The following is a 102,606-nucleotide window of genomic DNA, read 5'->3' on the forward strand; positions in this document are numbered from 1 at the left end:
CCTTAGCTGACATTTTTGCTAAACTAAATTTCCTAGTAAGTTCTTTCAGTCTCTCCTTACTTCCTCATAAATTCCTGTTTCCTTCTAACCTTCGCTTCTGTTATATTACAGTGGGTCTTTACCATTACTTACCACTTTAAAAAAATACCATACCTGTTTTAAAACTCCTCAACAATTTCATTTAACCCATCCCATAGTCTGTTTATATTTTCATTCACCACTTTTAACTAATCATAATTCATTTTTAAAAACTCCCCTATTTCTCTCTTATCGACCTTATGATATTGCCTAATATTTACAGCATTCTATTCTCTCACACTTATTTTCAACTACAACAGAAAAGATCTTCATGATCACTTCAATTTTTCTCTAGTGCTCGTCTGGTTCTATTAGCACCATGTCTAGAATATTTTTCCCTCTATATTGTTTGTTCCATCACTTTCTGATTCAGCTGTCCTTCCCAGATTAACTTATTCACCATTTGTCGGTCATGTTTTTTGTCATTCGCATCAGTCACCACTGATCTGCATTTAGGGCAGTTGCCCAGGTGGCAGATACCCAGTCCTTTGTTTACTCATCTTCTCTTCAAGAATTGCAAAGAATTTTTAAATTTATTAAACATCTGCCATGGTAAATTATTCCAATCATTAATTCCTCTTCTTATAAAATATTTGTCCCCACTTGTCCTCTTGAATTTCAACTTTATCTTCATATTGTGATCTCAAACTTATTTGATTACCAATGTCATTCCACACTATCTCTCCACTGACAGCTCAGAATATACCACATAGTCTCCTTACACCCATGTTTTCCCAACCCGAATTCTGTAACACTTTTGTAATGCTTCTCTTCTATCAGAAATCACTCAGAAGAAATCAAGCTGCTTTTCTTTGGATTTCTTCCAGTTCTCGAGTTGAGTAATCCCGGTGAAGGTCCCATACACTGGAAACTTACTCTTAATTGAGATATTACGAGAGACTTACATGCCCTCCCTTTTACATCCTTACTGCAACCCCTAAATACCCTCAAAAGCATGTGCAGAAATCAGTACCCTTTATTTACAATCACATCTGTGTGATTACCCAATGAAGATCTTTACTTATATCAACATGTACGTACTTACAATGATCCCCATCAGGAACTTTCATCCCATCAATGCAGTAATGAAAACTGAGTGGACTTTTCCTATTAGTGAAACTCACAACCTGACTTAACACCGTTTATCATCATATCATTGCCTGCTGTCCATCTTGCAACATTGTCTAAGTTCTTTGCTCATATTATTTAAGATCCAATAATACTGCCTTGAGGAATTCGTCTCTTAATGATTGCAGGATGCCTATCAGCATTGAATCACCAACTGCATTTTACAGTAACATGTAGAAATTCTTTTCAATAAATGTCAACTCATTATTCTTAGGTAAATTCATTTATTAAAATATTAATACAATAGTACATGAGAAAACATATCAAAACGATACACTCCTCATCTTGTAGCCATTACGAACTCATTGGTACTGTTTTACATTAAAGCTAAGGGTATTTTGGAAGGCAAAGAAAGGTACAATGCTATTCAATAATTATGTAGAAGACACATTGAAAAATGAAAAATAATTGCCAATGAAAAATTCATTAGTTACAAAAATAAATGCATGGCATCTTGTGCTGAAATAATAAAACTGGTAGGAAGGTAACAGAGGAGCCCGTAGCCATTGTGCCAAATATACTGAATGATTCGTTTGAAAACACTGTAAAAAAGATGTCTAAACTGGAAAATAATCTTGACTCACTCAAGGAGAATGCCTTTGCTGGCAGGACCTTGGGTTTACAGTGCACTATGTCTTCTGGTATCGGCTAGAGCAATTTTGTTACTTTCATAGATCTGTCTCTGTCTTATTCTTGGCTTGACACTATGAAAGTGACTGAGGTATGAGCGATGCTAGTAATGCCAATCATTATGCAGCCAGTCCCTGCTATGAATAGTGTGAAAATGTTGCTCATAGGGTCGGTTGGTGTATGAATTTCAGTGGGCTTGGCAGACTGATATGTAATAGCAACTCTGGCCCAGTGAGGAAAGCAACAGGAAACTACCTCACTCCTCATTTCCCTAGTATGCTTCTTCAGTGATATCTAGGCCATCTATGAGAGCTGATGGCAGAGCTGTTGAGGATCCCACCAGCGGAATTGCTGACGGACTGAATATACATACTCAAGGAGAATGAAGATACATTTACAAATATGCTGAGTAAACTATAAACTACCATGAACAAGTGAAATAAAATATACATGGCATGAAGTTGCACCAAGGGAAAATTTTCAAAATAGTTAAAGAACTCCGGAACTCCAGGACAGATGAGTACAATGGGCTCTCCTCAAAACCAAATGAATATGTTTGCATATTGTAGAATGCAAAGAATACAGTAGTCACAGCATGTATATGGATACTCATGAATAGATATTTTATATTCCAAGCAAACCAATGGGCAGCAGAATGACCTGTTACACATTCTTTCCTGACACTGTAAAAATGATCTGTCCTCCTGCTTTCAACCTTACATGAAGTGGAACTTTCCACTGTCACATCATCAATACACATTTCTGGACTGATTTTGTGTCTATGCCTTATATGTTGCACAGCTTTGCTAAGTTTTCTTTTATTTAATTTTAGCAACCTATCCAACACTTTGTGTTTTACCACTGACATAACAGCGTTTATGCTCTTATCCATCCTACTGACAGTCGGTAACAATAGGCCCACTGATCACACCTACTAGCATATTCCTTTTTGAAGTACGCACCAAACTCTCTACATGTGTCATCATTTTCCCAAGCATCTAGGAAGTTGTTGAGCTCACTGTGGAATTCAACTACATCTTCACACTGCAACAATATCCTTAGGTGTTTGTTACACAGTTGCTTTGAATTCCTGGCTACCATGAATTTTAAAGGAAATGTTCTTTTTCCAAGCCCTATCCACATGCCACATGCATAGAAGTTTCTTTAATGGGGAGCCCTTGACTTCCACCCATGCATTAGAGAATGGAGCCTAATTATCAGTTTTCAGTTATCAGTATCTGCACAGGAAAATCAAGTGCAGATATTGATTATTTGCCAGCATTAAAAAAACCCATTTCAGCAGATTGCAGTCTGGTTGATTAGAGTAACCGACTGCAACAGAGAATTTCTCGTTGTATTCACCTAACATCAATAATGTTGTAAGAGAGAATTCACAAGCATTTGTCCCATGAGTACTGTCCACACATATGATTGTTTTCCCAAACTCCACAAGCAATTCTTTCCGCACATCACTTATAAGTATTAATACAAAATCATTCTCTGTCAATCCGTATTCTAGGTTGGAAATCCCTTGGAATTTACCAAACTGGACATACTCATTACCTTGTTCTTTTAACCTATCTATCCAAATGCACATACTTTCTACATCTTTCTGACTCTGTTTATCACTATCTAATCTAAAGTCATGAACAATATTACTCAGGTCGTGTCTTTGCAGAAGGTGTAGCCTGGTAATCTGTTTAGTATATAAATTGTCTCTGATATTTTTCAGAACAGTGTCAAGGGAACATTCTGAGCCAACTGGCCAGTAGTCTGCTCTCTCTCTCTTCTTTTGACAGCACGATATGCCCAACTTCTCTGCGATGTCCAAAATGTACATTACCGGTATTGTAGATAACATGCACACTCGATTTATTTATTTTACACGAACCCTGAATTTTCATATGCCATATTCCCTTTCCTCTTCTTTTGACCAATCCACTGCGATGACAGAAATAAGTAGATACAGTTGACGATGTCCTCGTATGTCTTGATGGACGAGTTAGAATATATCTGGATTGAGTAGTGTCTTTTTCTTCCTTTGATTTCTGTACCTTACATTCTTGAAAAGAATAGAAAAATTTGAATTACTAGTTATTAACATTAAGATAATAATAAACTCATTGCACAGCTCAACTTGTGTTATGGTAAGGGTCATTCCATAAAAACTCATAAACTACAACGAATTAGACATTTACTTTTTTTTACTAAACTTGTTTGTAGAGACCTGGTGGCAATAATTTTTAACGCGTTGAAGTCTACACGGTCTAACACCATGGTTAGCCACTTCGAGTCCAGTTGGCCGAAAACATTTTGGCCATCAGAATCTTTGGCCACCAGGGTAGGGGAGGTGGTGGTTTACAATTTATAATCACTAGATTGTGTGCGAAAAGCCTGGATTAAATTCCAAACGTCTCTGCAGTGCTCATATGGAGTGAGGGCATATGACGCTGTTGATGGTGATTCGCACGTCAGATGGGGACGTTAAGCCTTGAGCAGACCCCTTGGTGCTATTTGACAGGAGTAGGCTATGTGCCGGCACCGGGTTTCAACCTCTCCCTTCCTACTATCATATATCACGTCATTGATTTCATCTCATTTACTCCTCTGTTGACGTTGACATCAGGAAGGGCATCCGGTCATAAAAACCTGCCATGACTGATTCATCTCACCGCATTCCCGAGCCCGTAGATAAAATGGGACAAGGTTTGGACAAACAAAACAAAACAAAACATTGTTTGTAGAGTACTGTTTTGGTGATCTAATTTTTATTGTTGTCATTCAACCAGGTCAGAAATGGAACACATGAAGCCCCATCTACTGGTGAGGATAGGAACCATGCCGGCTGCCGAAGCCTGTTGCACTCCTCTGGGGCAATGATTAATAACTGTCAAATGAAATGATACTGGAGCGTGTTGCTGGAATGAAAGATGACAGGGAAAACTGGAGTACCTGGAGAAAAACCTCTCCTGCCTCCTTTTTGTCCAGCACAAATCTCCCATGGAGTGACTGGGATTTGAAAGAAAGAACCCAGCGGTGAGAGGCTCGCGCACTGCCGCCTGAGCCACAGAGGCTGGAAATCACTCTTCAGGTGCTACTGTTGACTCAATTAATCACTCACCAAGACTTGTGTAACTTGATCCAACAACAGGTTTATTTCTTTGGAAACAAGCTATTTGGAAGAAAGTAGTGGTTATAAATTATTTTCTGGAAAACTATACTTCTATTCTTCAAAATGCAATTCTTTATATCTGGAATAAACTATTTACTATTTAATTTCCTTTTCCAGAGTTTCAAGTAGGCTTACTGAATGATAACTTAGTATTTCCTTACCAGTTACCTCAAAAGATATTAAAGTGTATATTTTTTCAGAGAAAGTTGATGAATTACATGAGGATGTAACAAATATTACTTCATAGATCTATGTAAATAACTGGAAGATTTAGGCAAAGAAATGAACATTTTCTTGCCACTTCAGAAAGACAAAGATAATTTAACGGTGTTGGTGGTGCTGTCAATGATTTCTTTGAACCTACAAGTTGATAAAACAGATCTTTAACTCCCACAGGAACTATATTTGTGGACAAAATAGATTATAGAAGAGGTTGCCTAAACATCCAGTTTGTCATAAACTGTGGAACGGAGCAAATAAGGACAGATTATAGACAAGATTAAAGAAAGTAGGTATTCAATCTTTCTATGCAAACATTCCCATCTCTAAGTTATTCCTGAAAATGAAAATAATTATTTTATCTGAGAAAGAAAATAATGATGAAATATTGCATAAAATGCAGGTTTATGCTAGATCAGTCGGTGTGACATCAACACACTGACTTCCTATGCTAATTCTAAAATGGAAATCAGAATTCACTCTGGCCACTTCAGCCTTGCAACAATTATATTTTACAGGGGGAAGTAATCATCCTATATTCAAAACAGATATATAATTTAAAATGTAGGGTTGCATTATGGACTAATATGTTGGGAATTTTGTGCACACTCTTTCCATGGATATAATGCTGTAACTGCTAGAACTGCATAAGTCTCAACAGAATTCCTTAAAATAATACTTTAATGAACTTAGCCAGAACCATGGGCACCCTTCTTGAGATTTCAAAGAATGATATAATGTAGTTAGGCCTAGTACCAGAATAACAATTTTAGATGACACATTAATTAAATCTGAAATAAATACTGAAAATATTAAGGAAAATCTTTCTGTTAGCATGACTTTTGGTGGCGAGTACATTTCGAGCATCATTAGGCCTAAAGGAGCTATTAATAGGAACAGAAATTTATACTGTTTTAAAGAATATTGGTACCCATACCGGCATTTAATGAACATATGAGGAAAATGTCATAACATTTTGTGAAGAGCTTGTAGCAGATTGTGATATTTCAAGGAATACCCTTAAACTTTAATGAACATTTAAAGAACAATTGTTATGATACTATGTTTGAACATTCTTCCTATCTTTTATGTTACCGAAACACATTTCTGTGATAGTACATCCTTCAAGAATTAATTCACTGTGATCACGCAACACATGCTGACTCAACTTTTGGTGATTCACAGTAATATATGGACAATTCACCACTGAAATGAAAAAAGACAGGCTTTTGAGTAAGAACATAAAAATCCATTACCTCTAACATATTCAACTCCTAATATGGAAATCATCAGCACTTACCAGGACAGTCTATATGATTTTGAATCTTCTGACTGAATGTACGACGCTTATATGCCTCCGCAACTCTCGTTCGCTGGATGTGTCCCAGCTACAAAATTTACAAGTAAATCCAGTTCCATTGGGCCGCCCACGCTTAAGTGATTCAGATGAAACTTGTGTACTTGTGATTTACGTCTCTTTACCAGATATCTCGTGGCAAAACGCATATCGCAGATTTCACAGGTTTTCATGATTCCTAAATATAATTTTGCATCGTGTAGATAGCAGAAATTATCCAAATGAACGTATTGACCACATGTTAAACACAATTCAAACAACAATTTTTTCCTCCACTAACGCAAAAACAATTGCTAATCAATTGTCATATTTACAACGAATCATACCAGATAGCAGCACTTTCGTAAAAGGCTGAGGCGTTGCCTACGTCCACCAGGCTCGCGCCTTTAAACGTGCTCGTTAACTGAGTTGGTTGTGAATGTATTATGTATTTGTCTGATGTTAAGCATCCGCAGTTCCAGTCATGGTTTATTCACGAGAAATTAAAGGTAGTGGAATTTCGTTTCACAAGTTTCCAGTGAACGTTCAATATTCGAATCATTATACAGAGGAAGTACGCATGAGATACGAATTCAAGCTGATGCAATTAGGCCTCTGTTTCTAAGTTTTGATCCGAGTTACGTCATAAGAATCGGGCGATCCCAAAATTTGTCACTGGACATTTTTTAAACGATGCTACCGTGACCGGCAATCATTTGAGAGGCATCTTCAAACTCAGAAATCTTAAATTAGGAAACCAACGAGGAAAAGAATTTGCCCAACAAATTTCACGAAAATGAATGTAGCAAGAGCTAAAAATATTGTATTTTCCCCTGAAACAATATCTGGTTTCAAAAGTATGGAGGTGGTTTTGTCCCGAGAGCATAAAATACAGTTTAAAATACGCCATTTGTTTTATGGAGCATTTTATTAAATTGTTAATGCGCATAACGTCTGCAACACCTCACATGGGACATATTCAGGAACGAGAACAAACGAGCATCTTTTAACCGGGTGAGTTGGTCGTACGGGATCTGGGAGATCTGGGAGATAGTGGGTTCGAATCCCACTGTCGGCAGCCCTGAATATGGCTTTCCGTGGTTTCCCATTTTGACACCAGGAAAATGCTGGGCTGTACCTTAATTAAGGCCACGGCCGCTTCCTTCCAACTCCTAGGTCTTTCCTATCCCATCGTCGCCATAATACCTATCTGCGTCGGTGCGATGTAAAGCCACTAGAAAGAAAAAGCATCTTTTAGTACTGAAGATGAACTCCTCAGTTGGTTAATTAATGATTTCCTGTCATATATTAAGAAACTTAAAATCCATTCAGAGAAAGTATAAAAGGCCATAAGACCTATCTGTGTCGGTGCGACGTAAAGCAATTAGCAAGAAAAAAGTAAAAAATTCATGAGAGAAATGTATCAGGCATAGAACTTGACTACCCAGTCCACTGTGGCCTGCGTAAAATACCTCATAAGTATACAATTGCATTATGCATTGACGAGGAACCTAACGAGCTATGACAGCGAGCTCTTCTTCAGCTATCTAAGACGCCAAGCGGAATACAATGACATTATGGTTCGTGTGGCAAAAGAAAAAACAGACTGTAAAGGCTGTTTAGAACATATCTGTTCTCCAGCTACTTAAAGTCCAACATTGTGTCTTATTCGTTTCAAGATCGAGGAGCCCTCAGATACCGAAAATCATCGTCTGTCGCACTTCTGCAGTGAACGACGGAATTTGTCACTTCCGCTACGCAGTACTTGTCCCGAAGAGAGTTACGGTACTAAAAGATGTACGTTTATTTTTTCGAAAGACATGTTCAACAGTGAAATTAAGTGTGGAAAGTGTAAAGGCGTAAAACCACCTTTTTTCTACTGTGAAATTTTCTGAGACCTCTGTTAGACAACATTGCTTTTTGAGCCACTCAAGTAGAAGAGAGTTTTGAAGTTTTGAAACTTGGTACGAAGCCCCTCAAAAGGAAAGTTTTGAAACTTCAATGACATATCCAAGCCAGTGCAGCACCGCTTTATAAATAAAGTACTGTCAATACTCGCAGAAACATTCAGTTCTTTTTATTTAGGATATAGGATATACTTTACTTATTGACATATACGGCCACACGAATACAAGCGGGCAAGACGGCGATCCTAGCGGCTGAATGGTCAACTAGGAAGCAACCCGTTACCACGATTGCATTTCAAGGCCTTGTATTATACCGTAGGCAACGGCTGAGGCCATCAGCGGCCATACTTTCAAGAATGCATGCTGATTGGCCAGGTCGTATTATCACAGTGTTATACCGAAACGCTTGTATTTTCTGTCTTGTGGTATATTAATCTTCACCACCCCATCATCGTTTCACCCCCTTTATCTTCTAGGAAACCTGCGCATGTTAAGTGGTGGGATGAGGAATGTCATTTACTGATTCAAGCCCGCAAAGTACTTTTTCGACAATATAGGCAGCACGCAACACCTGAAAATTACTTCCAGCTCAAACGACACATAGCACAAACTCGCAGAATTTTCCATCACAAACGTAGTGTCGCTTGGAGGGAGTTTATATCGTCCTTCACGCGTCAGGTTCCAATTGCAGACTTGTGGAATGCCACCAGGGCAATCACAAGAGTTACGCAGCACTCCTCTGCCAAGACCATCCCAGGTCAGGTATTATCTGATTTTCTTGTTAGAGAGACGCCAGATTTTGTTGTTCCACAGTACGTTCATTCACAAGACCCACAAGACGCACGTTTTTCCGTATTGCTACAACCCTGCGATTATCAGGAATAAGAGGCAGTACTACAATCGTGTTCAAATTCATCCCCAGGTCCAGATAATGTATCATATCAAATGCTCAAATTATTACCTATTAGAGCAAAGAAGGCATTATTAAACAGGTATAATGATATTTTTCGCAATTATAGTACACCGGTTAGTTGGAATGAATTTTTTCTGATTCCCATTCTTAAAAATAAGCAGTTACCCACTGAGGTTAGTAATTATCGCGGTATAGTACTCGGTTCGTGCCTCCGTAAAGTCTTTCTAAAGATCTTACTTCGAAGAATCATATGGGTATTAGAATACTATAACTTGACGCCTCGATATCAATATGCCTTTTTTAAGGGACGCAGTACATCTGATGCATTTAATAGTTTTGTTATCGATTTGCTATTAGCTCGTCATAGAAAGTATAGTACCATAGCAGTTTTCCTTGATATTCAACGGGCTTATGATTCCGTACCTTTGAACATATTATGGGAAAAACTTGCAACTCTTAAGATTCCTGAGGGATTTATTATCATTCTCAGACAACTTCTGACTTATCGAACACTCAGATTTAAATTGACACATTATACAATCCAGCCCCGGCAGGTAAGTAATGGGTTACCACAGGGCGATATTCTGAGTGGTATTCTTTTCGCTCTTTTTATGAAAGATTTCGAAACGGTCATTCTCCGTCATGCTCGACTACAGGCGTATGCTGACGATTTTTTGCTTTATTATACACATGAGAATTTACAGCTTTGTAGACAACATATTAGTTACACGCTTCATGAAGCTAGAACATGGTTAGAAGCCCATGGGTTAAATCTTTCCATAGCGAAATGTCGAGCGATGATATTTACACATCACCGAACCTATGACCGATCACCACTTTCCTTTGATCAGTATGGAATCCCCGTGGTTGAACACCATAAAAATCTTGGGTTATTTATCGATCAGAAACTTACATGGAAACATCATTTTTTATATTTGCGTTCGAAAAGTGAACGGTATATTCAGGTAATACAAACTGTAACCCGTAGGCAATGGGGGGCAGATCCATTTGTGGCGCTATCCTTGTACAAAACCACTATTAGATCGATATTGGACTACGGATCACATATTTTTGACTTGGCATCGTATACTAACTTGAATACTCTTAACATTTGTCAATATAAAGCAATACGCTCCTGTATTGGAGCTTTAAAGTCCACACCTACCATGGCACTTTTAGTCGAATCCTGCGAAGCTCCCTTACATGTGTGTAGAAAAGTACTTGCTACGCAATATTTACTTAAAAAATTTTCTTTAACAAGTCATCCTTTAATTCCGAAGTTACAGTTACTCTCGGAGTATTATTCCTTACTGCGTCAGGGTTTACGAAGATTGCCAGTTCTGTTTCATGCTTTTACTACATTGAAGTCGAAACAGTATACATTAATACACAGTATTAACTTAATGCCCTATACCTTACCCTATCCGGTTTCTTATTATAAGCCTCAAATAATATGGCCTATACGTAATGGCTCTACTAACGTTACTTGTTTGCAGGTGACCGAGCTTTGTCCTGTTAAAAGAGTGAAACTTTCCAATATTCCACGAAGCATAAACATTTTTACAGATGGAGCAAAGAATATTAATGGAGTTCGGTCCGCTTATTATATACCTTCTCTAATTGTTAAAGAACAATATGGTTTGCCTAGTGATTGTTCGATTTTTACGGCGGAGCTATTCGCTATACAGCAAGCTTTACTTTTTTTTCAGCGTCAGGGATATACGCGAGTTACAATCTATACGGATTCGCTGAGTGCATTACAATCTTTGGTCTCGTATGATTTATCCTATAATTGGTATGTATACAATGCCAAGAGTCTCCTTTATATGCTTGACAACTTCGGTATTTACATAACTTTAGTATGGATACCAGGACATGTGGGTATCGTAGGCAATGAAAAAGTAGATTGTCTTGCAAAACAAGCTTCTCTTCTTCCTGTTCCGAATACTAACAATATTGTTCCTGCTTCTGATTATGTAGTTGTTATCCGACAAGATGGACGTAAAGAATGGCAGAATTACTGGAGACAGACTGCATAAGTCAAAGGTAACTTCTATTATCATTTACAACCAACACTTTTGGTTAAACCATGGTTTATACGAGGATCATATTCTAGACGCCATATGATTAATATCATTCGTTTACGGTTTAATCATGCCCTTACTCCACAATATACATCTCGTTTTCATTTAACGCAGGATACAAATTGTTCGTATGGTACAAATATTATTAATGGCGACTCCAACCACATTTTATTTGAATGTTCTTTATATGCCAACCCCCGTAAAAAACTTATGACTAATCTCAAGCGACTCAAGCAGGTCTTTCCAACCAGTGTTTCTTGTTTGCTCTGTAATCCTACAGTCGAGATTATTAGAGTGCTAAATTTGTTTCTAGATGAAGCCAATATCGTGTTATAATTCTGTCCGCAATATATGGTGAGATTTTCTCATGCTTTTGATGGTTCCATTTGAGTGATTCCTCATATCATTAATGTATTACTTGAGGGTGCTATTTCGGATTATCAGAGTGTGTGAAACTTTAGAAGAAGTGTGATTGCAAGATTGGAAGTTTCCCGTATGAGAACAGTGTGCTCTAGCAAACTAGGGTTATTATGTGATATAGTGAAGAATAGTGTTTTGTGTTTTCTACTTGCAAGATCAAGCATCAATTATTGATCTGAAGTTTTCATTTATACTAGTGTTTTTACATGAGTCAGAGAGTATTGACTGGGTGAAATGTCGTAGACACAGCCCATAAGCATAAAAAATTTTTTTAAAAAATCTGTCTTGTGGTCTGAGTGTAATGGTTGATCTTGGTTGTCCCAGATGACTTTTGACTTCTATCCATGTTACCTGGAGATAAGGGAATTATACCGGGTGTGAATGTATACGATCGAGGAACGACGCACTGGTTATAAAATTGTGAGGAGCCCTATTCGCTATTTCCTGTTTAATTTTGAAGTGGTTGGCTTGTCGTTATTTAATGCAGGAATTATTTTGTTTTGTACTGTGCATCTCGGACATATTGCGGTAGCTTGTGCAGGTTTATTCTGTGGATTGTGCTGTTTCGCTTAAGATTATCTACATCAGGTAATTGCAGTTCCTTACGTTTTATACCTTGTCGAAAGGAGTCTCAGTCTTGTACATCTCCATAAGGAAGTTAATACCGTACTTTACGTGATAGGAAATAAGGTAAGCTTTATTGCTCAGTTCGTATTTAAACATAAAAGATCCAGCCTACTGTAAGCTGTCTACATCAAATATATGCTGGTTGTGACAGAAACTTGGGTAAAAAGTGAGGAGGCAAAATACTATAATATACCAAATTATAGAAGCATCTTTTCACACAGAGACGGCAAAGCTGGAGGTGGCTTAGGTATTTACATTTCGCACTGTTGGAAAGCAAATATGAAAATGAACTGTGAACTTCATCATAGCTTGATATGGGTTGAAATTTATAGGGATAAATTTAGTAGTAGTAAATATAAAAGTATTGATTTAATTGCAGGATATAACCCAAATAGGAATAATGCCATACCATTTCTAGCATCCCTCGAAAATTTTCTAAGTAAAACGACTAACAATTTATGCCTATTTTTGGGTGACACGAATATTGATATCTTAACTAGTGACCAACTAAAAAGAAAATACATGAACCTGCTTTCTTGCTATGATTTCAAGCAATGCAATAATGTATATCAAACACGAATATGTGATACCACAAGCACTTTAATAGATCATGTGTCTATAAATAATTCTGGAATATATTATTATTTATCAAATGTTGGTAACTATCTAAGTGACCATAATATATTAATATTTGATATTCTTTTGCCAAATTCTAAATCTCCATCACAATCGCTTGAACTGAAAAGGCTGAAAGCAACTAATGTAGACCAAAATAATGATAGACCTGAAAGTAGTAATATCACTGAACATAACACAAAAGTCATAAACAACACTACTAGTAGAATTGACATAATGTATAATTCCTTTATTGACCAGCTACCGCTTGGTACACAAAAACAGAAAGCACAAAGTCATCGAACACAAAGAACTGGTAGCTTGCCATGGATATCTTCTGAACTTCTCAGCCTTATTAAGCGACGTGACATTTCACATGCAAAACTTAAAAATCCCACCCTAAAGAATAACATCAATCTCAATCAGGAATATCGCAGGTGTAGAAACAATGTGACAAATCTAAAAAGGAGCTTAAAAAACAAATATTACTCTGAAAAATTAGAATTCATAACAAGAACCCAAAGGAAACGTGGAAAATAATCAATGAAATCATACATAACAGAAAAACAACAAAAGGCGATAATTGTACATCTCTAGAAATAGATAACAAGATAATTACAGACAGTCAGGAAATATGTGAATCATTAAATTTATATTTTACAAATATTGCTAAAACCCTGGCTTCAGCAATCCCTCCCCAGAGCACTGAAACCCTTGCAGTTCCTAGTTACTTGAACTCATTTTACCTATATCCAACTGATGAAACAGAAGTAAGATCTATAATATCAAATCTAAAAAACAAGAGTAGCTGTGGGCAGGATGGTAGGTATAACTGCCAACTTTCTAAAAGAATTCCAGGATTCTTTTAGTGGGATGCTAACAGATATCATTAACGAATCCTTGGTATCTGGTACATTACCTAGTGAGCTAAAAGTAGCTAAAGTACTTCCTGTCTTCAAGGGTGGGGACGGGAGGAATCCTAGTAACTATAGGCCTATCTGTATTCTTTCCATAATCTCCAAAATATTAGAAACTATTGTTAAAAAGAGACTTCTCACTTTTTTAAACAAAAATAATTTCTTTTACAATGCACAATATGGCTTTCATGAGAACTCTAACACTGAAATAGCAACCGTAGATCTCATAAATATGCTGCAAGAGTCAATAGATTTTAATAGTTTTGCTGGTGGGTTGTTTATAGATCTAAAGAAGGTCTTTGATACAGTGGACCATGAAAGACTGTTAGCTAAATTAGAGAGAGCAGGAGTTCGTGGTGTTGCATTGAAGTGGTTTGATAATTATCTGTCCGATAGAAAACAGTATGTAGTGCTGAATAACTGTAGGAGCTCAGCAATTAGGGTAACCCATGGCGTTCCACAGGGGTCAGTATTAGGGCCAATTCTCTTCCTAGTCTACATCAATGATATTGCAACTTGCTGCTTGAAAGGACGTATCACACTGTATGCCGACGACACAAACTTGTTCTATACTGGTAGTAATATAGACTCCATTGTTAAGGATATGCAGGAAGACCTCAATACTCTGTGCTTTTGGTTTCAAGCAAATAAATTAACTATTAATGTGCAAAAGACTAATTATATGATAATGACAAAACAAGGTCAGAATGAAATCCCACACAGTAAAATATATATGCAGAAACTGAAATAAAACTAGTTAGAACTGTCAAATATCTTGGGTTGGTGATTGATAGGAACTTGAACTGGACAGACCATGTTGAATACATTACTAAAAAGATCACACCTGTTGCAGGAATTTTAAAGAAACTTAGTTATCTTATCCCACAACATCTTCTAAAACACATCTACTACTCTTTAATTCATAGTCACCTACAATATTTGAATGTAATCTGGATGCGCTGTAAGAAGTCCGACTTGAATGAGCTAATGGTAGTACAAAATAGAACTGTTAGAAATATACTTAATCTTCCCTACTTAACACCAATAAAATATCTAGGCCTATACCTAAGTGCTAAAATACCACCCCTAAGCATGAGTGCAGAATTCAATACAGCTGTACTCATGTATAAAATAAAACATAAATTTATACAACACAACACTACATATACTCTGAATTCTGACAACCATCCATATAGTACTAGGCATGCAAATGACTTTGCCTTATACAATGTTTGCTCTTATAAATATGGTATAAACAGCTCAAAGTTCTCTGCGATCCATTTATTTAATAACATCCCTGTGGAGATAAAAAACAGCACCATCTTTGGCAAAATTCAAACAAAGGGTCAAGCATTATTTTTGGGAAAGGTACAGTGCTGTTTAAATCAAAATATCAGATGTCATTTAAGTCATTCTCCCAAACAATCTTGCAAACTGTCCGGAACTATTCTTGTACCTCTACAACTTTTATGTTATGTAAATGTAAATACTCTGTAATCTGTTCTTGTACCTCTGCAGCTGTGTGTTATGTATATATACTGTAAATACTCTGTAATCAATTCCTGTACGTCTGCAACTTTTGTGTTATGTAATTGTTAATAATCTGAAATCTATTCTTGTACTTCAGCAACTCTTATGCAAATGAAAATACTCCATAATCCATTCTTGTACCTTTGCAACTTTCATGTTACGTAAATGTAAATATAGTCAGAAATAATTCTCTGTAATCCTCATATTGATGATGTACATATTTTATATATTGTATGTGTTTATATGTTCAACCATTTACTAATTATCTTATATACACAAACCATATTTTGATGTGTAAGTGCCCGCCAGTATGTAATGTCCTGTACAATTCCTATGTATGAGCCTGCAGGCTCGTTGGAATTAATTGAAATAAATGAATGAATGAATGAATGAATGAATGAATGAATGAATGAATGAATGAATATATCTCAGCTACCATTCTTACTGATAATACATGCACATTTTTTCCAACAGGGTACCGAATTGATTCTAAATAGCCTGCTCATGCGCAGTAGTATACACTTGCACCAAAAAGTATTGGCATACTTACCATTATATACAAATTCCACACAAATAAAGGTGATGCCAAGACACTGATATATTTATTGAAATGTACAGTAGTAAATATAATGTTCTTCGAGAGTAATTGGCTTCTCACAACAAAAATAAATGTTTGCAAAACAAAATCAGTTGATCTACACATCAAAAAAGTATTAGCACACCTATACACGAATGAAGTTAATGTCTCTGTAATTCACATAACCCATGTCTAGTTGCCTGTGTTCATACCATTGGCACTGATGACAGTTTGTAGATGTCTTGGCATGGAGGGAACCATATTGCGAGTTATCTCTCCTGAGATCTTTGACCATTCCTCCTACAATACCGTCTGAAATTTGCGCTTCCCTGCAGAACGACATTTTCAAACTTTTGTCTCCAAGTGATTCCAAAGATACTCTATTGGGTTAAGATCAGTGCTTTGTGTGGAGTGAAAACTCTTCTTGGTGCATTATATATTAACCACTCCCGCGTTTGCAGAGCCGTATGTTTCAGGTCGTTGTCTTGTTGAAAGTAAAAGATGCCATCAAGACTCAGTTTCTTTGCACTGCTACATAAGTGACCTCGCAACACATCGGTGTATTTATGATGATCCATGACACCTTCAATAATTGCCAAGTCACCAACACTGGAAGTTCCCATGCATCCCCAAACCATTATGCTCTCTCCCCCATGTTTCACTGTAGGTACAGTATGTAGTGATTGGAGCTCTGTATTTGGTTTGCACCACACATGTACATTTCCATCAGATCCAAACAAGTCAAACTTCAAAATTCAATCGATTTATTGACATAATTTTTGGTGAACTGGAAGTGTTTTCTTCGGTTAACTTCCAAAATAAATGGTTTCTTTCTAGGAGATCACCCATGAATATCAGCTGCATCAGAACATTCGTAATAGTTTGAGGACGCTCTGTTCGTTGTATGTTGACTGGCTGTCCGATACAATCAACCCTACATTTTAAAGAACTCTTTTAGTGCAAGACGAACTATGCTTCGATGCTCCCTATATGTAAGAACTCTTGGATGTACATATCTGCGTTTATTGTCTGTTGTACCAGTCTCTTGGAACTTCTTGATGATTGCCCGCACTGTTGAATAAGTAACAGAAAATTCTTTACCAATTTCACGGTAACTTTTACCCTGCAAATGCAAGAATACCACCTTGGCACTAAGTGACACGGACTGCTCTTTCGCCTTCGGATTCATCGTGACAAGTGAATGACACATACACTGGCGTCAGGCAAGCGACAGAACTGTTTGTCAACTCTAATTGAACAAATCTGGTACACACGGCTCTGTCTGTAAAGCTCAGTAACAAACGACCAACAGTGTGCCAATCCTTTTTTGAGCAGGAGAAAACACTAATTTAATAGATTACATGTGTTTATGTTGTGTTTTGAAAATAGTTTAGTATACAAATTATTTTTTATTGAGTAAGTGTTAATGGTATACACATAATGTTCCTAGTATTTATGTGAAAAGGGGTCTGTGTTAATACTTTTTGGTGCCTGTGTACGTGCTGTTAGAACAGAAATTCAGAACTGCTTCTGAACTGTCAGTTCTGAATTCATGCTGTTCTAACTACATTCAGAACCATTTCAGAGCCAATGCCAGCAGTGCGCGTTCAATACCAGGGATTGCATGTTGTATGCATGCACATTTGATTTGACCAGTAAATGGTGTGACTACATGCAGTACTTCCCACTGGAATTGTGAGGTCTTCCATCATCCATTGTTTAACGTTTTGTAACAATTTGTAGGTGGTGTTGATATGGTTCACAAATGCAGTTTACCAATTCCAACAAACCATTATTAACAATGAGTTGTGGAAGCATTCTGATTAATGTATGCTCATTAAAATAATTCATAAAATAGTTCATAGCCAGTTCGGAACTGTTTGTAGTAACGAAGTAGTTTATAGCCAGTTCAGAACTGTTCGTTGTAACAACGGAGTTCATAGCCGGTTCGAAAATATTTGTTGTAATGGAAATACAGTATATATTGTAGCATAATCAGTAATGGTTGCAACTTTTTGGAAGTTGCGAATGAGTTCCTGGCTATACATTATCAAATAATTTGTTTGATCAATAAGGAACCTGGCTAAACTGCTACTGAATTCAACATATTATATGCTAGCTCTTAAAGGGGCTGCTGGCCCAGGTGAGTACTGTGTGTCGAGAGAGGAACTATGGCTATATCTGTGTAAGAAACTGGCTTATTAAAATACATAAGGCACAGGCCTTACCCACAATTGTCATTAATATCCAGGATGATTTATGTAATTTGTAAGTGTTATGAATAAGACTGCGCTCACCACTTACCATCCGAAAGTTTCTGGATTAAAAACGAAACTGAATGCACTATATCAGAACATTCCTAATAGTGACTTTCAAATTTTATATTGTATCTGAATCACTGCTGGACTCTAGTGTAAAGAGAGTGAGGTTTATATTGAGCAGTACAAAATGTACACGATCAGTGGAGCTAGCAGAGGGACAGGGCGCGGGGATTGTGTCTTCACAGTGCCTAAAAGCGGATCATTTGCCCTGCTAGTTGAGCAAGAAATAAATAGTTTCGAAGGTTTGGTTGTAGAATTTCTTTTTTTTTGGTTACAAATGGCTTTACATTACACTGACACAGACAGGACTTACGGTAATGATGGGATACAAAAGGGCTAGGATTGGGAAGGAAGTCGCAGCCCTAGAGACAGTTTTCTGTGTTTTCCCATTTTCACACAAAAGAAATGCTGGTACTCTACCTCATTCAAGGCGACAGTCATTTGCTTCCCACTCCTAGCCATAATGCCGTAAGTACTATCTGAGTCAGTGTGAGTCATTAGACTCCCAGTGTAGTGGGCGACATGTAAGTCACAGGCTTTTCACAAGTGGTGTGCAAATTAATCCCATTCTGTGGGTGTGGGATATTCTTTCAGTGAAAATGTTTATCCGTGAGGTTCAGTTTCCAGGTAAAACTGGAGGTCCTGTGACTATGAGCACAATATCAACAATCAGCTAAAACTACAGACTGGACTACAAAACAGCAATAATAGCGCTTGTTGCTCATGTTTCAGTGCAAGGTCTGTGGAAGTAATCTACATCCCAAAACCGTCTCTACCTTTATGGTATTTAAAATGGACTTGGAAGTAAAGATCAAAGAGGAACCACTCAGCTTTGAGGAAACATCAAATACTTCATTCGTAAGTATCATTCCAGGTGACTTTATAGTGATTACAATTAAACCCTTACCAGTCGTCTGAGTTTGACTGGTTATATAACTCTACTTTTATCTGTTGTTCAGGAGATATATGAGTATCTTCCTGTCTATTTTTTTATTTTGTTAGTTGCTTTATGTCACACCAACAAAGGTAGGTCTTATGGCAACGATGGGACAGGAAAGGACTAAGAGTGGAAAGGAAGCGGCCGTGGCCTTAATTAAGGTACAGCCCCAGCATTTGCCTGGTGTGAAAATGGGAAACCACAAAAAACCAAATTCAGGGCTGCCAACAGTGGGGAACGAACCTACTATCTTCCGAATACTGGATACTGGCGGCACTTAAGCGACTGCAGCTATCGAGCTCGGTGGCTATTCTTAAGGCAGTATGTATTTCTATACTCATCTCAAATTGACTAAGTATATTTGTTATGATTACACAAATGCAGAATTTACAGGTATGCACCTTTTATTTTGTAACTGGTTTCCAGTGGTTATTCGATACACAGTTAAGAAAATGGGAAACAAAACAAGTTACACAGCACCTTTAAAACATTAGCACACCATAAACCATTAGATGAACTGTGCCAATAGAAACAACATCAGGTTGGGCAATGTGACGACTATCATAAAGGAGTTTGGAGCGGGTCTGTGAAACCTACCAGGGCCATTGGAATATGATGGTTGCGGGTTTCCAGAAAAATCAACCATGATCCCTGGGTTCAAGGTATTATTTTACAAAATAAAAATTACAAATAAAATTCCGAACAAACTTCATCTATCCAAACAATCCAGTTACACCATTTCCAAAATACAAATTAGATGTACATTGCAAGAGCTTTGCTATTAGGTCAGGAGGTTAACTAGAGATATCTTAATATAATGCAACTTCTACCATACAATTTTGAGGCTAAGAGGAAACACACAATACAAATACCATATTAAATGAACAGAAACGTCCTTTGTAAGGCATCTGAGAAATAGGGTGGTGAGTCTGGGTGAGTAGGGCAAACTCCTATGTGAAAGTACAAGTGAACATTAAATGTAAAAGTTAAGGTGTAACTGAAACCAACAGTGCTTACCCCAAGGTAGCCCATTTCAGGAGCAAGGATTCGCCGACGTGCATCTGATCGCTGGACTGACGAGAGAACGAAAAGCCACGAAATCTCACCTCACTCTCTTAAAAAGGCTAAGCTGGCCCCGGTGTGATTACCGAGTGACCTATCAGAGCACAGGAGCTTCCCTATTGCCACCCAGATCCACCAATCAAAACTCTTTATCAAGTCACGATGTTTTCACAGTATTCCAGAACTTTGGCAGACACTAATTGCGAACATTCTGTCCTCCAGAATTAGCGAATACATGCTTGTAGAATCGACAGGGGCCTTCACACCCTGTTCCAAATGTCCGCATGACAAAATTTCCGGGACGTTACAAGATATCACAGAACAATAATAATTTACCCTCTAGTAGTTACTTAGGTAGATAAAGGGAATACTAATAAAATATTCTACTACAGTATTTCACACCATTAAGTAAACATTCATTAAAAGAGATTCTCCACAGGTCTCATCCTTCCTCCCCTCGAAAGTTGAGCTATGCTCGACAATTACCATAAGATTACTGGGGGCGAGTGGAGGGGTTGATCACACCCGGAAACTGGCGCACCATAGCACAGATTTTTAGAACATAACGTAATGGCATTCACAAACTATTTTCACGTATGTAGTGTACTGATATTTCTCGGAAAGTTCGACGGTCACCTTACTGACAAACATGAATTTCTTCAAGATGAACTTCCAATAAAAAACAAACTGTCACAACACAAAGAGTCCATTCAGTAACTTGCAGTATTTTAAGGGTTACATATAAACACAACATAAATGTCAAAATATGATAAGCCTACTACAATGCAGAAATGCATTTCCAACATTCCAAAATTGCTTCGACCATTTTTACTCTGTCCACAGGAAAGGTTGTACACTCATTCCTTTTCACCAAATGTCAGTAATCCAGAGCTCATTCACTTTCTTGTAAGAAGGCGTCCTTCTTAGCAAAATTTTGGAATAAGTAGATCTTGGGTCAGTTTTCGCACAAATCATAGGATTGGAGTTGCGCGACTAGACCACAGGTTATTGCTGATGATGTGGCTGCCGATACGGCCATTTGCAAACAGCCTCCATTCAAGTTCAGTCCAAACCAGGTCGGTAGGTGAGTTGCAGTGCAGCCCGGCCGTATCTTAAACCAACTTGTAATGGGCAGAGGGGTGAGGCGCAGTATAACCAGACTGCCTCAATCGGGACACTTGGCCACTGGATAGTGGTGCCGGATGGTAGCACCCAAGTCATGCACTGTGCCTCTCAACTTGGCACGTTATGTTTCCGTCAGGCGAAATCGGTCCCTGCAGCCACTGCAACATAAACCAACACGCAGCAGACAGAGGAATACTCCAGGCAGAGCTACCCTGCTGGACTAGATGATCTTGGAGACAAAACTGTTTTCAAAGGAGGGTTAGTGTTCTTTCTTTAATTTACTGACTAGTATAGTCACCCAGCTGGTGGCTCAACGAATTTCATGGAGAGACCCCTTCCACACCGAGGACATTAGGGCACCTAGCCCCGGGGCAAGCACTATCAATACATTTTAGAGAAGATTAAGGTGGGTGATAGAAAATAGAACTACAGGAGTTTACCAGCAGCCGAAAATGTTAGGGGAATAAATTCCAATCTGTGACCTTAAACTAAAACCTATCTAACTTATCATACAAACCCATTACACTAAGGGAGATAAATGCTTGAGGATACCTAATGTATTTAGACACAACAATTACAATTTGTATGACTCAGTTACTTAAATCATTTATGATTAGGGTATAGATATAACTAATAGTTGCTGGCCAGCATCTAAAAGCTTACAAATACCTTACCAAAAATCTTACAAATACCTTACAACAAAAAATCTTACAAATACCTTACAACTAAAAAATCTTACAAATACTTTACAACTAAATCTTCATGGTCACGAACAAAGGAATAGACCCCTCACTATGCAACTTAAGGTACCTTTACCTGAGAGAGGTGAACTCTGCTGATCCTTTTCCTTTCGGGATCACTCACGAATAATGACACCAGGGTAAGGAACTTTAAAATGGTGCGTGGACCTCGAAATCTGGAGGCCAACTTACTGATAACATAGTCTGCACCACAACTGACGGGGTGAATTTTAATAAATGGCTGGTCAGCCACAGACAGATTGTGCGGCCTTTGCCCGTGGTTCTAATTATGCTGAACTTTGGCGTAATAAACTATTAAGATTTTTCGCGCATGGTGCCAGTTAGCTCGGATCTTTTCTGGGCTGGCGTCGTCAGGCAGAAGATCATTGATTGACCACAGATTTGACAGTGGAGAATTTGGTGTAAAGGCCAACATTAAAGAAGCAGGAATTAGCTTGTGACTTTCATGGACGCAGTGTTAAAGGCAAACGACAACCAATTTAGTGATGAATCCCACTTAGAGTGGCCAGCGGAGTGATACGTGATGAGAGCAGATCGAAGATTATGATTCACTCTTTCAGCATAATTTGGCCTCGGGTAATACGGGGTAGTGTTTACATGAGCAATGGATAGATCAGAACAGAAATTCTGGAACTGGGCAGAGGTAAAAGCTCTTGCATTATCACTCGCCAAAAATTAACAACGTCCAGATGATGCAAAGATCTTTTTCAAGCATGAGATAGTGGTGTTGGCATTAGCCATACAAGATGGGAACAGCACGAGCCATCCTGACAGGTAGAAACTAATTTCAAGGCGATTTACGAATTTTAGACTTTAAAGTGTTTATGTTAGGTACGATCACCATTCACTTTTCTTTCGTCCGCAACCAATCACTTGCTCGGCTACCAATATGTAACTGGTTTCCAGTGGTTACACGATACACAGTTAAGAAAAGGGGAAACCAAACAATTTACACTGCACCTTTAAAACATTAGCACACCATAAAACATGAGATGAACTGCGCCAATAGAAACAACATCAGGTTGGGCAACGTGGCAACTATAATAAGGGAATGTGGAGCGGTCTGGGAAATCCAGCAGGGCCATTGGAATACAAAGGTTGCGGGTTTCTAGAGAAATCAACGGTGATCCCTTGGTTCAAGATATTATTTTCCAAAATAAACATTACAAAGAATATTCCGAACAAACTTCATCTATCCAAACAATCCAGTTACACCTTTTCCAAAATACAAATTAGATGTACTTTGCCAAGAGCTTTGCTATTAGGTCAAGAGGTTAACTAGGGATATCTTAACATAATGTGACTTCTACCGTACAATTTTGAGGCTAAGAGGAAACACAAGATACAAATACCATACAAAATGAAAGTAAATGTGCTTTGTAAGGCATCTGAGAAATTGGGAGGTGAGTCTGGGCGAGTAGGGCAAACTCCTATGTGAAAGTACAAGCAAACATTAAATGTAAAAGTTAAGGTGGAACTAAAACCAACAGTTCTTACCCAAACGTAGCCCATTTCGGGAGCAAGGATTCGCCGACATGCGTCTGATCGCTGGACTGGCGAGAGAACAAAAAGCCAAAAAATCTCACCTCACTCTCTTAAAAAGGCAAAGCTGGCACCGGTGTGATTATCGAGTGACCCATCAGAGCACAGGAGCTTCCCTATCGCCACCCAGATCCACCAATCAAAACTCTTTATCAAGTCACGATGTTTTCACAATATTCCAGAACATTGGCAGACACTAATCGCGAACATTCCGTCTTCCAAAATTAGCAAAGACATGCTTCTAGATTCGACAGGGTCAACACACCTGTTCCAAAAGTCTGCGTCACAAAATTTTTGGGATGGTACAAGATATCACAGAACAATAATAATTTACCCTCTAGTAGTTACTTAGGTAGATAAAGGGAATACAAATAAAATATTCTACTACAATATTCTACACCATACAGTAAACATTCATTAAAAGAGCTTGTCCACAGGTGTCATATTTGGCACAGCATGTCTGAAAATTGAAGAAGAAGTGGGTCTCTCTTCATCTCTCCTTGCTTTGTAGCTGTTGTCAGGAAAAATGGCAGTCTAAGTAGCTCAGGTTGTGGAGGGCTTGTCTTCTGGTTTCAAGTTGACATATTAAATCCTTTATCACCCTGATGGTATTAAAGGTGCTCAAATATCTTAGCCTCTTGTGGAAACAATTTCTGTCATCTTAGTGTTTCAAAAAGTTTTAAAGCTATTTCGCACGACATAGAATCAATAAGTGTTAGGATGGTGAGCAGGTAGTCTTCCTCCCCTTTGATAATTTACAATATGAAGAGCAAATAATAGCCACAAATTCAAGGACATAACGGGAGGTTTGACCTGCTGTGTCGAAATTGCAGTCCAACACGAACATAGAAAGATTCCATCTGACATGATATAATGAATTACACATTTACATCTTAAGGAATCAAATAATTCAATGGTAAACCAGTTCATTCTAGAAAGTGTTCTAAGAATAACGAGGCAAAAAATATTAACTTTGGTAGTATAATAGTTCACTTTTTAATAGGCCTACGCTTAAGTGGGCTACAACAGAACAAACAGTAGCAAGGAATATTTTACCACTGATCGATTTTTCTAAGGAAGCAATGTGACATTTTAATACATGTTTTAATGTGTTACATAAGATAACCAGTTGAACTTTTCATAAATGTTTTAAAGTGTTCCATTACAACAAAAATTATCAAGAAATGGTCATTATGTGTGTATGTGTTAAAAATAATGGTATATATTGATGATGTCTTATGCATAGATGAATAATGTTAGATCCAAAGATATGGGGAATATTGTTTTATGATGTAGAAATTGCTAGTGAAGTGAGTTGGGGCTCCTGAAACATGTACGTGTGAAATAATTCTATAAAATTAGAAACTGATAATATTGATTATTTTCACCATGTTGGTCCGTATTGACTTATATTCTAATTTCTATAGAATAATTTCCCGCGTTTTCAATACGGGAAATTGACAAGTCGGGAAATTATTCTATAGAAATTTGACTGATAATATATTGACAGGGCAGGCCCGTACTATATTATGTGCTGGATGTCATTCATTGTTATTGGAAATAGTGGATAGTTGTTGGCATTGGAACGTGGTATTAATTATTTTTCCCCATGGATAGTTCACAATTGGTTACATAACACTAATTATTTTCAGCGTAAATTAACTAAGCAGGCCCTATTTTTTGAAGAATGAGCACCTTTATCTTACATACAAGGCCCCAGTAAGATTTCCAATGAATTTGAGGTATCAGTACCTGAAACTTAGTGCTGATTCTGGATCCTATCAATGCTATGACTTTTTTCATTAGGTAAAACTACTGCAGTGACCTTTAGGTTACTGTTCTCGATAAAATTACTGATTGTGACTGGTCGCTTCCTTTTCGCCTAAAATCATGAGAGGATTGAGTCCATTAATGCAGTATTGATAATTGTAATTTATTCTGTTTGGCACGAACAGATTTAAATTAACGTTTATATGGGGAGCTTGCTCATTATTGATTTTTACTCATTTTTTCTCCTGATTGAAATGGTTTTATAACATTGGATGTTCAGCTTTGATAATTGGATTTTCCACTATCTCTGCTTTTGAGAATGCACGGAGGGATACATCTAGGGGAGTACTGTACTTATTCCCTGTTAGGGTGAAGAATTTACAGGGCTCAAGATGATAGTGAGATGGTTAAGTACTTCATTGAAATGAAAAGTCACCTTATACTGTATTTAAAAACGAGTTAATGGCAAAATAGTTGACCACCTATTTTTCCGCCATGATATTACAACACTGGTATCACCTGACCTGGTTGTTTGGCTGTAGGTACTGCAACAGCTTTATTTATTATTTTTTAAAATGCTGTTTTGTCAGGGCGTCGACCTATAGAGGTCTTTTGCCGCTACTTGCACCATCGAATATGAACCTGCATGTAATTGAATGGAGGAAGAGTAGAGTGTTGAATGAGAGGAAAGGAACGTTAAGGACGACACAAACACCCAGTCCCTAGGCTAGGGATATTAATCATATACAATTAAAAAACCCTGACCCAACGTGGAATCGAACCTGGGGCCGCCGGTTGACAGGGAGCGCATTGCCCCCTACACCGCGGGGCCAGCTTTATTAATGTTCGATGAAATCCACCACAACTGAATGAATGTTATAACAACATTATTATAGTTATCCTTTTAGAAAAAAATTCCTGCAGGATTTCATTAATTTAGTTTATGAGCAAGTCTAGTGGTTTAGAGCAATAAGCCAGGCCATGATGTTAATGTGATAAAAGAATTGCAGTAAATATTAGTTCAACTAGAGTGCTATCCCTAAGACCTCCTAATGGGTGTAGTGCCCTGCCATGTTTACAGACCGCCCAGCTAACATAACCTAGATATGCACTAATTACATAGTGTAAAACTGTTTAGTTAAATGATCAATCATTATCTTCAGGATGATTACATCGGAGTTTAAATGTTTAGAGGTTTTGAATGATGTCACAAACCCGTATGGCACTCCACAGCAATGGAATAGTAATCCCCAGTATTGAATGATTATAAATGAGCAGTAAATCACTAGAAGTTCAAAATCCTCTGTTGTCTTATTTAGTGTAAACATTCAAAAATAGTTCAATTTTGCAGTTACCCGTCTGTTAATACGAATGCCATGAGGGGAACAAATTGAAATCTTTTCATATCCATTTTAGTGCATAGTATTCCCCACTTAGCCACTCATTCCTGATACCCGGCTGACAAAATTTGTGGGAAAACACTGCACTACTTAGAGACTGATAAGCCATGCATATTAGTAATGACTGTAATCTGTATGAAAAAAATGGCAACAACTGTGTATCTATATATTGATTATTTTGGCAACATTTTCTTATAATAATTATCCATTTCAGGTGTAATAATGATACCTAAATATTTTTAGCTTAGGGGTCTTGCCTTTCTTTTTGTTGTTGTTTGAGTTCTTGTAACTGAAAACCTACTGGACGTATTTGAACCCACATTTAGAATCCTCTTATCCATGGATAGTTTTTAGGTTCAGTATCATTCCAGCATCCAAGAATTGACTGGGGAATTAATTGAAGCTGAAACAGGGATTTTACTCTCCCAAAAAATATACGTGACCAACCTTATTTGAAATCTTTTCAGAATACCGTACAGTCTTATCTCCGAAAGCACATAGCCTGTGAGAAACTGCCTTTCTACCTGAGAGGAACTTCACATTTATTGTAAATCACTCAGAATTAATCAGATTTTATATTCGCATGAAACAGTAGACGTGCTGTCATAATACCACTTTGAGGAGTGATGAGTCAGACTGTTCATGAGAGTGAAGGCTACTGGGGCAGTCGTCAGCATCCTCCTTCACAGTTTCAGAACTCACTAATGTGGACTAGTAACCTCACCTGACAATGTTTCCAACCTCACAAATCTTCCAACTCTTTCCCATGATACACTTCCAGCACCTGTGTTAATGGCCATTCGATCCAGTTCTTCCCATCAGCTGCAACCAGCACCACATCCCCTTCTCCAGTGTTTATAGACATCTTATTCTGTTCTGGATCAACTGACTTAGGTACTCTTCTCAAAATCTTGTTGCAACTGCAGCAGAAATCAAAATCTCCTTGATAACTTCACAGAATCCAGTTGAACTAAATCTAGTATTCCCATGCAAAATATTTGAAGGTGAATGTCAGTTGAGATCTTCATGCTTCTCAGGCAAGTAGGTAACAGGACGGGAATTAAAGACGGCTTCACACACGCACAGTAGTATCGTCATCTCTTTGCAACGCAGTGAAGCTCTCCCGAGGACATACCTCAAATTTCTCTTTACTATCTGAATCAGACTTTGCCACCAACCACCCCACCAGCCTGCTGTGGGAGGGTTAATCCTCTACTGTATTTGCTGCATTGTGGACTCTCTTTCTGTGTGGTTTTAGTCAACAGTTCAAAACAAATTATTGTACCAATGAAATTTGTTCCATTGTTGTTGTAGACACTTTTGGTCTTTCTTATGGAGTGATGAACCGTCGAAAACTCAGTAAAAGTCCATTCGTTATGAAATTGCTGACCAGTTCCAAGTGCACTGCTCTATACACAGCAAATGTAAAGAGCGTAATTCGTCCCTTCCTTTTTACTTTATCACGAGTCCAGCAAGGTCTACACCTGTCACCTCAAATACCACAGCATCTTTTATACTGTTTTCAGAAACGAGTTCCAAAATCGGCACCCGCCTTCTTAGCTTTGTGCCGTTTATCATCTCACACATCTTGACAGCATGGTCTGGCTGTTCCTTCGTCCTTGTATAACCAAAAATCTTTCACGCAAGTGCAACATTAACATGGGGGTGCCAACGTGTAATATTCCAACACCCTATGGCCTCTCTCTAAACCTGAACAGAACAGAGGGAATAAGTTCAATTAAGTTTGGACCTTTGTCATACAGTCATTCAGTGACAACTCCCTCTTCCTTTTACTGGACCTAATTCACATCGTTGCACTGTCCTTAAATACACCCCGATGAGGTAGAATGTATCCTTTACCTCTAGTCCCTTTGTAATGTTTCTTTCAACAATACCATCTTTAGCCCATTCTTGCAGTGCAGCATCATACTCATCAAATTAACTCTCATGAATAATTTTCTCACTCATAGAACACAGTCTTTTTTCTGCAACATTGCTGTGTCATATATTACTTGCAATCCCTATTGTTTCTCAACTCTTGTGTTAAGAGGGCAATGATGTTGGTGAATTTACTCTTAAGGAATTGGGAAGGATGGTAGATATACTCCATTGTCATAAAGCCACAGGAATAAATGAAATTAGACCTGAAATGGTTTAGTATAGTGGGAAGGAAGGGTTGAAATGGCTTCATAAAATAAGATTATCATGGAATGTTAGTAAGGTACCTTCAGATTGGCTGAAAGCTATATTTCCACCTACATATTTGCAAGCAAAGAGGAAAGATTGCAACAATTATCAAGGTATCTTAATCATCAGTATATCAGGCAAGGTGTTCATTGGCACCTTGGAAGGGAGGTGAGGTCAGTGGTTAAGAGGAAGTAGGATGGAAAGCAGTGTGGTTTCAGCCCATAAAGGGGCTGTCAGGATTAGATTTTCTGTATTCGCCAGAATTTTGAAAAATCTTTGTTGTTCGTAGTTTACATAGATCATCTGCTAAAACATATAAAGCAGCAGGAAGGGATTAAGTAAGGTGAAAATTTAGTAAGCAATCTGGCGTATGCTGACAACTTTATCTTAACAGCAGTTTTGGCCTAAAGCTTGCAGTCTACTGTCTTGGAACTTGAAAATTGGTACAATGAGTATAGTATGAAAATTAGCCCTTCTAAGACTAAATTGATGTCAGTAGGTAAGACATCCAAAATAAATGAATGACAGATTGGGGATACGAAGTTGGAACAGGTAGATAATTTCAAATATTTAGGATGTGTGCACTCCCAGGCTGGTAATATAGTAAGCAAACTTCAATCAAACTAATGCAGTCTGCTCACAGTTGCAATCAACATTATTCTGGAAGAATGAAGTCAACTCCTGGACGAATCTATCTGTACATAGGTTTTTTTTCAGACCAACTTTGCTATACGGGAGTGAAACCTCGGTGTATGCAGGATAACTTATTCACAACTTAGCAGTAACATACCTGAAATTAGCAAGAATGATTGCTGTTGAAAACAGGTTGGAACAATGGCAGGAGGGTACTTGTTATGAAGAAATAAAGGCTAAGTTAGGATTGAACTCAATGGATGGAGCTGTAGTCATGGAGTGAATTGTGGTGGGGTCATGTGAGGTGAATGGAGCAGGATAGTTTACCTAGGAGAAGAATGATGGAGTCGGTCATGGAGGGTAAGAGGAGTACAGGGAGACCAAGGGGATGATGATTAGACTCAGTTTCTAATGGTTTAAAGAAAAGAGATATAGAACTGGTTAGAAATAGGGGATTGCTGTGGTGATTAGGCCATTCACAGAGGCTTGCAGACTGAACATCAAAAGGAATAACAGTCAATAATGACTATGTATGTATTGTACCCATCCCGGGCATATCAGGCCATCAATTAAATAATTCGGCTTCACAAATAAATGTATAAATGGAGTTCATGGATTAGAACCTTCGGAAATCACTTCCCAGGCTCAAAGTCTCATCCTCCTACTTTCATTGCGTCAATGGCTAAACCTCAGGAGCATTCGGTTAATGGAATGTTCGTAAAAGAAAAATGGGCACTACATTAAATATAACGAAAGTAGGATTCCCTATAATGTAAGAGGAATACATTAATATTATTAAATGAGGAGAGTTTATTACAAGATTTATTGTATTGAATTAGGAGGATACTCTCATTTTTCACCTTTGTAAAATGAGGAGACTTTTCTTCCCAATATTTACCAAGTTTTTTATTAAACTGATAAAACCACATGATAAAATACACAAGGTAATGCCATTTATTACACATAAAAAGATAAAATAATAACGAAGAAATCATTTGCATGCAGTATGCCTCAAAGTCTTTGTTAGTTCATACATTGTTTTGGCTATCGATTGGCATACTTTGAATAATCTTATTAGCGCGCACTAATACTGTATACACTTTATACTAATGTAAGTGTTACTTATCTCTGAGCAGTGATACTCAATGGTATCTATTATTTGAATGGATTGGTTATAAGGTCAAGATGACCTTATCTCATTAAGTCATTCTATTAGTTGGCTGTTATGGTTATGGAATTTAGGCAGATCAATCAGTACACTTTATCACCCATGAGATCATATCGTCGCATATCGAACACATGGTCTATTTCACCAAATCAATTCCTGATTATACTGAACACATACACGTATTCTGGGTTTACCTGACCCTGTTATATTCGAAGCGGATCAACACAACGAGGGTTTCCTACCCACCACCATAAACACTTAAAAACAGCAGAAATACATAAATACATTACACAGAGAAATATTAAACACATTAGCAAACAATACATCTTGTAAATATGGTCTAGTCAAGCCATATGGTGTCAGGTTAAATCCATCATTCTGACGCTGGTCGAACCCACATTCTCCAGCTTCCATGGTGCAAAAATCTGAAACTCCTCTCACGAGGTAATTCAATAAATGAAAATGGGGAGGAATACATTTTTCACAGAATCATACAATTATCAACGCTAGTCATAATATTTTATTAGCATGGGATTGTCAATTCCGCAGCGAGTGAAAGGAAACTTGGTGATTGTTCTGAAGGTTCTTAGGAACGACTAGGTCCGTACATGGACCGGTCAAATCCCTTACATCCTAAATATGTCTCTTGTTCTGGTCAATGCTCTGCCTTGCGGCCACAAAGATACTTTCTATTTTCTTTCTTTCTTTCTTTCTTTCTTCTCAGTTTTGCTCGTTTCCAAGTACACATTTATTTAAGGGCTGCCAATTCTTATTTTTTATTATTCCGGGCATATACAGCCTAATGCAATACGTCACAATAACCATCATTATTCTAATTCTTTATCATTCTGTCATCTCAAACATTTCACAAGTCTCATCTTCCGCATTGTCATGCTACTGCATCTCAAATCCACCTTATTCAATTACGTAGAATACTCTTTTCCCACAAGTAATTGAACTAATTCCATCTCACTCGCGAATCTATATAATTCACAAGTTGCACCTCAGGCTTGAACATCTTCAGTGATCATATTTTTAATTATTATTATGGGATTTATAAAATACATGCATTACCATGTGACGCGAATACATAATCTGTATGTTTGGTCATCAGTCCGAAGACTGGTTGGATCCTCAACACCTCCGCCATCAGCTGTCATAGATGGCCTAGGCATCACTGAAGAAGCGTACTAGGGAAATGAGGAGTGAGGTAGTTTTCTGTTGCTTTCCTCAACGAGCCAGAAGTTGCTATTACATATCAGTCTGTCAAGCCCACTGAAATGCCTGAACCAACCGACCCTATCAGCTACATTTTCACACCATTCATAGCAGGGACTCGCTGCATAAGGAATGGCATTACTAGCATCACTCATATCTCGGTCACTTTCATTTTGTCGAAGCCAAGGATAAAGTAACAAAATTGCTCCAGCCCATACCAGAAGACATAGTGCACTGTAAACGCTAGGTCCTGCCAGCAAAGGCAAATACATAATATATATTCAGATTATTATGAAGATCCATAGCGGTTAGTAACATTAAGAAAAAGTTATAAATTTAGCTGAAGTGCCATTCTCCCTTAAAACATATGCTCCACACACACTAAATTCTATGGGATCTTATGTACTAATTCATGCAAATAAGACCGCTGAAATATTAGTGATTATCCTTAAATCACAGAAGAAAATCCTAATTGAATTAATAAAATAATATTTCCCAGTCATACGCGTATACTGTTCCCTACATTTAATATTATTAATTACATAAAATAAACAAGTCTTTTATTTACAAATATGTCGATATGTACGTGCAATTTTCATGGTTTAGTATATTTCAGAAAATGTACTTATCGATACTGCATGTGGTTTGCTGTCATCTTGAGGGTACACCTGGAGCTTTTAGATCTTCATGACGACAGGTTAACTCTTAAATAGTCCTTGGTTCCTTTCCCTTTTGGTACCGTCCATGTCTTGAATTGTGGTCTTTCACTGTTGTAATCTCTAGATGTTCCCTGAAGAGGTGAACCCTGGCACTAGACGCGACTCTCGTTGATTCCAATCCTGGGTTCGACGATCACTCATGAACATAGAGGCAAAAATGGGAAATTGGTTTATGAACACTCTTTACGTATCTTCAAAGAACCTACTGGTGATTAGATCCACTTATTAATTCTAATGGACTAATCCGAATCTCCCATAGGTTTGTATAAATCACTATTCATTTTCCCTTTAATTACACTGCCTGACTAATTGTTACCACGAGTGTCCAGGTAGTATGCAACGTTTTCCTAACACGAACACCGTTCTTTTAATTTACTGAGCGTCACTAACTGTTTAAATGCCTTAAAATCGGCCACTATTAATTACTGAACGTAATCGACTGTCTCACTAATTCTAAGCAACCTGATGGGTTCGCCCGTTCTTTGATAATTGCATCATAAGCCGTCATTGAAGTCACAAATATTTAAAGGTATAAATGTTGAAATAACACCTCTATTAATCACTGCCATACTTTATCTCGTTCGATTTATAGTATTTTGGCAGAGTGGTCGGAGAGGTGGTAAACCATGCCCCTAGTGAAAATTCGGCTCTGCTAAACGTAATCTTTCAGCGACGTGAGAGTAATCAAATTATAGCTCTTGACCCCTGTTTTATACTGATTTCGTTTAATGTCCATCCGATAAGCGGGTCGTTCACAATCTTGCAAGTGTCCTTTTATAAATTCACGCGTGTTGGTTTCTCTCGTAACAACTCCCACCTTTTTCCTCACGTTGCCAAATCTTAGCACTCGGCTTCAATCTGCGCACTGCTATATGACGTGCATCATTACCGATCCACTATTAAAGTATTCCGTTTATGTGCATCATCAAGTTGCATAAAATACGCCAGTTCGAATGAGTCCTGACTTATACATTTCCATAGGTTAGATAAAATAAAGTATTCTTCTTCTCCTTATTAGTTAGATATGGTGAATTGGCACCAATGAATGCGGTGTTGAATTGGTAAGGATTTTTATTTCTACGGTTAACACACCTTAATTTACCCCACTCTCTGACAAAATACACTTTTCCGCGTAGCGTCATCTCTTCTCCTTTCTCGCTCCGAATGAGAGCACGATTTCAAGGTTCCACGGTAATACGCTATCATTTTCTCGATACAGCACAGAGGGCTGCTCCCTTCGAGCTTGCGTATCGCAACTCGTGTCCCGGTTAGGGGCGTGAATTGTTAACTACGACACTATATGTCTCAGAATGTTGCGGAAAACGGCGTATATGGTTGACAAAACCTCCTAACATGTCTATGGCATGGTGATGAACGGTTACAGTATGTATCTATCCCATTAACGGGACATTTCATAATGTGCTCATGGATAACAATTGCATTAGCGCAGTGTACGTGTTTGCCACTATTTGCAGCATGGTCTGAAGTTACCCGGAATATTCCTCTGTTCTTTATGCAGTACAAAATACTAAATGCCTTCTTACACAAAATCATCTGTTTATTGCCTTATTACATGATATACTAAAATGCTATCTGATTTGAGTGTTGGTTCACTTTTAGTTCACCTCCTTGATGGTGATTTTTGATCAGATGGACCAATTAAGGAAGAGTCTTGCTATTAGAATAAGAATGAAACAAAATTTACAAGGAATGGTCTTTCTCATCTTAATTTAGTCATTCAGAATATTGATGATGATGATAATAATAATAATACTAATAATAATAATAATAATAATAATAACAACAATAATACAGTAATAATAATTGTGGCCTGTTGCAGATTTTCTGAACTGACACCTATAGAAAAACATGAATGTCTAAGCACTGAGGCAAAGAACAATAAATGTGTCATATCTTCCATAGTGTGCATCTCAACCACGATGATAAGAAACTTGACTTTGACTTATTTCCTGTTGCTCCCTCTGGAGCATAGGGCCTTGGCGAAATTTCTCCACACAGTACGGTTCCTGGCCATTCTCTTCACTTCGCTGTAGGTCTTGTCAACCTCTGCGATTTCCTTTTTGATCGTCCTCTTTGGCCGACCTCGCTTTCTGGTGCCTTGAGGGTTCCAGTCCAGCACTGCCCTCTCAACAGCTCCATCTGGCTTCCTTAATGTGTGGCCGATCCAGCGCCATTTCCTCTCCTTGATCTGGATGTCAATCGGCTGCTGATTGGTCATGGTCCAAAGATCTTCATTAGAGATTATGTCTGGCCACCTCACATTTGTTATGCGATGCAGACATCTATTTATGAACACCTGTAGCTGGTTATTGATCTGTTTTGTAACTTTCCATGTTTCACAGCCGTATAGAAGAATCGACTTTACATTGCTGTTGAAGAGGCGAAGCTTAGTTTTCCTGGAGATGTTTCTATTCTTCCACACGGGATAGAGCTGGACAAATGCACCATTTGCCTTCCGGATAAGGCTTCGAACATCTTCCTCTGCTGCACCATCCATTGTAACTATACTTCCAAGGTAGAGGAAGGATTCAACTCGCTCAATATCCTTTCCATTTACTGTCAAGCTGGTCATGATATCCGAATTAATCCTCATCTCTTTGGTCTTGTTTGTGTTGATCATGAGACCTGCACATTCTGCTTCCTTCTGCAACCTACTCAGTTTATCTTCTATGTCCCGGTACCACTGCTCCATAAGGCAAATGTCGTCTGCGAAGTCAAGATCTTCAAGCTTGTCTCTCATCCCCCATTGAACACCCCTCTTCCGTCCTCCTATTACCTTCTTCATCACACTGTCTAAGACCAGCAGGAACAGAGTGGGAGAAAGAACACACCCCTGTCTCAATCCAGACTTGACGTTTATCTTTTCTGTTAGTTTCCCTTCATGAAGAACCTGACACTCATACCCCTCGTACATCTCTTTCATAATGTTGATAATCTTTGATGGAATTCTGTATTCCTTGAGGGTCTTCCACATAATTCTTTGATTTACAGAATCAAAGGCTTTCTCAAAGTCCACGAATGCGAGGTAGAGGATACTCCACCATTCCACACTCTGTTCTATGATGATCCGAAATGTATTGATAAGCTCCGCACAGCTGTGATGTTGTCGAAATCCCACCTGTTCCTTTCGAAGTCTTCTTTCGATTGAATCCTTTATGCGATTCAGGATGACTCGCGACAGCACTTTGCTTGGAATGGAGAGCAAGGTGATACCCCTCCAGTTGTTGCAGTTTGTTGTGTTCCCTTTTTTCGGTAACTTGACTATCAGCCCCTTCTTCCAGTCGGTCGGTATTTTTTCCTCTTTCCATATCTTCTCCAGCAGTGGGTGCAGCAATTTTATTGTAGTATCAAGGTCTGCTTTCAGTATTTCCACTGGAATGTTGTCCAGACCTGGTGCCTTCCAATTTTTCATTTGCTTCAATGCTGTCCGTATCTCACCCTGGGTTGGAGAGTCAAGGCCGATGCCTGGATCACCATCTGCTTCTTCCTCACCTTCTCCTTTCTGCTCATTTACCAGTCCCACATCTCTATTAAAAACCTCCGCAAAGTGTTCCCTCCATCTACTCAGCTGCTGCTCGCACGTAGTGAGGATCTCGCCTGTCGTGCTCTTCACAGGCCTAGTTTTATTGAAACCTTCCTTCGAAAGTATCTTTGTGATACCATAAAGCTCCTTTATATCACCCCTTTTTGCCGCCTGTTCTGCTTTCTCTGCCTGCTCATCAATCCACTTCCTGTGATCCTTTTGCATACTCCTCTTTTTTCTTCCTTATCTGCTACTGAATACTCAGCTTGTGTTTGAGCCTTCTGCTGTCTAGTTTTGCATATATTTAGTTTGGCCTTTATCTCCTTCCTATAATTTTTCTTGTGCCAGGTCTGATCAGATATCCATTCCTTCCGCAGGTAGTTTTTGTACCCGAGCTGCTTCTCACTTGTTTCCACAAAGATGTTCTTCACCTCGCTCCTTACAGTTTCCACATCCTTCTCTATCTCGGAATCCAACACCTGGAATCTGTTGCTAAGTTGCAGTTGAAATTGTTCCAACGTCTGCTGATTCTTTAGCTACCAGCATCAAACTTCTTTTGCCGAGTGTTGAGCTTCTGGTGGACTGCCACGATCTTTATACGGAAGTTGGCGACAACAAGATGATGGTCACTGCCAATGTCCGCCCCTCTCTTGTTCCTAACATCTTCCAAACTCCTTCTGGACCTCCTGCTCAGCGCAGTGTGATCAAATGGATTTTCCGTGACTTGATCAGGAGACACCCTTATGACACCGCCTATGCGGGAACACCGTGCTACCTATCACCAAGTCTTGACTGGCACAATATTCCGTAAACTTTTCCCCATTTTCATTCATCTCGCCAAGACCGTGTATACCTATGATATGTTCCAATCCTTCATTTTTTGAGCCAACCTTCGCATTGAAATCTCCCATAACTATGAGAATATCCTTCTTACTTTTTCATTGTGGCATCCCGCAACATTTGGTAGAATTCTTCCTTTCTTTCCAACTCCGATTGTTCTGTAGGTGCATAGCATTGGATAATGGTCACATTCCTGATCTTCGTCTTGAATCTAGCAGTCAATAGCCTACTGGAAATCGGCTTCCACTCCATAAGACTTCTCATTGCATTTCTACTGAGCAGCAACCCCACTCCATCCCTGTGCTCTTCGTTCTCACCACGAGAATATAGAAATGTAATTCCATCTGTTGTCTGTATCTCGCCAAATCCTGGCCACCTCACCTCACTCAATCCCAGAATATCCAGCCCGTAGTTCTTCATTTCCCACGTCACTTGTTTTAGTCTGCGTTTCTCCCTCAAGGTCCTCACATTCCAGAAACCAATTTTCGTTATTCTCTTCATGCCAAAGGTCATCGTCAGATTATCTGTCCGGTTTTGTAATTTTGCTTCGGTTTCGATAATCAGATTATTTAAGAAGAGCGAGTGATTAACCCTCTGCTTCCGAGTGCCTTGACGGGGCTGCCATCTTAAGCCTGAGGCACCAGGCTGATTTTCTGTCGGTGTTTCTTCCCTTAGCCTTTGAAGTTCCCACTTCTACTGCAAGGCAGTAGTTCCTATTTACCCAGAATAGGAGGGTTGCCCCTTCCGCCAATTCCACCGTTCTGAAGTCCCTCTTCTCCGCCTTCACTGCCGTTGAGGTCTTCGCCCTAACCCTGGCTAGGGACCCTTACATGGGACTACCAGCCGGGTCAGCTGGACCAAGGTTTTTTAATGAGGTGTTACTCCTCAATCACTCGCCCTTTGTCCTGACTTATGACAGGCAGAGCCTGGCTTCCCAAACATTGGGTCCACATTGGTGGGGTTACGATGATAAGAAAAGGATGTGTTAAATGTAGACTGATTACACTGCACCAATCCACATGTGTCAGTGCTTGTGCACTACAAAGGAATTATACCTTTATAGGGCTCTATTGAATCCTCATATTCAATACAAGATATGAATTGCTTTAGTGCAGTGTTAATGTTATCCTCCATTGTCAGCATGGCCTGAAGTTATCATTGAAGTTACCTGGAAGTTTGTGTTGATTAGGAGGATGTAATTAAGTCTTGTAGGTGTATAATTCAGTACTGCCAGTACGGATATGAAGCTGATATTATGTAACACTGCAAAAGATGCAAATACACACTATTAAGTTAGAAGATGATTTATGCTAGTTCAACCTTCCAATTCTATTAAAATAAGAAATGTAATTTTTACATTCCTGCTTAATTATAATTGGTACCAGTTTTGACCATTATTCTTGGTCATCATCAGCCGATCACAAATAAGTATAAAAGACAATGCAAAGGTAAATAAAATGTGAAGTTTAAAAAATTCCATCAGATGCTGTCTAAGAAGCACCATAACAGTTTAGGGAGCACAGTGTGTTGGAAATTCAATGGTATGAAGAAGTCTAGGATCAAATGTGTATTTTTAGTTGTAGTTCATTAAGCAAAGTGCCGATCCGCACATATCAAATCAAAATCTCTTTATTTGCAAATGAGGTGTCTACCTCGGTGGCAAATGGTACACTAAAATACATTATTGTCAAGCACTAAATATTAAATTAACAAGAGAAGAAAATTTTTCCTATAATATAATATTATACAATTTACGCTAACAATGTTTTCTATTAAAGACACAGCTCATCCTTAGTGAATTTATTTTGTTTACAAAATTCTACTTATAATATCTCCTGTACTACTTACAAATATAGTCAACTGATATACAGTATGTGGAATTACTTCAAATGATACTATACAACTGGTATAACATTAATATTTACATTGCATTTATTTATTTACTTTTTTTTTTTTACCCGTTCTGGATCCTAAGTAGCATAACGACCTGCTGCGTCTTAACCAGAGCCCCTTTTGCCACCACTTTTCAGAGTTCCTGAAGGGCCTTCACAGCTACCGTAGCGGTCCCAGTGCCCTCGAAGAACCCACTGTACTTCACCCCTACAGGCAGTCCCCTACTTTGGCTGTCCAAACTCCTTAGACCAGGGGATGGAATTAATTTATTCACACACATTTTTTTATTTACAATAACCTGCACTGGTCGAATGCCCTCTAACACTTCATTTATTTTCTCTGTTGCTGTTTATTCCCTTCTTGAATATCTGTACAGATATTGGAAAAGGATCAAACACTACCCCTGGTAAACTGTTCCACTCCTTCACACCCTTCCCAATGAATGAAAATTTACCCCAATCGCTTCTGCTAAAATTCCTTCTAATTTTATATTTGTGGTCAGTCCTGCCGATATAATTATTTTCCAACTGAAGCCTCTCACGGATATCTCCCCATGCTTCTTCTCCTGTATAGGCTCTATATAATCCTATAAGTCTAGTTTTCTCCCTTCTCTTACTTAAAGTTTCCCACCCAAGTTCCTTTAACATTTCTGATACACTACTCTTTCTCCTGAAATCCCCTGTTACAAATCTTGCTGCTTTCCTCTGCACACTATCTATTTCTTTTATTAGGTATTCTTAGTGAGGATCGCAAACACTGTTTGCATATTCCAATAATGGATGAACCATACTCAAGTAACTTTTTTCTTTTAATTCTTTGTTGCATCCTTTAAGTAGCCTCATTATGACATGCAATGATCTGTATGCTTTCCCAACAATGTCATCAATATGACCCTTCCAGTGCAAATTACTTTCAAATCTCACACCTAAGTATTTGCACTTGCCATCTTTTTGGATAACTACCTCATCCAAAGTATATTCAAATTCGGTTTTAAAGCTCCTGTTTGTAAAAGTTGTAACAGTTGATTTGCCTCCATTAACCTTCATATTATTTTCTTCAACCCATTGTTGGATACTTTCAAGGTCCCTTTGTAATTCTGAACAATCCTCAATGTTGTTTATTTCCCTATAAACAATTATGTCATCTGCATACAATCTTAATTTTGATGTTATATTGTTCCCTAAATCATTTGCGTATATTAAGAAAAGTAACGGACCGATTATACTACCCTGTGCAATTCCCTTCCAAACTTTCTCTTCCTGAGATACATTATTTTCTACTTTGACTTTCTGAACCCTTGAATTTAGAAATGCTTTTATCCAACGTGTAACCCTTACGTCCAATCCTATTCCCTCCAATTTCTTTAATAATATTCCATGTTCCACTCTATCAAAGGCTTTGGAAAGATCTATGGCTATGCAATCTAACTGACCTCCTGAATCCAACTGATCTGATATGTCCTGCTGAAATCCCACCAGTTGTGCCTCACAAGAAAATTTCTTTCTAAATCCATACTGGCTCCTCATGAACCAATTTTTATCATCACATATCCCTCTGATGTACTTCGATATTAAACTCTCCAGAATTTTACAAACTATACTGGTCAGGCTGATTGGTCTGTAGTTCTCTGGTTTCCTTTTATCACCCTTTCCTTTATAAATTGGTATTATTATAGATTCCTTCCATTCCTTTGGTATTACACTATTATTCATGACATAGTCAAAGAGAAATTTTAAATAAGGCACTATGTACCACCCCATTGTCTTTAATACCTCCCCAGTAATTTGATCACTTCCTGCTGCTTTTCCTTGCTGAAGCAGTTGGATTTATCTGAAAATATCTTCGTTTGTGAATGAGAATTTTTTGTTTCCCTCTGTCTCTCTCCCTCTCTATCTTTCTCTCTCCCTCTCTATCTCTATCTATGTCTTGCTACTCTTCAAAAACTTGCTCCGTACTACATTTACATATTTGATCTGCGACTTTTTCATGATTTTGGAACTATCAACACGCAGTGCTTATTTCTAAAATTATATAGTGCCTCACGTACTACTCTCCGCTGTAAAACCTGAACTGCCATCAATAGATGTTGCCCAGTGACAAAAATTTTGGAGATGTGGTGGTGTAAAATTTTCCTGAGGTACCGGTAACAATCGGGATGCTGGGAATATCGATGCATGGTTGGGTTGGCCTGAAGCCTGATAAGGTCTTAGATCACCTCTTGGAAATAGCCACCCAGAACATGAATCATTATGTTTCTCATGAAGACCTTCAATGTTTTCTTGCTGATGGAAGACTTTCCTCCTGTTCCTCCTTGCTTGCTTTGCTATGATTTCAGCTGTTTTATTTTCCTGGTAGCCTGCACCAATTGCTGCTTTAATTTCTTAGGGATGGGACATAAGCTGTAGTTTTGGTCACAGGTTTGGTGATTTAAAGAATAAAATTTTAAAACAGCATCACCCAGATCACTACAATTTTAAAGTGCATGATAAATAGGAGCAGCAAATGTTTATGGAAAGAAAATTTAAAACTATTTAATAGTCCCCACTTTATATACTTTAATTTTAACAGGTTGCATCTCGTGGGTTTTCTTGGTTATGTTTTATTGGCAGTGAGCACTCTATTTTCTTTGTTTGCAAATGTGAAGGAAAATAAAATGCTTAGAACCATGTCATGTTTGGCAGAAATAGCCACTGGTCATTTGATACATGTACTTAACTTGGAAGTGTGCGGCGCATAAATGACTGTATTGGGTGGGATACAATTTGTCTCTTTGCATCCTCATTGTTGAGTTAATTCCTTGGTCTTTAGAAAGTAAATCAGAAACATGTTCAAATGAATAATAACTCTGCCTCGCAGTACTTCCTCTGTTTAAACATTAAAATGGTTTGATATCAAACAGGATTTGCAAAAGGAATGTCAGTAATAATTCAGTAACACTTAGTTAAAACAAAATGTATCTTGGGATTAGTTACACTGATTAGTGCAGCCATATGCTGAACATAGGGCTGGCATTCTCGAGACAACAATCTGACCTTTTGCTTCTCAATACGTATGAAGTCCTGTCACAATGCACAATATATCTATATTGAGCAAGTGGCCTGCGGTTAGGGTCATACAGCTGTTAGCGTGTATTCGGGAAATAGTGGTTCGAACCTACTGTTGGCAGCCCTAAGGATGGTTTTCTGTGGTTTCCTGTTTTCATGCCAGCAAATGCTGGGGCTGTACCTTAATTAAGGCCTCAGTCACTTCCTTTCCACTCCTAGCCCTTTCCTATCCCATCGTCACCAAAAGACCTATCTGTGTCGGTGCAGCGTAAAGCAAATTGCAATATCCCTGTCAGCTGACCATACGTACTCGTGCCTTCACTGTAGGTTATGGTTCATGTTGTTTTGGGCTTATGGCTTCCATATAAGGTGGCCTGCCCTAATCCATCTCTGGTGAGATACTGTGTGCTCAATGCCTGTTGTCTTCTGGATTTGCCCAGGACAAGTTTGTCGCTTGTATTTTGGGTCTCAGTCTCATCCTTGACTCTTACGATATAAAAGTGACTGAGACATGAGCAGTATGGGTGACACCACTCCTAATATGGCCTTATCCTATAGGAAAAGGTGTGAAATAGCTGGTCTGTGTGTACAGTTCAGTGAACATGAGAGACTCGTATGTAACAGCACTGTCTGCCTGGAAGAGGAAAGCAATGGAAAACTACCTTACTCTTCATTTCCTTAGTTTGCCTCCTCAGTGACACCTAGCTATCTATGGCAGCTGATCGTAGAGCTGTTAAGGGTCCTCCCTGCCTTCAGGCTGAGCACTTTATATACAAGAGGAAATATGGAAGATACTTTTTCCTGCTAAGTTCTAATTGCTGGTACAGATGTGAAAGATAACAGTGATAAATTGTGAAGTTGTTAATCGTTCAGAATTGGTTTGTTTATAATGAGCAGATTATTTTCAAGTTTTATATTATATAATTTTTCTACTCTTCAAAAATAATTCTGAGCATTCAAACAGGACATTCCTCCACTCCTGAAGGTCTCTTAGTTGTCATGCTTTTATGGATACCGGTACTTGACATGGAGATTTTCTGACAAAAGAAAATGAAGATTTGAAACTGAAACTGTCTCATTTACTAGGAAATGATGAATTGTTAAGCCCACTTCTATATAAATATATATCCCGATGTGTCTGCAAAATTTGCCTAATATATTGACTTTTCCACAGGACAACTACAACATTATATCAGAAGAGATGCATTTGAAAGAAGAACCAAAATCAGAGTTGGCAGTGCCAAGAGAAACACAGGTGAACACATTTGAAGTAATCTAATATCTTGAAGACATTTTTTCTGATAATGGATATTGCAACAAACTGCTGAATAGACTTCATTAAGTAACTCCTCATTTTAAAGCAGGCATTTTGAAGATCCTTGGAAATATGTATAGTGAGATTTCCAACATTTTGAGATGATTTTCATATTTTCGTCATGTAGTTCGAACATTTATGCTAGGTAATATATAGCAACTGTTATTGTTCAAAGTCCCTCCACTGCATGGCATCTGGTGGCTGGTTTCTTCACTGTTACTGCTACCTTATCCTAACCAGATTTAGGCTACGAGCATGGCTATCTTCCTTTTGTCATGTGCCAAAGAGCTCCAACCCATTTCTTCAAAATGTTGATCAGAGATGTCCTGTCTTCTTCTTCTTCTAAGTCCTCTTTTGCCTAATGGTTTTCCTCAAAATATTATTTGTAACACACTGTCCTTTATAGGAGTCCCCACAATGTGATACACGTGTTTCAATCTCTTGAGTTAAATTGTCTTAATAAGCTGAGGTCGACAGCTCGTTGTGTGAGGTACCCCACTGTCGGCTGCCCTGAAGGTGGTTTTTATGGTTTCCCATTTTCATATCATTAATATGCTGGGGCTGTACCTTAATTAAGGCGACGGCTGCTTCCTTTTTACTTCTAGCCCTTTCTTATCCAGTTGTTGGTATAAGACCTGTCTCCGTTGGTGCAACATGAAAACAACCCACAGGAATTATACAATTTGACATTATATATCCACATCTTGAAAGTTTGGATTCTCTTTTCTGTGGGTAGGGTGGAGAGGCCACAGCACTTCGTTATTCTCTTTTTGAGCTTTGTTCTGTGATTGTTTCAGGATAGGAGTTACCACATGCTAATGAAGATAGACTAGTTTCTCTGTCTAGCATTTGATTTCAGCACAATGGTCCTATGTTACTCCCCAGATATACCTTATTTTTTTACCCTATCTGCCTCTATGTTGTACATCAGAGCAATTTCTGGCAGTTTAGGTTTCTGTTTTACATTGCTTTTGTGGTGTTGAGTACAAAGTCACAATCTTTGGGTACAGCTTTTGCAAATTGTGGAGATCACTCGTTTAAGTGCAGGACAGGGAGTGCGCTGTAGTGGATGGTGACAAGGACTAAGTTCGAGCATACATAGAAGAGTATAAGTGAGGATATTGTATAATGCATGCCTTATGAAACATACAATCTTATTGAAAATTATAGTATTCCTGTTAAGGAGCCTTTCACAAAACCTTCCAATAATTACACACATAACTGCACATTACATATAACTGAGTATGTTAATCACTTTTTTTTTTTTTGCTAGGGGCTTTACGTCGTGCCGACACAGATAGGTCTTATGGCGACTGTTAATCACTTGATAGAAGACTATGGATCATTCCCTGTCCCTATATCTAATCATACTAAATCTCTTAGAGAATGCCCCTCCCACTGTTTCATCATATTCTGTATCATTGCCTATTTCACATCCTCTGGCAGTGTCTGTGGTTTTATTACCACTTTCTCTTGCGGTTTCAGTATTGCTTCCATCACTGTCACTATTTCTGTCCATTTCACTTCCAACGTGTGTGTTTACAATGGTCCAATAAACCTTCAGTTGAAATTACTGATCTTCAAATTTATTTACATGCTCACAAATTTTAAATCCAGTCCTTGTTTTTACTAGAAGCAATTTGTTCACTATAAATTATAGAAATGCTTCCATTGTGATCATCACATTTTGTTCAGAAATGCCATTCTTGACACTTGACTATATCAGCTTAATGGGATTCAGTTCTGGGTGATATGGAGAAATGTGTAATACAGTATGACCATGTTGGCTTAAATACATTCTACTTTATAAGTGCACTGGTCTGGCTTATTCATCTAGATTAATGAATATAACCGGGTTCTCAGCATGTCCTCTTGGAAACAAATTGCAGTCTCTGTTAACCAGGGCACAATTTCTCACTTGTTATTATTTGAGTCGTCAGTCCAAAGACTGGTTTAATGCAACTTTTCATGTGCCCCTATCGTGTGGTGTCCTTTTCATCTCTAGATAACTACTACATCATACATCTGCTCTGATCTGCTTGTCATATTCATATCTTGGTCTACCCCTACTGTTCTTACTGACTAGACTTCCCTCAAAAACCAACTGACTAAGTCCTGGATGTCTTAAGATATGTCCTATCATTCTATCTCTTCTTGTCAAATTTAGCCAAATTGATCTCTTACCAATTTAATTCTGTTTCTCTTCATTCGTGATTCGATCTACCCAGCTCACCTTCAGCATTCATCTTTAACACTATATTTCAGGAACTTCTACCCTCTTTTCTTTCTGAGCTAGTTATTGTCGATGTTTTTCTTCCATATAACACCATGCTCCAGACTAACGTGTTCAAAAACATCTCAGTAACCTGTTTATCACGGTTTGAAAGGTGCAAATTTGTTTTCTGGAGAAAGTCCTTCCTTGCATGTGCTAGACTGCAGTCTGCATTTTATGTCCTCATCACTTCTGCTGTCGTTAGTTTATTTACTACCCAAGTAACAATATTCATCTCCTACCTTTGGAAGTTCATTTCCTAATCTAATTATTCCTGCGTCAGCTGACTTTGTTCTACCGCACTCCATTACTTTCATTTTGGATTTATTTATTTTGGTCTTTTACTCCTTCCCCAAGACTCTGTCTGTATCATTCAACAATTTCTCCAGATCTTCTGCAGACTGAGATAAAATAACAATATCATGAGAAAATTACAGAGATTTGATTTCCTCTCCTTTGATTGCGATATCCTTTCCAAATTGCTCTTTGATTTTCTTTACTACCTCTTTCTTATATATGAATGTTGTGAAAGAGGGGGTACATCCAGTCCTGCCTCACTCCCTTATGAAATACTGCTGCTTTCTCAAAGTCTTTGATTCTTATCACAGCAGACTGTTTTTTTGCAGATTGTAAATTATTCTTCTTTCTCGGTATCTGATAATGAATGCCTTTTGTTGTTCTGCTGACACTATGTATGTGAGCTTGTCCTTCTTAATTCAATCCTCTAAGATCAGACGTAAACTCAGGATTGCTTCATGTGTTCTTACATTTCTTCTGTAGCCAAATTGGATGTTCTCCAACTCAGTGTTAAATTGTCTTTCCATACTAAACTAATGGTGCGATAGTTTTCACACTTGTCAGCACCGGCTTTCATTTGAATAGATATAACTTTATTCAACCAAAAATCGTATGCCAAGTCTCCTTTTCCATGTATCTTGCACAATAAATGGAATAACCTCACCATTCTGGTTTCTCTTACGACAGTCAAGTTATTTTGAGAGTATGTCGTCAATTCCTGGTGCCTTGTTTATACTTATGTCTTTCAAAACTTCTCGAATTCTGACCTCAAAATTGGGACTCCCATTTCATCAGCATCAACAACCTTGTTATATTTCCAGAACCCTATCATCTACTTCTTTACCTTGATACTGGTATTGGATATGTTTTTGCCATATTTCTGCTTTGTCTTTTTTGCTAGAAGTTTTTCCATCTGAGCTCTTGTTCAGGGGATTTTCTTGGGTACAGTGAGAAAGATGCACATACGAAATGAGCCCAGTCGTTGGACTGCAGTTTCATAGGATTATCAGCAAGCTGTTAATTATGTTCCTCCATATCCAATCCATCAGCACTGTTGTATCACCCATCTCTACTCTTTCTTACCTAGTTTTGCTTTCTCCAAAGGCTTCCTTGATTTTCCTGCATGCTGTTTGTACCTTTCCTAGGATCATAAAACCTTGAGCATCCATGCACTTCTCCTTCAGCCATTCTTCCAAAGATGGCTGTGGTTTCTCACATTTAAACCAGGCGAATTCTGAAACTATACTTTAATTAACCCATTGGAACCTGACTAATATTCTAACCTTGCAGGGACAGAAAACTATATATTTTTGAAAAGTATGTTTTAATTTTGTATATTGAGGATTCGCCAAAAGTAGCATTTTTTCAAATCTATATACATCACAGGTCAATGCCTAACTGTTCATTAACTGTTTCTCAGTCTTCAGTGTGATATTTTTTGGAGCAGCTCTCCAGATGAAGTGGAATTCCACGTTTTTCATATAGCCACCTCACTTCAGACGTTATTTTATGACCCTTGCCAACTTTGCAGGGCCTAGAAGTATGTTTCTTCCTTTCTGTTGGAGGAATAGGCACTGGAAAATGTCCCCATACATTTGCCTGAAGCCTCAGGTGGCTGTGTTGACTGGGCATTCTTCCTTGTGTTGTTCTGGGCAGGAGAGCAACACTCTGCAACAATCGCTTGGCAAATGCTGTGAAAAAATCTGTATAATGCAGCCACCTGCCAGTAACCTACATGAACACAATGTATGAATTGAAGATAGCCATATCCAATAGATACAGCATTATCTTTTTAAAACCCTTGATAGTCCATTGCGTTGTGTGGAAACATGTAAGGACTTGGTCTTGACGATATACTGCATTCATTTTCCACTTGTACCTTGCAATACCCTTGGGTTTTTCACTACCTCCTCTCCTCCACCTCATTTTCTTTGAATTTTACATCAAAGTCCAAGTCCTTATCACCAGTTGAAAGTAAATGCACATCCTTTCTGTCTTTCCATTTTATGGTGAGAATATTGTTAGCATTGATTATTTTCACCATGTTGATTAATCTTGTCCGTATTGACATATATTCAAATTTGTCTAGAACACTTTCCCACCTTGTCAATACTTTACACATTTTATTATACTTAATTACCATGCATGTCTCGAGAGCTAACTACTCTGTTCTTCAGTGGTGCCAAAACTTCAGTAATCTTTGGAATTGGTACAAATATACTAATAAACAGGACAGTTAGGCTATATATAAATCTTGAAATTTTTGAAATATTTCTTTGTGTTTCAACTTGACTTATGGTACTTACTATGCCATTCATTACAGACTTTAAAATAGAAATTTTCCAATCATAAATGCATAAAATCTATTAAATTTGTCACTATATGCTGAAATTTTAATTCTGCTCTGCTCTCTAAAAAAGAATAAAATGTTTCTTTGTGTCAAAATTTACATTTTCATTGTCATTTAATAAAACATTTGAAATAGAATAACTTTCGATTCATAAATAAATAAATAAATAACACCTATTAAGTTAGTCGCTATGTTGAACGTAATGTATTTTCTGCTCTCTTCTTGAGAGGAAAGGAGAAATTTTCAAGAAGAGAGCAGAAAATATTAGCCCAAAAACAGCTCGTATCAGACAAAAATCTCAACACACTTAAGGCTAATGTGACGAAAAACCAGTACAAAAAGGGAAAGGGAAATCATAACCATTTAAATACCTTGATTGAGAAATTTCACCCTCCCGTTATAAATTTGTCAAAAACAGTACTAACAGAACAGGAAAACACGATACTAGAAAAAGATCTGAAACACAATTGGCCGAACACGAATATAATCAATGCCACTGCCAAAATGATTATTGAGTCGGAAGTAGCTGTTAATAAAATGCCCCCGGAAATACAAGATGAGGTCAGGTTCGATATTAGGAGAAAACTGAACAAAATCCTTGTATCAAAAAGAACAACATTACCTACTAGTAACAATAGAAACCAAGAACATTTTGTAGAACGGCAACAGGTAATAAACCTCAAAAAGAAAAATTAAAGATAAGAACCTCATTATCTCTAGGGCACATAAAGGGAACATGACAGTAATAATGGAAAAACAGATTATGCCGAAAAACCGAAGAATTTTTCGAGAAGATATCTTTTCCGATGACTAAACAAGATCCGACCCAACAGATACAATGTCTCCTAAAATCAACCCTAAAAATACATCATTTTTTTAGAGAACAAGAGAAGACAAAACTAATAAATATGAACCCCGGACTGCCAGTAATGAAAGCTTTACCTAAGATCCATACGGTTGGCATCCCCATACGCCCCATCATCAATCATAGGCCAAGCCTATCGTATAAATTAACACAATTTATCCAGAAATTTCTAAGAAAGAATTATAATTTTCTGTTGAAAATATCTGTGAAAAATACAATTGAGTTAATTAAAAAACTAGATAGCTTTGAAATACAGCCTTTCCACTCATTGCATTCTTTCAACATAACAAATATATATCCGAGTATCAATACTAAGAAACTTTTTCCTATTATCCAATATAATTAAAATAAATACAGTAACCTCAGTAAATTCGAGATCCAAGATTTCTTGGTAATTTTGAAACTAGTAGTTGAAATAATTTCATCTTTTTTAATATTTGCATATATCTGCAGGACGGTTTGACTATGAGTCACAGGCCTTAGGGATATTAGCAGAAATATACATTGACCCTTTAGAGCATATGGCAGTAAATAACAATAGTGACTTTGCGAACATGAAATTTTGGGCCAGGTTTGTAGATGACACTCACGTTATCCTTGACGAAAGAATTACTGATGCAGGCTCCACCATTAGCAATTTAAACAATATTGATCCGCAGGTAAAGTTCACTCTGGAATCTGAGTCAAATGGAGCATACATTTTCTAGATCTCACGTTAAACAGACTTCCTTGTTTGATAGAATGCAATATATACATGAAACTGACACAGACAGATACTACCATCAAGAAAGGTTTTTTCCATCCCAAAGCACACAAATGTGCCACCTACAGCAGTATGGTAGACCGGGCATTCAGTATACCTCTAAATTAAGAAAATTTTAGTAATGAATTAGATATAATTTGCGCATAGAGCGCATTGTCAATAAATGCAGATATTGCTTAAATTCAAATTTAGATATAGAGAAAACTTAACCTGATCATTATTCAACCTTTACTTTCAATGAAGATATTTACAGCATTAAAAATATCTTAAAGAAACATAATACTAAAATCACATTTCGAACTGATAATAGAAATATGGACATCATATATAATACCAGCTCAATTAATAAAACTGACATTTATCAAAAAAAGGTGTCTGCAGATCCCAATATAAAAGCTGTGAGTCCTCGTATATCGGACAGACCGGGAGGAGCTTCAAAATCAGATACATGGAGCATGTAAATGCCATAAAACATAATAGATACTCGGCAGTCGGTCAACACATTCAAGATTTCAAGCATAGCTTCAGTAACATAAAACAGGATTTAGAGGTTCTTATGAATGTGAGCAAAGGCGCTGTTCTTGACGTCACATAGGAAGGCTTGATTCACTTGGATAAGTTCTTTAACTCCATTTCGAACGTGAACAAAATCTCAGAAAAAAACTAACATTCTCTTTGATTTTTCAATTAAAGTCTTTAGATGTGTCGATCTTCCCAATAGGTGGTCAATATTTAGCGCGATAAACAATGCCCTATCATGTAACAAGCCCCTATCATACTGTTCACTGGACCCGCCTTAAACCCCTCCTCCTATCGTCCCCCACCCCGCTCCTCACCCTCCTCCTCACCCCACCAGGTATAACCTACACTACACTCCACCCGTCAGTATTAGTTCATACCTTCTCATAAACTGTAGCTGCCCAACATGCTGTCCAAGGTGATCCATATATACCGTATATTACACACACGCTTTTCCAGCCCCATTATATTTTAATACTTATAATTCCTTTGTTTTGATTTCGCTACAGGCTGATTCAAATCCTTCCAATTGAACTGGGAAATTTTAGTTCACCTGTATTACATCGGAAGAGAAGACGGAAGGACAATCAGTTACCAATAACCATTTCTTACTTTATAATTTTATTAATACATCATTGTATAATTTTAAGCATCACAATAAGCCTTTCGAGGCAATGAGTGTAATGAGATATACTAATGCATATTTCTACAAGTTCTTTTCATGAACAAGGTGTTATCAACTAACATAACGTTTTCACTTTGACAACATTTGAATAACAATTGTCTTAATTGATGGACATATTATCGCCAAAGATTCAAATGCAGCAGTAAATATGATATGTGATGATTTGAGTATTAGCAAATAAACAGATCGACAAAAACAGTGTATCAATTGATTGCTATAAGTTTTTTTACTGTTTTATTCAGCACACAGTGTAAATATGCATTTCAAGAGACTTTTATACGTCGATAACATGTCAGGACTCTGTAATCTTTTATTCTTAAAAAACTATGGATTTATTTATATATCATAACGTCAATTTTAATTATCATGTCTTTTCTCAATTGTGTGATTAATGTATTTTATGGCTAATGGTGACATTTAAATGTCGAAACAGGTACCATTATTAAATAAATGTTGTAAATAATATCTTATTCATCTGGTAATTTGTATTGAAGATGTTGGACCTTAAAAAAAATAGACTCTGTGATATGCCCCTGCCAACCTTACGTGTTCGCTCTGTAATGGAAAGGAGTGTTCCCAGTTTTGACTAGTGGCGTAACCGCAATGTAAACATAGCCAGTGCCCACGTCCCATATTCCCTCAGTCGTGTTTGCCCTGGTATAATGTGCGGAGTGTAGTCATGTGGTGAACGTGACAACATAATGGCATAGCGATGCAATTTTTTTGGATCCCGTTTGGCAGGCTGGAATACTCGGTCACCTGGAAGCAGGCCAGACATGGACCGAAGTCTCCGTATCCTTGAATGTGCCAAAATGTGTCATTTCCAGGCTTTGGAGACACAGGAGATGTTAGTCGTAGGCCAGTACCAGGCCGACCAAGCGTAACCAACCCACAGCAGGACCAATATCGGGCCTTAATCACCTGACAAAATCGGAATGCATCTGCAAGACAATTGCGGCCGGAGATTTCAGCTGTGTCAGGGGTTGCCGTTTCCCGGCAATCTGTGTACCGGGGGCTCAAAACAGCAGGGTTTATTTTCCCGATGCACAGCAGTGTACGTCCTGCTCACTCCAGCACAGAGACGGGCCCGTTTACTGTTGAGCCGTCAACATCGAAACTGGACTATGATTGAATGGAGGCAAGTGCTCTTCACAGATGAATGCCACTTAAGTTTGCAGAATGATTCCCGTCACACATTAATCTGGAAAGAACCGGATAGGCGATACAACCACAGGAACATCGTGGAACAGGTCTTGTATGGTGGTGGTGGCATCATGGTGTGGGGCGGCGTCATGTTGAATGGCCACATTGACCTGCACATCTTCGTGGGTGGTCCAGGGAACACTGTTAACGCTCGGAGAGACAAGGATGACGTAGTGAGACCACATGTTTAACTCTTCAGGAGTGCGGTTGGTCCAGACTTCTTTTAATGGACGATAATGCTCGACCGCACCGCGTTGCTCTGGTGGATGAATTTCTGGCTGGGGAAGACATTCATCACATGAACTGGCCAGCAAGATCTGCAGATCTGAATCCTATAGTACATGAGTGGGGTTGCATTGGGGAGGCGAATTGCATCCTATCAGCCTCCGCAAAGGACCCTCGAAAACCTTCTCATTGCCCTTTCGGAGGAATGGAATCAACTTCCACAAGAGCTCTTGGTCCATCTTATAGAGAGCAAGCCACGTCTCTGCGTAGCATGTGTGGCCGTTAGGGGTAACCATACACCCTATTAACAGCATATTTTTTTGTGGAAGACATTGCCAAGTTTTGTTAGTTGTTGGCAAATGTGTACCTTTGCTATCAGAACCTTTCTGAAACTGTTTTTTTGGACAAGTTGTGTGACATGGTGTCTGATTCAGCTTCCGTTTGTTCAGCAATCTGTCTGACATTCCTATCAGGCGGGTATGGCCTCGTTTAATGATTATGCTTAAATTTTGGACACTAGTGTAGAAGTTACACGGAACTTCAAGGAGTAATCTACATGCAGCTCAAGACTTATCACATGCTAGTAACTAAAACTACAAACTTTTATAGCTTTGTACAGTACAGTTCCGTCGACCCTATTCTCGACAGCCCTGAAGATGGTTTCCCGTGGCTTCCCATTTTCACACCAGGCAAATTCTGGGGCTGTACCTTAATTAAGGCCACGGCCGCTTCCTTCCCACTCCTAGACCTTTCCTGTCCCATCGTCGCCATAAGACCTATCTGTGTCGGTGCGACGTAAAGCAAGTTGCAAAAAAAGGAACAGTTCCGTATGACGGTGTTCGGTCCAATTTGGCGGCATAAGAAACACACAAATATTTGTATTGAATAAGTGGACACAATATTTTTAATCTTGAAAGAGTTTACTTATTGTATCTTCAATACGGAACAAAATGAGATTAGTTACTTGTAATAAGAAACGGTTCCGTAATTCGGCGCCAATGAGTTAATGCCAAGGTTGCTTCCTTCCCACTCCTAGCCCTTTCCTATTCCATCATTACCATAAAAACTATCTGTGCCGGAGCACCATGAAGCAAGTTTGAAAATAGAAACTTATTGGGTTGGAACTTTAATAGTAGCAAATATTCAATTACAACTCATACAAAAGATGTGAATGTTATACCCTGATTTACTGTCCTTCACAGTAGTCACCAGCATTGTCTACATCTTGTTACCAATGATGTGGACATCATAGGATATCTATCGCAGCACCTGTTATGTTGATAGTTCGAATGGAACAGTTTACTGCCTGACCAATCTCTGAAACAGTTCTGGACCAAAGGCCCCGAAGTGGTTCCTTCATCTTGTGAATCAAGTCAAAGTCACAACGGTTTAAATCTGTGGACTATAGTATATGGTACAGCAATTCCCAGCCCCATCGACCGAACAAATCAGCCACGTTTGCACTGTATGCGGCCGTGCGTTGTCGTGGAAAATAATGGGTAATATGCATTGACGGTATTTGTCTGTACATTGCTCAGAATTTAAAAATAATGGAATTTCTGTATCGGTCATGTCCACAGTAACCGGAATATGCACTTTTTACTTTTCCGTAATTTCTGTCTGTCTGTCTGTATGTATGTATGTATGTACATGCATCACTAGAAAACGGCCAAAGACAATTTAATGAAAATCGGTATGCAAAGTTGGGGAATAAGTCACTACAATCTAGGCCATAAATAATTTTATTCACCCTGGTAGAAATGGTAGTTTAGGGGAAGGCCTTAAATTTAATTTTCAACTATTTACGTTATTAGTGGTACTATTTCATTGAAAACTGGTATGCAAAGTCGGAGAATGAGCCACTACAATTTAAGTAACACGTAATTTTATTTACGCTGAGTAAAATGGTAGTTTAGGGGAAGGCCTAAATGTAATTCTCAAATATTTATATTATTAGTTGTCGTATCGATAAATACTACATAACCAAAGTTATAGAGAATTAAATTTCGGACCATTCATGTCTTATACATTTTTACCGTACCGGCTATGATAACAAGGATATTCATGAATTGGTACTTTGTTGCTAAGTCCATATCAATGCCGAGCCATGAGAAAATGGGTTGACAGATTAATGAAAATCAGTTTATAGAGTCGGGGATAAGAAACTACAGTCTAAGCTCTAAACAATTTTATTCATCCTGAATGAAATTGTAGTTTAGGAGAAGGTGCCTAAAGTGTAATTTTTAAATACCAGTGTTATTGGTCCTATCAGTGGCGGTTTCTGGTATAGCGCAATGGAGCAATGAATCTCCAGTTTATATCAAATTTTATTCAAATACTGAATATTCATAACTCCCTTGTCAATCTCGAAGCTCTTGCTTAGCCCATCTATCCGTAATATACTCGTACTGGCTTTCAATTCATGTGAACTGCGCACGTTCCGTGGCTGGATACTTGTCTGGAATGAACCCCCTTCGAAGGCGCTCTCTCCGTCCATACCTGGGCGAAGGGAGTGGCGAGGTGCAGGTGGACATCGGCCGGCACGTAGACTAGACCAGGATATCGCAGAAACAGATATCCTTGGTTTACGCATGCGCAATATGCCACTCTCTCTAGTCGTGTTGTCGGGGGTGTTGGGGCAAGGTAGACTGACCTTGTGTTAGGGTATGTGCCTGCCATCTGTTGCCCTTACAGGAATTCAACTACGTAACAGAAAATGGTGCACATAATTAGCGCTAGTGTTGAAGAGCATCATTACTGCCAGCAGTCACATAACTGCCAAATTCCAATTGATGTATTTTCCCAAATGTTGCCTTCTTTGGAATAATTACTTTTTGGAGAGAAAATTAACTTAAAAATCACCGAGGCAAAGAGTAGCGGGAATGTAATACCAAAGAAAACGCTAATTGCCTAGCCACAGGAGTTCTTAAAATTAAGTTACCAACATTGCGAACATGCATCCCTAAAGTTTACTCTGTTTTTCAAGTGTGATGCTAGTGTTTACAACAGTTTGTAATAATTATCATAATTCGTAATATTATTGTACGCTGTGCAAGCGTGTGAGTGTTTTTCTGCACTGTTGTGCCGTTCAGAAACGTAATTTTTAGGACATAAAGAAGTTACAATATTTTGTCCGTGTGTGTATTTTTGTGCACTGTAGTTGCGTCCATAATTTTTGTTCCCGGCAAAGGTAAGGAGCTACATAATAAGTTTGAAGAGTGATACAATACTTAAGAAGACAACCTTTCCTTCTCTCTCTCTCTCTCTCTCTCTCTTGAGCGTAAACTTAAGATTAAGATTAAGGATGCCGGACGCCCAATGCCTGATTTGATATAACGAGGCATCCTAAAAGTAAAAGTAATGAAATCGTGCGTAAATTCAGATTGGATTTATACCGTATAAAATAATCGAGTGGATCTGTGGGTGCGAAATTACTAACATGTTGATTTGTTTTCCTTGTTTATGATTCATGAGTGATGAAAGCAAAGTGATTTGGACCAAAGTCGGAGTGGTAGATATAGGATATCTGCCCAAAAAATAATAATAAAGAAACACAGAAGTTCTAAATCTCATATGCTTGCCCAGTTACAATTCGATCTCCTGGGAAGACACGATAACCGTCAGTAATTTGACTGTGCTTACAGGCAGTCTGTGGAAAGAGACAACGACCAAGTACGGAAAATTTGTTATGTGCTGTGTAAAGTATGTGGCGCGTTTGAGATGGCATTGCGCGGGCATGACGAAACAAGTGAATCATCGAATCCTGGCATATTTTGAGGCCTCGTCAGTTTTAATTCTGAAATTGACGTTGCATTAAGGGACCATCTGTCCAAAGCTACTGTTTTCAAAGGCACCTCGAAAGACATTCAGAATGATTTGCTTTCATGCATGTATGAAATCTGTCGTGAGAAAAAAAATCACCACAGCGCACTTCATTTCGGTGAAACCACCGATATATCAACTACAGCACAATTTGTTATCATTCTTCCCAACAGTAAGCCAGTTGAAATATTCTGGGGTTTCCTCTACCCTCTAGTCATGATGCTAAACAATAGCAGAGTGTTTAAAATTTTCTTTGAGCGAAGTTGTGGATAATAGAGATAAGTTGATTTCACAAGGTTACGATGGAGCAAATGTAATGAGTGGTCACCATTCAGGGTGCAAGTTCTAGTCAGGGAAGATTTTAGGCATGCACATTATATGCACCGTTATGCCCATTCTCTGAACTTAGTCATGACACAGGTGACAGGGGAGAGAGGAGATATTGAGGGGAGGAGGATATTTCCTTCTGTTGAACCCCTAGTGACGAAAGTCACGCGCCGCCACTGGGTCCTATCGAAAAGTACTATATAAAAAGGTTATAGAGAATAAAATTTTTGATCATTTATCTTTTATTCAGTTTTACCATATTGACTATGATAAGAGTGGTATTTCAGAGTCGGAAGAAAACGAAATGTGAAGGCGTATAATATCGAAAGTGCATAACATTGATCATTAATAACATTACATTGACTATTGTTTATTGTGATGTTCTTTGTCTCTTATGCTGCCTCTCAACTCCGAGTATAACAGCCTGATTAAATATTGGCGGGAAATAGGCGGGGAGTTAGCCCTTCCCTGTCCCATCGTCGCCATAAGACCTATCTGTGCCGGTGCGACGTAAAGCAACTAGCAAAAAAAAAAAGATAAATACTAAATAACCAAAGTTATATAGAATTAAATTTCCGACCATTTATGTCTTATACATTTTTACCATACCGGCTATGGTAACACGGATATTCATGAATATGCATTTTTGTTGCGAAGTCCATATCAATGCTGAGTCAAGAGAAAATGGGTTAACATAGTTTAATGAAAATCGGTATATAGAGTCGGGGAATAAGAAACTACAGTCTAAGCTATAAAGAATTTTATTCACCCTGGATGAAACTGTAGTTTAGGGGGAGGCGCCTAAAATGTAATTGTTAAATACCTATGTTATTGGTCCTATCGAGAAGTACTACATAACAAAGGTTATAGAGAATACAATTTCCTATCATTTAAATTTTATTCAGTTTTAACGTACCGACTATGATAAGAGTGGTATTTCAGAATCGAAAGAAAACTAAATGTGAAGGGCCCCAATATTGAAAGTTCATAACATTGATCAACAATAACTTTACATTGACCATGGTTTGTTGTGATGTTCTTTGTCTCTTATGCTGCCTCTCAACTCCGATAGATGGGATTAGTGCTGCGTAGCGAGTATAATAGGCTGACTGAATATTGGCGGGAAATAGCCGGGGAGTTAGAAAACTTTCTTCTTTAGCATGCTATTCCTTTGGTTCATACATTTTCTGATACAGCTGGTAGGTAGCACACTGGTTCATCATAGTATTTCAGCTGTTCGATCCCTACTCTGACGCGCTGTTTTGAATGAGCAGTGGGCATAGCTTCTTAAGGCAGAGGCTCACTTAGTAGTAGTAGTAGTAGTAGTAGTAGTAGTAGTAGTAGTAGTAGTAGTAGTAGTAGTTTTTTTGTTATGGCAGGGGAAAATCTTTTACAGACACCACTCTGTGTGGGAGTTGGATTTCCACCAACTAAAAACCCCTGCCCTCTTCACTCAGGCCATTCTGGAACTGCTTGTCAGCATGACATCAGAATGGAGTGATGTATATTATTAAGTTCTTCCTTTCTCTTCTTTCTCCTTCATCCCCATAATGCTTGTCGCCATTGCCTTTACTGTGTTCCAGGCAAACGGGCTCCCTAACATAATCTGAACCAGATTCCCTGGCGTGAGTCGTCGGCCAAGTTGTTGGTAGGCTTTCCTTCGTTCTTCTTCCCATCGAACACAGTAGGAAAAAGTGTGTTCTACTGTATCCCTTTCAGAACAGTACCGACAACCATCTCCCTACGTCTTTCCCATCTTCATGGCGTATACGCCGAATCTTCCATGTCCTGTCAGGATCTGCGACAGATAGCAATCTACCTGCCGATGTCTACATTTAAGCCAGTCTCCTATGTTGGGTATTAGCTTTTTTGTCCATTGGCCAACATCGGTTGTGCCATCCCATCGGTCTTGCCAGTCTAGTAAGAGTTGGTTCCTCGAGGCTTTCTTTTCTTCAGCAGATATAGTTGCACCCCTTTCATGCCAAAGTTTTCTCTCTACAACGAGGAGGTCAATGGGAATACTGGCAGCTACAACTTGTAAAGCTGCTGTCGAAACAGTTCGATATGCACAGGTAACTCTGAGCAGCATTTTCGTCTGTACTCTTTCCATAGCTCTTCGGTGAATCTTCCTCCTGAGTGCATTGTACCAGATAGGTGCAGCATAAAGTAAAATGGAATATACTGCAGAGCACATTATCTGTCTCTTAACTGTTCTTGGTCCCCCGATGTTAGGCATAAGTCTGGCTAATGGCGATGCCTTCTTCTCTGCCTATTGGGTTACTGCCTTCACATGTGCACCAAATGTGCAATTCCTGTCAATAAGAACCCCAAGGTATCGTACAGACTTTCCTGGGATAATCACTGTCTCATTTAATAAGAAACGGACATTTTTCCAATTCCTGGAACCTTTCAAAATTACAGCCTCAGTCTTATGTGGAGCCAATCTCAACTTATTATTTACCATCCAAAGGTTAACTCGTCTCAGTGATTCAATTACTCGGAAGGTCAGTTCTTCTACATTCTCTGCTATTACCACTATTGCAAGGTCATCTGCATAACCAATAGATGTTGTCCCTTTTGTCAGCTGCAGGCGTAAGACACCATCATATAGAATGTTCCACAAGGTGCGTCCTAGGACAGATCCCTGTGGAACGCCAGCACTCATTTCGAGATCTTCTAAATCATGAAATCGTATTCTTCGTCCTTTGAATTACTTAACGATTATTTGTTGTAGATACTGAGAAATGTTCATCCTACGAAGTTCTCTCAAAATAATGCTCCAAGAAGCAGTGTTAAAAGCATTTTTGACATCTAGCGTTATCAAGGCAGCCCATTTCTTACTGCTTTCTGCCTGTATTTGAATCACCCTCTCAATAGCTTGGGTTGTGGTTCTACCCTTTCTAAATCCAAACTGGTTCGAAGAAAGTCCTCCCTGTTGTTCAAGTTCTTTCTCGAGTCTAGTTTTAATCAATCCTTCGTAAAGTTTGCTCAAGGTGTTTAGTAAGCAAAGTGGCCTGTATGCTGATGGATCTAACGATAGTTTCCCTGCCTTCAATAACAGCACTAGCTTGGCTAATTTCCACTCATCAGGGAATTCACGCTTTTTTAATAAATCATTGAAGACTGATAAGATCCAACCAGGTGCCACCTCAACTGCATACTTGATGGCTTCTGGTGGGATTCCATCTACACCTGGTGCTTTACCAGTCTTCATATTGCGTGCTACCTCTTGTAACTCAACCACAGTAAACGGTTCTGCAGGACAAAAATCTGATTCCGTTTCAAGTCTGTCATTAGTACAAGGGAACAACTCCATTGCTATGGCTTTCCTTCTATCAGCTGGGAGCTGAACTGGTACTCTGTTGATTATTCGACCGGTCACTATCTTATATCCCGCTCCCCAGATATCACTGTCTAGATCTTCGCATTGCTTTTGCCAGAGATTTCTCTTAGAATCCTTTATTAGCTTCATTAGTTGCCTCTTTGATGCCTTATAGTCAGCTTCTAATTGTATTAAGTTGACCTGGCTGATTTTTTTCCTAGATCTTGTAAGAATTCATCTCTTGCGATTGCAGTCTTTCCTTTGCATGTCTATTTCATTGTTCCAGCAGTAAGGGACTCGTGTTTTATATTTTGTTGATCCCCTCAATCGGCTGGTCCTACAAGCATCTTTAAGAACAGCAGTTACATCTTTTAGAGTATGTTGCACTGTATCTACAGTTTGTGACATCCACTCGATTGCAATTTTAAAAGTTTCCCAATTATAGTTTCACACCGTTTTCGTGATATCATTAAGCTTCTTCGATCCCTTAACTTGAAAGTAAATAAAACAATGGTCGCTGAGAGATTCATCTTCCATTACTTCCCAGTCAATAATGAATGATGCTATACCCTGCGTTGAGCAGGTGACGTCTATGAAAGACTCTGAGTTCCCTCTGGAAAAAGTTGGTAAGATTCCAGTGTTATGAACACTACAACAGGCATTGTAAGAGACATGTTTCGCTTAACAGTAGTAAGCATCATCAGCCGAAAATAAATCTTAGCCTAAAGTTAGGTCAGGGCCCTGAACCTAGTGTCCTTAACATATATGGCACCCTAAGAATCAACATTTATATTTATAAATTGAAAATAAGCTTAAAACTAGTATGAAAAAACATGGAATGTTACAACATGGCTAAGAGAAAAAACACAATCGATGGTGAGCAAAACAAATTCTCATGGCCATTATTCTTGGCTTTCTAGACTAAGGATTGTACCTCTCTATCAATTAACAACTTCTTTGTTCTCATACAGCCTGACCGGACCAGCAACTAACCGTCAGATTCTTGTAAACATCTCTGATTTGTCTAGCATTGTCCTTTAAAATCTGAATGTAAATTTTGTAAGTCTAAATTATTGAAGCCTTCAGATTGTCTAGAGTCAATGAAATGTCCAACAACTGACTATTTGTTGTACGAACTTGAACGTGGTTAAAATCCAATGCATGTCTCTCTGACAATCAGAGTCATCTGTGGGAACATGAGAAACAAACAAGTGACCAGTCATCTAAGAACACATAATAGGATGAACATGATGGCAGGAAGTTGTAGGAAGAGAAGAAAATATTTGCAGAGATTATTGTTGTCTTTCAAGTTTTTCTTCTTCTTTTGCTCCCTCTTCCAGTGCTGTCCTCTTTGTCTTATTATCAGTTCCTTTTCTTGTTCCTGTTCTTCCATGATTTTGACTTGACAGTTGTCATTGGGAGAATAAATTGATATTTTTATTGTGCAACTATACAGTTTATTTTGTCTGCTATGCCATGTCTATTTATAAACTTTACTCTAGTTGTCTCTTTACATTTCTTACTTTGTTTTGCATATTTGTTCCTTACAGCCTTCCAGCGATATTAAGAATGAAATAACTGTAGATGAACACACAGTAAGTCAGTTGGTCGCTTGTTTCAAAGAAGACCACAAGTAAGTACTGATTAGCTTAATTACATTTTACACCCCTAACCCTTGACATTATGGAATTTGCTATTTATATGTTGAGTAGCTCCGTCTGCTAACAGAAGGTGGTGTGAAGTCCTCAATTTCCCAATATTTTGGGTTCAGGGCAAGCACAGGTCTATCCAGATCATTCTCGAATTCTGTCCCCTGTACTTCACTCATGGTCTGAACTTGTTGGTTTGATCATGGCTCGTGGGAAAATCCACAAAATTAAAGTAAGTCAGCCTGTAGTATCTAGTGATCTTCAGGCTGCCTAGTTGGCACCAGTTGGTATCTGAGCCAGTAAAATGATTATTAACATTACCATCCCAGTTCTTTTCTCCATATTGTAATAGGTGTTCTTGGGGTGTCTGGTTGACCATGACTTTGCTGTTAGCCATTCTTGCAACATGGCCAGTCCAGAGAATCAACCTGCTGTATATTCGGCCCTTGATTCTGCCTCCTTTCACAGCTCTGTACATCTTTATGATTCTCCTTTCAAAACTCCTATTTCTTTCATTAGTGACACTACGCAAATACCTTCTTTCTGTGATATCGATATATTTACTGTCGCCTTCTGTGGCTTGTTAAGTTTCAAAGCCTTTAAATATAATGGCTCGTATGATGGCATAGTAGATTTTTATCTTAGGTACATATTTTTTAATGTTGTTTCAGGTGGAAGAATAACATCAACAACTTGTCTGGAATCTTTCTCATATTTCAGGGCCTGGTTATTTGCAGTTAGATGACCATGTTATGATGTACTCAGAATTTCCATAATCAGAATTTATTCTGCCGTTTGAAAATTTGATCTTGGGATCCAGCGGCTGAAAATTCAGCAATGATCCACAGTGGCTTGTGTGTTATATTCCATCATCTGTATTTTGTTTGTTCTTCTTCACCTCTCTCACCTCATTCTATACACTGCTCCATGCAGTTTGGAGATATGTAAGTGTCTAAATGTCAAGTCTTTATTGCTTTCCAACATATAACTTGGCCTACTGTTGCTCTTTCACAATCTTTGTTCTTACATCTGATAGTGTAAGTAGTAGCTGATCTCTGCAGAATCACGGGCAATGCGTGGTAGAAATGCGAAACACCACTCACCCACTCATCACAATTTTCCAAGAACTATCAAATCAATGAAACTGAAATATGGTATTGAGTAACAGGTAAGCAACCTATTTGAGAAATGCATCCTGGCACAGTTAAATTACGTCAGTAAACAAAAGGAAAGGTGGGGTTGATTCAGAGCGAGAGGTTGGCTTTGGCATCCTCAGTGTTCAGGCAGGTTGAAAGTAGTATATTCTGGGATAGGAATGTTGGCAACACCGCCTCTTCTCTGGCTGTATTGGATGAAAGTGAAGGATTCAAATATTTAGTTTTACAAGAATGCTATTCTTGAATATCTAAATCTGCAACTCATCACCGGAAAATAACCAGAAAATAGTTCAAGATGGTGGCAAGCAGCTCGGTAGTGATACGAATTCTCCGAGTTTGTGTCGTGATTTTAATGGTATAAAGTGTAATAACATCTGCAAAAGTAGTATCAAAGTACTCCTTGTAAAACAGAGAATTATATACAGATTTAGAAATTAATAAGCACTTATTAGTAGTATCTGAATGTGAGATTAATTCTTGGGCATTTTGTAGACGTGAAGGTCTACAGTCCACTATAGGAATGGGTATCGGACATCTGGGGGTTTGGAGGGTTGCCGGAGGGTTCAAAGTTGACAAACCGCCCGTGTCATTTCCCCACCTTGTGATGTGTTCAATTGCTCTTAGTGGAGATGTGGAATTGAACCCAGGACCATACTCAGAAATCTCATTCATATGCCTCTTTAACATGTGTAATTCTAAACATAATGTGAATCAGCTATTTGTAACATGTACATTTTTTTAACTCACCAGTCCAGAGAACATGTGCTATGATTAATACATCTCTACTGTAGAAGATTAACTCAGGGGTGGAGACATGGTCATGTTGGAAATGTAGTTCTCCTCAATCTCAGAATCTTTTTTTAACATGACATCAAGCAGTGTAAATAATGATGTTAGCAACAGAGAATATTAGACAGCACATAACAGGACAGTTACTGTGTTTTACAGCTTGAAATATGTGAAGTGTAAACAGGCCGTTCTGGCCACTCTTGCTGCTTTAGACCCACCAATTGTGTGCGTTAGTAAATCCTGGCTGAATTTGTCAATCTATGACATATAAGTAGGAGGTTGTTCCTTGTATACCCACAATGTTAAATTGTTCAATTAGCAAGGGCGTATTTGCAATTCCTAATGAGTGCGGGCTATGAGCAGTGACTGAAAAGTGTGGATTAATGAGGTGTGCATTGCAAGTTTTTTTACATTTTATGCAACTGTCTCCTTACAACTCAGTTAAGTTTATATTCATTAATATCTGTGTTAATATAGCCTGTACAAAAACTTGAAAGCACAAGTTCGGCCAAAAGTGATTAGAAATGTTATGTTTCTTGATATAATGTTTTTGCTAGTTGTTTTATGTCGCACCAACACAGATAGGTATTATGGCGACGATGGGATAGGAAAGGCCTAGGATTTGGAAGGAAGCGGCCGTGGCTTCCTGGTGTGAAAATGGGAAACCACGGAAAACCATCTTCAGGGCTGCCGACAGTGGGATTCAAACCGACTATCTCCCGGATGCATGCTCACAGCCGCGTGCCCCTGACCGCACGGCCAACTCGCCAGGTTTTTGATAGAATGCCTTCTAATGCTGTTATACAAGAATTACATTTTATACTTCCCCTAAACTGCCATTTTAGATACCCTACTATTTGGGTGTCCCTCCTGCTTTATCCAGGTTTGAGACCTGCTCTACAGATAGAGTTGGAGATAACACCCTAAGAGATGTAGGTTATTGATGAGTCTGCAACATTATAGTGTACTGTATGCTACAGAAAAAAGAAAGGTACTGTTCTGACTCTATTGTAAAATCTGTTACTCAGTAATACCCACACAATGTAATTCTTGCCCTGTTTCTAGAATCTCTGTTTCATATTTTGTGTACTGACAATCTTGATCGGCTCTTATCTCTTACAAGCATTCTATGAGTAGGTTGGGATCTTACATCTACATACGGTAAGAGAGGCTTGTTGTAAACTTTTCAGATTACGTGCAGATAGTTGATATGTAGAAAACTGAATTTAACTTGCTTTGTTGGTAAAAAGGCGTTGAGACCTTCTTGGTCATCTTCTCTTTCATCGCCTTCTTCATTTTTTACCTCATCCTGCTGCTCTCCTTTAGATGTTTGCACAGCGATGGACATGTAGTAGGCTTAGGCAAGGAAATAAAATTAAAAACTTTGATGGTAAATACCATTGAGATCATCTTTTTCTTCCTCTTGTTTATCTTGCTTCTCTTCCTCTTGAGATGTGAGCATAGGTACAGAACTTGTTGTAAATCTAGACAATGAAGCAGAGTTTGAAATAATTTGTAAAGGTTAACTATTCATAAATAAATAATTACCTGGTAGGATACGTTTGAGCTCTTTAAACTTCTTTCTCGATGAAGATACACTACAAGCTTCTTCAAGATGTTTACCGTTGGAAGGGTTGTAGAACATCTTATGGCACTCTTATTGTACCTCCAGGGGAAGGTTCTTCCACAATCTTTGCAAATATAACCCGGGGTAGGTTGTTTCATGGTAGATATTTTCTTAAAGACAGAGAGAGGCAAAGAGAAATGAACCTATCTTTTTAGTTTAATAGTTATTTCATTCTCCCCACTACGGGAGCGAGCTATCAGTGTAACAAATGGACTCTTTGGCCAATTATATTTACAGATATTTGTTTCAGTTATGGTTGCATGCTCATTTCACCTGTTTTGTGGAAGTAAATTAAAAGAAATCTTCTGATTTTGTTAAACACGTTGTCAGAAATAAAAATAATTTTCTTGTTAAAGTATTGAATACTACAAATATAATAACAGAACAGAAGACATTGTTTTTCTCGAAGTGAAACAATGCTAAATATATTTATTTTACATTTTTACTTAGTTACATTTATACATGTTTTAAATTTCAGTATACAGTCTATGACATAAAATTAGTTACTAATTCTTCTCAATGTGAATAAGCCAAGTTGTCATAATTTCTGAGGAAAAAAATAACAGGGAGAACCTCGCCCAGAGATGTGCAATCTGTATTTGTCCATAATTCCATTTTGAGTTTAAATTTATCTATGGTCTGACTCAGAAGTGGGAAGTGGTGTTTGGTAGGAGGTGTGATTTGTGTGGCTTATAATCCCCTGGTTTGTGGGGGCCAATGACCTTTGATGTTAGGCCCCTTAAAACAACAACCATCATCGTAATCCCCAGGTGTGACCTAACAGCCAGGGGAGGAGGTGATTCCTGTGGGATGCCTTTTTATAAATTTGGTCCATATGTACATTCCATAGAAAATTATTTTTAAACGTTATGCCTTGGTAGGTAAGTGTGGTCGTTACAGCAAGGGGTTGATTATTTAAGGTTAGAAAGGGTTTGTTAGTGGGGTGGCATCCACATTTACGATTAGAAAGAATTATACATTTTTTTGCTGACATTAATTTTGATTTGTCAGAGATTGAGCCTTCGTTTGAGTTCATTTAAATTGGTTTGGTGATGGGATTGCAAGGATCAGTTTTTGGATTCCACAGCTAGTATTGCTGTGTTTTTAGTAAACTAGCAAAATGAAAGTGGGGGTATAACTTGGGTAATATTGATACAAAACAGGACATACAAAAGTGGTGACAGTGGAATACCTCGTGGTACTCCTGCTTTAATTGGAGAGATGTAGGTAAATGTGTTATGGATACTGATTTTGGCTAGGAAATAGGTGATTATCATTGGAACTGGAAGATGATGGAATTTATATATCAGTCCACTGAAAGACATTCTCAACATCAAGACTGGTAAGGGCTCCACATATTTTTGTAGGTAAATATTTTGTGATGGATACAGAGATATGAAAGACATGGTTATGTATGGAGTGCTAAAGACAGAAATTGGCGTGTTACTGAGGTATGAGATGAGAGAGTCGAGATAGGTGTATATACAGTGAGCTAAGATGATTTCTAAGATTTTTAGAACACTCTGTTACAAGATTTATGGGACAATATGAAGTTAATTGGGATGGTAGTTTTTGGAGTTTTCAAAATGACAAAATTTTGGCATGTACCCATTTTGGGGGGAGTGGTTGGGAAGATTCCTGTATGGAGAATTATGGTGTATACTTCATTTAGGAGTTGTATGAAGGGATGTGGAGCTTCATTTATCTGTCGGTAAGTAATATGATCTAGTCCAGGGGCAGTATTCTTTTTATTCATGACTGCACCTTTTATATCTTAGACTGTAATAGAAGCATTTAGGGGATGTTGGGAGTCGAGTGCTGGAGGGGATTCAAAGGTAAGGCAAAGAGGATTTTGTGTGATACCTGAATATTCCGATATTGCATCGTGGTTAGAGTGGTAGATATTGGGCCCGGAAGATGGTAAGAAAATAACTTCATAATGACCTGCAAAAATGTCAGTCATTGTTTTATTATCACTGAGTGCAGATATGTTATGCATTATTAGATACTAGGGGTAGGATTGCTTTATATTTGTCGGTGAATTAAAGGTATTCTTGGTGCACCTTGTTAATACTAATTTATTGATGTGAATTATATCACATGCCGTTCATAAAAGGCTGGTACTAGCTACAACACTAATTACATGTCATCATCAGCCAGTGATACAATTAAAAAAATTACAAACATCCAAAAAACAGTGTAAAACACATTGCACACACACAATAGTGACTTCAAATAAGTTGAAATTATGGTACAAAAGTATGGAATGAGATTATGGTGCGTCACACCATGAAGTAAAATTTCTTAATATCTAAGGGGAGAAACTCTGTTGTTAAGTCCATACACACATGAGAGATGACCCAGCCTGAAGCATATAAGTCATAAAATGTTTATATCTTTGTCTTGTTAAAAGAAAATTGGAAAAAAATTTCATTCATGTGAAGAATGACTTTTGTTTGTATAAGCTTTGGCATTCGACGGACTTAATTCAGGTTGTTCCAGAGAAAATAGTATGGTCATATGAAGATCTTATTTTGAAACCATGCTTGTTTCCCAGTTCGATACGGACCATGGAAACCTGATGAAAATATGAAAAATTATGAAAGCCATATTAGTCATGTTGGAATTACAAATGCAGAAGGAAGGGTAGAAAAAGGTTCGAACTCTTCCTGAATATTTGGGTCACAGGTTCGAAGGTATGCCTTGTAATGTTCACGGGAATATTGTAATATTTGGAGTGCTTGAGGGGAGGTTTGGATAGGTGGGAAGTGTGGTGAGGAATGTGGAGTCAGTTGACAATAGTTAGTGGGGATTCTAATTTCTTAACATTATCTTGTAATTCATCCTGTGAAGTAGGTTGTTCAATATTGCATATTATGTCTGATATTGTTTGTCTCTATGCTACCCAGTAGGTTCGTGTATAACGTATGACTGTTTGGGGACGTTGGTTATGTTGCTATGGGTTTGTTAGTACATTTTTATGGTTAGTAAGGCAGGGGCATGATCATTTGAAGGTAGCAATGTGATGTCACAGTTCATTGCTAGGTTAGGGCTGAGGATCGGAAATTCATGTCTCGTTTTTGATGTAGGGCGTGTTGGGGGAAGGGGAGGGTAAGTCCACACTCTGGATATCATGTAATAGTTGATCATAAATAGCTTGTTGTTTTTGTGTATATGAACTAATTTTAAAATCTTTGATCGTGGTGTAAGTACTGTATTTACGAACAGTATTTTCTACAAATTTACGAGTTGGGGAATAGCCAAGATATATATAAATTGTAGCTAAAGCTATTATTTGATTTCCAATTATGATTTCTATTCTTAAGTTTTCAGATAGATATTCAGTTAAAGAATGATAATGTTGTTTTGAAGAGATGGATTTATGAATACTAATTGCTACCCCTCTGTGACATCTCTTGGGGCAGCAGTCACTTGACCCTTAAAGAACACATTAATGTAATAAACATTCATTTACTACAACAGTGGACTAGGATCAAGGAGAAATAATGCACAGTGCATTCACGTCCCAGAGAAAGTTCAGTTAAGTGAGTCTGGATGATCAATTGCGCTGCTAGCTGTATCTGATACAGAACATCAGGACGTTGTAATGGGACAATATTCTGGAATTCCATAGTGATGATTTTCAGAATAGCCTCAGTGGATGGAGGGTAAGTGTGGAAGGGGAGGGTGGTGCAGTGATGTCAGTTGGTATGATAGGTAGCACTTTCTTGCTGAGTGGGAGAATGTTGATGTTTACCCTTACATTTAACCGAGAAAGGTGGATGATCCTCACTGCAAGTGTTGCATTTGAGTAATCCCTTTCTCGTGCAAGCACTTGAGGTGCGTTAACCCCTACAAATCGCACATACATTTTTGAAGAAAGCAATAATAGGATGATCATAGAATTAGCAGCGATCGCAGTGTTTGTGCTATGGTCAAGATGACCAAGAGGCCTCCACATGATGTCACTTCACGTAAATATGCAAACCATCCCTCAGAAGCGGGTTCATTGTTGCCATAATCCGGAACAGGATACGCATCAGCGAGGTGTGTCCGTTAGAATTCCGGATCCGAATGGCCCAGAATATTTGAAGTTTCTGTTTCTGAAGATGGCCAGTGATAACGTCCTCCGTGTAGCTGGTATCATCCCCATGTGCCACCACTGACCAGGTGGAGGCTGGACGCAAAGGCGGTTAGTTTTGCCGCATTGTTCAGCCAGGTTCTGTGCTCCAGCATGTGTCTTAAATGTGCCAGTCCTATTTTGTTAACTAGGACTGTGTAAAAATTTCTAGAAGTTTTGATGGGGTGGCCATCTTTGGTGTGCTGAATTTCTAGGAGTTAATCTCGTGTGGCATTGGGCAGAAGCTTGGTGATTATAATGTAGGTTGGGAACGAGTGGTTGATATCCGGGTTCAGATTTCTCATCTTCACTATGTAGAATGGGACAGAAAGACCAGTGTTTGTTGTTGTGCCACTGCGTTGTAATTTGTGTGAGCAGTGCCGTCTATTTTGCTGCCTCTGCTTAACTCCTGAATTAGCGGTTCGCAGCTGGTAAATGGAACTGTGCTAGAATATCACTCTGATGTTGAGATGTGATGTGCCGCCTGATTGAGAGTGGAGTGTGTTTTCTGCCCATCAATGCAAGTGGGATATATTCCTCTGGAGCAATAGCAACCTATGTGCAGCTATTTGCGCTTGGAGCATCACTGTCTTCCAGGCTCCTAGCCTGCTTCCCTGCATTCTCCTCCATCGCAATTTCTTGTCCTTATGGTGGTGATGATGGTTAGAATTTTCAGACACCATGGAAGAAGCTTTCCCCCCACGGCACTTAACGGCCCTGAAAGGGCCTTGGACTGCCAAGCGACCGCTGCTCAGCCCGAAGGCCTGCAGATTACGACGGATCGTGTTGTCAGCATGATTCATCTTCTCGGCCGTTATTCTTGGTTTTCGAGACCGGGGCCGCCATCTCACCGTCAGATAGCTCCTCAATTCTAATCACGTAGGCTGAGTGGACCTCGAACCAGCTCTCAGGTCGAGGGAAAAATCCCTGAACTGGCCGGGAGTCGAACTCCGGGCCTCCGGGCGAGAGGCATGCACGCTACCCCTACACTACGGGACCGGCAGACGCTTTTCCCTCAGGTAGTATATTTCTTACTGATGTTGCTCGCTGTTTGTTTCTGTTGAAGTTGTAATGTTGCAGCTCATTGTTGCTTTGCCAAACTATTCACCTTTCCAATACTGTATAGTATATTCACATTGCATAATGTGGGATTGAAAAGGTGGACCATTAAAAAATAAGCTTAATTATAATAGTGATACTACTCAATAGTTGAATCTGATGATGAACCGATTCTCTGTGAAAATATTATATCAATATCAGTTTGCTAAGCGAATATGCGTGTTGTTTTTGGAGTCAAATCTCTATCTCAGAACTCAGAGATTCAGCATTTTTTCTTAATGGTGGTGGTGAGGAAGGCATTTATTTTAATCTGAATGCACGAAGTATCAATTTTAACAGCAATTCATTTAGGTCTATTCGATAAAGGTGATTGTCTGTTTAGAGGACTGAAAGATAAATCTGAGGTTTACCTCTCGCGTTCTACGACGCGCGCGACCTCTCGCGTGTTAATTGTAAGCAATTGTAAGCAATTCGGATCGTAGAAGTTCAAACAAACATTGATTATCGCAGAAAATTTGTGAGAGAAAATAACCTTTGGTATCCATATTTTTTGCTTCTCATGTATCTAAACATTGTAAGCGACACAAGTGCTCCGGCACAATGGACCCCACACCTTATTGGTTGGTAAAGAACAAATAATTCCCAATAAAGATATAAATGTTAGAAATTCTGCAATTGTGCCACCCACTCAAATATTTAGTTAAGCATGTAGCAGTGAAGAACAGTTCGGGAGAGGTTGTACTAGTTAAAGATATTTTAGGGCTGGGGGAGTCATTTATCCTTAGCGTCTTGTAGTCTTGTCACGAAGCTTGGCATTTGTACTAAGATTTGTTGGCTACCTATATTTGGGATAGGCAATACTGGTGTATCAACTGGATGATGCACATGCAACTTTGTTCTGTTCTCTAATGTGTCAGATTATACATTGAAGTTGAACTGTGCAGTTGTAAATACAACCACAAGCCAACTGCCTGCACAGCAAATTGATTGTTCCAGTTGGTATATTGCTTGTGTTGTCATTTTAAGTGTTTGTATATTTAAGCAGCGTTCTTGTATTTATAACTGAAGTATACTATGATATTTTATCTTCTAATACCTTGCATTAGAAAGGTTATCTCATGTTGTTGGATGACCAAATTTGGTTGGGGTTGTCAGGCACCATCCCTGAATTTTGTGTTAAGAATAATGCTAAGGTACGGTGTGCCAGGCTTATAAATTTTGATGGTCCTTACATAAAAATTGCAAATTTTCGACCACAGGATTATTCAGAATATTGCGTGGCATGAATCCTCTGATGAAGAGATCAACGACTACCACCTTACTACTGTTACAAATTCTGCCCCATTTCCTGCTCCGAGATTTCTAGTTCCCCTTGCTGACAAACACCCACAATCTCACCCTACTGCATATTCTTGTGTTTACGTTGATATCGTGTTGACAGGTACTATCTCAGTTGAAGTAGCTGAGGAGCTTCAGTCAGAAATTTCTTCCTGGCTTTATAGTACACATGTGTATCTCAGAAATTGGATGTCAAATTGCCCAGAAGTCCTTGCCAATGTTCCTGTAGATGATAGAGAAATCTTATCAACATGTAACCTCACTAAGGATGCGGCTATTAATACATTAGTAATTATTTGGCATCCTAAATGTGATGAGTTTCAGTTAAAATTTGAAGGATGCATGTAACGAAATCATTAAGGGAAACATCCTCTCAATAATTGCTTCCATATTGGACCGTCTTCAATTATTAGGATGTCCTGTGGTAAAATACAAACTTATCATATATTCTATTCGGGAATTGGCAATTATATGTTTTTATCTGTTAAGCCCTTTATCTGAAGTTATTGGGATTTGGAGTGCTATGTAATGGGATTATAAGCAGTCTTTGTACATATATTGTGTATGCTTCTGGATATTGTATTTGATGTTGTTATCTTAATTGAAAAATGTAATAACTTCTTGTTTTATGTTTTCTAGATTCGAGAACGTTGCATTATTGACCGGAGGTCCTGTGAGTACATGCAACAGTAGGTGCAAGATATTGAAAGAAGGAAGTGAAGTAATGTGCATTTTGCCCACTCGTAATGACTTTAACCTACACAAGTTCTGTGACTCTGATCAAAGGTCAATCCATCCCATTAGCCAAAGGGCATTTTGTTGTAATGAATGTGGTTCTAAGTTTTCTTGGAAGTCTCGCCTTCGACAACACCTGGTTACTCATACTGGTGAGAGACCACATTCTTGTAAACAATGTGGTAAGAATTTTTCTCAAAAGTATCATCTTCGGCGTCACCTGCTTACGCATACCGGTGTGCGACCGTATTCCTGTGATCAGTGTCGTTTTAAATTTAATCAAAAGCAAAGTCTTCGGCGACACCTAGTTACACATACTACCGAGCGTCGAAAATCTTGTAAACAATGTGGTTTGAGCTTTTCTGAGAAGTCTCATCTTCGACAACACCTGGTTACACATACTGTTGAGCGTCCATATTCCTGTGAGCAATGTGGTCAGAAGTTTTCTCGGAAGTCATATTTACGGAAACACCTGGGGTTTCATACTGGTTTACGTCCGTATTCCTGTGAGCAATGTAGTCAGAAGTTCTCTCAGAAGTGTAATCTTCAGCAACACCTAGTATTACATACTGGTGAGCGGCCATATTCTTGCGATCAATGTGGTTCTAAATTTACTCGAAATTCAAGTCTTCGGCAACATATGGGATCACATACTGTTTCGCGTCCGCATTCCTGTGAACAATGTGGGAAGAAGTTCTCTCGGAAGTATCAACTTCGGTTACATCTGGGTAGGCATACTGGTTAGCGGCCACGTTCCTGTGATCAGTGTTGTTCTATGTTTACTCCAAAGGCAGGTCATCAGCAACACCTTGTTACACATGTGGTAATAACTTTTGTAAAAAGTTAGTACTTTGGGTACACCTACGCGCGCATTCTGGTTAGCTTCTAGACATGACGACTATTCAGCGACACCAACTTATGTCTCCTAATGTCAGTCTACGTTCTGTTCATGATTGCAAGGAAGATATCTGAAAAGGAAGTTCTTCGACAACATACGCCACCCACACTGGGGAGCGTCTACATTTATGTAATCAATACGATAATTAGTTTTAGTACCAAGTCCATTCATCGAAATCAAAAGATATAGTGCAGTTCTACACTTTGTATAGACCGATCTGTGTTACATTTCTGGTCAAAAGTCTGTGTTGAATATCCTCTTGCTTATATACATCTTAGTTGCGTGAAAAAAGACAGTGGTTATTAGATACGTCCAGATCATTGTGTTCAGTGTGGTATTATTTCAATCTAATCTAATATTCGACGAATAATGGAATGCGCCCTCATTGTCGTTATGGATGTGGTAAGACGTTTCTTGAAGAGTGCAAACTTGATATACAGTACCTTACGCACAGTGTTATATATGTGAATAACAATTAGAATCATGAATAATCATTGCCTTATGACTTAAATAATCAAATCAAGTATTTAAGCGCCTCACGCTGGGCGCCATTTGTAATATAATGTTAATAATTAACCTTTACAGTATGATTAAAATAAAGTCAGATGTTATAAAATACTTAATTGACCAACGCTCGGCCGTCAAATGAAATTTATCTCAATAACTCGATTAAAATATAATAAATTAATAAAATAATATTCCAAAATATCCGTAGTATAGGCGCCAAAGTTCACCAGAATGGATCCCTCGAATTTTAATAGAGGATGACAATTCTTTCTATCCCAGGGCTTGTACAACTTAAGGCTATGTACTGGTGAATCTTCTTCAGGCCTTACCTAGCCTTCTGAAAACAACTTAATGGGTACGAACTTCAGCTATTTTCATCAATAACTCCACTGATTCTAAAATAACTAACTAAATTTTGAAAAATATCTGCTATGGGCACCTCATCGACATGCCAAAATATACATAAAATTCACTCAGAATGTATCGCTGCAAAACTCCATATTTACACAGTAATCGACAGTGAAAACAGTGGGAAACCAAATCGAGGACCAAGCCATCACTTGCAGTCAACCCACTGAACAAAGCTCATATGCAGATAAGTACCATTCACTGTCTTTGCGTATCAACACAACTTGCATATTCTCATTATAGGTTCTTGTTATATCATACAGATACTGTACCTTTATAATACTGTGTTCACTGACTTTAACACTTGGTTTAAAGATACATCACTCGAGCAACACACGCTTGTTGCTCCGGAACATTAAATTGTGGAATGTCTGAAATACAGCACCCCATACCTCTCACCAACCTATAATGCAAAGCTGCCTTAAGTGGTACAATACCAATTGCCTAAGCACTCCACAGTTATAGGTTATTACCACACTTCACAAACACAATAAAGCCAGGTTCCTACAAGTTACATCTACTCTCCTCCGCTCTTTGAAGTCAAGTTTTCTCCACCAAAGTTTAAGTCCAGTCCAGTATGCTTCTCGCTGTTTGATCACATGCCTATATAGAACTCTTACATGATACACCTAGATTGATCCTGGCCATCCAATCACGTGTAGAAGATCTTGTCAAGACCACGCACCGAACTTCTTCCGGATCTTGCAACATCAACAAGGCCACCTCATTGGACTCGGGGCTATTCACATGACTCATAGGAACTTTCCGACTGCAAAATCTACAAGGTCACCTCATTGGACTCTGGGATGTCCGCAAGACTCATACAAATTTCCGAGTTGTAACTAGCACTGTTTCCCATCCGTTTGAACAAAACAAGTTACTCATATCACATATGGATACCTTCCAGTTTGATATATTAGGAATAAATATACAAATGAAATAATGATAACTAAAATTAATAAAAGGAAACTGACAATAATATTATCTCCTATTTTTGAATATAGTGCGGGGGTGTGATATATGTACTTTCACAACACACACTCGATGGATATTGGTCACACTTTCCTGCTGAATGATGTGCGTTCTCCGTCAATATATTTATCGGAAATATCTGTCGCCCTAAATGTCATAACTAATGTGGTAAAAAGTTTCGTGAAAAGAGCACACCTAATGGGCACCTGGTAAAAGCCTCCGTGCTCTTGTGGTGAACGTTTCACCTGATGTCACTATTTTCTTGACTATCGTAGCGCGTTTCCTGCAAATATAATTTACGGAAACACCTGTTCATACATACTGATTTTCGCCCAAAGTTCCGTGACTAATGTAGTAAACGTTTTCGTGAAAAGTGCACGCTTAATGAGCAACTGCTTAATAATAATTTAGAGCTTCCGCACCCTTATGGTGAGCGTTTCCCCTGATATCTCGTCTTCAAACACACCTGCCACGCATATTGCTGAGCGCCTACAAATTTGTAAAGAATGTGGCAGTAAGTAAATCAAGGAGTATTTTTTTAAATTAAGTAAGTCACTTATAACGGAAAACGTTCACACTCGTGTAACGATTGAGGTTAAAGATACAGGGAAGAGGAGAGTTGGAAAAAATCCGGTGAGTCATTCCAAGCTACGGTCACACTGTTGATGTCAGTGTGATGGTAAATTATTTCAAGCGTGCAGTAACACTACATATGCTGACTTGTGATTTGGAATGGAGAAGTTCTTCTGAAGAATTTGGTGGAAACTCTCACTCTAGTAACGAGTGTGGTAATTTTTGTAAACACCTGCTCACTCAGCCTCCAGAATAGATGCTTCTAAGTTATAATTTCGGTAGTAGGTTTCGTAGAAGTTTTATCTTAAGAAGAACTCACCCGCGTACACTGCAGAACGATGAAGCCATTTTAACAAATGAATTAAAAACGTTTTCCCACAAGACTCATTTTCGGACAAACGTAGAAGTTTTATCTTAAAATGAACTCGCCCGCTAACACTGCAGAACGATCAAGCCATTTGAAGAGTGAATTAAAAAGGTTTCCCACAAGACTCATTTTCGGACACCTGGGAGCTCACCTTACTGAACATGTGCACTGGTGTTATGTATCATTGGTCGTTTGTTCTTTTTGCAAGTACATTCGCAAGGAACACATATTTAGACCCTATCGGTAACGCCCAAGTAGGTATATGGTACGTTTCAACATTATTATCTGGAATTCTTAATCTGAGAATAGTTTTTATATAATGGCTACACCCTTTAGTGAACGTGCAGATATGTGTATGTCTGAAGTCTCATCTTGGTTGACGACTGTTTAACACTAGATTGATGATTCAAATCCTGACCCAGATTTTGTGATAGCCAATAATGTTGAATCCAACAGCTAATTTATTGAAGGAGAAGCAGAAAAAGAAAAGAAGACATGAGAGATGCAACTATATCTAATTCCAGTTTCATGGTGATTACAAAGGATCCAGATGCAAATAGCTCCCATCGTTATTTTGTTGATAAAGGCAGAAGAAACCAACGAATGTTATCCAGTTGGAACTTCTCTAAGTGTCATATACATGTTACACATTGCTAGCCATATTGAGAATCATTGTGTTCATTTTTGGACAATACTCTTAACAGATAGATGTATTATGTGCATATTGCATGCCACAAATTTTCATATCCATGTGTATTTTGAACCCTAAATGTTATGCTGATTACTCAGTGGACATTTTAAAGATTTTTATTCAGTAGATAATTCTAAGAATGTTTTCAGGTTATTGACATACAATTTTACTGGAAAATATTTTTGGTGCAATATTAATCACTAAAATGGTTTACCTTATTGATTTGATATTGTGTCTGTCACACCTAGCCCGACCGTTCATGTTACGATCTTCACGCTATTGTTCTAGGGTTAACATGGTTTGGGCTGACGCCCATCCATAGCGATGTATATTATTAAATTTTCTCATTGGTAAAATAGTCGATGCTACCAGTCCACTAACACATGATTCGGTCCGCACTTTTCTCAAGTGTACAGTACTACGTTTTCTAACAGGTCTTTCCTTAAACAACAGCCGGGATGTGTGGCTCAGTAACATTATGATGATGATGATTATTATTATTATTATTATTATTATCATTATATATATATATATATATATAATTCGCTGGGGCCATCAAAGACCACGTTAAGTCTTGTTGCATTTGACACTAAACTTGGCCTTCTTTAGAGCCCAAATTTCCCTCATTCTTTTTGAGTGGGCCTGCTTACGCTCCTCTGTCCAAGGGGCACCGTGTCTTCTCTTCGGTTGCTCGTCTCGGTTTAGCCCGTTCGTCAATATTTTATTGCGGAAGAGATCTCTGTTAAGGGCGTCTTCAGCTGAGATATGTAGCATTTGCAGGTCTTCTTTGGTATTTCTAAACCAGGAAATAGTGGTTTTGGGGTTTGAATAAAAAAGTGAAAGATTACTTTAGTTAACTTCCTTCCGTCCATTCTTTTCAGATGACCGTAGAATCGTGCCCGTCTTTTTCTGATTGTGTCGGTAGTTTTCTCTATTTTGCTGTAGACTTCCTTGTTGGATCTCTTTTGATGGATTCCAATTCTGTACTTTGATCCCAAGATTCCTCTCACAATTTTGTGTTCTCTTTTCTCCAGTTCTTCAAGGAGTCCTTTGTTGGCATTTAGAGACAGGGTTTCGGCTGCATATAGAACTACTGGCTTCAGAACTGTTTCATAGTGACGTATCTTGGTGTTTTGGGAAAGGCATTTTTTGTTGTAGATTGTGCGGGATGTTTGGTAGGCTATTTTCAGTTTGCGTACTCGCTCCTGAAGTGCTTCTTTGTCCAGTCCATTTTTCATGATGATCTCACCCAGGTATTTGAATTTATCTACTCGGGTGATGTCCCCGTATTTTGTATGGACTTTTGGTGGAGCCTCTTTGATGTTAGTCATTACTTCTGTTTCCTCAAACGATATCTGCAAACCAGTTTGTTTGGCAATTTCCTTTAAAATTTCAACTTGAGCTCTAGCGGTTTCTATGTCGTTTGAGAGAACAGCAATATCATCGGCAAATGCTAAGCAGTCTGTTGCGATCCCCTTGGATTTTGTTCCTATTCTCAATGGACTGTAGTTGGTTTCCTGTAATCTCACCCGCCAGGTTCTGATGATCTTTTCAAGAACACAGTTGAAGAGTATCGGGGATAGCCCATCACCTTGTCGGACTCCTGTTTGGATGTCAAAGGAACGCGAGAGACATCCATGGAACTTCACCTTGGATTTTGTACCGGTTAGGGTGGCTTTAATTAATGCCAGCAGTTTCAAATCAACTCCAAATTCATTTAAGATGTTTAGCAGGACTTGCCGGTCAATGGAGTTGTACGCTTTCTTAAAGTCCACAAAGACAGACACATACTGCTTGGACCTTAGTGTACAATATCTGATGATCGTTTTGTGATTTTGGATCTGTTCAGCTGTTGAGCGACCTTTTCTGAACCCTCCTTGGTATTCACCTATTTGATGTTCGACTTGTGCTTCCAAACGCTCCAGGATGGCAAGTGATAGAATTTTGTAAGTCACGGGTAGCAAAGATATTCCTCTATAGTTGTTGATGTTCTTCATGCTGCCTTTTTTGTGTAATGGATGGATCAAAGCTATTTTCCAATCTTCGGGTAGGGTCTCCTTGTTCCAAATTTCTTCGATTTGCTTTTGCAAGATATCAAGTGATTCCTCTGGGGCATATTTCCGTAGTTCTGCTACTACTCAGTCTTCCCCCGGCGCTTTGTTATTTTTGAGACGGGCAATGTGGCGCTTGATTTCATCTCTGTCGGGTGGTCTGGAATCTGGGTACCTGAGTAAGGGTTCCGTGGTCTCAATGACGCTTTGTGGTTTAGAGCAATTAAGTAAATTCTTGAAGTAATCTGCCAGAATGCTGCAATTTTCTTCATTTGACGTCGCCAGTGTGCCGTCCTTTCGCTCAAAGCATAGAGATGGTAGTTTATAGCCAGTGAGTTTGCGTTTGAAGGCTCTGTAGTAGTCTCTGCTTTCATTCTCCCTAAAGTTTTGCTCTATCTTTTCAATGAGAGATTTTTCGTATTTACGTTTCTCAGTTCTGAACACCCTAGCTGCTTGGGCACATTGGGTTTTGTAGGTTTCCCAATCATTTTCTGATTTCGTAGAGTAGTACTGTTTCCACGCATTGAGTCTTTCTTGGAGGACTGATTCGCAGGTACCATTCCACCAGGCATGCTTTTTGCTTCTCTTGATTTCTGAAACGTCTTTGGCGGCCTCAGCAAGGAGACTTTTGGAGTTGTTAAAGTCACAGTCATTTGGTCTAGCCTTCTCCTGGAACTCCTCGACCCTTTGCCGAAGTTTATCATTGTCGAAGCGTGTGATCTGTTTGGTCGTCTTCCTTATGTTTGCGGGAATTTGTTTGAATTTGATAAGAGACATATAATGATCTGAGGCCACATTGATGCCTTTCTTTACCTTGACTTTCATAATCTCAGGGCTGTTTCTCCTGGAGATTGCAACATGATCAATTTGGAACTCTCCGAGAGCTTGGACGGGAGAACGCCAAGTCATTTGCTTTCTGGGTAGATGGCGAAAGTGGGTCGACATGACCTGCAGGTTGTGATTTTCGCAAATGGACACCAGTCTTTTGCCGTTGGGATTGGTTCTTTTGTGAGCAGGGTAATTTCCTATAACTTTCTTGTACTTCTGTTCACGACCTAGTTGGGCATTGAAGTCACCCAAAAGAAGCTTGACATGGTGTTTGGGGATTTTGTTTAATTTTTCATCTAGTAGGTCCCAGGAATTATCAATTTCGTCTGGATCAGACTTGTTCTTATCGTTTGTAGGAGCATGTGCGTTAACTAGGGCGTAGGTTTTTTCGCGCATTTAATTGTGAGTATAGACACACTGTCATTCACAGGTTCGAAATTTGCAACCGTTTAAGGATCTTGGTTCTAACAGCAAACGCGGTTCCAAGCATCACAGCGCCATTGAGGATTACTCTTTGCGCTTTGCTCTTGAAAAATCGGTAGCCTTCGGATTCTAAAATCTCTTCATCTGGGTACCTTGTTTTTCTGTAGGGCCATTATGGATATCAGATTTTCGTGAAGAGCTTTGGTGAGGGTTTTCAGCTTGCCAGTTTGTGTAAGTGAATTTATGTTGAAAGTTGCTAGAAAGGTTTTAGATTTTGGCCTGAGTTTCTGACTCTTAGGGGTACGCTGTGACTCGTCTCTTGCATGATGTCGAGTCTCCCCCAGAATCCGAACGAGACTCGTGCGCCGTGGAGTTCACGACGAGGGATTTATCCGAAGATTTACCCCCTGGGGTATGTTTCTTGAAATGTTGTGCCATCATGCTTTTTGACTTGACTTTGCTTTGGACGGGTACCCATCCTTTTATTATTATTATTATTATTATTATTATTATTATTATTATTATTATTATTATTATTATTACATAACATTCTTACCTCTCTCTGGAGAAGTGTCGTGGAGTTTTGCTGTGCCTGAATGTTTGTTTGTCCAATAAGTTCCCCTTAATGCCCTACTATCTACTTACTGTGGTGTATGGCTGATTAGATGTTTGATTTGTGGAAATACCTTTATAAGTGTAATTGTGTGAAAACAACAGTGGAAATAGATCTTTGTTTTCTTGTATGAATAGAATAATGTTGTTGCCGCTCAGCAACCTGTAGTTCCACACTTCAAGCTAGATGACACTCAAAAATACTATCATGCACGTATATTTACTTTGTAATGGTGCTCCGTTCTGTAGTCTACAGAATGTTATGTTGTCTGAATTCTATTAAATGTGTAGTCACCTGTATTGTTTGTAATTGTGATGTAAAAATAACATGAGGGACGGCACAGGGGCACAATAAGGTAATTCTGGTTTTAAATGTTGTTTTAAGAAACGACATAAGAGGAGTAAATACCGTCGTACTGCAGTAAACGAGAATTCGAAATATTAGAGAATTGGAATTCATGTGCAGGAAAGCAACACAAATGCGATGTCAACTAGAGAAAAATGAGCAATAGAAATTACACACAAGGATATTATTATTTACTTGCCACTAGTCGTACACCATTCATGTATACTACCAGTCACCGTGGACAGACCTATTAAATGTAATTAAATGTCACATAAAATTTACATCATTACATCTCTAATTGATGGTAACTAAGAATATCAGGAAGTAAATTGTAATTCTCCTCAAGTACATCAAAGTTATTCTCCAGTTTTTACTTCTTTATAAAGAAGTAAATCAGGATGTGTGGTGCAATGGCTGTTGACTCTTTTATTACCTTCCTAACAGTTTCATAATTTATTATTTCCCAAGCAGTATTACATTAATTTTAGAATTTAAAATTATTTAGTCCTTGACAGTTATTTTTATATTTCCATTCCATATAATATTTTCTTAGATTTCTACTGCACTTTTTCTTCAGAAATACCCTGCATAGCTATGCAATAAGACGGTTTCCTTTCTGATAACTTGCAAGGTGAGTAATGTAGCTTTTAATAGCAAGCTTTCTTATTGTAGTGCTATGGGTTTCTGTAATACTTTATTTTTTCTGGGTAACTTTCTTTGGGAAAGTGATTAAATTAAGTTTACATATTTCAGACTTAACATATTAGTGGGTTTCTGAGATTCCTTCCTCCACTGCGATTATACTTTTCTCTCTGATTATCATGGAATGTTTGATTCGGTTATTGTTACCTTGTTGACAGTTATCTCACGATAGGTGAAGCCTGAGACATTTATGATCAGGCAGTGAATAGTCTATGACAATATATAAATAAATGTTTCCTCATTAGTTATAATATTTTCTAAATTAAAGTCATTTCGTGTTGACTGAACATTATGCAAATACATCTGTACACTCGTGATTAATAATATTTACGCCGCATTAACTAATACTTACTTAGGCATTCCATAAACAAAAGAGGACATGCATTAAACCAATTATATGCTAGGTAATTAGGAAACTTAAAATCGGCACAATGAATCGTCACTGATTGATATTTACAAATCTATGTAGATGACCGTGTGCTGTTACTACACTCCCAAACAGAATAATAATTATTAGTACTTACCTGGTCTCTATCTTGTGATGAACATGGGCTTCATAATGTCCTTCATTGGTGATTAGTGCTTCATGGCGATAATATTGACATTAGGGAAGTTCATGGGTCCGTTTGAGATATCGACTACCATAATAGTGAGGCTTTATTCTTGATGGGTTGGAAAGTGCGTCAACGCTACATAAAACATTGGGCTATTTAGTGTGGCGTACTAACAACCGAAGGAAGGGGCAATCAAACAACTGGCGACACAATACCGCAGGCCAGGTTTTTGATTGCTAGCCCAACCACCAAAGAGACAAGAGGCCAACCCAGCGCGAAATCACGCCAACTACTTAGGGAAGGCCTCAATAAAAAAAGCAGACACAGGTCAGGGAAGCGATGTAATCTGGGAAAAACCAAGGGCCTAGGACCATAACAGAGGGTGGATCAAGAAAACAAAGGATAGAGCAATACAATTACAATGACAATTTACCATCACACTTTTAAGGACCAATTTTAATATAAATTAAGAAAAAAGAGGGTGGGTTGACTAACATTTACGGTTGAATTCACAATTGAGAAGGAATTAAATACCTTTGTACGAAGTAGTTTTCCAAAAAACTGCTCAAATGCATGACCATTAACTTAAATGTCCCCAAACACACTGGAATATACAGGGCTTAAAAAATTTATAAAATTCAAACAAGGTTGTAATTTAAAAACCAACATGCCTATTATGTTACCCTCCGAGCTCGGTATTAACCCGTTAACTGGGGAGCGCGCGATATGATAACTCCGTTCTGGTGGGGACGATTTTTCGTAACTCGAAAATTTATGAAATAAATTCAAGAAACCTTCCAAATTTTGAAATAATTCATAATAAGATGCTACGTATATCCTAATTCTGATTTCGAAAGTGATATTTAGCCTATTTATTACACTGACTGACAGAGCAAATGCAACACCAAGAACTAGTGGTCAGAACTTTATGCCAATTGCAGGGTAGACTGACGTCACTGAGGTATGCTCATGATGTGAAATGCGCCGCTGTGCTGCGCACGTAGTGAAAGATAAATGGGACACGGCGTTGGCGAATGGCCCACTTCGTACCGTGATTTCTCAGCCGACAGTCATTGTAGAACGTGTTGTCGTGTGCCACAGGACACGTGTATAGCTAAGAATGCCAGGCCACCGTCAACGGAGGCATTTCCAGCAGACAGACGACTTTACGAGGGGTATGGTGATCGGGCTGAGAAGGGCAGGTTGGTCGCTTCGTCAAATCGCAGCCGGTACCCATAGGGATGTGTCCACGGTGCAGCGCCTGTGGCGAAGATGGTTGGCGCAGGGACATGTGGCACGTGCGAGGGGTCCAGGTGCAGCCCGAGTGACGTCAGCACGCGAGGATCGGCGCATCCGCCGCCATTCGGTGGCAGCCCCGCACGGCACGTCAACCGCCATTCTTCAGCATGTGCAAGACACCCTGGCTGTTCCAATATCGACCAGAACAATTTCCCGTCGATTGGTTGAAGGAGGCATGCACTCCCGGCGTCCGCTCAGAAGACTACCATTGACTCCACAGCATAGACGTGCACGCCTGGCATGGTGCCGGGCTAGAGCGACTTGGATGAGGGAATGGCGGAACGTCGTGTTCTCCGATGAGTCACGCTTCTGTTCTGTCAGTGATAGTCACCGCAGACGAGTGTGGCGTCGGCGTGGAGAAAGGTCAAATCCGGCAGTAACTGTGGAGCGCCCTACCGCTAGACAACGTGGCATCATGGTTTGGGGCGCTATTGCGTATGATTCCACGTCACCTCTAGTGCGTATTCAAGGCACGTTAAATGCCCACCGCTACGTGCAGCATGTGCTGCGGCCGGTGGCACTCCTGTACCTTCAGGGGCTGCCCAATGCTCTGTTTCAGCAGGATAATGCCCGCCCACACACTGCTCGCATCTCCCAACAGGCTCTACGAGGTGTACAGATGCTTCCGTGGCCAGCGTACTCTCCGGATCTCTCACCAATCGAACACGTGTGGGATCTCATTGGACGCCGTTTGCAAACTCTGCCCCAGCCTCGTACGGACGACCAACTGTGGCAAATGGTTGACAGAGAATGGAGAACCATCCCTCAGGACACCATCCGCACTCTTATTGACTCTGTACCTCGACGTGTTTCTGCGTGCATCGCCGCTCGCGGTGGTACTACATCCTACTGAGTCGATGCCGTGCGCATTGTGTAACCTGCATATCGGTTTGAAATAAACATCAATTATTCGTCCGTGCCGTCTCCGTTTTTTCCCCAACTTTCATCCCTTTCGAACCACTCCTTCTTGGTGTTGCATTTGCTCTGTCAGTCAGTGTATTTGCGGGTGTTAGAGTTTTGGAGTAAAAACGACCTAAGTCTCGTACTAACGTCTGGATATTACAAATATAAATTTCTTTTCGGAATATCTTCATTTTCATATCAATTTCAGGAAAATTAAAAACATATACACTGCAAATACACTTTCGTTATTTAATCTACAATTTCCGAAATAAATACCACAGTTGAGAAGAATACATTTCATGCAGGGTTTGCAATCGCAGTAATAAGTTGAGTGTAAGTAGGCCCTACTTACAATGGTAACCTGGTTCTAATCGTCTTCTCACAAAAATTAGTTTTTTATCGCAATGAATTTACACATCAGGACTGATTTCACTAATTATATTATTTACACAGTTTGCATCTCACTCACTGTTTTTACACATCCTGCATGTGATAAGCACGGAGCTGCACATCGCAGTTGCTGCACCTGTAGATTGTTTCACGTCTTTCTCTTTTCGCCAGACATACAACGCAACTCTTCACACCATGCTGCCTTTTTCCTGATGGTGGATTCACATCAGGAAATTGCCTACAGCTGAATTTTTCTGTGAGAGCAGCGGGAAGTGGTCTAACTGAAAGGACAGGCATTGCTTCAGCGGGGGTTGAACCTGTGCACTTTCCGAGGATTTTATCGAAGAGGTGAATTCTGAACTGCAGGTGATTGAATTTCCCCCCATGTTGTTGGAAAATGATGAATGAATTGAATACCACGAGGTCCAGAAGATGCCGGAAAATTTTCTGGTAATATTTCTTCATGCGCTTCCTTGCTGTGGAGTACGTAATGACGTACTAATCGGAAAGATCAACTCCCCCCATAGAATCATTGTAGTCAATGCAAACTACAGGTTTCTCTTTGTTTTCGTCGTTTCCTCTGATAGGGACAGTTCGCATTTCAGCATCGTGGATACCACTGATCATTCAAACGGCTCTCTTGCCCTTCCATTTTAGAACCATGAGTTTCTTTTGATAAGCAGCTTTTTACTCGTAAGTTCCTTAGGGAGATTTTTCCGGTTGGTTCTTACTGTACCCACTGCGTCAGTATCAGGGTCATTTAACAGGTCGTATAATTCAGTGATGCCATAATAGTTGTCCATTCCTATCAGGTATCCTTGTTTCAGTAGATTATCTGCCAGAGTACACACAATTCTCGTCGGCTTGGAAGACTGTGATAGATCAATGCCATGGACTTCATTGTTGAGTTCTGTTGATTTTCCAGTGTACCACAACATATTCCACACATAACCCGTTTTCGCTTCGCAAATTTTGTTAGATTCCATTCCGAACCGGGACCTTTTCTTTGGAATGTATACCTTCCACCCAAAGAGACCTTTCCATAGAAGAAAGCTTTTATCTATGGATAGCTGGTCATCCGGGATATAAGCCTGTTGAAACATTTTCACAAAGTAATCGTGAAACTAGCTTTACCTTGTATAGTTTAGGAGACATCTGCCCATCGTATGCCTCATTGTCAGAAAAATGGAGAAATTTCAAGAGAAGGAAAAACCACTTTTCCGTCATGATCTCGTAAAATATTGGCGTGGCCAGTAACTTGTTACGAGAAAAATAATGCCACATCGTAGGTTTGTGGAAAATCCCTTGAAGAAGCAAAAGTCCGAATAAAAGTTTTATTTCATCCTTATTTGTAGGAATCCAGTCTTTTTCCCTACTCCTCCGTTTGATTTTGTTCACCAGTGTTTTCCCACGAACTTTCTGTCGAGCATAAATATTAGTTTGCTCAGCAATATACTGACAGATACTATCGTCCACAAACAGTTCGTGAATATCCTCTGGAGTCTTTGCATCCAAGAACTGTCCTTTTACTCCAGGAATAAATTTTGCTGGAAATCTACTCCTGACATATTACTGCAGTTTTAGTCTGCCTGTATCTCTCCATCGTCTCTGTCATCACCCGAGGTGTCACTTTCGAACCCGCGACCTTTCGCTGTGATAGCACCAGAATGCTGTCCTGTACCACTTGTGCCGCCTCCTCCTCCAGAGAGCGAATTATCTTCAATATCTGAATGGAAGTCACTGAAGTCATCGTCCTCGTCGCTAAACTCCAATATTTCATGTACAAGTGAACGCAAGCTGTCATCACGTCATTCTTCAACTCGATGTCGTTTAGAAGACATAATTATGACTGAAAAGTACTCTCATGAAATAACAGAAGTGCAAGGCATCTATAAGTTCAACCTCACTCATCGTAATTACTCCTTTTGACACTGTTATACTATACAGTTCCCAGTCTCATAAAACACTAAAGCATTCGAGTATGCACATAGCAAGAACGCAGCTGATTAGCCTGGTTCCCGCGCGAGGCAAACACATAGCGCTCTTTTGCACGGAAGCGAATTCATACAGCGCGGTCTGCTCTGTTTCTGTCAAGCGGAAGTACTTACTAAAATACCACTTGATGATACGGTCATGCAGATAACGAGGACTGAATTTCAAAACTCTGGTTAGGCTCAGAGTCGACGAAAAAATAAAACAGCAGCGTACGACTGAAGTCGCTCCCCCACCTGCCCGGTTATTTCCTCGAGCGAATTAAGTCGCGCTCCCCAGTATACGCGTTGGAAGAAAATTTAGAAAAATGTGCACAATTCTTAGGTACGGCCGTCCCTATATTTATCTAATTAACAAATTAGTTCTTAGTTACACAACTTACTAAGTATTTGAATATCCAAATTACTTTTCTAAAAAACAATAAGTTGCCAACAGGCCCAACGACCACACATACTTGATTTTCAAAAGATACCTTAGTGAACAGAGAAGCGACTTAAAGTAACAACCAATTAATTAACGCCACCGGAACGCTCACAATAAAAGAAGTAACGATAACGAAACATAGATAAGGAGGGAGAAGGCCCGTATTAAATTCAAAAAAGGGTGGTTTAATCATCGAGACGGCAAATAAATTTAAAAAATTTAAAAAAAATTAAATTCCTCTCCGTGACCAAGTTAAGCACTGTAACTTGTGCCGCACCAAGCCTGCCTTGGTGGCACACTTCTTGGAAAATACCATACTCTTTGACTGCTATCGACATCTTTGTCGACCTATTCCTTGGACGTGACGTATGACTTGTTTTCTCCTTGATAGAGAGCGCTTCCGGCCATCTACCGAAGTGTCTCCATCAGTCTTGTGCTTACCTTCTTTGGAGAAAGATCGTTAAACTGTGAAGCTAACATGACGGTTCATGAAACAATGAGCATACTGAGATGCGAAATATTTTACTTGTGTCGTTTGCTGTTCCTGCCGTGGATTTATCCACTCATTTACCCGACTCTCCCTTTGTGTCGCTATTTTGTGATTATCTATAGTCGCTGCACTCTACCCAGCTAATACAGGTAATTATCATTTCTTGGCTTGCTAAAGTTGCGTGGGCATATTAACTTTTTTTTATTCTGCTAACTTGTGCCGGACCCCTCCCCTAACGATAGTACACGACGTTAAATAATACGTACATCGGGAGAAACGAGGCTTGAAACGCGACTAGGAAAGGCGACTGACACAGCCCTGAACTGGAAATGTCCCCCATTTCATCGCACTACGAGGTAATGTCTAATACTACTAACAGTAAAATTCGAATTAAATCCATATGAGGGTTTATTGAAAACAGACAATGCAATTCAAATGAACAAATAAATAAAATGAAACCAGCAATTAAAACAGATAATACATACATTTTTTGCGTCGACCCACTTGGAAATCATATCAACAATGCGTGACCACGTCAATTCTTTTTTAAACACCAGGCTTAATTTATTCATATAATGCTCTCACAATATAAACTAATACCTACCTACTCAATGCAGCGATATTAATGCTTTTCGCACGGATTAATTCGGCCATCCCTTCAGCGAGAAAAATGAAATTCCACACATTAGGATCTATTATATTTCCACATCATTTCAGCAATTACTCCATTAAAAATCCCATACACCAAGGAGCACAGTAATAATAATATGCAATAAACCCAAAGAAACTAATATAAAAATGTAAGATCACTTCTAGGGTAGAGAGAAACAACTCTGGACCAATGAATGGAATGTCAAATCCAAAGAATTACATAGGCATGCCCATAGCCCGAATGGAAGAAAACAACATGGCGGGCTTCAGATCAACAAACGGCCAGGACGGACACCAAGACAAAATAATCAGCATCGCGCCGAGAACATACATTTAGGCGCGGTAAAGAATAAAAGGGAAAAATAAATTTAGCTCATCCACACGTCATCTTTACACTCCGCTCACACACCCACCCCCAACGTCACCGTGTGTGCCTCTTTGTCCCTAGATCTGTTTGTCCCTGTCATCTCCTGTATGCTAGAGGGGTGTGCGAGCAAAGGGTTCCGATTAAATAAATATAAAGTCAGATGCTGGTCCGATTTCTCGAAAGAACTCAAAATTAGGTTTGGTCTATCAGACATGAATTTTGTCCTTAAACAAGAGATTCTACGAAGAGCTCAAGGTCCTAAAGAACCTACTGGTGGGTATGTGACTGGTATCCTTACGTTGTTCAACCGTCTTGATGCTGACATTCGTGAGACAGAAATATTCGATGCATTTTACCGTAATCGGCTCCTAACTATAAACTCTTCATAAAGAGATCTGAGGTGAATTGTGTTGACGATATAATCAATTTGGGTCGCGAATACGAGTGTACTCTTCAACTAAATTTCCTATACCAGCCTCCCCCTCCCCCACTAGTTGCTCTTTCCGTGATACCGCCTGTCGCTCCATGTCGAAATCGGTCACATTTGCCCAACCGCTCTCCCCTGCGTCGTACACTGATCATTCTGATTATCAGTCAAAACATCCTCGCTCTTCAGATCATGCAACAGGTGCTCTTCTGAATCAAACGTACCCCACAGAAAGACGACTAGCTCCATTAAATGCTGGAATTGTGGGAAAGATGGGCACGTCTTCAAGCAGTGTAACTCAAGACCCCCGTAAAATGCTGTCAGTGTGGCCTAGTTGGCGTGTTTCGTAATATCTGTCCGCGATGGAATGGAAACCAGGGAAACTGATCCCGCGCCAGCGTGAAGGCCCGTCGTTGGTGCCCAAAGCCTCTTCTGACTGCAAAGTTTGTGGAGTTCCTTTTGCATCTCCTTGGGCCAAAATGCTTTCTGGCTCGCGTTCTGTATATGCTCTACTGGATACCGGATCCTCGAGCTCTTTCATAAATCAGTCTGTGATAGAAGGAATGATTTTAAAATATATTCGGGACAGTGAATGCTCCGCAACCTATATCAGCCGATGGTCATAACATGTGTCCCATAAAACGTGTTCGTATCCATTTCAAAATTCATAACTTTCTTGGGACTGGTATTTTAACGTTATTCCCGAACTGACTCTTCCCCTCATCCTTGGATCTGATTTCGTGTTAGCCACCGGGTTATTTATCGATTTCATCAGCCGTTCATTTGCTTTTCGTTTTAGATCAAACGAAATCATCCCCTTTGAAAATCCTACTGGAAATAATCCGTTATGCCTTGTATCAAACAGTGATCCCCTTATCGATCAATATGTCCTTTCGAACAATCATGTCTCCATACTCAACGATCTTCTAAAAGTTTTCCCTGAGGTACTTACTGCCAAACTACGGCGTGCGAAAGAGTTTTCATACTGCATTGAATTGAAAGACCGTACTTCCGTCTGACACCCTCCTTTCAGTTGCTCCCCTCCTATGCTCGCTGCTATGAGGGAACGTATTAATGAACTGCTGGAAAAAGGTGTTATTATCCCATCAAAGTCTTCTTTTAGTAGCCCCGCCTTTCTAATCCCCAAAAGAAGGATGGCCAACCTCGTCTTGTGATCGACTATCGATCTTTGAACCGCAACGTTGTATTTGACAGTTTCCCTCTCCCGACCATCGAGTCTGCCCTGCAATCTTTGGGGAAGTCCCAGTTCTACTCTGTTTTTGATTTCAATTCCACTTACTTCTAGATTCCCCTCGACCCTAGTTGCCGAGAATTTACGGCTTTTGCCAGCCCCTTTGGCTTATATCAATTCAACAAGGTTTTGGGACATATAGTTTCCGGCTCCGGCATCCCTGTTATTCCTGAGAGAGTGAAATGCATTCGTGAATTTCCCAGGCCAATAAACCTACGAGCAGTCCGTAGATTTCTTGGCATGGTTGTACTTTATGCTAGGTTCATCCCTAACATTTTCGAAATCTCAGCCCCCTTGAATTTATTGAAAAAGGAAAACGTTCGTTTCTTCTGGAGCGATATTCAAGAACAAGCTTTTTGCCAGCTTAAATATGTCCTCTGTCGAGCTCCCGTGTTGCACAGTCCTGATTTTAACGGGGAATTTGTCCTTCAGTGCGACGCCAGTGATATAACCGCCTCTGCCGTATTGAAGCAGAAACTTGAAAACGATCATCTTGCCCCTATTGCTTACTTTAGTAAGAGATTGCTCGACTCTGAAACCAGGTACTCAACGTATGAGTAGGAATGTCTAGCTGTTGTCCTTGGTGTCGAGAAATTTCACTCGTATCTCGAACATCGACATTTTTGGGTCCATACTGATAATCAAGCGCTATCCTGAATGGCTGCTAATGTCAAAAGGTTAGGGAGGACTGCTCGTTGGATTCTGCGGTTGTCATCTTATAATTTTACTGTTATTCATGTGAGAGGCAAAGACAACATTGTTGCCGATTGTTTGTCGCGCATGTTTGAAAGTGGTGAGACAGCTGATTACGAGATCGGGTTTAGTCCTGATAATCTTCTTCCTGTCTGCATTCTTCAGAATTACACTTTCAGTTTTTCCGAATTGTCTGAATTCCAGAAGAAAGATGATGAATGTAGCCGTCTGACCGACAGACTTTCGAAAAAGGAACAGGGCTGGGAATCCTTTGAATTGAAGAAGGGCCTTTTGTGTCATACAAATCTTCGCAACCGTGCATCTAAGATTTTAGTTCCCCAGAATCTGAGACCCATGATCCTTAATTATTATCAAGATTCTCATTAAGGTGCTCATCTTGGACAATTGAAAACTTTTCACAAAATGTGAAAAAGGAAGTCTTCGAGTATGTCACAACCTGTGATGTTTGCCAAAAATGTAAGCCTGCTCAGAATACTCAGGTCTGTTTTCATTCCTCCGACGTTGCCATTTCTCCTGGTGAGAAATGATTCATCGATTTTTGGACCCCTAACTCGATCTCGATCTGGTAACGTGGGTATTTTGTCTGTCATCGATGGTTTCTCCAAATTCATTTGGCTGTTCCCTGTTCGCAAACTGAATTCTAACGTCACTGTGAATTTGCTAACTAAACATATCTTCAGCGTCTTTGGCCCGCCTAGAACATTAGTCTCTGACAACTCCTCGGTATTTACCGGCGCCAATTTCCGCAATTTATGGTTCTCCTGGGGAATCAAACACATCCGTCTTAGCCCTCATCACCCTCATCCGAACCTTGTTGAAAAATTTCATCGCAATTTATAAACATGTTTGTCTGCTTCACATTATAACACCCAATCCCTTTGAGAATGCTATCTCTCTTTTTTAGCCTAGGATTCGACACTGCCATACCGTGACCACCGTTAGAGAAGGCCTCAGCATTGCCTAGCCTGCTACGAGTGACGTCATCATAAGTGGTGCCACTATCGCTATGCTATGCTAGGAGTCTTGGGTATTCTGTGTGTACGGAATATAATGGTGGTGAAGAAGTCCTGCTTAATTAACATTGCATTTACATGGGTGATATTTGTGTTTTTGTGAATTTTGTAAACGAGTTGCCGTAATATAAATCAACTCCAACATGCCGCATGCTGCTCGGTGCCCAGATGTAATGGAAATTACAGGAATGGGCAGAAAGTAACAGTCTTCAGCTTCCCAAAGGTTCCGAACTTACTACAGAAGTGGATACGTGCAATTAAACGGGATTTTCAGCCAACTCCATACAGCAAGGTAAGTGTAAAGAAACGTTTTATGAAGTGTACTAACTTGTTGAGGAATATTCGTATGCTTTAGAAATGTACGATGAAAATCATCACTTTATCTACCCACTAACAACTATAGGCCGAGAACGTCGTATTTTAAAATTCTGAGTTCTTACCTAAATATTCTTTCTACAAATAACTGAAAAACATGTTCAGGTACAGTACCAGTACCTGATCCAAGGCTGATGGATTTAGAATTTTTAGTTTTGGAAAGTTTTCAACATTCTGTTAACAGCATTTGCTTGAACACACATGTAACTTATCCTATAGCCTATACAAGAATCATTACTGCCAATTCCTGAGGATATTTTAATCCTCCCCTACCTGTGATCAATTCATGTTCTTTATCACACACCAGTTCATCAGGATTACTATAAAACTATTATATAGTAAAATCACTATCTTGTTTGCCTATTCCTTATATGGGTAGATTTATAACCAGGCCGTTTATTACTTTGGCACTTTTCTAGTTAGAAATGTTATTACAATATAAATTTATCATACCCGAACTTGTTAATCATGTTTCTGATTACATAAGCATGGCTATCAGTGAATGTACCATTATGAAACAAATTTATCACCAAGGTAGATTCTGATAGGTTGGGTATGGTAGTGTATATTGTATTATTACTTATTTGAGTGACACTTTGATAGAGGTAATAGTTCATGTAGTTAATTAGACCAGTGTAGAATGTACAAAATTTGGTGATTTCATAACAAAATGATGTCTATGCTGCTAACATTTTATTTACAGTGCTTCTCAAGTGACAATTTGAAAAAAAAATCTGATGATATATGAGCTTATTTTGATGTAAGGGTACCGGTACTCAATTTCCCCTTTTCTTGGTTTGAAAGATCTTTCACAGTTCACTATTTCGCAGTAATTGTTCATCAGGATTATTAACTTAGGCCTAATACAAATCCATAAAAATTTTCCCTTAGGGCTACTCCTTTACATGTATGCTGGGTACAAAATTGATACTGGTACAAAACAAACTCATCAATGGATCCTAGTTTAAAGGCTGATGGATTTAGAATTTTTAGTTTTGGAAAGTTTTTAACATATTGTTAACAGCTTTTGCTTGAACACACATGTATCCTATAGCCTATACAAGAATCATTACTGCCAATTCCTGACGATATTTTAATCCTCCCCTATCTGTGATCAATTCATGTTCTTTATCACACACCAGTTTCTTATCCAGTACCAAGATTTAGAACAATTTTGATACTTAAGCATCTTTAAAATAAAGACAGAAAAACTAGACCTTCAAGTGTGGTTTTATGCATACTGGAAACTTAACTAAGCCTTTCTAGACCATTCTTGAAAAAGTGTTTTATGTCAAATATTGTTAAATTTACCACTAATACACTGTAAGTATTTTACGAAAAAAATATATATATATAACAAAAACAGCATGGGACTCATGACTCTCGTTGGGCAGTAAATGGTCTTCATAACCCATTACTGACCACAAACATGTGTTGAGACAAGATTTACATGAATTATTTACAATTAATATTCAAATAATGAAAATATACATTGTGGTAATTATAAACTAGCAATAAACAAATTAATTATCTAACATTTACAACAGAAAAATACAAAAAGTTGAAATACCTGTCAAATTAAGTGCCCTCTCATCCTAACTTACGTCTGCTTCATGGTAAGGACACATTTACAGCTGAAAAATATAAAAAGTTGAAAAAATGTTCAAATGTCTGCCCTGTCACCCTAACTTAAGTCTGTTTCATGGTACAGAGCAAAGCATTTTTTCTTGTCATTAGAGCATTTGTTTCAAATTCCTGCACAGTTCATCATGATGGCCATCATTATCACCATTATCAGAACTAACACCTAAAAATGAAACAAATATGCTGGTATAATAGCTTCAAACCATTCTGGTAGCTGTAATATTTTATAATGATTAGGCCTAACACCAAAAATGAAGAGTAGGCCTAATCTGGAATAGGGCTATACATTCATCACTGTGTATTTGTCTATTAACCTACATAATAGAGAAAATAAATTAACAAACAAATACCAGTATCTGTTCTTTAATGTAGTATGTGACTAACATAACACCACAAAATTAATGAAAACTCTACTCGATGACTGTTCCAATATTATCGTATATTTATATTACAACTAAAATATTAGGCTATTGATAGGGATATAAATACTCAGTCAGCAGCTTCCAATTCTGCGTCAGGTGTTTCTTCTAAATTGGTTACATTTCCTTCACCTACTGTGATATCTTCATATAAATTTATCTCCAGTTAATCCTCATGTCTTAGGCCTGAACATTATCATTATTGCACATGAATTGCCACTAACACATCATTCATAATTATTACCGCCCTTCAGTAACACTAATGCTTGGAATTTCAGGGTCACTAGCTGCCCACCGAGACTTGTAAGTCCCACTTAGAAATATGTGAATATTTGATATTATGGATTATAAGCTCTGTCCTGTAATATAAACATATTCCTAAATATGCATGTTTCCTAAATATAATTTCATATGATTTATTATACTGTCATAATAAAAAATTACAATCGGTTATGGTACCCTGTTATCCATGGTTACCTATGTACCACATCTTTGATATAACCTTTTAACTGCCATCTATTGACTAGTAACCACACTACAAATATAAAGCTTGCTGCTCAGAATTGGCACTCACAAGTCCCAGTGGACAAGAAAGGGTTATATATAGTTCATATTTGTATCTGTTCCTTTTGGAAAAGTAGAAAGTACATTATCTCCATATTTTACCACTTTCAGGTCTGTGAGCTTCACTTCAAATGCCACGACATTGTCAGAGAAACAAATGTGTACGATGAAGAAACAGGTCGGACACTCACAGCACCGTTGAAATTTCCTCGGTTGAGAGAAGGTGCTATTCCTTCAGTGATGCCAAACAGTCCACATTACTTGTCTAAGGAGGTGACCCACAGGGAGTCCCCTGAAGAAAGAATGGAAAGGAAAGAACAGAATCAAACGAAAATTGTTTTGCAGGAGAGTCTCAAACAAAAGTTAGAGTATGATAAACAGCAGACATTTTCTAGTTTGGAAGAATTGCAGGCTAAAATTTCCTTTATCACTCTCCCAGAAAATTGAGTCATTGTTTCTAATAATAATTGTATCTTGTTTTTGAAATTATCTGCTGATCCTGCTCCAGTCATAGACTTCTCAATAGTTTTAAGTAAGGAAATGATCGTTACAGTGTATGCAAAGAATATTGCCTTGTCACGTCTTGGAAAGAAGTACACGATTCCCCTGGCTGTAGCAGATACGATTACTAATGATAATATTATAGAATATCTCGATACGTTTCAGGTCTGTAATCGCCAAAGTGAAAATATCAATGATTTTATCACAGATGTTCTGAGTGCACTGAAATCCTCCCCATTATTTAACAAGGATAATATGATGGTTAATTTTCTGGAAGAACAGATAGCTCTGCTGGGATGTAAAAAGCCCAGTTATTCATGTGATATGCTTGTGTTTTCAACATTATTTTACACTTTATCTCCACATGCATATAGGTTTGTCAGGTCAAGTGGTAATATCAGGTTACCTCATCCAGTGACTATCCAGTGGCTCTGTTTGTCTTACAATTTCAGTCCAGGGGAAGAGCAGAGTGAAACAAATTTTCTTAAGTATGTTAAGTATAAATCAAAATTCCTAAAAGACTAGGACAAAATAGTAAACTTGATGTTAGATGAAATACATATCAAACCATTTTGTGACTATAAAGGTGGAGACATAGTTGGAATGGCATTTGATAGTTCAAAAATGGCTTCAAGTGCTCATGTTTTTATGATAAGTCGTGTAACATCAGCTTACAAAGATGTTGTTCACATCTTACCAGTGAAATGTATATCATATGTTCAGTTACCTTGCTTAATCCAAAAGGTAATTTTAGGGCTTGAAGGTCTGGATTTCAAAGTTATGAGTGTTATTACTGATAACAATGCCATTAATAGGAAAGCAATGTCTCAATTTTCATCATCACCATCATGCCAGATATTGTATCCACATCCTGCTGACAGTACTAGACCATTATTTTCTATAATTGACCCTGTGCACTTGCTGAAAAGTATAAGAAATAACTGGCTAAACCAGAAGAATGATGCAAAATCCATGTATTTTCCTGACTTTCCTGATAAATGTGAGAGAATTGCAAATACATATCAAATAGCTTTTCTGTCAGCATTGAGGAAACTTGTTCATTGCGAAGGCAGTAGTCTTCTGAAGTTTAGTTATTCATTAACGCTCAAATCACTTCCCCCTCAGATTTAGAAAGACAGAATGTTAATCTTGTTTTAAAAGTATTTAATGATTTCTTTATTGAAGCTTGTTTGGAACATGGTCCTAAATATAACATAGCAACCTTCACAGGAACTGCTGCCTCCATCAAGATCATTTATACGTGGTGGAGTATTATGAATGTTAAGTCAAAGTACCAGGGTGCTCGTTTGAATGATGTTTACAAATATCCTCTCACTAATTCTGAAGATGATGTCAAGTTTCTTGACTGGATGGATACATGGGAGAAAATGAACTGTGAGACTGGTAGGTTTTCAAGAGAAACACACACTGCTTTGAAGCAAACAATTGTATTCTTTTGTCAAAATGAACTTGGCCTCAGTTATATTCTACCAGGAAAATTTCAGACAGATCAATTGGAAAGTAGATCTAGCTTATATAGACAGTTGTCAGGTGGCCAGTATCATGTTTCACTTCGACAAATCTATGAGACTGAAAAAAAATTGAGAATGCAGTCAACTGTTAGTTTCTTCTTGCAAACAAAGACTGGACCTTTAAACATCACGGATATGTCCACTGACACTGATTTCACTTTAATAAAAGAAAATTTTGAATCCTGTAATGATTTCCCAATCATCATTGATAATGCTGATGTTCAGCAAGCCAAAGAGAAGATACCTGTTATTGTGTATGTTGGAGGTTATACAGTTTATTCTGTTTTGAAAAACTAAGTTGTGATGATTGTAGATCTGTATTGCAAATTGACAAAGATTGCAATGAAACAGACGATGATGCCATATGATTTACAATGAACCTTGATAGAGGTCAGCTTTTGATTCCTTCCCCTGTGGTAGTACATATTGTTATGTATGCTTTCATTGCTGTTTCTAAGTTGTGTTTAGATTCTGACATTAGATTTTGGATGGCTAAAGGTCACAGAAATATTGCAGCTTCTGTAATTATGAATTTATTAGAAAGTTAAGAGATAGATTTAGATGTCTGTTGCCCAAATAGTCATGAATCTCTTACAATTCTGAAAATGATTGTGTGTTCGGCTGTAAATATTTTGTTAAATAATTATTGCAAAGAGAGGGTCAGTTCTGAAAGTGTTGCTTCAGGAAAGAAACACAAGTTACAGACTTTTAGCTGAAGGCTTATGGCTATAGAATTTTTAGTTTAGGAAAGTTTCTAACATTCTCTTAACAGGTTTTGCATGAACACACATGTAGCCTCTATACAAGAATCATTACTGCCAATTCCTGAGGATATTTTTATCCCGCCCTATCTGTGATTAATTCATGCTCTTTTCCACACACCAGTTTCTTATCTGCTACTAAGTTTCCAGAACAGTTTTGACTCTCTAGCATCCTTAAAACAGAATAACAATGGTAACCAGCATCATAAGTTAGCACTGCCGAGTCTCAATGAGATGTTTTCAAATGATGTTTAAATAAATTAATTTAGTTGACATATTTCTAGGCAATCAAATTTATTGTTAAATCCAAGAAGTCGTGGGGAGATATCGATAACCTGGAAAGGCTCAGTTAAGTTGCAGGGAACCTTTCTGGACAGGTATGAAGAATCTTAGAAAGGGAGGGAAGAAGGAAATGAATTGTGTTTTGTGTAAATCAGGTAACTCATAAAAGATCACTGGTCAGGTGGAAGGAATATTTTGATAATCTTCTCATCAAAAAAGGAAATCTTTCTGGTAACATCACAAATAACCAGGCTCATGTGGAGGCGAGCAATGCTGTAGGTGAAAGTGCACTTGAAGAAGTGGAGAGGATGGTAAATGATCTCCATTGTCATAAAGCGGGAGAAATATATGAAATTAGACCTGAAATTTTGAAAGATAGTGGGAAGCCAGCGATGAAATGGCTTCGTAGAGTAATATTAACATGGAATATTGGATGAAAGCGAATTATTTCACTGATGAGTATAACAGAGAAGTTGTTCACTAGCATTTTGGAATTGAGGGTGCGATCAGTGGTTGAGAGTAAGTTGTATGAAAACTAGTGTGGTTTCAGACCACAGAGGGGCTGTCAGGATTGGAATTTTAGCACCGGTAAGTGCCAGGTAATTGAAGAATGCTATGGAAGAGTATACAGTTATGTTTGTTTCGTAGACATGGAGAAGGCATATGACAGAGCACCAAGGGGAAACAATGTTAAGCATACTGGGGAATATGCGACTAAGGCTAGATTATTAAAAGCAATCAAAGGCAGTTATTTTGAGAATTGGGCTGCGGTGAGAATTGATGTTAGAATGAGTTCTTGGTTCAAGGTACTTACAGGGGTTAGACAAGGCTGTAAACTTTCATCTGATGAAAGGTATAAAATGGCAGGGAGGGATTCGGTTAGGTGGAAATGTGGTAAGCAAGCTAGATTATGCCAATGACTTGGTCTTGTTGATAGATTGTGCTGAAAGCCTGCAGTCTAATATCTTGGAACTTGAAAATAGGTGCAATGAGTGTGATATGAAAATTAGCCCTTCCAAGGCTAATTTGATGTTAGTAGTGAAACTTTATGATGACTACTAATAATTAAAATCATGAATAAAATATATAGATAAATAAAATTTCTCTAAAACATAAAATACTTGAAATAAATTATTAAACATAATTAATCGAAATGTCCGTAGTATGGGCGCCAGAGTTCACCAGAATGGATCCCTTGAATTTTGATAGAGCATGATTATATCCCAGGGCGTGTACATAATGCTGCGTTCTGGTACATCTGCTGCAGGCCTTACCTAACCTCCTGAAAATGACTAAATAGGTAGGAACTGCACCTAGGTTCATCAATAACTCCACTAATTCTAAAATAGCTAACTATATTCTTAACAAAATCCGTGCATGAGCACCTCATCAACACACACAATTATACATATAATACACACACTAAAGATTGCTGGAAGACTCCATATTTACAATAACAATAATGAAAACAGTGGGAAAACGAAAGCGAGAACTAAGCTACCATTTGTAGATAGTCCGATGAACGATGTACATGTATGAAGATAAATACCCTTCACTGTCTCTATATCAAATCGACTTACCGATTCTTATAATCGGCACTTATCACATCACACAGATACTGTACCTTGTAATACTGTGTTCACATATTTTAACACTTGTAAAGATATATACACACGTCTGTCGATCCTCAACATAAATTATGGAAAGTCTGAGATAGCTTTCACCAACATATAAGTACTAAATACTACAATACTCCACAAGTACTACAATATTAATGCGTACGCACTCCACAATTTGTTGATCAGTCACTTTCCACGAACATAACTAGACTACGTTCCACGAACGTTTTAAGTCCAGTCCATTGCAGCCGTGTCACTCCAGTACCGTGTATCAGCACCACTTCCTTCCCGTACAGTGTGTCAGTTGTCGTTCCTTCATACAGTGTTACTGCTTGTAGTTGTCTTCCTTCTCGTTCCTTTACAATGTCCCTGGTTGCGGCCGTATGATCAACCTTTATAGACATCAACATCCCCCTCCGCTCAGATGATACGTCTGGATTGGTGCTTGCCAGCCAATCATGAGTGAACCTCTTGTCAAAACCAAGCCCTGAACTTCTCCTTTCTCCCAAGAGATAAACAAACTCTGGGGTATATCATATGAGTCATACGAACTTCCCTAATACAACAACAAGCTCATCTCACCAGGCTGGGATATATACATGACTCATAAAATATACCGACACAAGTACATCACAACAAACACTGGGGTAGCCACATGACTCATCCGAATTACCAGAGTTATTAAAGCAATGTTTTTCCACTCGTGCAAAACAAATTACTCATACCTACATATGTGGATATCTTCCAGCTTACAAATATAAATGGCAAAATATACAAATGAAATACTGATAATAATAATAATGATAATACTAATAATAATAATAATAATAATAATAATAATAATAATAATAATAATAATAATAATTGTTACGGAGATATCCGTGGTAGTTAGAGGTGAAAGAAGGTGCGGGCGGGAATAGGTCTCAACTACAAAATTAAAGTTAATTTTAAACTTTAACAAGGTTATATTTTCAAAACTTAACAATGATGACATAGAATTTGTAAACTTAACAAGTCAACAACAAGCCAAAATCAGGTACAAAGAAATCACAAGATTTAGGGGGTTCTTACAAGATCTGGGCTTCGAGCCCCAAATATAATTTCTGAGCTCTCAGCTCACAATAACAAGATACCAAAGGGCAGAACACCCTTAATTACATGGAGCATTAGCTCCCAACTTTATATCTCAAGCCTCTCTAAGACACTTTCACCACAACACTATAAAGAGCTGTCCCGCTCTCGATCTTTCAAGCCTATAAAGGCAATAACGGACTCTTACACAACTTGCCATCAAGGCATAATAAAGAAACAGGGGTATATCGTACCCAGTCTACTGGGCCTTCGCAGGAAGGAAAACAAAACGGGTTAAGTAAATGGCCCAAAATACAAAATTGAATGGAGGCGATAACTTGCACTCCTACACCAAGTTTTGTCTAAAACCTATGTGGCGCTAGGCCGATCATACAGGGGCTAATCCCAAGCTAGGCAGGTGACACGTATGAGAAAACTTTTACTACAATAAAGAAGAGAAGAACGGTTATGAAAACGTCGTCACCTCCTTTTCAAAAATGAAGGGGAGTTCGAGAGGGTGAAGCACTCCCTATCCCTGCTTTACAGTAATTATAGAGTTTACATAGACAGAAAAGAATTTACATTTTAAAAAGGTAGGTTACATACTAAAGGTTTCGAACCCTCCCCGAGAGTTAAACTGCTGAGCTAGCAAGAAATGAAGATGTTAACAGGCCATTACCTTGTAGATGAACTGCTGCTTGAAGAAAGAGGCGCTTCCTGACCCTGCTACATATTCACACACTAAGAGAGATGTTACTGAAGTGGCACCGAGACAAGAAAATCAGCAGTTTATATACCCTCGTGGAACATTCGAGACCTTTCATGAATGATAACAACCCGCCCACAAACTTTTATTGGCCAACAGCAAAAACTAATACACAAGACGAGGAAGAAACACCTTATTGGTGGAAAATTAATTACATAAATTCATGATTGGTTACATTCAAAACGGGCGGAAAGAAAGGATTTATATTGCCAACCCACAAACCACAGAACAAAATTTAGTAAGAATAAAGCTTAGGAATACAATATTTCTTCAAGAAAGTTCATTCCATTGCACCAGAGTGTGTTACCATAGTTTTGGGTAGCGACATCTGTTAGAGAATGTTCAAACTTCTTGATACGGAGCAAACAAACACAAATCAAAATAGACACAGTTCAGAACACTTCAAAATTACCAAATTTACAGTAGTGACATCTTCCGAGAAACCGTTGAGTTAATACAGTTT

The 102,606-nt window shown here is 38.6% G+C and overlaps 1 protein-coding gene across 1 annotated transcript; it reads left to right on the forward strand.

Moving 5' to 3' along the window:
* The first annotated feature begins 12,475 nt into the window (after positions 1–12,475).
* LOC136882202 (zinc finger protein OZF-like) lies at positions 12,476–73,565 on the forward strand. Its single transcript, XM_068229365.1, has 5 exons — positions 12,476–12,577; positions 19,207–19,332; positions 43,492–43,572; positions 61,833–61,915; positions 72,661–73,565. Exons 2-5 carry the CDS (start codon positions 19,255–19,257, stop codon positions 73,499–73,501), a joined length of 1,083 nt encoding a protein of 360 aa, XP_068085466.1. The 5' UTR covers positions 12,476–12,577; positions 19,207–19,254; the 3' UTR covers positions 73,502–73,565.
* Positions 73,566–102,606: the final 29,041 nt, after the last annotated feature.

This window comes from Anabrus simplex, chromosome 10 (assembly GCF_040414725.1).
Source record: "Anabrus simplex isolate iqAnaSimp1 chromosome 10, ASM4041472v1, whole genome shotgun sequence".
NCBI classification, from domain to species: Eukaryota; Metazoa; Arthropoda; class Insecta; order Orthoptera; family Tettigoniidae; genus Anabrus; species Anabrus simplex.

What these genes read in the sequence shown, in the direction of transcription:
- LOC136882202 (XM_068229365.1), top strand. Translation starts at nt 19,255, where the DNA reads ATGGTATTTAAAATGGACTTGGAAGTAAAGATCAAAGAGGAACCACTC. An exon ending in AAACATCAAATACTTCATTC is followed by an intron (nt 19,333 to 43,491) that starts GTAAGTATCATT and finishes ACTTTTCCACAG; the next exon opens with GACAACTACAACATTATATC. An exon ending in CAGTGCCAAGAGAAACACAG is followed by an intron (nt 43,573 to 61,832) that starts GTGAACACATTT and finishes TGTTCCTTACAG; the next exon opens with CCTTCCAGCGATATTAAGAA.